Source organism: Balaenoptera acutorostrata, chromosome 1 (assembly GCF_949987535.1).
Source record: "Balaenoptera acutorostrata chromosome 1, mBalAcu1.1, whole genome shotgun sequence".
Taxonomy (NCBI): domain Eukaryota; kingdom Metazoa; phylum Chordata; class Mammalia; order Artiodactyla; family Balaenopteridae; genus Balaenoptera; species Balaenoptera acutorostrata.
The window spans coordinates 18,690,055-18,830,465 of NC_080064.1; the positions used below are offsets into that span (position 1 = coordinate 18,690,055).

The 140,411-nt window shown below is 45.5% G+C and overlaps 7 protein-coding genes and 1 pseudogene across 12 annotated transcripts; 4 read left to right on the forward strand and 4 right to left on the reverse strand.

Annotated features, from left to right (window-relative positions):
- Positions 1–25,424: 25,424 nt before the first annotated feature.
- ELOA (elongin A) lies at positions 25,425–41,024 on the forward strand. Of its 2 annotated transcripts, none has more exons than XM_057557619.1 (11): positions 25,425–25,864; positions 30,451–30,507; positions 31,294–31,400; positions 32,237–33,422; positions 33,820–33,934; positions 34,984–35,139; positions 35,238–35,335; positions 36,169–36,349; positions 36,602–36,713; positions 37,317–37,492; positions 38,476–41,024. In XM_057557619.1, the coding sequence occupies exons 1-11, from the start codon at positions 25,790–25,792 to the stop codon at positions 38,535–38,537; spliced, it is 2,325 nt and encodes a 774-aa protein (XP_057413602.1). In that variant the 5' UTR covers positions 25,425–25,789; the 3' UTR covers positions 38,538–41,024. The 2 variants fall into 2 exon arrangements, with proteins under 2 accessions (XP_057413602.1, XP_057413596.1); XM_057557613.1 differs by having other exon boundaries at positions 25,660–25,864; positions 37,317–37,496.
- An 8,123-nt stretch (positions 41,025–49,147) lies between these two features.
- PITHD1 (PITH domain containing 1) lies at positions 49,148–55,676 on the forward strand. Its single transcript, XM_057541043.1, has 6 exons — positions 49,148–49,462; positions 50,100–50,143; positions 50,510–50,587; positions 53,314–53,418; positions 54,085–54,193; positions 54,732–55,676. Exons 1-6 carry the CDS (start codon positions 49,265–49,267, stop codon positions 54,831–54,833), a joined length of 636 nt encoding a protein of 211 aa, XP_057397026.1. The 5' UTR covers positions 49,148–49,264; the 3' UTR covers positions 54,834–55,676.
- A 118-nt stretch (positions 55,677–55,794) lies between these two features.
- On the forward strand, positions 55,795–62,282 carry LYPLA2 (lysophospholipase 2). Of its 2 annotated transcripts, none has more exons than XM_007175109.2 (10): positions 55,795–57,911; positions 59,331–59,487; positions 59,747–59,778; positions 59,906–59,971; positions 60,447–60,494; positions 60,586–60,656; positions 60,799–60,872; positions 60,950–61,051; positions 61,153–61,326; positions 61,416–62,282. In XM_007175109.2, the coding sequence occupies exons 2-10, from the start codon at positions 59,374–59,376 to the stop codon at positions 61,464–61,466; spliced, it is 732 nt and encodes a 243-aa protein (XP_007175171.1). In that variant the 5' UTR covers positions 55,795–57,911; positions 59,331–59,373; the 3' UTR covers positions 61,467–62,282. The 2 variants fall into 2 exon arrangements, with proteins under 2 accessions (XP_007175171.1, XP_007175172.1); XM_007175110.2 differs by having other exon boundaries at positions 59,384–59,487.
- A 52-nt stretch (positions 62,283–62,334) lies between these two features.
- On the reverse strand, positions 62,335–66,959 carry GALE (UDP-galactose-4-epimerase). 2 transcript variants are annotated; one of them, XM_007175111.2, is made up of 11 exons: positions 66,849–66,959; positions 65,035–65,253; positions 64,766–64,881; positions 64,568–64,681; positions 64,158–64,334; positions 63,768–63,881; positions 63,606–63,672; positions 63,416–63,501; positions 63,229–63,306; positions 62,896–63,010; positions 62,335–62,724 (listed from the first exon to the last, which is right to left on the reverse strand). In XM_007175111.2, the coding sequence occupies exons 2-11, from the start codon at positions 65,153–65,155 to the stop codon at positions 62,666–62,668; spliced, it is 1,047 nt and encodes a 348-aa protein (XP_007175173.1). In that variant the 5' UTR covers positions 65,156–65,253; positions 66,849–66,959; the 3' UTR covers positions 62,335–62,665. The 2 variants fall into 2 exon arrangements, with proteins under 2 accessions (XP_007175173.1, XP_007175174.1); XM_007175112.2 differs by having other exon boundaries at positions 66,860–66,908.
- Positions 66,960–68,900: 1,941 nt separating this feature from the next.
- HMGCL (3-hydroxy-3-methylglutaryl-CoA lyase) lies at positions 68,901–86,529 on the reverse strand. 3 transcript variants are annotated; one of them, XM_057541021.1, is made up of 10 exons: positions 86,391–86,455; positions 84,366–84,516; positions 81,618–81,701; positions 79,687–79,794; positions 78,875–78,970; positions 76,083–76,231; positions 73,700–73,763; positions 72,058–72,246; positions 70,579–70,704; positions 68,901–69,577 (listed from the first exon to the last, which is right to left on the reverse strand). In XM_057541021.1, exons 4-10 carry the CDS (start codon positions 79,774–79,776, stop codon positions 69,476–69,478), a joined length of 816 nt encoding a protein of 271 aa, XP_057397004.1. In that variant the 5' UTR covers positions 79,777–79,794; positions 81,618–81,701; positions 84,366–84,516; positions 86,391–86,455; the 3' UTR covers positions 68,901–69,475. The 3 variants fall into 3 exon arrangements, with proteins under 3 accessions (XP_057397004.1, XP_007175175.2, XP_057397007.1); XM_007175113.2 differs by lacking the exon at positions 84,366–84,516 and having other exon boundaries at positions 86,391–86,529; XM_057541024.1 differs by lacking the exon at positions 86,391–86,455 and having other exon boundaries at positions 78,875–78,989; positions 84,366–84,499.
- Positions 86,530–98,532: 12,003 nt separating this feature from the next.
- Positions 98,533–120,502, reverse strand: FUCA1 (alpha-L-fucosidase 1). The gene is made up of 8 exons (XM_007175117.2): positions 120,034–120,502; positions 114,809–114,943; positions 107,623–107,760; positions 105,827–105,932; positions 102,172–102,372; positions 100,909–101,099; positions 99,516–99,615; positions 98,533–99,291 (listed from the first exon to the last, which is right to left on the reverse strand). Exons 1-8 carry the CDS (start codon positions 120,453–120,455, stop codon positions 99,151–99,153), a joined length of 1,434 nt encoding a protein of 477 aa, XP_007175179.2. The 5' UTR covers positions 120,456–120,502; the 3' UTR covers positions 98,533–99,150.
- A 2,407-nt stretch (positions 120,503–122,909) lies between these two features.
- Positions 122,910–124,196, forward strand: LOC103019107 (etoposide-induced protein 2.4 homolog; annotated as a pseudogene).
- A 5,868-nt stretch (positions 124,197–130,064) lies between these two features.
- On the reverse strand, positions 130,065–139,321 carry CNR2 (cannabinoid receptor 2). The gene is made up of 2 exons (XM_028164718.2): positions 139,314–139,321; positions 130,065–131,192 (listed from the first exon to the last, which is right to left on the reverse strand). The coding sequence occupies exon 2, from the start codon at positions 131,145–131,147 to the stop codon at positions 130,065–130,067; it is 1,083 nt and encodes a 360-aa protein (XP_028020519.2). The 5' UTR covers positions 131,148–131,192; positions 139,314–139,321.
- Positions 139,322–140,411: the final 1,090 nt, after the last annotated feature.

The window sequence follows — 140,411 nt, forward strand, 5'->3', positions numbered from 1 at the left end:
TCTGGCCTTCACTGTGAGTAAAACGGATCACTCTGCAGAGTTAGAGCAGAGGTATCACATGATCTGACTTCTATTTTAAAGCTAACTCTGCTGTTTGAGACTGGAATATGGGGGAATGGGTAGAAGCAGGAAGGCCTGTTAGAAAGTATTGCAATAATCCAATCAATAATCCAATCCAATAATTGGGTCTGACATGGTGGCAGTATTGGAGGTGGTGAGAAATGGTCAGATAATAGGTTTAGAAGGTAAACCAGCAGGATTGCTTTGAATGAATGGATGAGCGATGTGAGAGAAAGAGAAATCAAGAATGATTAAAATTTCTGGCCTAAGCAACAGAAAATACAGTTGCCATTAATTTCGATAGGGAAGGCTGTGTTTGGAGCAGATTCGACCGGAAACTAGGAATTCCATTCTGAACATGATTAAGATGTCTATTAATCATCCAAGGGGAGATGTGGAATAGGCAGCCCAGAGGCTGGAGTTTGGGCTGCACATGTGTGTTTGGGGGTCTTCAGCATCAGGATATCCATATTTAAAGTCTTGAGACTGGATGAAATCATAAAGGAGTGGGTGTGGTGAAAAGACGACCCAGGACTGAACCTTGGGGTACTTCAGCATTAAGAGGTCTGGGAAAAGAAGAGGAATTGACACAGGAGACTCAGAAGGAAGGACTAGTAAAGTAGGAGGGAAAACAGAAGAGTTTGGTGTCCTGGAAGCCAAGTGAGAACACGTGCGGGAGGAGGGTGTGATGAACTCAGGGAAGTGCTGCCGGTGGGTCAAGTAAAGTGAGCACTGAGAATTGACCATTAGATTTCTCAACATGGAGGCACTAGTGACCTTGACTGGAGAGGTGCTGGTAGGGTCGTAGAGGTGACAGCCTGAGCAGAGTGACTGGAGACAGCTGGTATAGACAGCTCTTAGGAGGAGTTTTGCTGTCAAGGGGAGCAAAGATGGGTGAAATAGCTTTTTCTGGTGATTGGAAAAGTCCAGTAGGAAAAAAAAAATTGATGTGGGAGAGGGGAGATGTGCTGTAGCAATACCTTTGAATAAGCGAGAGGGGTTACTTTAAGCACACAAGTGGAGGGATTCAGTTTGGGTAGAACTGTGGCTGGTAAGTCAAGAGGCTGAGTATGTGGGTGTAGATGTTGGTAGGTGGTGGATGTGCGATGGAGATCCGTGGACATTCTCTTCTGATTGAGCTTCCATTTTCTCAGTGAAGCAGGAGAGTAAGGATGGGGGGAGAGGTGTTAGGCCTTAGAGAAGGAGTGAAAGAATCATTTGGGAGAGTCCCGCACCAGATATGGAGGAACACTCCTGAAGGGCAGGACCCTCTCAGTGGAGCACCGATGGGTGAAGAGACAGGTTGAGAGCTAATGGGCCATGTTCAAGATCACACAGCTGGTTAAAGGCAGAGCCAAGCCCAACCCAGATGGCCTGGTTTCCTGGCCTGGTACTTGATAGATGCACAAGGAACTAATCTTTTCCATGATAGAATCTTTGCTCTTCTTGGTAGCGTCTCAACCTGCGAGTCTGTCCTGATACAGAGTGCTGTCATGCGAAAAGCTTCCTCTCACCTCTGCTCTTGCTTTCTGGCTTCTGTCTTGGCTGTCTTCCAGCCCTGCTCTGTATCTTTGTCTTACAGATCAGTGACGATCAAACCTAAGAGTGCATTAGGATCTCCTGGAAGACTTGTAAAAACCAGCTTGCTGGGACCCCACCCTCAGAGTTTCTGATTCATTAGATCTGGGGTGGTGTCTGAGAATTTGCATTTCTAACAAGTTCCCAGTTGATACTGAGGCTACTCATTCAAGAACCATTCTTTGAGAACCACTGAACTAGGCTGTATACTTCTCTAACTCATTCATTCAGCAAATTCATATTGTGGGCCTGCAGTGTATTGGGATCTGGGGGATACAGCAATGAAAGACAGTCTCTGTCCCTGAGGAACTCCCAGTTTAGTGGAGGAGACAAGTGAATAAATCAACAATATGCTTCCACAGCTTTTTTTCCCTCAGCTTTATTGAGGTACAATTGACAAGTAAAATTATATATATTTAAAGTATACAATGTGATGATATATGTATACATGTGAAATTATTACTACAGTCAAGTTAACTAACATACTTATCACCTCACATAGTTATCTGTGTGTGTGTGTGTGTGTGTGCTTCTCTAACTTTATTCGTTTCAGTACTGCTTTTATTATTATTTTTTTGCCATATCCAGGTACCACCTGTATTATTGCCTAATGTTTATTTTAAAGGGACTCAATTGTTAAATTTATATCTCTTTATATCCTACTATAAATGGAACATCAGTATCAGTAGCTGGTTAGATTCTGTTGCCTGCTAAAGGCTCTGGGCCTGAGGCTTGCTCTATTCGAGAATAAGTAGCAGTAGTCAGAGAGGAGCTAAAGAGAACTAACTATAGTAATTATCTGCTCCTGAGCGCCTACCCTGAGCAGGTAATGAGTTAATGTTATTAACTCTCTTGATCCGTGGAAAGGCCCCATTTATACTCTTATCTGTACAGTACAGATGAAGAAGCTGGAGCACAGAGAAGTCAATGGCTATTAAGTAGCATAGCAGGGAGTGAGCCCAGGCAGTCTGGCTCCAGGGGCCGTGCTCTTCACCACCACCTGATCACCACCACCGCACTGAAACTTCCTGCTTGTAGTCAGAGATTAAAAGAGAAATGGAAAGGGGTTACCTTTCTCACTTTGCGATTCAATATTATTTAATATTGTGTCCATGTACCCACCCCATACTTTAGGATACAGCAGGTTAGAAAACTGATGGATGGTGTGCCAGAGGTTTGCTCAGGCTGTTCTGTGATTCCTGTGTGTGTGTGTGTGTGTGTGTGTGTGTGTGTGTGTGTGTGTGTGTGTGTGTGTGTGTTGCAGCGGGGGAGGGGTGGCGGGGGTGGCGGAGGTTGATGACAAAAAACTCACTTGATTTAAATGTCGGTGTCGTGAGTGAACCAGGCAAAGAAAAGGGTTGAGGAAAGTCATTTCAGACAAGGCAATAGTGATCACTAAGGTATGGAAGCGGGAAGAAGGATGCTAAGTTGTGTCGGGAGCCGAGAGCAGTGCTGGGGGCGTGGCAGGAAGGCTTTGGGAAGCCGCTGGCTGTAATGGGGAGGGCGCGCGCTCTGGAACCACAGAGACCAGGGGTGGAATCCCAGTCCTGGCTCTTAATGACCTTCCGATCTTGGTGAGTTTCTTAATTTCTCTGAATTCAGTTTCTTTGATAAGTAGGGATAGATATTCCTATGTGACTTGGTTATTATGAAGAGTGAAAATAATGTAAGTGAAGTTATTATGACACAGATGGTCAAATGATTATCAGTTTCCTTTGTGTTTAGAAAGCTCCTCCTAGCAGCAGGGTACCAGGGGCGTCAAGCCTGGGCAGAGGCAGAAGCACCAGGAACATTTTGCCATACTCCTGATGTAAGATGATGTGACCTGAAATGAGGCAGTTGGAGAGGGGGTGGCAAGTAGAGATAGCTGAGTGGCGTCTGGTGTTTGTGAATTTTAGTCAGAGTTACAGCTGTTTGCAAGCAAACCTGGAAGTCTGTAGCAAATTTTAATTTGTAATTTTGCTGGGACATCCTAAGAGGTATCTGTTATGAAAATCATTTGCTACTGAGGGTGATGGAGGTGAAGAGAAAATGATGTGCTCTAAAGAAAATGGTTTCAGAGACACAACCCATGGGAGATAAAGAGTGGAAGTCAGATTCGGCAGCCTTGAATCCATGATGTGAGGTGGCCCCTGTATAGGCAGAATACTGTGTACTCCGCAGCAAAGAGGAAATGCCATTTGTTTCCATCATTTTCATCCACAGTAAAAATTAATCATCCAAGGAGAAGGAAGAGGTCAGGCAAAAGTTGACAAGATTATTTCATAGCTCTATAAAGCACCATAGTCCTGGATTTATGTGATCAGTGGGTATCTAAGGGTCTTTTTTTCCCCCCCAGTTATACCTTATATCATATTTTGGGGGCAATTATATGGAAGTATAAATTTGGGGAAGTCTCAAAAGTCTCCTATCCTTCCAGAATATCAAGTGTTCTCTGTAGAACTGATAGGCTTTGGTCTATAATTTTCAAGGCTATACTTTTCTCATGTTTTCAAAGATGGCAACAACAAGTGAAGTCAGTGAGTGCAAGTTCTGAAAAGCGATTACAGGCCACGGAGCTTAGTTTGAGATATGTTAATCCAGTATCCTGGTCCAGTCTTTCAAAGTATATGCCACTGACCAGAGCATATCTGGAGGGCTGTGGTCAGTTTGGAGGTTTTGACATATCAAAGTAAGGTCCAAGGAGGGCCTCCAGGAGTTAAGTATAAAAGATGTCTAGACTGTTTGAGATCTCTTGTACAAATACATCTCCTTCATCCAAGGTAGAAGCATATAATTGTCCAGACTGGTGAGTTCAGCCTAGACTGACTCCCATTGAGCCATAACAGCTATTAGAGATGAAAAAAGGGCTTTAAATTCAGACCGGCCTTGTACTGTTGAACTTGAGCTTGTACATTAACCTCTCTGAGCTTCCGTTTTCTTATTTGCAAAATAGAGATAATGCTATTACACAAGATTATTGAGAATTAAGTGAGATCATACCAGGGACTTCCCTGGTGGTGCAGTGGTTAAGAATCCGCCTTCCAATGCAGGGGATGCAGGTTCAATCCCTGGTCAGGCAACTAGATCCCACATGCATGCCGCAACTAACAGTTCACATGCCACAACTAAGGAGCCCTCAAGCCGCAACTAAGGAGCACACATGCCGCAACTAAGGAGCACACTTGCCGCAACTAAGAAGCCCGTTGGCCGCAACTAAGGAGCCGGAGAGCTGCAACTAAGGAGCACATGTGTCGCAACAAAGGAGCCCACCTGCCGCAACTAAGACCTGGCACAACCAAAATAAATAATAAAAATACAAAAATTAAAAAAAAAATAGATGAGATCATACCATATAGTGGGTCCATGACAAGCACTGGCTTTGACATTCTTACAGGAAACTTCTAAAAAGCCTTTGTTTAGAAGACTAGAATAGAATAGGTAACATCTATCTAGTTTCTCATCTAATGTCAAAAGCTAGTGTATTTCAGGTACTGTTTAAGCTCTGGGTATACTTACTCTCATGGGGATTACATTTAGTAAACAAACATATATAGCATCAAGCATTGATTAAGTGGTATGAAAGTTAACTGGGTAGAAGATGATGGAGGATGTAAATAAAAAGAGTGGTTAGGGGAGACCTCTGGGCAGGCTACACTTGAACAGACCTGAAGTGAGGGAGGCAGCCTTGTTGTGAGTATCTAGGAAGGCGCTAATTCTAGACAGAGGGAACCTTGACATGAGAAAGGACCTGGCCACTTTGAGAAACTGCAAGGAGGCCAGTGTGACTGGAACACAACAAGGCAGTGGGAGAATGGAAAGAAAAGAGGCTGGAGAGGTGCAGAGCAGACCACTTAAGGCCTCAAAGGCCATGGTAATAAAGAGTTTGGGTTTATTATGTGATGGGAAGGTGTTGAGGGGGGTTGGAAAGGAAATTGAGGTGGTCTGATGTAGGTTCCTCCCCTCATGCCTGTGACATTTCATCAACCTTTTTTTTTTTTTCAGAGATTCATAACATTTTATTGCTGGAATGGCCCCTAGAAATTACATGCTCCAGGGTTCACATATTTAAATACCTATAGTGGCTGGGAGTAACAGAGATGGTTGAAGCCGGCATGGTGGTGGACCCTTCCCCTTTCTCAGAGGAGGTGGGGATGGGGAATCTCAGTTGTGCCAATTCATCAACCTTTTTAAAAAATCTTTTTGTTTTGGAATGATTTAAGACTTACAAAAAATAGATGACACATACACACAAATGAGTACAAGTGAAATGGAGAAGATAGGTAGACTGTATCAATATTAGTATCCTGGTTGTGATATTATACTATAATTTTGCAAAATATTACCATTGGGAGAAACTGGATGAAGTGTACAACGGATCTCCATTATTTTTTACAACTGCATGTGAATCTACAATTATCTCAATAAAATTTTCAAGATATTAACATCTTATATAACCATAGCACAATGATATCAAAACTAAGAACTTAAAGGACTTCCCTGGCAGTCCACTGGTTAAGACTCAGCGCTTCCAAGGCAGGGGTCACGGGTTTGATCCCTGGTCATGGAACTAAGATCCCATGTGGTGCAGCCAAAAAAAAGAACTAAGAGGTTAATATTGAGAGAATACTACAGACTTTATTTGGATTTCACCAGTTTTTCTATTCCAGGATCCAATCTAGATGCCACATTGCATTAAGTTATCTATCCTTAGTCTCGTCTAGTCCGTGGCAGTTCTTAGTCTTTCCTTGTATTTCATGACACTGATACTTTTGAAGAGTACCGGTCAGTTACTTTGTGGAACGTCCCTCACTTTGGGTCTGTCTGCTGTTTTCTCATGATTAGATTGAGGTTGGTGCATTTTGGGGAGGAATACTACGGAGGTGACGTGCCCTCCTCAGTGCATTGCTCTCAGCGGGTATATGATATTGATATTTTACTAAAGAGGTAGAAGAAGAAAGGATCTGAGCTAAGTAACTTTGGAAAATAGTGTTTGATTGGAAACTGTAAGGCTAAAGACAAAAAGAAGTGTACACAAACACTGTATTCTACTTGGTAAATTTGTTCATCACACTGGGGAGGGGAAGAGAGAGGAGGAGGAATGTGAGTTAGCAATTCTGAAATTACTTGATGTTTATTCTAGGATTGAACAATAAGTAAATATATTGTAGATAATGAGAATCAGGTTTCTCAGTGTTGAAAAAGAAGTGACCAGAAGAATTACCAGGAAGCAAAGGGGAAATGCTAGAATGAACCCTGTGGTGCTGGATTGAAGTTGCTGGTATTGGTTGGAACTCGAAAGAGATAAATGTGTGTAGGTACATGAGTTAGTATAAACACATATTTTCTAGCTCTTTCTGCTGAGAAGGTCTAGAAAAAGTGACACCTCAGTAACACCACCTTAACCAAGCAATCAAGATTAACATCACCAGTAGTAAGACATACTGACATCGTGATGTATGTTTTAAAAGATTAGTTGTGAGGAGAGAAGGCTGTAGGGTCAAGGATTGGATGTCGAGGCACTTGCAATGAGAGGGCTTGGACTAGGTTGGTAGTGGTGAAGACATGGTGAGTAGGGTGCGATTCTGGATGTTTGAAGATTGGGTTGACAGGATCTGTTGATGGATTGCATTGGATACGGGGCCTGAGAGAGAATGGCATCAAGATTGCCACCTAGGTTCTTGGCTTGAAGAGCTGGGTCAATGGCTGTGCTAGTTCCCAGTGGGCAAAGACTGCAAATGGAGCAGGTTCAGAGAGAGAAAATCAAGAGTTCGGTTTTAAACACATTACGTCTGCAATGCCTTTTAGTCATCTAAATGGAGAAGTCACAGAAGCAGTTGGATAAGTGGGGGAAATTGATATAAACTTGGGAGTTAGCAGGATACAGGATGAATCAGTTTATGCATTGTGTGTAGCAAAGTGCTTCTCAAACTTTAGCGGGTTTACGAATCTCCTAGAGAGTTTATTAAATAAAATACGTATTCCTGGGCCTCCCAGGGATGCAGGTTTAGTAGATCTGCGGTAGAGCTGAGCATGCGCATTTCTAACGGTGTAGCAGGTGATGCTGATGCTGCCGGTCTTCCAAGCGTACTTTGAGTAGAACTTGATGCTGGCCTTTCCCCCATGTATTTGATTTTTTCCTTCCTCTCTCTAAGAAGGCAAAATATCATACTCTGGAGGACAAGTGTCTAAAAGTCATATGCCTCAAGTAATCATTATTATTTATTTAAACGGATTGCCTGAGTCTCATTTACTTTATCATGCCTAAAATCACAGCATGAGTGAATGGCAGAGTCAGAATTTGAACCCAAATCTCCTGAATGGTTTGCATTATGCCTTACTGCCGTATGCAGGCTGTGTAACCTTAGACCAGTCTTTCAGCTCTCCATCAGTTTCCTGCCTGGCTCAAAAAAGATAATATATGTGAAAGTGTCATGCAAAGTCCATCATAGTTTGTCTATCCTCGTGAGGCGTTTCCATCATCATCATTTCAGATGTGGTCAAGTGTTTGTCAATGTGCCTAACATTTCTGATCTGGGAGTAGTAAGGACTCTCTCAGCTCTAATTGTGGATTGAGCCTCTGTGGAGAGAATGTGTGGTGTATAATGAATTCCTCTGTGCCCTAGAATACGTTCCTTTGGTCTTTGTTTTACAAATTGCCCCCATGGTGATCAAAACCATCAAGGCTTTCCAAAACAGATGATCATGCCTATCAGTTGAGCATACATAATCTGCGTGTGTTGTGGGGGGGGGGCCGGGGGGAGGGGATTAGAGGAGGTGAAGAGGAGAACATTTATTGACAGCATCTCCTTGGTTCCAGGCTCTTTACATATTTGAGATAATCTTTGTAGTTGCCCTATGAATTATATAATATTCCCATTTTACAGATAAGGAGAGAGAGAGGCTCAGAGTCACTACCAGGAGGTGGTGGAGCTTGATTTCTAACCCTTTTCCTTCTGACTCAAAGCAGCAATTCACAGTGTGCTCCTGTTGCCTCATGAGAGTGAACCATAGATACTTGGATGTAGTTTTATATACTTCTACCTAAGAGCTTCAAGTGTAAGGCCGTAGACAGGATGAGCCCCATAGAAAGGCATGAAACCTTAAAAAAAAAAAAAAAACTGGGGAAAACAAGACAAACTTGTGGACACCCTCCTTGGGACTTCTGGGAGTAAAAATCCCTGTCAGGAACTGCTGCCACTTTTCTTCTGTTTCTATCTGCTCCAGGCTTCCACCCTTCACCCAAGTCAGCTAAACTGCCATTCGTTCGTTCATTTAACAAACACTGATTGAAACACCAGCTTGTGCTGGTCCCAGGAGTAAGACAGACATGGTTCCTATCTTCATGGCGCTAAAGGCAGTGTTGAAGCAAGGGGGCAGGGAGAGTATTAAAGAATGGAGAAAAGCAGTATATATATATATTTTTAAATAAATTTATTTATTTTATTTTTGGCTGCGTTGGGTCTTCGTTGCTGCGCGCGGGCTTTCTCTAGTTGCAGTGAGCGGGTGCTACTCTTTATTGCGATGCGTGGGCTTCTCATTGCAGTGGCTTCTCTTGTTGCGGAGCATGGGCTCTAGGCGCGTGGGGTTCAGTAGTTGTGGCATGCAGGCTCAGTAGTTGTGGCTCATGGGCTCTAGAGTGCAGGCTCAGTAGTTGTGGCACACGGGCTTAGTTGCTCTGCGGCATGTGGGATCTTCCCGGACCAGGGATAGAACCTGTGTCCCCTGCATTGGCAGGCGGATTCTTTTTTTTTTTTTTTAATTTATTTATTTATTATTTATGGGTGTGTTGGGTCTTCGTTTCTGTGCAAGGGCTTTCTCTAGTTGCGGCAAGTGGGGGCCACTCTTCATCGTGGTGCGCGGGCCTCTCATTATCGCGGCCTCTCTTGTTGCGGAGCACAGGCTCCAGACATGCAGGCTCAGTAATTGTGGCTCACGGGCCTAGTTGCTCCGCGGCATATGGGATCTTCCCAGACCGGGGCTCGAACCCGTGTCCCCTGCATTGGCAGGCAGATTCTCAACCACTGTGCCACCAGGGAAGCCCGGCAGGCGGATTCTTAACCACTGCACCACCAGGGAAGCCCAAGCAATATACATTAAACATAGAATTACCATTTGATCTGGCAGTTCCACTTCTGGGTATACACACAAAAGATTGGAAAGCAGGGCAACTGATATTTATACACCAATGTTCATAGCAGCATTATTCACAATAGCCAAAAGGTGGAAGCAACTCAGATGTCCATAAATAGATGAATGGATAAACAAAATGTGGTACATCCATACAGTGGAATATTATTCAGCCATAAAAAGGAGTGAAATTCTGACACATGCCACAATGTGGAGGAAACTTGAGGACCTTATGCTTAGTGAAATAAGCCAGACACAAAAGGACAAATATTGTATGATTTCCACTTATATGAGGTACCTGGAGTAGTCGAATTCACAGAGACAGAAAGAACAGTAGTTACCAGGGGCTGGGGAGAGAGGAAAATGAGGAGTTATTGTTTAATGGGTATTGAGTTTCAGTTTGAGATGATGAAAAGTTCTAGAGATGGGCAGTGGTACTGGTTGCATGGCAACGAGTGTACTTAATGCCACTGAACCATACACTTAAAAATGGTTAGAATGGTAAATTTTATGTTATGTTTATTTTACCACAATAAAAAAAGTAACACATTTTGGACTTTGTCTTGAAGAAAATGAAATGAAAAATTATGAAAATAGATTCATCTTATATTTAACCAAAATAAGGTAATACAAATAGTTCTATGATGGCCATGATGTTAAGTGCTACAGAGAAGTGCTCCCTGGAGTTGGGAGAGAAGAGAGCAGGTGAACCTGCTCTGGTTGGTGGGGTTTGGGAACTGGGCAGGGCTTCCTCAAGAGAATGGCATTTAAACCAAGCCCTGAAAGAGTCAGCTTGGTGAAAGGGGGGTGGGTGTGTGGGGAGGACAGAACACTGCAGACAGAAGGGACAGCAGGGGGAAGACCAGGAGCAGCAAAGGCCCTTGGTGCAGTCGAGGAAGAACAAGCCTGTGTGTGGAGCAGAGGAGGAGGCAGAGTGGGGAGGGAAGGTTGGGCTTGTGGGGCCTTGCGGAGGATTTCAGGCTCCTCCCAAAAGCAAATGGAAGCCACCCTTAAGCAAGGGATTTTTATTTTTAATTTGCAAGCCTATTGGTTTAGTTGAGATTAAGTAGAAAGGGAAGGAAATTAAAGTTTATTGAGGGATTGCTCAGTGCCAGCTAGCTCCTTACCATTCAGCTGTCTCTAAGCATAACACTTGGCACAGACAAGATGCTCAGTAATGATCCAAATGGTTGATGTTCCAGATGAGGCTCAGGGAGGTGAAGCCATTTGACTCAAGGCAGTACGGCCTGTGGGATCCTGGCCTCTGTGCTTTAAAGGGTCCTTCCCTGGACGCCCTGGAGCTGTGTGCCTCCCCATATGACCCAGGAACTGTGCCAACCTAGAGCCCATACCCCCTTCCAGACCAACCACAAGTACAGAAAACCCACATTTCCTTGCTCAAATGGCCCCAGCTCTCTTCTAGAGCCTCCTTCCTGGGTCCCTCCCCCCGAGAACCCTGGTGTATGTTGGGGTGGCCAAGGGGCAGTTGTTGGTGGGAGGGCCACTTAGCACTTGTGACTGGCGTGGCCCAGCAGGTAAACACGAGGCTTCCTGGTTCAGGGCAGAGCCTGGGCGGTTAACTAGTTTCCTGTTGCTGCTGTTAAAAATTATCACAAATGTATCTTCTTACATTTCTGGAGGCCAGAAGTCAGAAACGGGTCTCAGTGAGCTATAATCCAGGTGTCAGCAGGGCTACACTCCTTTCTTGAGGCTTTAGAGGAGAATCTGTTGACTTGCCTTTTCCAACTTCTAGAGCCCACCCATGTTTCTGGGCTGGTGGTGCCCTCCGTCCGTCTTCAAAGCCAGCAATCCCATCACTCCAAACTCTGCTTCTGTCGTCACATCTTCTCTGACTCTGACTCTTCTCTCCCTTTCACTTCTAAGGATCCTTGTGATTATGTTTGGCCCACCAGGATAATCCAGGATAGTCTCCCCATCTGGAGGAGAGGTCGGGTGATTAGCAGTCTTAATTCCCCTTTGTCACGTAAGGTACCACATTCACAGGCTCCAGGGATTAGGCTGTGGACATTTTGGGAAAGAGGGGCATTATTCTACCTACCCCTGGTGGGAAGAGAAGCAGGTAGGTTGAGCTAGTTTTCCTTGTTCCACCATATTCCCAAGAACTCTAAGAATTTGAAATTCAAACCTAGACTTCCAGGTCATTATGAAGGTATGTTTATCAAAGTAGGAAAATAGAATAGAAACTGTATTTAAATGGTTTATTACTTTATTTGATAACTTTTAGATATTGAGACATGTGGTATGTGGGCCTCCATTCGCACTCCTGCCACTTGGCCCTACAAATATTAGGGGTAGACCTAACCCAAAGTCACATAACAAGCAAATGTCCAAATTAGAACACAAATTAGAACAAATCCTGTTATTTCCATCACACAGGGCACTTCTTCAAAGAGAAGTAAGGCTACCACTGTCTTACTCAGTTTTGATGCTATGTAATCTATCTATCCGCCTCCCTGGTGGTTATAAAGCTGTCTGTTTTTGAACCTCCTATCCAGAGCCTAGCTCCCTGAAGCGGAAGCTTCTGAAGCTGTAAACCTCCTCTAACTAGTTTCCAATCTGCTCATAACTTGCTCATACCATACATTGTCCTAGGTGGATACCTCTTACACAGACCCCCCCTCTTGGCCATTCAAGTTCTCTCATTTATGGATTCACCAAACAATTAATTAGCGCCTCCACTGGGGATACAGAGATGGTTTAGTCACTATCCCTGCCCTCATGGAATTCACAGTCTAGTAAGGGTGCCAGACAATGAAATGCACAATGATAACCCTAGGTACAGAGATGGGTGCATTGCTAATCCGGGCAGATCTGGGGGTTGGGTTTGGTAGAGGCTTTTCAGAGGAAGTGGTTCTCAAGTTGAGTCTCAACTAGGCCAGGAGGCTGAGGGCTAGATTTTTGGGTTGAGAGACTGGCATGTTTATAGGCCCTGAAGTTACAGTGGGGCAAGTTTGGGGAATCCCAAATCAGTAAGGATTACTAGAACAAGGAGTGGGAGGTGGAAGGAGGCAGAACTAAGGCTTAAAATAAGAAAAGCCCCAAACTGACCCTGCTAGACCACAGGCTTCATGAAGGCCCTCACGTTACTCTTCGCTTAGCCTCCGTGCTGGCGAGGTGTCTGGTACACAGCAGGTGCTCAATAAATATCTGCTGAAAGACTGAATGATGTGGAGTTCCTGAACACCATACAAAGGATCCCTGGAGGCAGCATTTCTCAGCCCGGCTGCACATTAAAATCACCTGGGGGAGCTTTAAAAACTAAAAATCTGGGCCCTACCCTAAACCATTTCTCTTACAAACTTATTAGCTCCTTGAGGGCAAGGGTTGTATCTCATTTCTCTTGAAATCACTCAGTGCCCAGCAAGTGCGTGGCTCACAGTAGGTTCAATATATTGTCTGGAGGAGGAGGGGAAACAAAATGTAAAAGGGCCACCGTAGATGCTTTCTCTGAATCTCTGGATCTGGGGACTTGGTGCATTGGGATCACCTTTAAGATTCCCTGGGTGATTCCAGCGTGCAGCCAGGGCTGAGATCAGGCCCGCAGGCCCCACACCATGGAAATGTCCTACCCAGATCAGATTGGCGGGTCAGATACGCTCTGAATTGACAGCTCTGCGGGAAAAGAGGGGGGCTGGGTGCAGAGGTGGTGGTGTTGACGGTTTAGTGATCCAGGCGAGAGAGAATGAGAGCCCCAACTAAGGCGATGTGAGAAGCAAATGGATTTTGAGAGAGTTAGGAAGACACAGTCAATAGGATCTGATGGCTGGGGTGGACAGGTGAGAACCTAAGATGCTCCTGACTTGAGGTTTGGAAAACTTAGGTGAGTAATGGGGCTGTTTCCTGGAATCTGACATATTGGGCAGACGCAGGTTTTAGAAAGCGTTTCGTGGCCCTGTAATCCCAACGGGCCTCTGTAAACAGCCGTCTACTCTTTTGCTGACCTTCTGACTGTTAAGCCCCAGAGTTTCCCTAATCTTTTCCATCTTGCCTCCGGCCCTCCCTGAGTAGTTCCAGCTCCTTTCTTTCCTTCTTTACCACCTTCACTATCCACTTGAGGGCGGGATGGGGGTGGTGGGCACTTCTTCCACACAATCTGGCTGATGGCATGTCTGTTTAGTTCCTCTCCTCCCTGCTGCCCCCAAAACACACTCTGGGCCTGTGTTCTTCAAAAAAAAAAAAATCAAAGTGGGGGCATGGTATAGGAATAGGGGGCAGCAGGGAGAAGGTTTCCCTTACTGTTATCAAAGTAACACTCTTCAGAACATTCGGAGAATACTGGGGGAAAAATTTTAATCATTTATATCATGCCCACATAAATCCAGTCACTGCCATCATTTTGGTGTGTTTTCTGCCCCCCTCCTCTTTTTAAACTAGACATAGATTATTTTGTTATGTTCTTTTTACAGTTGTAATCATACTGGTGAAACAGAACTGATTTATAAAAATAACGAAGCAGCTTAAGGGGGACAGCTTGAGAGTGGTGCATAGATAGCAATAGAAAAAATATACCCAGTGGAGGCAAGGGCGTGGAAAACAGGCCCGTGGTAGGGTGTTGGTGGGAATGTGCATTAGTAGAGCCTCTGTGGAGGGCAACTTAATATCTATCAAAATCTCATACGTGCATGACCTGTACCCCATAATTCTACTTAGAATTATCCTATAGAGGATATGTTCAAGTGCACAAATTTAGGTGAAAGAGAATGTTTGCTGCCTCAATTTTTTTTTTTTTTTCTTTTGGACCTGCACCCCTGAATAAGCTCCGGGCTCTCCCAACCTTGGCCTCTTGGCAGGTGTGGGGGGGAGCATCAGTTTAAAAAAAAAAAAAAGTAAGGAAAAACGGGAGACACATGTTTATAGGGAGATAAGTTAAACAAATTGTAGTGTGTCCATAGCAATGGGAGACCATGCTGATCTGGATAAGTGGGGTGGAATACTTTGCAGGATGGTATGTGGTATCCCATTTCGGTATTAAAGGCTAACACAAAATGTCTTGGAAGGGAGCCACTGAACTGTATACTGGCGCGGTCCAATACTGGCGAGGTCCAAGATCTGGGAGGTGGGGACTTGTTCTGTGGATGCTCCAGAGGCCTGTCAGCATCGCCCTGAGAGTCAGGCTCTCCAATGAGATGACTGGGTTCAAATCCCTGTTCTGCCTCTTACTGCCTGGGTGAACTTTGACAGGTCATTAACCTTTTGTGCCTTCGTTTTCTCATGAGTAAAACGGAGATAATAATCATTCCTATCTCATAGGGTTGAAGTGAGAATTACATTTTTAGTTCATGTATGACCCTTAAAAGTGCTTAAGTATATGAATGTGCTTAATCAATATTAGCTAAATCAGAGATTCCTGAGTTTGCATTCCAGCTTTGCCACCCTTTGGGCAAATTTCTTAACTTCTCTGAGCCCTGGTTTCCTGCAGAGTTGTAAGGATCTGGGTTAATGGTGTGTAAAATATCTTGCTGAAGAGATTGTCTCCCGCTGTAGTTCCTGGCCCTGTTGCAGAGGTGGTAATACCAGTTTCTGGATCTTATCCCTGGGAGTGGATCTCATTCAGTCTTCAGTTGAGGGGGAGCACACTTCAGGGCTAGAGGTAATGGAAGTCAGTGCAGCAGCCCCAGTGCCAGAGGGTGGAAGAGTGGGGGGATGTGGTGGAAGGAGGGGTTCAGCTGCTACTCAGCTCCAGCCACATGTAGACTGGCCAAGGACTGCTAGATCTTAACTGTTTTTCGAGAGAAGTTGTGAAATCTCCTGATTTTTAACTCTTGGCAATTAGCTCAATTTTGTAAACACTTTGAGGGCAAACAAAACATGGCAGCAGGCCATATTTAACCCACGAGCTGCCAGTTTGCTGTCTCTGCTCTAACCTTTCTATTCTTGGATTAGCAAAAGATTTAATAAGTGCCTGCTGTACCTGTGCTCCTCAGCTCCTGATCATGTTTACAATTCTGCAACCTCAGGTCTGCTGGCCCAGTATTGCTATCGGGTACTAATTCAGTCTGGTGGGTATTTCATTGTGGTTTTAATTTGCATTTCCCTGATTACTAGAGAGATTGAACATCCTTTCATGTATCTATAGAAGTATTTTCTTCCTCAGTAGAATTTTTGTTTCAAGTCTTTGGATCGTGCTCTAGTTGCTGATAGTTTTAGGGCTTCCCTAATGGAATTTTTCTTTTGAATAACATCACACCCACTAGACTGGACTCCTTACAGCTTTGGTGCTATCTGCGCATCTTAGGGGGCCCAGCACCAAGCACAGTGCCTGCTACACAGTAGGAAGCTCAGGAAATATTTGAACGAATCAAGTCCTGTTTCAAGAGTACGATATTTCTTTATTTTGCAGTTCTCGGCACAAGTAGTATTGATTTAGCTATCGGCTTATTCGACAAGCACAACTCCCCCACTTTGATGAGAAGACAGACTGAGAGAGATTTCTCTGTGTCTTGCCCCGTTAAAACCAGGAAGTAAAAAGAGGAACTGGCTTGCCTTAAGGGAACAGTGATTCTTGTAGGTGATTAGGGAAGTGTTTACCGAAAGAGGTACTGGAGCTTGAGAGAGGGAGAGATTGGAACTCTGATAGCCAACTGCTTAGAAATTATCCTGACATGAGGCTGCGGATGATAAGCCTGAGGTATGAGTGCCCCCTTGATAGTTTGTGCACATCATATTAATACGTGGAATTGAATGTGCCCTTTTCCCCGTGATACAGAGGGTCCTCCCTCCTTCATTGGTCAATTGCGAAGTGAAGCCTCTTTTGTGTTGAAGTGGGAAGAGCATTGTTTTCACAGCCATAGACCTGAATTCCAGTCCCAGTGGTTCCCATTACCTCACCAAGCCTCAGTTTCTTTTTCTATAAAGTGGGGACAGTAATAAAAAAGGCTGTCCTTTAAATGAGAAAATATTTAAAACATCCATTTCTCCTAACAATACTAAGTCTTCCATTTGATTTTTGTTGTTTTTACCGTAACTAGTCTGCCTTCCTACTAGGTCAGAGGGATCTCTCATCTGGTGGGGAGGGGTGTAACCCATGTTTGTCTCTGAATCAATCTGCCTGTCTTAGGCAACTCTGTTCCCAGGAGCGGTCTTCCTATGGATTTGCCAATCAAGCCTGGTCTTTGTGGTGGCAGTTTCTCTGATTCTTGGTTACACAGCGGCTATCCTAGAGAGTAAGTTCCTTGACGGCTGCAGGGAGGTCACGTGGTTTGAACAGTGTGGTTCTGCACGGCTGGTTTTGCATCTGTGCTCAGATTACCAGCTTTTTGTTTTCAAGGTAGAAAAATACGCCAGCCTCACACCCCTTCAGTCAACACCCACTGGAATTATTTGTAGATGTATTTATTGGTTTAGGGTATCTTGACCAAGACTGGGTGGGGGGTACACTGTAAGCATTGCCTTTTTCCTCATCTCCCCTTCCTTTACCCTCCACTCAAGCCATACTTCCATTTCCTCCAGCACTGCAAACTCTCTCAGACCTGCAGTCCCTTTTGTTGCCTCACCTGGAGTGTCCTTCCACTCACTTTTCACCTGGCAAATTCCTTCCTTCTCAGCCTTCAAGATCTAGGTCAAATTATTCCTCTCGGGGCTTCCCTGGTGGCGCAGTGGTTGAGAATCTGCCTGCCAATGCAGGGGACACGGGTTCGAGCCCTGGTCTGGGAAGATCCCACATGCCGCGGAGCAACTAGGCCCGTGAGCCACAATTACTGAGCCTGCGCGTCTGGAGCCTGTGCTCCACAACAAGAGAGGCCACGATAATGAGAGGCCCGCGCACCGCGATGAAGAGTGGCCCCCGCTTGCCGCAGCTAGAGGAAGCCCTCACACAGAAATGAAGACCCAACACAGCCATAAATAAATAAATAAAACCCAAAGTTAAAAAAAAAAAAAAAAGGAGGTTGGCCTTATTGAAATGAACCAGATACTTGTTAAAAAAAAAAAAAAATTATTCCTCTCTGAAGCTTCCTTTGGCCCTCTAGGCAGATTGAGGCCTCCCTTCTTTATAGATCTCCATTTACGCACTCACTTGATTAGCTACAGATTGATTGAGGGGCTACTGTGTGCCAGGCAGAGGCTACGGAGATTCATTTTAAAAAGAGTCTTTGCCTTAAAGGAGTGCATAGTCTAGGTGGAGAGACAGACCCAAACATGCAGACAGACATGCTAACTGCTTTAGGGAAGCACTGAGGGGGAGCACCTCACCTGCATCTGGGGACAGGTGACAGGGAAGGTTCCTGAAGGTGGGGACACCTGAGTCCTAAGAATGTGTGGGTATCCAGGTGGAAGGACTGGCTTGGGCAAGGATACAGAGTAGAGAAATAATGTGGTGTGTGCAGGACAGCGGCAAGCAGTTGGTTGTGTTGGAACATAGGCAAGGGCTAGAAAACTTAGGACTTTGTAGGTTGAACCATATGAAATTGTCATTTTTGTAGGTCAAAACAAAAATAGTCAGATATCATCAGTTTCATATGGTTCAAGCTAATATGTTCTCCTAAGGGTTTTGGATCTTATCTTAGTGTTCCCCACACTTCTCTCATTCTTGAACCACCTTCATGATTTTCACTACTGAGTATCCACTTAATTTTGATGTGAAGAGACTCACTCTTTATTTTTAACTTAAATAAATTTATTTTAAAAGGAAATTTTATGTCCAAATGAAAAAAATCGTTATTACTCAACATAAAAAGAAGTTAATTGTAAAAAGAAACTCAGTGAAAATAAAACTCTTGCTAGATAGATCCTGTTGCCTGCCTTGCTCTGCCTAAAAATGTCCCCTTCCACAAATAAAAGGAGTCTAAGCAATTGTTAGAGAAGTGTGCAGAGAGAGAGAGTTTGAGAGAGCAAACATGTTTTAAGAGCCCAGGAGGGTTCATGGCAGTAGGAATTTCGAGGAGAAGATGGAATCAAGAAATGTTTGAGAATGAAAATCACCAGGATTAATTCAATGTCACAGGAGAGAAAAGAGGGATCAAGAATGACTTTCAGGTTTCAAGCCTGGAGGAATGCGGGTAGATGATGGCTCCAGCTATAGATGTGGGGAACAGTGATTCAGGAAGGGAGGATGGTGAGGTCAAGTGTGCACATCTCGCATTTGAGATGCCCAACAAACAGCCAGGATGAGGGTTCGGAGCAGAACTACTGGACACAGGCAGTCCTCGAGGCTGAGGGTGTGAGCCTCTAATAGACCAGCTATGGGGGCAGCCGTTTTGGTGTGAGTGCTTCCTTGCATTTCCTCTCAGGCTAAAAACCGATCTTTGCCCTCCGCTGTGAAGGAGTAGATGGAAGTCCTGGGGCAGCAATGTTCTCAATCATCTCGGTCTCAGCAGCTCCTAGCTCACTAGAGCAAAGGAGGTTTAAGGAGAAGATGCCAAGTTCCACTTTGAACCTGCTGAGCCATAGGGCTATGGGGGACATCGAGGAGGAATATCCATCCAGATAGATTCTGCTCTCCATCCAGGCAATCTAAAGTTTGGGACTAGACCTATAGATTTGGGAATCACCAGCCTATAGATGGTGGTAGAAGCCATGAGAATAGATGAGAATGCCCAAAGACAATGTAGTATCATAATAGTTGCGGGCCCAGGACTAAACTCAGAGGAACTACAGCATTTAAGGGGAGAGAAGTGGTGGGAAAGGAGACCGTGAAGGAGACAGAAAAGGAACAGTCGGAAAATTTCAAAGTTAATTAGGAGAGGAAGTGTCATGGAAGCCAACAAATGGAGTTTCCCAGGAGGAGAAATCACCAGTGTCAGATACAGCAGAGAGATCCACCACAGTAAGAACACCTTCAGATATTGCAGTTGGGATTTTACTGGTGACCTTGAAAAGTTATTTTCAGTAGAGTGGTGAGAATAGAAACCAACATTCATATTGATTGAGGCAATGAGCAAGCATAGATAGCAAACGTAGACTGTTCTTTGCAGGGGCATATAACATACCTTTGTTATTTGTTCATGCAATAAATATCTATTGACTTCCTACTGTGTGCCAGGCACTATCCTAGGTGGTGATGAATAAAGCAGTGAACAAAAAATGGAATTTATATTCTAGGGATGGAGGGACAGACACTATATGAAATACAGTTGACCCTTGAACATCATGGGTGTGAAATGCATGGGTCCACTTACAGACGGATTTTTTTCCCATACGTATATATACTACTATGTTTACTATGCAAGGTTGGTTGAATACACAGATGGGGAAACCACGGATACAGAGGGCTGACTGTAAAGTTATATGGGGATTCTCGAGGGGTGTCGGCGCCCCTAACCCCCCAGTGTTGTTCAAGGATCAGCTGTATATCAGGTGATGATAAGTGCTTTGAAGAAAAATATAGTGACAGAGGTGTGTGGGTGTGTGTGCATATGTGCACTACTTCATATAAGGTGATTAGGTCAAGTCTCTCTGATCAGATGACTGTTATAAGGGATTGTTGAGTTTGTTTTAAAGCACAGTATCAAATTAATTGTAATCTTTAGTTCTTGATACCCGGTCTACAGTGTTAAAATAATTAGTTTATAGGTTTTACCACTCCCCTACCTGGGATCCATAAAACTTCACAATAAAATACAAAGTCCTGGGCTTCCCTGGTGGCGCAGTGGTTGAGAATCTGCCTGCTAATGCAGGGGACACGGGTTCGAGCCCTGGTCTGGGAAGATCCCACATGCCACGGAGCAGCTGGGCCCGTGAGCCACAACTACTGAGCCTGCGCGTCTGGAGCCTGTGCCCCGCAACGGGAGGGGCCGGGATAGTAAAAAGGCCCGCGCACCGCGATGAAGAGCGGTCCCCGCACCGCGATGAAGAGTGGCCCGCACTTGCCGCAACTAGAGAAAGCCCTCGCACGAACCGAAGACCCAACACAGCCAAAAATAAATAAATAAAAAAAAATAAAGTAGCTATAAAAAAAAAAAAACAAAGTCCTTACCACGGTCTCTAAAACCCTCCATAATCTGCCCCCTGCCTTCCTCACCAATTCATCTGGTACTACCCTTCCCCTTTCTCAGTCCACTCCAGCACCAAAGCTGGAGTGAGTGAATGAAGGAATGAATGAATGAATGAATGAAGTGTGTCAGTTGGATGGTGTCTTCCCAAGTGGCCTCTCTGGCAAGGGGAAACAAGGCAGCTTAAGGTCAAAGAGCTTGAGCTTTGGTGCTGGACACACCTGGCTTTGACTCCTGGCTGTGCTGCTTACAAGTTCTGTGACTTTAGGTAGGTCACAAATCCTCAGTTTCCTCATCTGTGAAATGGAGATTTTATGATATCTATATTGCAAGATAGTTTTTAGGTACAGTTGATAGTTAATGCAAATTGCTTAGCATAATGCGTGGCACATTGTAAGTGTCAAGAATTGGTGGTAGTGTTACCACCATTGTTATTGTTATCATTGCTTTGATACATCAGGCCTCCTCAGCTAACAGGTGAGGAAGCAGGCCTCGCCAGCGTCAAGCAATGAGTCAGGGAACTAGGAGAGGTGACCAGCACCCAGGTGTTCAGTTATGGAGTGCAAGCCAGTGTGGGCTTCCGAGCTGAGCAGACCTTGGTTCATGTTTTGGGTTTGTCATTTACCACGTTTGAGCTAGTTGCTTTACCTCTCTGAACCTTGGGCTCTCCATCCTTAAAATGCCTCATGAGATTGTTGGAAGGTGGAGAAATAACATATAAAGGTAACACAGAGCTGGGCCACCTATAAGGCACTCAACAAGCAGCAGTTCTTCCCACCTCAGTGGTGGTGCTGCCTTCTTAATCTTCTCTACTTAACCCAGTGGTTGGTTGGTTGGTTTTCCCAAAGAGATAAGGGAGACACGGACCCCTTTGAGAATCTGTAACCTGTGAACACCCAAACTCAGAGGGTTCCTAAACCTTTGCTGATAGTGGGGGTGAAAATTTAATAGATCCAGACGTAATCCAATCAATCAATCTCTCCTTCTTCTCCCTCCGTCCTCTCTGTTCTTTCTCTTTACTGTCTGGCCCCATGTGTGCCAGGCAAGCTGCTTTTATTTAGCTCACACTTTTTCTAACAACTTACCTCTAAGGGCATTCTCAGCACAGACCACAACCACACTCTCAGTTTCTGGAGCTGAGGGCATGGTGTCCCTTAAGTTTCCAAAGCATCAATTTCCTTATCTGTATAATGGATGGTGAGGATTAATGAAGATAACATTGTTGGTTGATAGCACTTTGCCAGGTATGTTCACATGTAATCTCATTAAATCCAAACAATAATTCTGTGAGGTAGACCTTTCATTCAACTCAGTCAATATTGAGTGCCTACTATGTTCTAGGTAGTTTTAGCCACAGTGATGCCTCATGGAGCTCACAGAGGGGAAGAGACTATAAAAACATGAACCACTAAATAAAGCAGTTTCAAATTGTAATAGATGTTATAACAAAAATGAAACAAGGTAAAGAGCTAAGGGACTGGTGGTTAGGTTACTACCTGGATACAATTTATATAAATTCATAGTATAAAAGTATCAAAGTATATCATTGATACTTCTTTATTTTTATAGTAGCCCCCACCCCCACCCCCATCCCCGCCCGGCCCCATAAATACAGATTCTCAGTGGACTGCTTTCCATGGGCATTACAGAATGCTTCAGTCTGCCCTCTTAAGACAAAGGGCCTCAGGAGGTTTCTAGGTCTGATATCCCTAACTAGTTAGTAGAGAGTTTAACTGAACTTCAAGGCAAGTCTGTGAAAGGTGTGGACTTTGAATCTCAGACACCATTCCTTGGAGCTGGCAGTCTCTGCTTGCATTACCACATTTGAGGAGGGCAAATCCAGCCTGTGAAACTCAGAAAGATGCTGTCCCTAAGTAAAATAACCACCAACTGAACATGTTTGAAGTATGTGAAACAAAGATGAATGTAGTCAATTCAGAAAAATGAGCCCATTGGGGAAGAGAACAGTGGCTGCAGCTGTGCAGAACAAAGCTGCCCAGATGGTTTTATATTCTCCTTTACAGCAGAACATAATATTCTCTTTACCAAGGCAATGAATTTTCTCTAATAACTTGTTCTTTAAAAAAAAAAAAAACCTCTGTATGTCAGTTACTTAATATAACATATTAATAAACCTCACAAGAAATCTATAAAGAAACAATTTCAGCCAGTTTAAGTAACTTGACCACAGCCAACATTGGTAGAGGTGGGGATTGGAGCTCAGGTTGTCACTGAGCTCCAATCCTGTGTCCTTTACATCCACCACCCAACAAACCTCAGATGCCGCCCACTTGGTTAGAGAGAGGAGTGGCAGAGCCCAGGCCAGGAGAGGTCCAAGGGGGAAGCCCTTCACCCACCAGTATTCCTCACCCAGCACACTGTGCAGCCCACAGAATCCCACTTGACCATTCCATGAAAGGCAAGGGCCCCTTTCTGCTATCAAATACAAAGTGGTTGGTTTTTTGTTTTGTTTTGTTTTGTTTTTGTTTGGTTTTCCCCCCTCTTGTCTTTCAGTGTTTTATATGACTCTCGTGCCAACCAGCCTGGGATTGCTCTTTTCCAAAATTAAAATGCCTTTAAGTTGTTTTCATTATAAAAGTGGAACATATTTGTTGCAAAAAGTGTGCATAGCAGAAGAGAGCGAGCCTCCTTGCCCATTTTTGTCTCCCAGGATAGCCTTAAACATGCCTTCTGAACATGTTTTGTTGTTGTTTTAAAAGATGGGTCCTTTAAGTCCTCTCACAAGGGGCTGTATAGTGCTAACCCCCTCAGGTTTTCAGATGACACTCTGGGCTGGCCTTATGTTGAATAATAATTAGTTCAGTTTTCAAGAAACCTTCATGGAATGTCACCTGTGTGCTAGGTGTTGCTGATCCAAGGTGGACAAAACAGCCTCTGATTTTAGGGAACTCATTCTGTTGTTGAAAATCCTTGCATAAACCAAGGATTAGATAGATGGTAATCCCCCAGTGAACATATACAGAGTATCACTTTCAGAACTGGTTAAAAACTTTCTTTTTAATCAGAATGACACATATGACATAATTAACTGATCTGAGACGTAGACAAATATTCAAGTGTAAGAGTTCTTTACTTTGCAGGTAACCCTGCCTCAGGCTGGCATAGATGGGGTAGGGATGGGGTGCATACCCTCCAGCAGCAAACATTGTTTCTTTTCATTCCGGTTGTTGAGATCTCCCTGGGTAACGTGCACAAAGTGTTCCATGTGTCCTAAGTATATGCCAGGTCAGTTAGTCAGCAATTCTGTGTCAGGAATGGGCCCATTTTTCCATTACACCAGTGTTACATTTTCAAAATGGAAGGCATTGAAAATGTAAACTTAAAAGCATTTGCTGTGCAGGAGAGGGAGATTCTAGGGCCAGGACTAGAATCCAAGTCTCCTCACACCAGTTTGATGTGTTTTCCATTACATCCCATGATTGAGTCTTAGAGCACTGAATGGGTGATTATTAATCTTTATGGACTTTTTATCCAATGCTGATTATATGGACTGGATTGTGCTGGGCAACAGAGATTTAAAGTTGGACAGGTCAGGGAATTCCCTGGTAGTCCAGCGGTTAAGGCTCAGCGCTTTCACTGCGGGGGCCTGGGTTCGATCCCTGGTCAGGGAACTAAGATTCCACAAGCCACACGGTGCAGCCAAAAAATAAAATAAAGTTGGACAGGTCAGTCACTGCACTTGATAAATAAACAGCTCAGTGAGAAGACAGAAGAATAAATTGACAATTTACACCCTGAAAAGTGTTAGTTGCAGAGGAAAGGGCACCAAGCAGAGGGCGTGGGAACACGGGAGGGGGGGGGGAGGGGGGCTTCTCAATTTACTGAGTGAATGAAAGCTCATTTGAAGAAACAATTTATATTGTTTCTTTTACCTTTCCCAGAGCCAAAGAGCCACTGGGCTTTCCCACATTGGGTGAGAGGTCAGGCTCAGTACACTGCCAAATTGTTGATGGTGATCAGATTAGTGTGTAATCCGATATGATCTAATCAAACAAGATGTAATCAATGCTGGTATTTTAAACCAATTTTCAACTGTTTAGTAGCTTTTTTTTTTTAGTAGTAATAATACTTTATTAATAGTAAAATTTAGTGCTTCTAGGATGAGGGTAAGGGCCCTCAAGGATGGTGTCTTGGGCTTGTCTGATTGAGGCCCTACTGATTTAGAGGAAACAGCCATTCATTCATTTATTCATTCATTCATTCAAGAAGTATTTATTTGGTACCTCTGTACCAGACACTGTTTTTGGCAGAAAGTGAGACACGGGCTATTACCTCTTGTAGCTAAACTGTTTGACTTTTGACAAATCACTTTCACTCTCTGGGTCTCAAATCCTTGACCTGTTCAGAGATGTGCGGTCACAGTGGACCTGGACTGTTTAGATTCACATTCCAGCTTCACTTCTTTCCTGTTACATGACCACATGCAAGTTAATTTAATCTCCCTGAGCTTCAGTTTCCTCATCTGTAACATGGGGATAATATACCTCGTTTCATTGGGTTGTACTGAGAGTGAAACTTAGCTCAACCACTGGGCTTAGTACCCCCAATCAAGGGTGGTCACTAGCGTTAATCCCTGATTTCCTGAGCCGCAAACCCACCCTGCAACCACACACAGGTGTTATTTGGGGCGTGGCTCACAGCGCAAGGGGGCGGGCTAGGATTTATAAAGGCAGGGTCCGGCGCCGTGATCTCATCCTGCCTTGGCTGGACACCGGAGTGGTTTTCCAGGCCGTGGCTCCGCACTACGAGGACCAGAAGCGAGGCTGCCCAGCGGCGACCAGTGCGGAGCCCACGCCCGCGGACCAAGCTGCTCCAGCTCCCGGCGCACGCGGCTCCGGGAGGGCGCAGAGGACCGGACCCCCGACAACCACAGGCCGTGGGGGCGGGGCCTGCAGCCGGCCGGCCTCCCCCGCCCCCCCCCACGCCCCGCGGCCCCTCCACCCCTCTTCGCCGAGGCCCGGAAGGGACCAGTCGCGCTTCCGTCTCCGCCGGGGAGGCACGGAGGGCGGAGTTGCAGCCAGAGGACGCGACGCGAGCCCAGTTCCGGCGAGGAGGCCGCGCCAGTGACAGCGATGGCGGCGGAGTCGGCGCTCCAAGTTGTGGAGAAGCTGCAGGCACGCCTGGCCGCGAATCCGGACCCGAAGAAGGTGAGCGAGCGGGCAGCGCGGAGCGGGGCGGGCGTTGGGCGCGGTGCGGCCCCGTAACGGTCGCGGGCCCGGGCGCGGCTCCTTCCCGAGCGGCCGGGGCCGTGGGGGCTCGGACCCGGAGCGCGGCCCCGCCGGTCTGCGGCCTGCGGTCGGGAAGTTAGTGGCCCTTGGCCGCTGCCCACGCGGTGGGACCCCGCACGGCGAGCGGCGCGCCTCGGCGGGCCCGGCCTCCCTGCCTCCCGGGCCGGGTGCCCGCGGTGTCCGCCCGGAGCCCGCGTGCCGGCGGGGCTCCCGGAGCCCTCCCCCGGCGTCCCGGGCCAGCTGTTTCCTGTCGGGAGAGCTCGCCCAGAGTTAACTCCTGCCCGCTCCATTCCTCGCCCTGCGAAATGTTTCTGATTTCTTAGAGTCTTTTGATGTTTGTTGGGAGAAGGAGGTGGTTCTGCCTGTGCTTGATGGAGTCTAGGCTCGGTGTGTGGTCCTGCGTCTTTAAGACGTTTTTATTGCTTTGGCTTGATTATTAGAGCGTGGACCTTTTCGCTTTCTCAGTAAATCTCTTTCAAAACAAAATAAACCTCACGTCACCCTAACTAAAAACTTAGGTTGTAAATGGAAAGGAAAGAAAAAAAATAAGGCTTAGAAGTTGCAGCTAGATTTCCTTCTGGCCTTGATAGAAAGGTAAGAGCTACCGTTTCTGGCTGCTGCGAGTGATGGGCAACCATTTTTAATTGCACTCAGCTAGTTTTTTTCCCCCTTAACTGTTTTCTTAAGTTAAATGCATTCGTCTCTCTCTGCGACTTTTCTTCCATCCAGCTTCTTGGTGTCTGGGAGAGTGTCCCGTGGATGTTAGAATTTTTTTTTTTAATTGAAATACATTGATGAAAACACTCAAGGTGTTTGACATTCTCTGTCAGCATTATAGCTGGAGTGTACAGTGTGTAAGAGTTGGATCTCTGAACCCCAGAGTGGCTTTTGAAGAGGAAATAATCCAGGGAGGCAGTGGAAATAAAGTGGTGAGGAGATTTGAGTTCTAATTCATTTGCCAGCCATGGACATTAGAGATGTTCCTTGCTAAGCCAGTTTCCTCACCTGCTTCTTCCCAGGACAGAGCCAAAAGGCAGAAGAGCTCAGTAGATGTTAATCTCCACTCTTTACAATTTTTCTTGAAGGGCCCCTTTCTCCTCACCTGGTCTTGGCCTGTCATAGGTGAGGTTTTTTTTCCCTCCGTTTCTAAAGGCTGCTCAACGCATCTCACTATCAGACCACTGTTTAACTCTTCTCGTGCATACCTAGCTCAAAGATCCATTTCTTCAGGACATTTTAGCTTTAAGTCTGTGAAAACTGAAATGCTTTCACTTGTTTTGTGTTACATTTTCTATAATGGCTTCGGTACCTGGTGGACAGACATATTTACAAGTTTCTTTTTACAATAACCCTTTGTGGGCATCTAATAAATGGTCATTATTTCCGAGTACTAGCTTGTTTTCCCAAACACTGTAGGTTTGTGACTGATTTTTTTAAAAACCCTAGAGCAATATGATGTAAATCTCCCCCATCTCCCCAATTTGGTCTTCCATCGGGTTAAAAAAAATGCACCGTGTAGTGTCTGCATTTTCCTACTAGAATTTAAATTTTGAAGTAGCTTTTCCAGTAGTTGATGTGCATGAAATTTAAAATTAAGAAAAGGTTGGTTTGACTTCACATCCTCCTTGAACTATTAGTGATTGTGAGTATCTGGGCTTTCTCTTCCCAGATAGAAACTCACCCTGAGCTTCTGACTTTGCATTATGAAGATCATTTTTGCAAAGGGCACAATAGTTGGCATTTACAAATGAGCTAATGCAGAGGGAAAACTGCAAGCTGGCACACTGGCCTCTCAACCTTCTGTTAACCCAACAAGCTCCCACAGGTTGTTCTTGAAATTGTAAGATGATTATATAGCAGTACTGAACTTACAACTAAATCTTGATTTCAAACCATTATTAGCCAAAGGGTTGATTCCACACCTATATTCATAGATTTCCTCGTATTAAACATAGGTGTTTAACTGCAACTCTCTTTTCACTTTAAGCTCATCTGTGATCTAGGCTTACTTGGGGAAAAAGGTATCAGGCAAACCAGGGTCACTTGGTTCCTACTATTTAAGTGGAAGCAATTTTCATGGCTGGTAAAGTTACCTGTCCTGTGTTACAGTTTGAACGTGGAAACCACGAAGAACACCGTTTGAAGGCAAGTGGAGAACGAGGGGTCAACATTATGAATATCTTTAGCTCTTTGTGTTGAAGTAGTGTGCAGAGGACAACTGAGATTCCTAAGCATGGACTGTGCAAATGTTTGACATTTCTCAATGACTTGTTATCAGTTCTTGCAAACTACAACTGGTTTGATAACAGCAAGTTTCCACCTACCTGAGGATACCCAAAGTGCTTTATCTTTTTAATGCTTTGTTCCTTTTTGAACCTCATTGAAAATAGAGGGGCTCTGAAGCCCTTTTTCTCTTATGTTGGGCTAAATTGGTTTGAATATCTCTAGGGTTTTAGTTTCATCTGCTTTTAAGTCGTCCCTCCTAACCCAAAACGAAGCAGAAAGGCAGCATTTACACTTCCAATTAGTGCTAGGCTTTGAGATGAACACACCTTCAATGACTTCTGGCCCCATTCTTATATGTGGCCTTTGTAGAGGTCCTGGGACTCTGTCCTGGTGGTGACCTTCTTTCCTCTGTGGACTCTAAACTGTCTGACAACGTAACACTAAGGAGGGGTTCTTCTGCTTTGTGTCAAGTGTGCTAAGAGGCACATGAACTACTGCTCCATTTACTTTTCCAGTCTTCTAAGGACAGTGTCTTTATGTTGGATATTTCTCCTGGCTTTGTAGTACATGCTGTGGTAAACACACTTAACCTACTCGCTTGTTAGGCAAGTTACCTAACCTCACTGAGCTCAGTTTTAATATCTGTAAAATGGGGAACATAATATCCATTTTATAGAGTTGGTTAATGAGGATGAAATGAGGTAACACATGTAAGGACTTAGCATAGTAGCCAGTGCACAGTAAATAGTATATAAATGCCTTCCAGGGAATGTCATTAGAGGAGACAACCTGTCTTTAACCTTTTCAATGATTCTAAATTTTCCTTTAAGAAAAGGAATTGGCATTCATCTTTGCACCCATAGCTTTGATGACAAGAAATACACATATACTTTGTCCTGAGTTGGATGGTGGTGGTGATCGAATTCGAAGTGGAGGATAGTTTTCACTCAACTATGAAGGTGAAACTCCTTAGATACACCGCTTGGCTTCTCATATGTTCCCAGTCAAAACAAGATTATCACATGTGATCCAGTTGCTCTGCCTAGCAACCAGGTTCGGTAATTACTGAAGTAGAATGACCAGAAAAACATACTTGCTACTCCACCTAGTAGCAATATAGCATACTAATTGTAGCCTGGGCTACACATAGAAAAAGAACAGATCTTGTTATCAGATATTTAAATATAAAGGTAGTCACAGTTAATCTATTTTGAACTACTTGTACTTTTCAGCACTCCTCGAATGGTAGGTATATTTATATATACATAAATATTTCCTAGAGAATGGCATAGCAGTCATGACTTTGGGTAGAAGTGGAGCAAGGAGGAATTGGCTGGGGAATATCTGGTAGAGGATCAAGGGTAGGTAGCCGTTTGAAGAATGGTCAGTTGATGAATGAAATGATTAATAAGAAGCATTTATTGAGCTTGTATAGCATTCCAGGCACTATGGCTAAAGACTGCACATGGTTTGTCTCTCTGAATCCTCACAGCTTGTGAAGTACAGACAGGATCCAGTTCCTGTTTTGCAGATGAAGTAACTGAGGTTCAGAGAGGTTAGTGACTTGCACAAGATCACCCCACAAGGAAGTGGCAGGGCCAAACTGAAGCCTGTCTCTGACTCTGGAACTCTGTCGTAACAGCTCTGCTATCTGATTTTGAGCTAGCTCAAGAGGATACAGAAAGGAAATGTGACCAAACCCAGATTGCTTCTCTAATCTACCCAGACATTTTGTGTTCACCATTTGCAATGGCAAAGCTCTGATTCTAGCAACCTGAAATTGGTCTTGGTTTCCCACTTACATCGAAAAAACCCAGTTCTGTTTAACACACTTTTTCTGGAAACATGATACCCTTTTTCTGTAGAGACCTCTTCTCCTTTTTACTTTCCTCTATGCCGGGTGCATGAGTAATTTCCTAAAATTGGCTCCTTTCTCAGAAAGTCTCTCTCAAAACTGGGCAGAAAGATAGTTGTTGATTACTTTTCCTAGAGCTGATAGGTTTGATTCTCTTCTCTAAGTTTTATTTCCCCTTGGTGTAGCATAGTGGCTGAAAGCACACAATCTAAAGCCGCAGATCTGAGTGAATCCTGCCCTACTTGCATCCTGGGGCAAGTACCTTAACTTTTTCGAGTCTGTTTTCACACTTGTAAAATAAGGATAACAATCATACTGTATACTACAGAACAGTGTAAGTGCTTAACCATTGGCTATTATTCTTATTTGTTCCAGTGAATGATTATGATTTTATAGAAATTAATGTTCATTTTATTCTCTGCAGCTATTGAAATATTTGAAGAAACTCTCCACCTTGCCTATTACAGTAGACATTCTTGCGGTAAGAACTGTGTAATTTTAGATGTTATATAGCTATGTCCCCTCCCCTTCCCGACCAGAGAGATTGTACAGTAAGAGCATGGGCTTTAGAAGTGAAAGAAACCAGACACAAGGCCGCATATTGTATGGTTTTGTTTATATGAAATGTCCAGAATAGGCAAATCCATAGATAGAAAGTTAGATTAGTGATTGCCAGGGGTGGGGGGAATTGGGAGGAACAGGGTTTCTTTTTAGGGTGATGAAAATGTTCTGGAATTAGTGGCGATGGTTGTGTAGTATTGTGAGTATTCTGGAAACCACTGAACTGTACACTTTAAAATGGTTAAAATAGTGAATTTTATCTCAGTTTTTTTCCCTAAAAATTAAAAGAACATTGGCATTTAGTCCTGGATTCAAATCCAAGTTTGTGACTTTAGGCTGTTCCTTCTTTGTAAAATGGGGCAGTTCCTAACCTCATAGAGTTATCAAAATAAGTATTAATTCAGACACTGTATGCAGTGCTCTTAGCTCAGTGCCTAACACCTGCCATGATCACTCTTGTTATTATTGCTAAAGTTCTAGAAGTGTTTTAATTTAGTGTTTTCCTCTTCTGAATCTGGTGCGCTTTGCTACTGTGTGTCTTATTAGAGTTTTGGGGCACAGACACAAAGTAAGTTTGTACTGAGACTTGCAAGGTATGTTTTTGGAAGGAAGTATTGGTTTGTTGAAAAGTAGGAGGTCTTATTTCTTTAGAAAATTGTGAGCCTAGTTCTATAACCCTCTAACAATTCCTTTGTCAACTTTGTAGGAGACCGGGGTTGGGAAAACGGTAAATAGCTTGCGAAAACATGAGCATGTCGGAAGCTTTGCCAAGGACCTAGTGGCCCAGTGGAAGAAGCTGGTTCCTGTGGAACGGTAAGAAAAGTTCCTCAGTTCTGCCTCAATTATAAGCAATAATCCATGATCATTATAGAATACTAGAAAACATTTAAAAATAGAAATAAGAATAAAAATTTCTTAATTCTACCATCCAAAGATAAGCATTATTGACGTTTTGGAATGTTTCTTTCTAACCTGTTCTTTTTTTTAAATTTTTTATTTATTTATGGCTGTGTTGGGTCTTCGTTTCTGTGCGAGGGCTTTCTCTGGTTGCGGCGAGCGGGGGCCACTCTTCATCGCGGTGCGCGGGCCTCTCACTGTTGCGGCCTCTCTTGTTGCGGCGCACAAGCTCCAGACGCGCAGGCTCAGTAGTTGTGGCTCACGGGCCTAGTTGCTCCGCGGCATGTGGGATCCTCCCAGACCAGGGCTCGAACCCGTGTCCCCTGCATTGGTAGGCAGATTCTCAACCACTGCGCCACCAGGGAAGCCCTCTAACCTGTTCTTAAAAGGCATTTTTATATAGTTGTGAATAAACTGATGTAAATTACAGCCCTTTTTTAATGTAACAAGTTAAATATTTCGCTGTGTTGAAAAGCTTTTAAAGTATTTTCACGTCCACAAGATGTTTGATCTTCTTTGTGTCCTGTAGTTAAACTCATCATTTTCCATTTATTGAATATTTCAGCTTTCCCAGTTTTAAAACTTAGCTGAGTATCTTTGAGCAGAACCCATTTACCTTCTTCCCAAGACCTTGTTTCTAACTCTGTAAACTCTTCATCTCTTTCGTGAGTTCAGGTCCTGTGACGTTGTCCTCTGAACAAGGATTACCCTGAGATTTATATCTGCTGCATCTTCTTTTTCTTTTATTTTAGAAATACTGAGCCTGATGAACAGGACTTTGAGAAGAGCAATTCTCGAAAGCGCCCCAGGGATGCCCTTAAGGAGGAGGAGGAGGTAGAGGGGGACTACCCAGAAAGCTGGAAAGCCTCCGGTAGCCAGTCGTTTAGTCCTGATAACAGACAGAAAAAACACAGAAAACTCTCAGAGCTTGAGCGCCCTCACAAAGTATCTCACAGTCATGAGAGGAGAGACGAGAGAAAGAGGTACCACAGAGTTTCTCCAGTTTACTCTTCAGACCACGAATCTTCCGATTACGGCCATGTTCAGTCCCCACTGTCATCCGCCAGCCCTCATCAGATGTCTGTGGACCATTACAGATCCCTGGAGGAGGACCACGAGCCCTTTGTTTCACACCAGAAGCCTGGGAAAGGCCACAGTAATGCCTTTCAGGACAGACTGGGGGTCAGTCAAGAACGACACCTGGGTGAAGCCCAAGGGAAAGAGGTCGTGAGTCAGAGCAAGGAGCACAGATCTTCCCATAAAGAAAAACGTCCGGTGAATGCCAAAGGAGATGAGAAGTCTTCTTTGAGCAGAGAAAAATCACACAAGGCCATCTCCAAAGAGGAAAACCGGCGGAGGCCACCCTCAGGGGACAGTACAAAGGAGAAACCGCCCTCTAGTGGTGTCAAGAAAGAGAAGGAAAAAGAGGGCAGCACCAAGAAGGTTTTACCCCCCTTGGAGGTGGCATCAGACAACCACCTTAAAAAGCCAAAATATAGAGACCCAGAGAAAACCAAATCAGACAAAAACAAGCAGAGTCTAGAAAGCTTAGACATAGGCAAGAGGGCAGGAGACCTGTTGCCCAAGGCAAAAGAGAAGGTTTCTAACAACCTAAAGACTCAAGAAGGAAAAGTAAAACCTCATTCAGATAGAAAGTCAGTGGGCTCCTTTCTTAAAGCTGAGGAGGCAGATATGGATGATGAATTCGAGCAGCCCACCATGTCTTTTGAGTCATACCTCAGCTATGACCAGCCCCGGAAGAAAAAGAAAAAGATTGTGAAAACTTCAACCACGACTCCTGGAGAAAAAGGATTTAAAAAACATGATTCAAAAAGCACTAGTAAAAACTTGGACTCAGTTCAGAAATTACCTAAGGTCAATGAAAACAAGTCAGAGAAGCTTCCGCCAGCTGGATCCCATTCAGCCAAGCTGAAAAAGGTAACCCCTGTGGCCCCTTCCCAGCCAGAGCACCTGGGCCTGCAGAGCTCCCGGGACGACCCCAGGGACGACCCCACCGCTGTTTGTCTGGGCTGGCTTTCCCGTGGCCTGTTGAATGTCAGTTTGAAGTAATTTCCTCCCGGCCTCTCTGGCCACCTCTCTCTGGCCACCAGGGTCAGCAGAACCCAAGAAAAGTATTTTCTGAGGCATCCCATTGTGCTGGGCCCATCTCTCCGTGTCTCCTGACTTAGGTGGTGTTGGGCACGGCTACCGCCCCTCCTTCAGGCTGGATATGCCTGTGAAGTTACCTGCCACGTCAGCACTGCTGGGCATCGACTGTGGGAAAGAGCTGTGCTTGTAGAAAGAGGCTCTCCAGTCACTGGTCTCTTCTCTGCAGGTCCCCAGCGATGTGCTGCCAGTGTTACCAGACCTTCCATTACCTGTGATACAGGCCAATTACCGCCCACTTCCTTCCCTTGAATTGATGTCTGCCTTCCAACCAAAGCGAAAAGGTAATTTTCTTTGTCTCTTTTTCTTTTTTTAATGGAGAAAATGATTTTAAAAATTCATTCATGATCTGTCATCAGATTTTGGTGCATTTCCTAAGAGCACAGGTTCTGGAGTTTGATGGCTTGGGTTTGAATCCCAGCTCTGGCTTCTACTACAAGTTACATGAACTTGGGTAACAACTTAATTTCCTTGGACTTCAGTTTCATATTCTGTAAATGGGAGTAATAATGGTATCTGCCTATGAGGTGGATCGAAAGTGATAATGCTGGTAAAGCTCTGAGCTCTGGGTTTTTACACATAGTGTTTGCTAAATCTTAGCTGCTGCTATTACCAGCAGCCTTTTACTCTGTACATTCCATAGGGGCTTAAAAAAAAGGCTAGTTTAGGGACTTCCCTGGTGGTGCAGTGGTTATGAATCTGCCTGCCAATGCAGGGGTCACAGGTTCGATCCCTGGTTCGGGAAGATCCCACGTGCCGCGGAGCAGCTAAGCCCGTGTGCCACAACTACTGAAGCCCATGTGCCTAGAGCCCATGCTCCGCAACATGAGAAGCCACTGCAATGAGAAGCCCGTGCACCACAACAAAGAGTAGCCCCCGCTTGCTGCAACTAGAGAAAGCCCGCGTGCAGCAACAAAGGCCCAAACGCAGCCAAAAAATAAATAAATAAATAAAGGCTAGTTTTAATAGCAAAAGAATTAGATGCTACATAGGTGTCCCTTAGCAAGAGACTAACAGATGGATCATGGTTCATCCACATAGTGGCATCTTATGCAGCCATTTAAAAAAAAAAAGTAGAAAATCTATGTACTGATGTGATTTCTAAAATGTAAATGACAGAATGGTTATAGTATGTTATTGATTGGTTAAAAAGGAATAAAATAAATATTAGTTTATATTTGCATAGACTCTCTGGAAGGACACAAGAAACTGGTAGCATTGGTTGCCTTTGAGAAAGGAAACTGGGAGGCTGGGGAATGGGGTGGAAGGAGAGTTTTCACTGTATTTCTCAGTGCATTTTATCACTTACACTCCTGTTTTTCTTGCCCTACAGCACTCTCCTCACCCCAGGAAGAGGAAGAAGCTGGATTTACCGGACGAAGAATGAATTCCAAGATGCAGGTCTATTCTGGTTCCAAGTGTGCCTATCTCCCCAAAATGATGACCTTGCACGAGCAGTGCATCCGGGTGCTTAAAAACAACATTGACTGTAAGTCACATGCTTCTCTTTCGCTCTTCACGTTGTGGCACTGGGACACCAGGTGACTTGGCCGCTACTCAGTGCGTTTCCCCTTTGATTCTCTGCAGCAATCTTTGAAGTGGGAGGCGTCCCATATTCTGTTCTTGAACCTGTTTTGGAGAGGTGTACACCTGATCAGTTATATCGCATAGAGGAATACAATCACGTGAGTATCCTGTTTGGATGGGAAGAGGGCAGTGTGCTGGCTTGCGTCTCCAGAAGCAGCTTTGCCTCCGAATCTGCCACGGTGATGGGCAGGTGGTGGTCGGATCACTGTTCTGGGTTTGTCTGTGGGCCTTTAAACAGGCAGGTTTTTAGCACCTGCTCCTGGCATCTTAAGTAGGCCTCTTGGGCTAGAATCAAGATGGGATTGAAAGGTGGGAGAGGGGGACCATTTCCCACACCTCCCTTGAGCTTGCCTAGTTACAGAGGTCAAGGGAGAATTCTAGCAGCACAGCCCTTGGGATCCAGGGCAGGGACAGAGCTATGTGTTGACACTCAGGTGTCTGGTGAATATAATTGGCTGGGTGTCTCCTAGAGACAAACAGATCTATCCCCAAATCCTCCTAATGCTGGAGATGCTCATCTGATTGCATTAGCTGTCTCTAATTCAAAGGATCTATGACATATCCTTCTTAAGTGGCCCCTGGCCATTGCAGTTCAGTGTAGTGATGGGGAAATGCCTGGATTTGACTTCATCCCAGTTCCTACCCTGCACTGATTTTCTAAAGGAAAAGACTGATCTTAAACTAATTTTTGTGTTGCCTTCTCTCCTAGCCCCACAACCCCCAAAAGCAGCTAGTATAGTGCCTCACACTTAACATTTTTTAATTCAGTGATTTGGGTTTCTTTCCTAGAACTGTGGTATTTTAATATACTACTGCTGCTACTAAGAGGACCAAAATATCATTAGGAAGCTGGTCCCCCTGGGTGATTAAGGATGGAAAAGAGATGTGTAAGAGTACTTGTATGTAAATGATGTCCTGGTTCTGATTTTAGGTATTAATTGAAGATACGGATCAATTATGGAAAGTTCATTGTCACCGAGACTTTAAGGATGAAAGGCCAGAAGAGTATGAGTCGTGGCGGGAGATGTACCTGCGGCTTCAGGATGCCCGAGAGCAGCGGCTGCGAGTCCTCACAAAGAATATCCGATCTGCGCACGCCAATAAGCCCAAAGGTAAGGGGGCAGCGTGGGTCTGGCAGAATAGTGAGCCCTGTGCTCTGGTCAACAGCAGGGCCGTGGTGGGCTCAGCTAAGGTATCACCTCTGGCCCCCAAATCTCTCCTGCATTTGCAGAAGAGGGCAAAGGGTGAGGTGTTTCTTCTGCCACTGTGCATGCTACCCTACAGAGGGGTTTCCAGGGTTGATAATCCCCTACCTTTAGCACCTCAGCTCAAGAAGGCGGGTATTAATCTCCATTTCTCCGCAGGCCGACAAGCAAAAATGGCCTTTGTCAACTCTGTGGCCAAGCCGCCTCGTGATGTTCGAAGGAGGCAGGAGAAGTTTGGAACAGGAGGAGCAGCTGTGCCTGAGAAAATCAGGTAAGATCTCTGCTCCTCTGTGGTTTCTGCCTGCTCAGGGAGAGAGAGAGCCCAAGAGCTTATCTTTCAGCCCTGAGAGGCAGCCCAGGGGCAAGAAGCGATTGATTTTGGGAGTGAAAGCGTGGCAGTGCAGAGTGGGTTCTGCAGGCTGACCTTGACCATCTGGGCACTTGACCTCCCTGAGCCTCAGCGTCCTTGAATGCACTGTGGGCCGGATAATGATTCCTGCCCCTAGGTGGGGTCAGGGCGGGGGGTGGTCAAGATTAAATGGAGAACAGGGCCTGGCTTCTGGGACACATCCCCTAAGGCTTTTTTCCCTTTCCCCATTTAAACAAAAAACATATTACTGTGATGACTAAATTATCTAAGTACGTTAGCATTGTCAAAATACAGATTTACACCTAAACAGTGAAAAGTTAGTCGAGATTATCATTCATTCTGAAGGCCTACCACAGTCACTTCCGAGCCATCACCAGAATCTAGGGTACTAGATCCACTGGTCAGAGCCGTGGAACTGAGTCCTCAGACCAGCCAGCTTCAGGCTGTTGGTGCCGAGGGCAGATTTCTCCTGCTCTAGGCTAGCAGCTTTGCTCTGTGTCCCAGGATCAAGCCAGCGCCGTACCTCTCAGGAAGCAGCCGCTTGGGCAGTGGCGGCAGCAACAGCTTTAACGCCAGCCCCGAGGAGCCGGCCTACGACGGCCCGAGTACCAGCAGTGCCCACTCGGCACCTGTGGTCAGCAGCGCTGTTTCCTGTGATCCTAGGAAACCGACTGTGAAGAGTAGGTAACTTGGAGCTCCTGCTCAGATATTTCAAAACTAGCATTTGAACCCCTCTAATGTTATTCCTGCTGCATCACACTTTGTGTGTTAGATGTAACGTATGTCATGCCTTGCACACAGCTGGTCTAAATGTCAGGGCCTCCTTCCCCTGCTTTGTTCGTAGCGTATATTTTCGTGTGTCATTTAAATTATGATCGTAGTGAATATTCATTTTGGTACTCTGCTTTCTTTTTTCTTTTATTTTTTTCAACCTAAATGTAAACCTGTTTCTCCAGGCAATAACATGGAGTTTCCAACTGTTATTATTAACAGCTAAATAATTTTATTGAAGTTTTATAACCTTATAACCCCACCTTCCAAGTATTTTTTTATATGTAGTTGGGTCTATTTCATATTTTACTAACTTAACTACTGTAGACTATCCCCAATATTCTACAGCGGTGTCCTAACTTAAGAAAAGCATTATTCTGTATTTACTTCAGGGCCCACAGGAGGGTGGGAGTCCTGACTTGCACTTTGGCTCGGTTCAGGTTAACCAGGCTAGAGGGCAGGCTAGTCGTTCTTAGGTGGTATGTGCATTTAGCTCATCTCAGACCTGTTGCTACACTGGACAGACAGGTATGGGAGGGGGTGCTTTTGGCTGGTTTGGATATTGGTGAGGCAGAGTTAAATTATGGCTCAGAATGGCCTTTAGAGTCTGGCAAGGCTTGAACTCCAGTTCTGCCGCTTACCGTACAGGGTCCAGCCTGAGTCTTGGTGAAGTTGTGAGAATTAGAGGGAATGATTGTCAGGGGCCTGGCAGGTGCTGGGGAAGTGTTACCTTTGGGCTGCTGCTTTTCTATGGGGTTGGCAGATAACTGCTGCTTGTATCCATTTGTCTGGCTGTGTAGAGCCAAGAGTAACAAGGCTTTGTTTGATTGTAAACCACTGGTGTCCACACTGCCATGGATCTGAAACAACTGCCTTATTTCTCTTTTCACAGAAATTGCCCCAATGATGGCCAAGACGATTAAAGCTTTCAAGAACAGATTCTCCCGACGATAAACTGAGGACTTACCTTGGAAATGAAATTTGCGGAGAGGAATACGACAGTGGGGGTTGGGGAATGGAACTTCCAGAGGAGACCAGGATCTTTCGCTTCGTGGAGGCTTTTGGTCTCCGAGTCCTGCACAGTCGGCAGGCGTCGTGCCTGTGCCTGTGTCCGCAGCTGCCGCCTCCCTGCCTGGCGAGCACTTCCAAGTTCTGAAGAAGATGTGAAGCCTCACGCTCACTGAGGATTTTAAGGTCAATTGTACCTTTGTTGTTAATTACCTTCTTTGTAAACTATAAGACATAGTTTTAATTAATAAATATTGCCCCCAGATTGTATTTATATTACCCCCAGGTTTCTTTTTGTTTTTTGGGTTTTTTTTTGTTTTTTTCTGGTCCTCTACCACACACTTAGCCTTTTATTTTTAGGGTTCTTTGTTAGACAAAAGCCTATTGAAAGCCTTTCCCCTGTCCCAGTTCATCTCTCCTGAGTAGACTTTGGCCCAGAGAGAGGACTGGGTGTCCCCAGAGCCTGTGTGGCACGTGCTGCACGTAGAGCGAGGAATGGGTCCTGGGCTGCCTGTCCTGGAGGGGGAGCCCTGGCGTGGTGACAGGAAGTGTCCAGGTCGGACCCTCCCCCCACCGCCCCCCGCCCCACCTCTGAGACCCTCAGTTGCTTTGAGGTCCTGTGCAGGTGCATCTCTTTCCTACTCATTCAGGGAATTATTTATTAAGGGAAGTTCTAGAGTCTTTCCCCCCATCCTTTTTGCCAGGTCCCACTGTTTTTGAGGCTCACTAGAGAGCACAGAACTCCAGTATTTTTACAATTTCCAGTTTCTAATTCAAAACTTTAGGGTTTTTTTCCTCCCCTATTTTTCCTTCTCCCCACTGGCATGGGGCAAGACACAAACACATGGCAGGGCTTTCTGTAGGCCCCCAAATACAACTTTAGGGTTTTAAAAGCCAGCACTGTAATCTCTTAGTCCCTGTGAATTGCTACTAGAAGTGAATGGTTTTAAAAGGTAATGCTGTGTTGGAAATTGGTTTTGTTTTTGCCTTTCTTTAAAAGGTAAGATCATGTGATTGAAAGAGCACAACAATTTGCTGTGTTTTGTAGAGAACTTAGCAGCTTGAAACTCTCTCTACTTTTTGAATCTTTAAACCAGAATTTGGAGGCAAGGGCCAGTTGAAGGAAAGGGTCTGAGCTGTAGCATCAGGATGCGGGAGCCGCAAGGGCATCCACCAGTCTTGGGAAGGGAGGATCTCACTTTCGAGTTGACATGGGGGAAAAATCAGAGCTTGGAGGACAGTGTCAGTGTCCTTCTTGGCTGTTGAAGGGCACTAATCTAGTAGGAACCCACTTGGTTGTGACCCAGATAGAAGGAGATACTATAAATTTGAGAAGCCCATCCTTAAGAAACCTGAGAAGCAGATTGAGGGCGTGGTTAGTGTGATAGCCCATGGAGCTTGGCAGTTACCAGTCCCTTTGACAAGCTCACTCAAAGCCCAGAATATGGAGCCCACTGTTTTTAACCATCCTGGAGACCTCAGTTAGGCTAACTCTGAAGATTGCAGAGTGACGCAGCAAGAAGTCTGTGCGGCAGAAGCATTGTTCAGTGTGCGTTGCTATGCAGGGTACCTGAGGGACACAAGTATTGCTGTGTTTTAATTTGCTGTATTTTTGAATTGGGTAAAGCATTCTTTCTCTTGATTGTTTGTATTACCATTCCACCAGTCCCCCAGCCTGCTCCCCCAAGGTGGTATTAGAAAGCCTCTTATCTAAAACCAAATGAGCGTCTGGGTCAGGTGCCAGACACCTGTTGCCTAGAATAGCTTCCTCTAGGTGTCCACGCCTTGAATTTGTCTCTTACCTGTGTGTTCAAGTCTTTACCATTGAAACCAGTTTTTCATATTTGATACAGTTGTGTATGATTTGATTTCCTTTATTAGGAGTCTTTGGGCAGGGAGGGAAGAAAAGACACATCCCAACATCACTATCCATCTTTGGATCACCCCTGTTTGCATAGAGCCAGATCTTTCCCTCTCCCCCTCCAAGACTGTCTGCATCAGGGATGTGACCTGGTGAGAAGAGGGAAGAGGAAAAACTGAGTTTCTAAACTACCGCCTCTCCTGGGTTATTGAAATGCCTGCAGAGCAGACACAGGATGATGTTGAACCTTTGGTCTCATTTGTGAAAACTTGTGCAATTTTTTTTTTCTGTGCTACACTACATACAAATCACTGAATTGCAAATTAACCCCTTTGTGATCCTTGGTGTAATGAGCAGTTTCTTTGGGGCTTTTTCTTTCTTTCCGGGAAGTGGGAGGGAAAGGAGCAAGGTATTACCTTGCTCTTCATTTGTATTTTGGTCCCAAAATGTAAATACAATTTTCTATGTTACTTTTTTGTGGTAACTACCAAGATGAATATTTTAATTAGATAAGTTATATGAAAAGGAAGGAAAATTCCATGTCTAAATTAAAAAAACAAAACAAAACACCATATACTGTTGTCTTTCTTCCTTTCTCCCTTATCGTGTCAGAGAATGGAAGTCGGTCACAATGTCTGGTTTCTGGGCTGTGAGGCAGAGATCTTAATCCCTGGGCTGGGCCATGAAGGATGCTGGATTTCTGTCTGTACTGTAGCACAGCAGGTCTGGGAAAAGGAGACTCAAAAGGGAGGAAACCCTATGAGCAAAGCAAGGAAACTCAGATAAAAATGAGCACTTGGTGGGGACCATGAACTGTCCCTTACTGCACTTGGAACCCTGGGACTGACCTGTTACCCCGTTTTACAGTTAGAAGCTGAGGCTCTGAGGGGTGAAATGACAGCCAAAGCCATATAGCTAGTAAGTGGCAAAGGAAAGGATTTCAAACCCAGATTCTCTGACTGCAAAGTGTGTGCCACTCTACCTTTCAGTCACTTCCAGCGGGTGTGGAGGACCCAGATAGGTCTCCTCAGTCTTACACTGGCTTCCTAATGAGAGCACAGCGAGCACACAGGCAGAAAGGTCGTGGCAGCAAGGGCTTAATAAGAACCTGCTGTGCTGGCCCTGGCTGAGCTGAGAGTTTCAGCATTCGTGGGTGGAGCCAAGGGCTTGGTTTCAACCCCTACATACATCAAGAGCCTTGGTTCTCACATCAAACCTCAACATCTCACGGCAACACGGTTTTATGATCCCTTCTCTCCTAAAGAGGGTATTCTTGGTGTATGGTCTGGACTTATTTTTCCCAATTCTTTACTGGATCTAATTCTCACTGTTACAAATTACTATGCATTGAAGTTAATGATGGAATGTGGTATCCGATGGATGATTTTACCCGCTGTCTATAAGTTAGCCCTTTGTCCATTGTTCATTAATTCAACATTTGCTGAGCCAGGGACCTGTATTAGACCCTGGGATACAGAGTAACATGCAGTCAAGTCTGGCGCTCATGGTCAGGTAAGAGTAACTGAGCTCACTGGTTATATACCTACCATGTTCCAGGAACCACGGTCTCATATACTATACATACATTATCTCGATTATCACAATGGTACTGTAAGGTAGGTTGTCACGGCCCCCATTTAAAAACTGAGAAAGCTAAAGCACAGGGAAATTAAGAACTTGCCCAAGGTCACACAGTGGTGACCAGTGGTGCTGTGTGCTGTTGGTCTGACTTCCAAGCACATGTTCTCAGTCACGTTTCCCATCTCACACCCAAACACATACCCAATGTTAGGCTTCTGGAACAAAGCCAACCTCCAATGCAGAAAGATGCCCAGGCCAAGGCCCTAATCATTTCTAGGAATGACTTCGCTGTGCTTCGTGTAACTGATGTCCAGAAGAATCCTCTTCCTGGCTCATCCCCTTAACAGATGCCCCTCTCACAGGGTTTCTCCACTAAGGTTCCACATCCACTTGAGTGTCTCCCTGGTGATTTGGCTAACCTGGTTATTTGGTGAAATAGGCAGTTTGTCCTCACAGGCCCCCAGATTTCTCTTTCTGTGATGCCTACTGTCTCAACTCTTTTCAGAAACTTCTGAGGAAAGTTCAAGCCATCAAAGTTTTATATAGCTATACCCATGTTTCGCAAGCAGAGAATCTCTGGGGTTGGGGCCCCAGAATGTGCATTAAAAAAAAAAAAAAAAAGAATCCAAGCAATTCTTATAATGCACATTAAAGTTTGAGAACTGCTCCAGAGAATTTTCCACAAACAGTGTAAAAGCTTTTCACAGCTGGCCTGTGTGTCAGGGCTGGGAAGCCTGCATACTCAGTCACACAGCAAATACTGTGCTGTCCCCACTCTGTGTCACTGCATAAGACAGACATGGCCTCTGCCTTCATGGAGCTTTCATCTAGTAGGGGAGACAGTAATCAAATAACTACACAAGTCATTGTTTTCTTTTGGTTTTTTTGGCCACACCACATGGCTTGTGGGATCCCAGTTCCCCAACTAGGAATCGAACCCGGCCCCTCAGCAGTGAAAGCGCGGAGTTCCAACCACTGGACTGCCAGGGAATTCCCAGAATCATTGCGCGGAGTTCCAACCACTGGACTGCCAGGGAATTCCCAGAATCATTGTTTACATATTTCTGGCCCCACTGCAGAAATCTGAATTGGTCAGAGGTAGGATCTGGAACTCCCCCAATGAGTTTGATGAGCAGCCTGGTTTGGGAATGCCTCGTGCAGTGCGAAAACAGCGCATGAGTTTTGGAATAAGAGATTCAGGTTCAAATCCTGGCTCCACCACTCTTCAGCTTTGTGACACCTCTCTGAGCCTCAGTTTCCTCATCTATGAAATGGGAATAATGACACCTCACAGGAATTCTTGTAAGGATTCAATGAGAGAAGTGGAGCTCAATAAATTTTACTGTCCTTCCTTCATTCCCTCTAAATGCAGAATGAAAGGCAAAGTTTTGTTTTCTCTTGACAGGAATTAAAGCTTTAGGATCACAAGATAAGGACTATTCTGAGGTCAATGAGTCCTTCCTGATAATTGAAATCTTAGCCCCTGCTGCCCCAGATAGGATTAGTTCAGCTTTTCTGTTTTTGGACTCCTATCTATTTCAGGTCCCTTAAACCATAGCCCCTAACACCCACCAAAAAGGCAGACACTACCTAATTTCTTGTTATCTCAGGGGTCACAAATACCAGAAGTTTGGTGTAAGACAGTGGGAAGTGGTGGAAACAGAAGGAAAAAGGGCTATTTACACAGCTCCACCTGATTGTTTCCAGGCAGAAGGCAGGGCCCAGTGTTGCCACGTCATCGAGTTTTAAAGAAAAGACCGAAATCTAGACTTCTATGTAAAATTTCCCAGTATTTAAAACCCAGAAAATCTATATAAAGTGGATAATTTTCCAGAAAAATACAACTTACCAAAATTGACCCGTATAGAAATGGCAAATTTAAACAGACTAATTACCATAGAAAAAATAGAGAAAGTAGTTGTAGAGCTTGCCCTATAAAAAAGCTCCAGGCCTAAGATTTCATAGGAGAATTCTTTCAACCTTAAAGATTAGATAATACCAGTGCCACTTACACTATTCCAAAGCAAAGAAAGGGAAGAGGTTAAGGAACCCTGGACTTGGTTATGGTGTAGCAACAACTCCCAAATCTCAGTGGCTCAACACAACGAAGATTTGTTTCTCACTCACACTACATATCCATTGAGGGTCTGTTGGAGCTATGCTTTATGTCATCCTCACGCAGGGACCCAGGCTGAGGGAGGCCTTCTAAGATTTTCAAGGCAAGTTAAGAATACTGCACTGGACCCTAAGCTACATCCAGAGGTGACATCCATCATTTCCATCATATTTCATTGGCTGCACCTAAATTCAAGGGGACAGGGAAGTACAATCCATCCATGCACCTTGATGCAGAGAACTGGAAATATTTGCTAACCCCAAAGGCAATCACAGTAGCCTGGACTCTCAGGTACTCCACAAGGCCACCCAGCTTTGAATTCCACACTTCCAAGCTTCAGCAGGTCACTTAACCTCTCTGTGTCTTAATGTTTTCCTCCCCAAATGAGGAAAATACACCAACCTTGTGGAGCTATCATATAATGATTTAATGAGTTAAAACATGTAAAGTGCTTAAAATCGTGTCTGGAACATAAAACGAGCTCAAGACATGTCAGCCAGGATGTCAGTGATGAATTAGGTGAAGTACCCAACATGGAATGGGCATTTAGTAAAGGATTTTTGTTATAACTGAAGCTCTGAGGAAAATGACTCGTCCAATGTAACCTAGCTGGTACATGCAGCATAACATGGTGGTTAAGAGCCTGAGCTCTGGGGTCTCAGCTTTGCACCAGAGCAAGTACTTAATAAATGTTAATTAATATTTGGAGGTGGTTCAGTGTGGTTAGCCTCAGCACAGCCTCTGGAGGCCCCACTGCCTGGGTTCAAATCCTGGTTCCACTACTAACCAGCTGTGTGTCCATGGGCAAGTTACTTAGCTTCTCTGTGCCCCAGTTTTCTCACCTATAAAATAAAAATAATAGGACACCTATAATTATGAAGATTAAAAAACAATATAAGTAAAGCTCTTGGGACAGTGCGTGGCACATTATTAGTGCCACATGGTTATTAGCTATTATTAGTACAATACTCTTGGTTTGCCACAAGGAAGCATTCGAAAGTGACAGAAAAATAGTTCATTTCTCCCAGCTTAATTGAGACAGGAGAGAAGGGAAGGTGGATACAAATTCAGCAGTCCTTTTGCTACAGAAATGTTTGCAGATGAACCTGGGAGTAGGAGAAAGAAAAAATCGGAAGCTTTTCCTACCTGCCCCAGGGTAGTCTTAGAAGTCGGTGAGAATTCCCATTTGTCCTCAGACATCCCTGCAACACAGGAGTGCAAGAGAAGAGGCAGACAGAGTAAGGAGAGGCAAAAGGCATTATCCGCAAATCAGAGCCAGGCTACCTTGCAAGAGCTGGTTTCTTCCAAATCCAACCCCCTTAGCAATTGCAATTTCCCACTGAACCAGACGGGGGTGCTGAGCTGAAAGCCTGGTTAACAATAAGTAATGGACACTATCTACCCTTTTCCAACCCACCAGATGTTGTTCCAAACCTTTCTCATACATTATTCATATCGCCCTCATAATAAAACCCTACAGAGTAGGTACTCTTATTATTCCCATTTTATATATGACAAATCTGAGGCTTAGAGAGGCTAAGTGACTTGCCCAGCAGGCCATACTCAATATTTGCGGGATTGAGGCAAGAGTACAAATGGTGGTGTACTTAAAAAGTTATAAATGGAGCTAACGAACAGTTAAATAAAATACAGCTTAGGCAATTCCCTGGTGGTCCAGTGGTTAGGACTCTGTGCTTTCACTGCTGTGGGCCCGGGTTTGATCCCTGGTGGGGGAACTAAGATCCTGTAAGCTGCACAGCCTGGCCAAAAACAAACAAACAAAAAATACAGCTTATTCTGCTACCTTGACAAATGAACCTTCGCAGTGACCTGGAGGCTACCTTCAGATTTCTGAGCCTTTGGAGCTCTGCACTAGAAGGTGGTGGAATGGGAGAGAACAGGGCCATAGCCCCACCCCTCTTCTCTTACCCTAAAATGTATCCCCGCAAGGGGCCTTGTGCATAGGCGTGCAGGTGTCTTAACCTGTATGCTCACATTCTGTTCTAGGGTCTCTAAATTGAAAAGGTCTGCCAGGTATCCAGCACAGTGAATGACAAAAGAGCCACAGCATTACATTTCAGAATACTAGGGACCAAAAGAAGATCTTAAAAGCTTCCAGAAATGGAATGAGGGAAACCCACACAAAGAATCAGGCATCAGAATGGCACTGTATTTCTCAAAGCTAGAAAACAACAGAGCAATAGCTTCAAAATTCTGAGAGATTCTATCCTCATCCAAATTACCAATTAAATATAAGAGAAATTTAAAGACATTTTCAGTGGTTACTTAACATGTATGGTAGTGTGGTAGCCACCTCCAAGGGGGGCCTCTAATGAGTTCTACCTCTTGGTATTCACACCCTTATGTTGTTCCCTCTCACACTGAATATGGCTGACCTATGGAACTGTGGAATATTTTAGAATCAACAATATGTGATTTCTACGGCTAGGCCATAAAAGACACTGTGGTTTCTACTTTGCTCTCTCTTTGATCACTTGCTCTGGCGAAAGCCAGCCACCACGTCACTAGGACACTCAAGCAGTCCTACGGAGCAGTCTATATGGTGAGGCCTCGTGCCAACAGCCTGCACCAACTTGCCAGCCATACGAGAGCACCATCTTGGAACTGGATTGTCCAGCTCCATCAAGCCTTCAGAAGACTTGAGGTTTGTGAGAGAGCCAAGACAGAACCCCCCAGCCCCCCAGCAAAGCCGCTCCCAAGCTCTTGACTTGCAGAAATTGTGAGATGAATGCCGACTGCTGTTTTAAGCGGTTAAATTTGGGAGTAATTTGTTACACAACAAAAGGTAACCAGCATGGGTCCATTGGGGGCGGAAGAGCAGGGAGCCACGGTATTTTGTAGTTCTTCCAATTAAAAGGTGAAGTCTATCTCTCCACCCTTGAATTCGGATTTAGCCAATGAAACTTGTTTTGGCTGACGGGACATTCACAAAAATGATAGAGGTTGATGGTTAACAGGTGCTTGTGCAATTGGGTCTTCCCTCCTGTGCTCCTGGAACTCAGCAACTGCAACAATGTGTCTGAGTTCCGGTAGTCTGCTGGAGACTTGTGGCCATCACCTCAGCAGACCGTCCGCATCAACAAGACTTGTGAGTGAGGCTATTCCTAACTAATCAGCCCACCCAACTTGCCCAGAAAAGAACTGACCAGGTGATCTACAGAAGCATGAGAAATAATAAATGCTGTTGTTTAAATATTTTAAGTTTTGGGGTGATTTGTTACATGGTATAAGCTAATCGATACAACATATTTACTTGATGTATACCTTTTTGTTTCAGGAAAACAAACTAGGCTCAAAACCTAGTTATTTCCCAAACTTATCTGATCTTGGGCAAGTTAATTTACCTCTTTCAGCCTCAATTTTCCTCACCTTCAAATTGGGGATAATATTGGGTAACACTCCCTATCTCTTAAAGATCACGTGACAAATAACTGAGATGAACTACATGAACTACATAATGTGCTTAGCACCATGTCTGGCACACACTGCTCGATAAATCACTAAAGGATGACAATGATGCAAATGATAGGAAAGAAGCCAAAAGTGAGTAGAAGGCCTGGGTTAGTCCTGCAGTGGGATACAGTCTTCCCAAAGAAAGGCTACTGAGTGTATCATTCTATTAAACAAATATTTGCTAAGTGTTTAGTTTAGCACGTGCCAGGCCCCTTCCCTGAAACTGTAATGTGAAAGCAGGAATAAGTCATAACATTGAGCTATCTGAACCAGAACCAAGCTTGCCTGCTTCACAAAGAATTGAACTAGGACATCAAAATATTTCTGAATGGAACTTGAGCAGATGTTTATTTTGGTTTCCAGCCCCGAGTCTGGTCTGGATACTTCAGAGCCAGAGTGAAGGGTAGGGGCTATCCAAAGTATCTCTTAACTCTCTCAACTTCCTATCTCTGTCCGTCTCCACCAAGAAGTAAGAACGCATTCTACCCCGAAACCAGAATCATTTCAACTCTAAATAGTGGCTTTCCACTCTTGATCTCAACCCAAAAGATGAAAAACATTTTAAATTGCACCTGAGTATACAAGAAGCTGAAACAAAAGTTCCGTAAGTGGAGACTAAAATGTGTAATACATTCTGAATTTTCTATTTTATTCTATTTAATTTTTTAATGCTGGTCACAATCCTCTAAATGGATTTTAAGACATATCAATGGGTCACAACCAGCCGTTTGAAAAAACTGCTCTGAAACATCACATGGGGAGGGGACTTAAAGGTCATCTAGTCCAATCCTTTTATTTTACAGGGGGTAAACTGAGACTCAGAGAGGTTAAATCACTTGCCCAAGGCCACAAAGCTAGTACGTGGCAGTGCTTGGATTTCAACCAAGATCTGACTCAACTATTGAATTCTTACCATGTGCCAGCCACAATGCTGAGTTTTTGAAGAGCATTATTTCATTTAATACTCACTGAGATCCTATGAAACAGATATTACCATTCCCACTTTACAGACGAGGAACAAAAAGTCTCAGGATGGGGAACATGACTTATTCAGGGTGTCACACAGTCAATAACAGACCCAGGACTTGTCTCCAGATTCAGCTGTCCATAAAGCCTGTGGTCTCGACCACTAAGCCCACTGTGAAGAAAGTGGTTATGAACGTGGGTTTGTGAGCTCTAAGCGCCTAAGCATGCATATGTGCAGCAGTGATAACGTTGTGCTCCCTACTCTTCAGGGCCTTATCACTGCGCCACCAGCTCCCAAAAAACGTTGGTGGTAAACGAAAAGAAAACAGACTTTAGCCTAAGGAGGAGGAGGATTCGAAACCCAGCCCCACCATTTACTCGGAACACCAGCTTGATCTCTGCTTTTCAGTTTCCACATCTGTGAAGCTGGGACTGCAATAGCAACCGTCTCCGGGACTGAAAGAGTCAACCCTAATTTCCCGGCCCCTGGAAGCGCCTTAGCAAAAGTCTACCCTCTCCGAGCCCCGCCCTCTTCTCCTCACGCGCTTGCGCCGCACAGGGGCGCCTTTTACGACGCGGCGGTCGCGGCGCGCTTGGCGGCCGGAGCGAAACGAGCAAGTCGCGGGCGGCGGCGGCGGCGGCAGAGCACGGGAACGCGCGGGAGGCGGCGTCGCCATGTCGCATGGCCACAGTCACGGCGGGGGCGGCTGCCGCTGCGCCGCCGAACGTGAGGAGCCGCCCGAGCAGCGCGGCCTGGCCTACGGCCTGTACCTGCGCATCGACTTGGAGCGGCTGCAGTGTCTCAACGAGAGCCGCGAGGGCAGCGGCCGCGGCGTCTTCAAGCCGTGGGAGGAGCGGACCGACCGCTCCAAGGTGGGCCTTCCGGGGCCTGGGCGGGCGGGCGGGGACTCGCGCGGGGCCTCAGGCCGCCCGTCTGCTCTGTCAGCCTCATCTCTGAAGTTAAAAATAACCACGGCCCGATTGTCAAGCGCTTTCCCGTGCCCGTCTCCTGCCAGCCCTGTGAGAGGCGAACAGAGTCGAATCTCCCCGTTTTATAGGTAGAGGAGCTGAGGCCCAGAGACGGGAAGGGGCTCTTTGCTTTACACGGCCAACGTTCAGTTCCAGGGCTGCGGGGGGTAGTGAGGGAGGATGACCCATCAGGGCGTTTTCCCTACCGTTTGACCACTGGTCCCAGTGGCTGCCTGATTTCACTTATCACCTGATGAAGACCGAAGACCAGCCTCGGGAGATGAAGCACGTTATCCTATCTAGAGTATTTACCATTGTGGGGCGTAGAGCCATTTGAAAGCTGTGGACCGCATAGGCACAGATCTCTGCACACAATTTCAGGAGGCTAGTCGGTCCTGGAAGTTAATAAGTGCTGGAAAACTGAGGGCGGTTGACTATCTGCATTGCACTCCAGCTGTAAAGCAGGGTGGAAGATGCCTAAAATCGTAGGCGCTCAGCAAATATTTGTTGCTTTCTCCTCTCTCCTCCCTCTCTCCTCCAGTTTGTTGAAAGTGATGCAGATGAAGAGCTTCTGTTTAATATTCCGTAAGTATTTCTTTGGTGCTTGCCTCAGGCTAAAGAGGCTGTACCCAGTTGCCTTATCAGGATTCATTCCATGGTTGTGTCAAGAGGACACCTCTGTTTCTGGAAATGGGGTAAATTACTGAGGTGGGTGTGAGTAGCTTTCTTGGTGCAAAAAAGATGTATTTGTTAAAAGGTAACTGAGAAGTCAAGGTAAATTTTTTAGAACCAAAGAATGCCAGAGGCAGACAGGATCTTAGAAATTATCTAGCACAAGTCTGACACATGAGTAAACTGAAGCCCAGTAAGGGGAAGGGCCTTGCCCAGGGTCACACAGCTCAGCAGAGATTGAACCCCAGGTTGACAACCCTCTTTTTTGCATTCTGGCAGATTTACAGGCAATGTCAAGCTCAAAGGTATCATTATAATGGGAGAAGATGATGACTCACACCCCTCTGAGATGAGACTGTAAGTGGCAAGGGTCTAGGCCCTCAAGAAGCTCCTATCCCTTTTTCTCTTTTCTCTGGTAGCACTTTATTCCAGAATAGTCTAACTTTTTCTTTTTACTGGGTTAAATATCCCCTCCCTCTCTTAAAAAAAAGCCTCATGTTTGTTCTGCATCGGAATACACTTATCTCTTCCTGAATTAACGGCATTTTTAGATTAAGTATCTTTAGGGCCACCAGCTTGTCTCTCTTCGAAGTATTTGCTCTGGCACCGTTCAGAGAGCATCCTATAAACGCCAACTGTTGATGACTTTGCAGTTTTCGTAATAACCCAGCTGCAGATCTCAAATGATCTTTAAGGAGTCTACCCTTGGGGTTAGCTTCAACATCTTCCCTTGCTGTTTCAGACAATGACAATCTTTCTGTGTGTTTTGTTGAGATGGAAGCACTCCATCTGAGTTTACACGGCCTTTAGTTAGCAAAGTTCTATATACCTCTTGTAACATGGAATCTGTTGATACTAGAGCTAGTACTCCCTTTCTGACAAGTTGCCTTATTCCAGCGTAGCCTTTCTAGAAGGAGGGGACACTGCTTTCTGAGGGCTGGAGAAGCAAATATCAGAAGAACTGTACATAAAAAGTTCTTCTGAAAAATTGATCAATTTAAATGAGAGATTTAAGAAATGGACACTATTTGAATGTTAGAAACATGAATTTGAAAGCAAATCCACATATTTAATCATTGTAAGGAAACAAAGTATGTTTGAGTTGATTCTTTCTGGGACTTGTTTACTTGCAAGATGGATTGATTGGACAAGACTAGACATCCATGTTGCGTTGTAGTGAAGAGGGGGCTCTGGGGTAAATACTCGGGTTCAAATTCTGGCTGTACCGCTTGCTAGCTGCATGACTTTGGGCGTTACTTCTCTATATCCCAACGTTTTCATATGTAAAATGGCAATAATAGTCTGAACCTCTTAAGATTGTGGAAAGAAATGAGCTATAACATGTAAAGAGCTTAGAATAAATCTGGAACGTAGGATGTGTCCCATTTTGTTCGTTTGTTTTTTGGTTTTGCCGGGGGGGTTGGCTGCGCTGTGCAGCTTGTGGAATCTTAGTTCCCCGAACAGGGATTGAACCTGGGCCCTCAACAGTGAAAGAGCCGAGTCCTAACCACTGGACCGCCAGGGAATTCCATAGTATGTGCCTGGTTTTGGAAAGGCAGGTGCAAATACTTACAGAGCCCTCAGTTCTAAGCACTTTGCACTTTATCAAATCTAAGATGTCATTGATTATAAAATGCACCATTATTTTATGTACCATTGATAAAGAAAAAAGCAGTATCTGTTCAACTATGACATGTCACTGATACATTCAGAAAAGTTAACTTGAGACCTTAAATCAGTGAAATATGAACACAAACTAGGTGTTAGATGATATTAAAGAATTATTGCTAATGGTTAAGTTGTTCATTGTAAAATGGTATCATATTTTTTTTTACGAAGACCTTACTTTGTAGAGATATATACGGACATATTTGTGAATGAAATGATACGTTTGAGATTGCTTCAGAATATCAGGCAGAAACAAAATGGGGTTGATAGGCAGAATTGGCATGATCTTGATTATTGAAGCTCAGTAATAAGTATATGGAGATTCATTATATTTTTCTCTTTACTCTTATGTATGTTTGAAATTTTCCATAGTAAAATTTTTTAACAAGTGTGTCTCTTAGAATTGATTCAATTTAATATCCACATCAACTGTATGGGATATGTACTATCACTATTCCCATTTTACAGATGATGAACTAAGAGACAGATTAAATCACTTGCCCAAAATTACACAGCTGGTCAGTGACAGAACCAGGCTTTAAACCTAGGAAGTCTGGCTCCAGAGACACTGCTTTTAACCACAGTGCTATACTGCCTCTCATAATGCTGCTTATAAATGTTCACTATTATTATTATTATTCTGTGCATCATTCTTAGAAACACTTTGAAGCAAACATTTGCTTTCCTGTGTTACCTGCATTTTGCTGCAGCTAATATCTAGGCCCCTCCCATGTGGGTGTGGTAATAAGACACTCTAGAGATTGGAGGTGTGTGTGGCCCAGTCCTTTAGAATTTGTGAGTTACAGAGGAGACTGCTGTTTCTAAGATACGTCTTTGAAAATTTGTTTCTTCACTAGCAGTTTTACTTAACTTTCCAAAGCCCATTGTGAGTCGGCGGCCTTTTGTGCTTTCTTCAAAATGGAAATCCCCAAGTTGTATTTTTTTAAGACTTGTAAGATGACTCTGTATACTATAGGGTAATTTTGAACACAGAAAAATGCTTGAGCTTTGGGTTACCTGATCTTATCTCTTAACTGTGTTTAAGATGTTTCTGCCAAAGTATTTTTTCCCCGTGAGTAAGCTGTTTTATTTAACATCCCCAGCTTGGTCTGAATGTGCTGAGTTGCTTATTTTCTCCATGCATTTGCTGCATGTGACCCAGTTTGAGCTATCGCTTTGTGTATTGCTACTCATGCGCTCTTAACCCACTCAGAGATGCCATTGGCTTATGTTGCAGTTCTCAGCTCTTGTTGGATTAAAGATATTTGTGTATAAATGCCAGTAAAATGCCATTTCCAAAATTTGATCTCCTGTTGATAGAACCGAGGGCAGTTGAGGAGTCAGTAGGAAGTTCTGAGAACCTGAAAAATGTGATAATGCACATTTCTTGATTTTTCTCCCCTTTCCTTTCTCAGGTACAAGAACATTCCACAGATGAGCTTTGATGATACAGACAGGGAGCCAGATCAGACCTTTAGTCTGAACCGGGATCTTACAGGAGAACTAGAGTATGCTACAAAGTAAGCACTGGGCCTCTCTTCCACTCTTTGGCTTCTGAGAATGGCAGGCGCTCCCTCATTTGCAGTGAGCATCTGTGCATTAGCATTTAGTGGGCTTGCAGTTGTTTTTGGCCCATCTCCTGCTTCCTTAGCATCAGAAACAAGTTAAAACAGTGGAGAGGCCTGATCCTAGGCTTGGTCAAATTTTGGCAGAGGTTCAGTGCAAGCCACAGACTTGTTAACCTGGAAGCAATTGACAGATTTGAATGAGCTCCTAGTATGGTCTTAGGAAAGATGTTTTCAGAATTCCTCTTTGCATAGTGGGCTTACAGCAGCCAAGTTACATGTGACCACCTTACCTCTCTCATTTTCCTACTGAGCTTGCTTTCAGATCCCTGCGTGGTCGCACAGCATTTCTCATTCCTGTTCCTTGCGGGCAGGGGCAGTGTTGATTCATTTTTCTGTCCCTATTGCCTTGGACAAGATCTGGCAGATGTTCAGTAAATGTTCACTGTATTCATTGCTTGCCCAAAGGAGAAGGATGAGACGTAAGACCCCAAGATTGTTCTCTGACATTTGCCTGGGTTTTACCACAAGATGGAGCTGGAATTGACTTTTTTGACATGGTAGTGAGCTTCTCACTGAACTCTTATTGTTGTCTTCTCTCTCTACTCCTTCATCCTCTAGAATTTCTCGTTTTTCAAATGTCTATCATCTCTCAATTCATATTTCAAAAAACTTTGGAGCCGATACCACAAAGGTCTTTTATATTGGCCTGAGAGGAGAATGGACTGAGGTAAGATGGGGTTGGAAGTATTATTGCCCCTCTAATATGTGTACATATGTTTGTATATCTGCATGCTGTGGTAGTAGGAGCTTGAAGGAAAGGAAAAAGAGCAAGTGAGACATTGGTTTCTCCCAGTCTAGTTTTTCTTGGTTTCATCACTGTAAACTGTCCGTCTCATTTGACAGGCTATAGGAATTTTAAGGGGGTTGAAATAATACAGTTGATATCAATGCAGTTTTTCACCTTAAAATTCTTTCCTTCATTTAACATTGTTGGTAACCTTTCTTGTTCTGGGCACCAGGGATAGGGTGATAAACAAGATAGACAAGGTCTTCTTCTCATGGTGCCTCCATTATAGTGGAGGAATGACTCTTCTAAGTGATGGGGTGAATCATTGATTCGCTCTTACCCAGGCTTCTCAGGATAAAAAGTATCAGAACGGGGAAGAGATTAGATGATGACTTCTAGAAATGAACCTGAATAAGGACCACTCCGTTGTGTGGTCTGGGCAATGGCCAGCTGACCCAGCCTCTCAATTTTCTTGCAGCTTCGCCGACATGAGGTGACCATCTGCAATTATGAAGCATCGGCCAACCCAGCTGACCACAGGGTCCATCAGGTTACCCCACAGACACACTTTATTTCCTAAGGGCTGGCCAAGGCTCCCACAGAGGCATTGTGTCAGTGAAGATATACGACATACTGTTGGGAAAGACACAGAGAGATGGGGCTCCAGAGAGAGTTGGCTGCCACAGCCTCTGCCAAGCTTTGTCTTTGGGGCTTGCTGCAGAAACCTGACCTACGGAAGACACCACACCCCCGGGAAGGGTCGTGTGGGTGCCGAGGGACAATCGTGGTTCTCTGGGGCCCTGCAGAAGTTGGGTCTTGGGGTGGTCAGCACCTGGCAGTCATGGATAATGCCTGCCTTCCCAGTTAATGTGGCCATGGGATCCCAAGTGTCTTGTTGCTTTGTGGCAGGATTTTTGTGTGACTTGTTTTTTTTAAAATGGAGACTCTTCCTGGGCTGCAGTAAACTTTCTGAAGCCTCAGCATTGTGTTCGTGTTAACCATCAGGAGGGTCTCCAACTAGAAATACTTGTGCCTGCTTGCTCCTTCTCCCTGTCATCTTTCAACATTCTTGTCAAGTTGCCCAGCTTGGAGTTGTCTGTCGTGCACTAGTGTCCCATGGTTATAGTTAGAAGAACAAGAATCTCCTGATAATGCTTAATAGCTTGAGAAGAAGTTCTTTTTTCCTGCTAACCAGGTAAGCAGTCTGAGGAGAGCATGGCCATCGTTTCTGTGTTTGTGGGTATCCTGGTCGGGGTAAGATTGGGACTTAGATAAGATTCCTCTTGGGACATCCTTAATATTTATTAGCTTCTAACTAGTGTTGTAAGCCCGGTGGCAGAATTTGGAGATCTCAGTTCTTCTGTTCATGGCTTTTTATTCACTGTGACTAATAAGCTTCCTAATAAATCCTTGCCAGACTTAATGTTTGTATATTCTTTTGAGTTCTTGGTAGTACTTATGAAACCTTTACTGAGAACTGTATGAAACTTTGAAATCTGTTGTTGTTGTTTTGGACTAGGTAGATGATAAGTGCCACAATTAAATCGACAGTAGATCAGTATCTCCAGGAAAGGTCAGGTTTAATTCTGTACAGTAGGCTAAAAACGCTCCTACACCCACCCACCCACATTTTGTAAAGAAGAAGGTGAGGTTAAAAACCTTATATTCCATTTCTCAGGTAAGGAAGTAAGTTGTGAGGTGATGTTTACAAAAACAAGGGAGAACAGATTCTGGAGCTCCTCGGAAGAAATGATGGTGAGGAAAGTGAAGTGAGCAGCACGTAAGGTCTGAAGGTAGACCCAAGAATTTGGACTTAAGTTTTGAAAGTCAGTACGGCAATTGGACAGAATTTAAGTATCTTAAAAGAGGAGATTTGAAGTGGTCACTATTCTCTCCTTTGCAGAAAATAGAAACACTTGATAATGGAAATTAGTGTTGAATTTAATCCTCTTGAGAGAATGCCTCTGAGAGATTGGCCCACACCGTTGCTAGCCTGTTTCTCCAGCTTATCCTGGGGAAAGCTTGCCACCACCAAGCCTTGCCCGAGCCTCAGAATTTCTAAAAATGCAGCCTGAAATCAACCAGAATGCAAATACAATTCTCGATGCACTAAGGGTCCTACTCACTCCTCCGCCACAGCCTCTTTATTTCATTTGGGTCATTTGGAGATAAAGAAGGGCTATGTTTTAATTTGGAGTAGGGGGAAAATAAAGTTAGAAGTGTTAGAGCAGACTAACCACTAATCCCACTAGCACTAATCACAGGTAGCCTCTGAGACAAGGCCTCTGAATTTGAGCTTCACTCTGAAGAATTTGCTCAAAGTGCCACAGTGTCTTAGGTGATTGGGGTGCAGGAGGAATTGTTTATTCTTCCACAAGCAGACCCAGCAGGGATTCTGGGAGTGGGAGCAACTGTGTTGTCCTCATCCATTCACCCCCCTTTCCACCCCTGGATCCTTGGCCTGCTGTGGTCCTCTGGACCCAAAGTTTTCCTGTTCTGTGACCTGCTGAGCACTTAAGACCAAACTGCCTCCTAACCTGGGAAAAAGTGCTTTGTTGAGCTTCCAGATATACTGTTTTCTTTCAGTTCAAAAAAAACCAGTGTACATTAAGCTGGGCAAACGAGTCCTAAGCTGCTGAGGGATGACTCATTTCCTGTGTGCAGATGCCCACAGGTTCTGTCAGGGACATGGTCCTGCAACCCAGTTTGCCTCCCCTTCCGGCCTTTATGTGGACCCTGAGCCCCATTCCACTTTACCGATGCCACAAGGAGCAAAGGGTGACTCGGTGACCAAATGAAACCCTCTTTGTTAACAACTGGAGCGCGCTGATGGCGGTATTTTGTGCACTGTCTGTGTGGTATTGCTTGCTGTGGGCAGAGCTAAGACAACACTTCCGATTCCTGACCAGTTGTCTCGGACACTGCTGATGCCAGTGTTCTTTTCTCCCAGGGTCCTTTTTAGAGTCATTATGTCCTCACACTGTGATTTTACACCGTACAGAGCATGTCCACACGGCCTCATTTGAGCCGAACAGCAAAGCTGTGAAGTAAGCTGGGTGGTTATGGTCACCGTTTTTCAGCTCAGGAAGCAGGTGCAGAGGCAGCGTTACAGTGTAATCCTGAGGTTGCTGTTTACTTCCCTCCCCTGAGCCTCAGTTTCCTCATCTTTAAAATAAGATTGGAAGACTAGATGGTCTCAAAGTGTCTCTTCAGCTGAGTGTATGACTTTATCCATGACCCTGGCACAGGACGTGAGGGCCAGTGGTGGATACCCAAGACCGTAATGGATGGGAAGGTGGGAAACTCTGCTAGTGTGAGGAATGCCTCTCCTTCAGGACAGGTTTCCTCCAGGAGGCGCACGGGTGGTGGTAGCAAGTGGGAGCCACGGACGCACTGTCTAGATGCGGCCGGAGATTCCGTGGCTTGGTTATGGGGAGTGGCCCCACCGTACCCAACATGGCAGCTCCTATCTGAAGAAACCCCGACGCCCACTTCCGGGTTCCGTACCGCTGGCCAGGCTACTTCCGGCAGCGCGATGGCTGGGTTCCCGGGACTCGAACGGAAGTTCCGGCGGGGGCGGTAGAGGGGGAAGAGTGAGTGTCTGTGCGGGAGAGAGAGGAGAATCGCCCGAGAGGTCTCGAAACCCCCAGGAGTGGAGGTACCGTGGTCCGGGGCCAGCAGGCCCGGGGAGGGCACTGGCGGGGCATCGGCCCACCGCGAGGGTCCTGGCGAGTGGGGAGGGGCAACCGCAGTTGTGAGGGATGGGGGTGGGGAGTGAGGTGCGAGGAGGCGCTGGCCGGTCTGGGGGACTTTGCGGGTAGAGAGGGGGAGGAAGGTGCGGTCCCGGTGTGATGAGAGGGACTTCAGGGTCGGAAGTGGAGGATCCCATTGTGGGGCGGGGGCTCTCCAGGGTCAAAGGTAGAACGCCCCTTTGTGGGCAGAAGCGGGTCCGGCGTCAGGATAGAAATTGTCACTGTGGGGAGGGCGACCCTTGGTCAGAACAGAAGTTCCCATTGTGGGGAGTGGGAGACCATGGGTCAGGGTGGGAGTTTTTACTGTGGCGAGGAAGACCCCAGGTCAGGGGGGAAGGCACCACTCTGAGAGGAGGGGCCTGGGGTGAGGGGTGGAAGTCGCTCAGTGGGGAAGGAAGGGAATCTCAGCTTAGGACAAAAGGTGCATTCCTGTGTGGGAAGAGGAACCCCAGGGTCAGAGGTGAGGGATCCCACTGTGCGGAGGGGCGCTCGGGGGAGAGGGGAGGGGGAAGCCAGTTGGTGGGGTGGGAGGGGTGGGCGCTGCTCGGAAGGGTCGGCACTTAGGGGCGGGTAGCAGAAGCTGCCGGGGAGTTTGGAGGATGCTAAGGACGGGAGGAGCCAGCCAGCTTGACATTCTTTTGTGTGTTTGGGAGTCCCAGAGAGAGCATGGTCGAGCTGAGGGACCTATTTGGAGTCAGTGGGCAGCCGCAGGTGGCCTCATACAGGGGGGGCGGGGGGCACTGTTTAGGAGGTGGGTGGTGGATCGGAGTTTGTGTGCCTTCTGGGGACATGGGCAGCTCCCAGGGGCTCTGAGAAGGGCTGAGCCAGAAGGCTGACGGGGGCTGGATGGCAGGGAAGTTGGAGAAAATGTGTGTGGGGTTGAGGGTAGGGGCTGGAAGCATATTTCCCGGCAGTTTTCCTTCCCTTCATTTCCCAGTAGGGCTGGGAGTTGTGGGGAGGAGGGGACACAAGGGCTCTAGAGAAGGGGGATGATTGGAGAGCAGGGAGAGGAGGCAGTTACCTGCCAACGAGTGTTAGGTGGGGAGAAGGCAGCAGGGGATGCCCTGGCTCCCCTGCCCCACGGCCCCAGAGCCCTGCCTCTGCCCACCTCCAGCAACCTCAGGCTGTGTGGGGGCCAGAAGCAGGGCCACTAGGGTGGCCGCCCCTGCTTTTCAGCCCGGGAGTGAAGGCAAACTTCCTGCCCGCTTGATCGGGCCCAGGACTTCTTGCCTGGCTTTTCTTTGTGCCCAGGATAGAACCTGGGGTGTGGTGGAGGGCTGATGGCCCGGTTACACCCTGGGTTTGAGGCTCTGCTCCTGTGTCAGGATTCTCTCCCCTTCCTGGCCTTGCTCTTGACCGCTGCCCCGAATGTGCACAGGCCCCAGCCGTGGAGCCCTGCAGTGTATGTGTGGTAACACCATGTCTGTGCCCCTGCTCACCGATGCTGCCACTGTGTCTGGAGCTGAGCGGGAAACAGCTGCGGTAAGGGTCTTCTGCTACCCACGCAGCCCCCAGGGGGCCGGCTGGGGAACTGGCTGGAGGGGGCGTGGGGAAAACAGAGGTGGCAGTGAGAAGAGGGCGAGCAGCCTGCAGCCGGGAGGCAGGGGCTTAGTCGCCTGACTGCCACCTCAGTTTCCCTCCAGGTCCTTGGGGGTGAGGGAGGGGTGGCCAGAAGTTGGACAGAGCGAGAGTGATAGCAGGACGGTGACTGCCCTCTTCCCCATCTCTGATCCTTTTCCAGGTTATTTTTTTACATGGCCTTGGAGACACAGGGTGAGTGAGCTGGGGAGGGGGTGTTCCTGGGGAAGTGGGGGAGGGCCCAGTGGGCAGGACTGGAGAGGCCTGCGCCCTCCCTTCCTCCCTCTCCACATTGGTGCCTTTTCTCTCTTCCCTCCTACAGGCACAGCTGGGCTGACGCCCTCTCCACTATCCGGCTCCCTCACGTCAAGTACATCTGTCCCCATGCGTGAGTGCCACCCCAGCAAGGGAGGGGCTGAGGATGGGGGGTGGTCCTGTGGTCCCAGGCCTGTTCTCTCCTGCCGGCTGCATCCTGGGGCCTGGGGCCCAGAGCAGTCACAAGTGCCATTTTCAGCCTTCATCATTCCTGTGGAACCCTCAGGAATAGGGTCCAGCCCCAGCCCCAAGGCCTCCTAGACCTGAGACTCCTAGAACCAGGACCCCCTGTACCCCTTCCCCAAGTACTCACCGACTGAGCTGGAACCCCGTCACACCGAGTGCTGGGCTGTGCTTCTCCATCGCTACTGCTGATGCCCCAGCCACAGCCTCCAGCCCCACGTGGCAGGTTGCCTGGCAACACCTTAAACACAGGCCCTGCCTGCTGGGAGGGTTCCCCAGGGGTTGCCCTGCCCCCACCTGGGCTCTCTGCTGTGGCTTCCTCATCCCTCCTGAGCATGATGGCCCTTCTTGCTGTCCCTCCCCAGGCCTCGGATCCCTGTGACACTCAACATGAAGATGGTGATGCCCTCCTGGTGAGTTTGGGGAGGGGGAATAGGAGCTTGAGGGAGCTGCCTGGGGCCAGCCCAGGTCTCCCAGTAGCTGCCAATGCCTCTGCTTCTCCAGGTTTGACCTGATGGGGCTGAGTCCAGATGCCCCAGAGGACGAGGCTGGCATTAAGAAGGCAGCAGAGAACAGTAAGGCCCCAGCCCCTCCTCGGCATCCTCCCTCTCCCCCTCTGCCCGCCCAGGAAAGTGCCTGGCAATACCTCTGTTTGGCTCCCTTCCTTGGGTCCCTCTGGCAGCTTTCCCTCCACCCAGTCATGCCCCCTCCCCCCAGTCAAGGCCTTGATTGAGCATGAGATGAAGAATGGGATCCCTGCCAATCGGATCGTCCTGGGAGGCTTTTCACAGGTGAGGGGGGAGAGAGGCGGGTGGGTGGTGGGAGCTGAGCTGTGCCCTCATGACCCCTCATTCTCTCCTTCCTCCAGGGTGGAGCCCTGTCCCTCTACACAGCCCTCACCTGCCCCCACCCTCTGGCTGGCATTGTGGCATTGAGCTGTTGGCTGCCTCTGCACCGGGCCTTCCCCCAGGTGAGTGTCTCCACGACCCCGCTCCTGCCCTCTGTCTCCTTGAGGCTGGGGGATTGTGCCCAAGCACTGGCTTTGCTCTCTGAGTCCCGTCTGGCCCACAGGCAGCCAACGGCAGTGCCAAGGACCTGACCATCCTTCAGTGTCACGGGGAGCTGGACCCCATGGTTCCTGTACGGTTTGGGGCCCTGACAGCCGAGAAGCTCCGGTCTGTTGTTACACCTGCCAGGGTCCAGTTCAAGACTTATCCCGGTGTCATGCACAGCTCCTGTCCTCAGGTCAGTGCTGAGGGGCTACTTCCCACTCCCGCCCTTCTCCTTCCTCCCTCCGGCCAGGAGCCTCTCACAATACCCCCCCTCCCCCCCAGGAGATGGCAGCTGTGAAGGAGTTTCTTGAGAAGCTGCTGCCTCCTGTGTAACTACAGTTCCTGGCCCCCAGCGCGGTCCCCCAGCTCATGGGGGACTTGGCACGCGCGGCACCATCTTGGATCTGAGCCGGTCGAGCCCCTTTCTCACCCTCCTGGACCCTTCCTCTTCCCACAGGCCTCTGGGGCAGGCAGGCCAAGGCCTGGCCGGGCCTCCCTTCCTGGCTTCAGCCACCTGGCTGTCTGCCGCAGGGGGTGGGCTGCTTTCTTATCCCATTTCCCTGGAGGGGGGGCCCCCCTGGCAGCAGTATTGGAGGGGCTGTAGGCAGCGGGAGAAAGGGGCCCAGCCGCTGACCCACTCACTCAGGACCTCACTCACTAGCCCCACTTTGGGCCCCTCCTGTGACCTCAGGGTTTGGCCCCTGGGGCCCTCCCAGGCCCCACCTCCCACCCTCTCCCGCCAGCTGATTCTGCCCAGATAATCGTGTCTCTCCTGCCTCCACTCCAGCTGCTTCTCAATCATGAATGTGTCCGTGGCCCGGGCCCCCTTGCTGCTGTGGGCTCCCTGCCCCTGCGCAGGAGTGTGGGTGACGGGGCGGAGTCCTTCGAGGGGGCCTCCCCTCAGCCATTCTGACTTGGGGGCTGGGCCCTGCCTCCCCATTACCCTCTGCCCCCGCGGGCCTGGAGCCTGCAGGGCTGGACTGAGGCTCAAGGTCTCCCCCAGCTGCCTCACCCCACGTTGTCCCCACTCTAGGGCCGGGGGGAGGTGGGGAGGAGTCATGTCTCGTCTTCTGTCTCCATGTAGTTTTGGGTGTTTTTCTTGTTGTGTCTGGATTCCGATAAAATTAAAGAAATTGCTTCAACTCTTAGGCCTGGATGATTCAATCCAAGGGGTACAGTGTGATCATGTGCAAGAATCTGCTCCAGTGTAAGAAAACTTTATTTTAAATACTTTGGGAAGCTCCTTCGTAGCAGTATAAATTAGTCCCTGGGAGGGAGGGCGTTCTGTGTGTCTCAGGGCCCTGCTTCGCCCCACTTGCTCTTTCTTGGTGGCCCTCCTGGGTTCCTGGACCCTGTGGAATAGAGACCCCTGATACCTGGTCAGTGGTGCCCTTGGCCTCATGCCTGGTGGGCTGAGTGGGCACAGTTGGGGTCTGAGGTAGGGGAGGCTCTGAGGCCCCTGGGTTCCTGCCAGAGGCTGGAGAGCAGGCAGCTGTTTCTCTTCCTTTCCTGGTCCCTGGTAGGTGAGGGTCTCAGGCCTGCGCGCCAAAGCCTGAAGGATTCTGCTTCTGCCAGCGCCATAGATCTTCGCCTGTGATGGGGCAAGGTCTGTGCTCAGGGTCCACACTGGAGTGCAGGGCCCGCACCACCTCGGACAGCCTGGAGTGGGCAGGCCCAGACCCCTGGCGCCCTTTTCCTAGCCCCTGACTCTCTCCCAGGGGCCAGGCCAGCACCCAGGGTCAGGGGTTGGGCTAGCACTCACACATCCTATCCAGCCCCAAGGCTGCTGACCAGCCCAGCTCCTTGAGGGCCAGGCTGGGGTTGGCATAACACGCAGCCACATCGCCTTCCCGCCGGGCCACCACCTTGTACGGGATCTGCAAGAGAGCGGACGGCTGTAGCTTAGCTGAGCTGGCCCTGGCCTTACCCGCCAAGTTGCTGACCAGGCCCTCAAGAAATGGAGGTCCAGAGCAGGGTCTCGCTCTCAGGCATCAAGTCCTAAGGCAGGCTTGAGGAGACAGGGCGGTGCTGGGATGCCCGTCATGTAGGTTAGTGGGAGGGGCTGGGGGTGGGTCAGGGTGGGCTGCCAGCCTACCTTCTTCCCCGAGGCCTTCTCCATGGCCATGACCATCTGTAACACCGAATAGCCCGTGCCTGTGCCCAGGTTGTAGATCTGTCCGGAGAGGAGAACAGGGACTGTGCCGGGGGCTGGACTTACTACCCCTCTGGGCCCCATTGGTCCAGGCCTCCGTCTCCTTCCCCTCCCTCCCTTCTCCTCCTACCCGGCAGCCACACTGCTCCTTCAGCTTCCTCAGGGCCGCGATGTGGCCCTTGGCCAGATCCACGACGTGGATGTAATCCCGGACGCCTGCAGAGGAGGAGGTGGTTGGGTGTTGGGTTCAGTACAGTCTCTGCCCCGCCTCAGTCTCCCTCCCGGCTCCCACTCCTGGCTCCTCCTGGTCCTGGGCTCACCTGTGCCATCCTCTGTGTCATAGTCATTGCCAAAGACATTCAGTGCCTCCCGTCGTCCAATCGCCACCTGGGGTGGAGGTCAGGTTAGCTTTTCCCAGGACCTCGGCACCAGCTGTAGCCCTCAAGCCTAGGGCCACCCCCTTCCTTTCCCTTCTCCTTTACCTGGGAGACATAGGGCATGAGGTTATTGGGGATGCCCTGGGGATCCTCGCCGATGCAGCCCGAGGCGTGGGCGCCTATGGGGTTGAAATATCGCAGCAGCACTGCATTCCAGGCCTGTGGGACGCAGGTCAGACGATGGGAGTTGGGGGTGCAGGCTGTGTGTCCCAGCTGAATCCAGAGCCCACCCTGCCGGTTCTCTATCCCTAGAAAGGAGCAGGGTATCGGGCCCTCCCTGCAAGTGCTGTGTGACCTCGTGCAAGTCACTGCTGCTTCCTGAACCCCAGCCTCCTCCTCGGTGGAGGCTGATCCGGATCCCATCCTCAGGCTCGCGGGCGTGGGCTGTGAGGGGTCCGTGAGCGGAGCCACGGCTGAGTCAAAGGGGGCCCTCACCTTGTCTGCCTGGCACAGGTCCCGGATCATTTCCTCGATGAAGAACTTGGACTTGCCGTAGGGGTTGGTACAGCCACCTGTGGGGTGAGCCTCATCCAGGGGCAGGTACTGGGGGTTCCCATACACGGTGGCCGAGCTGCTGAACACCAGGTTCTTCACCCCGTGGGCCCTCATGATCTGCCCGTGGAGGGGAGGCGTCAGTGGCCTCTGCCTCACACGTTACTCCCGCCCCCTTACACCTCCCAGGTGGGTGGGGCTGAGCAATGGGCTCCCATGTACAGAAGGGGAGACTGAGGCTGAGAGGCAAAGACCTGTCGAAGATGACACAGCTTGGGCTCTGCCACTGTGTTTGGCAGTGCGTACCCGGCTAGGGGCCCTCACAGTGTCTGTGTCCTCGCCTCATGCCTCACCTCCAGAAGCTGGATGGTTCCTGTCAGGTTAACTCTGTAATAATCCAGAGGCTTCTGCACCGACTCGCCCACAGCCTTGAGCCCAGCAAAGTGGATGACCGCTGTGAAGCTGTGCTGCAGGGTTGCAAAGCTGGGGTCAGAGGTTGCTTACAGGCCTGGCCCTTGGCTATGCCCCCTGTCTGCCTGCCAAGCACCCACCTTCTTAAAAAGACGCTGTAGGGCTGCCTGGTCCAAGATGTCCATCTCCTCAAACTCCACAGAGTGGCCTGTCAGCTCCTGAACCCGCCGCAAGCTCTCAGGCGTGGAGCCCCCTCCTGGTTGGGCACATAGAGGCCATCAAAGTCAGAGGAGATGGGGTGCTGGGTTCCCAAGGGACTGGCCAGACCCACATCTCTTGGAGGCGGGGGTAGAACGCAGGGTTTCCCTTCCATCCCCCTGGGAGCACCAGCCCCCCTCCGCCTGCTCACCACGAATGGCGTTATGGAAGTTGTCGACGACCACGGGCGCATAGCCCGCCTCCAGCAGCTCCAGCACGGTGTGGCTGCCGATGTAGCCAGCCCCACCCGTTACCAGCACCTTCTCTGCCATCGCGCCTGGCCCAGGACAGAGACTCAGAGGTGGCCAAGGCTGCCTGCTCAGGGCCTCCTTCGATCTGGACTCTGGCGTCAGGGAGGCAGTGGTGCGTCCTAGGTAATAGGGTGGGTCTGGAGTCAGCCCTGGTCCAAGACTGGATACCATCACTTTCTGGCCTTAGGCCTTGGAGACCACTTCTCTCTTGGCCTTAGTTTCCAACTCTATACCATGGAGTTTATAACTGTACAACTATCACGTGGTAGTGTGAGGGTCAGATGAGGTGATTTTAAAGGCCTGCCACATGGTACAGGTGGGGAGACGACTGAGGCACAAGCGCCATAACTGACCGGGGGTTGGGAAGATGGAACCCTAGGCTCCACGCTGCCTTCCCCGAGGTGTCTGGGGACTGGACAGTTCTGGACAGAAGGAAACAAGGCAGCAGCATTGGGACTCCAAGAGCCCAGGAAGGGGTTCTGTCTGCTCAGACTCAGACCTTCCCAGTCCCTCTGCCATCACTAGGTATAAACTGGCTCCTTGGTTCAGTGACTAATACCTCCTGGGGTAAGCAGCCCCCTGACTCCCTCCCACAGAGGTCAACTGGGAGGAGGCAGGAAATATAGCAGATGGCCTCAAGGTGGGGTCTTTTGCCAGGCAGGCTGAGCCCAGCTCTGGGGTTACGGCACTGCACTCCTGGAGTGGGCCCCACCCCAGGTCAGCCAGGCTGGTTCCGCCTGTGCGGATGCCACTCCCCGCTTGGAGCTAAGGATCTCGCCTAATTCTAGGGGGCACTGAACAGGGTAGTGTAGACGTGGCCTTGGCTCCAGGCTCCACTGCCAGGTGTGCACCACCGCCCTGAACAAACTCTACGGGCAGAGACGGTGGAGCGGAGGAGGGGGGCGGGGGAGGAAACTCAGACACTGAGGTCTTTCATTCCGGGCGGCCTGGCCCGCAGCCGCCTTCCTCCGAGCTGCGTCAATCCTCTTCTGGGCTCATCCAGCTCCGACCCACCTGACTGAACGCCCGCTGCGTGCCAGGCTCTGTATTGGGCACTTTTGCATTATTTTCCTGAATTCCCCCAACATCCTGATGAGGCAGGTGTTACTACTGGCATTTTACAAAAAAGGATACTAAGGTCAGAGAGGTGAAGTAATTGCCTTAAGTCACAAAGCTAGTGCTGGCCGGGCTAGAATCTGGATCTCCAGGCTCAAAGTCCCGCCCCTCGCCCCAAGCAGTTCGCCCCCTGCCCCCACTGTTTCCCGCTGGACTCTGCTCCTGACGCAGAAGCCGCCCCCGCCCCCGTCCCACCGAGCTCCACGCACTGTGCGGGCCCCCGGAAAGTGGCGGCGGAGGAGCCATGGGAGGCAGGAAGGCTGGTGAGGCCGGCCTTCCTCCGACTCGCAGAGTGGCCTCCGTCAGCTGTCGCCTCCTCAGTTTTCCCAGTCCGTAAAATGGAGGGGAGGGGGCCCAGGGCCATGAGCTACCAAGTGCACTTGAGCCTCAGGCTGGGATTCGGGCGGTGCCTCGGCCGGGAATGAATGAACCCTGGCCACCCCAGCCAAGGCAGCGGGAGCTGCGAGCAGCGAGGGTGGGTCCGCCCTGGCGGGACTCTGCCCAGAACGCAGCCCAGACCCCCGAGACTCTCCCTCGCGCCCGGTGGACCACCCGGCCCCTCGCAAACCCGCCCAGGCCCCCCATTCGCCTCCCGAACCTGCTCCGCACCACGGACACCGCGCTGCCTCGAACGGCGCCGCCTCCCGAGCTCCGCGCCCAGTCCCTTTAAGAACCGACGGCCCGCCCTGGCCCCGCCTCCTCCACGCCCCCAAGAGACGTGTCAGCGGAGAGACCGCAGTACGGGGCGCCGGGAAGACCACGGAAGCTGCGTCTTCAGGACGCATGCGCGGCACATCCCGCAGAGGGAGGTACCGACCGGTGCCTGGGCGGTGGGCAGAGGAAGGCACGGCCTGCAGCCGGGCCCGCGAGCCCAGGCGCCAGTGCTTGTCCCGACCACGGGAAACGGGCGCTGCGCCCCGGGAGATGGGGCTTCTCAGGGGCGCCCGGCAGCCGTCCCGCGGCGGGAGCCACAGCCAGGCGCGGGGCCGAAAACCGCGGCTCCACGCTCGCCCGCAGGTTTTTCACTGTTTTCGTAGCTGCCAAACCCTTTCTTTTTAGTAACCCTGGTATGAAGCAGATGGCTGCCTGGAACAGAGGCAAGAGGGACGGCGCCGAAGGACGGGAACGGGTAGGGGTCGCCCAGAGGCTGCCGTTCTGTAAAGTCTAGTTCAAAAACCCGCCAAAAGGGAACTTCCCTGTCGGTCCTGTGGGTAACACTCCGCGCTTCCAATGCAGGGGGCCCGGCGTTCGATCCCTGGTCGGGGAACTAGATCCCGCATGCATGCTGCAACTAAGAAGTCCGATGCCGCACCTAAAGATTCCGAACGCAGCAACGAAGACCCGGCATAGATAGATTAGATTAGATAGATAGATAAGATAGATGAGATAGATACTTAAAAAAAAAATACCTTTAAGGGAGCCCTGAAACTAAAACAGGAATTACAGCGCCAATTGCGGTCAGCCTGGAACGGTTTGCACCCTGCCTACCATAATAGTACGTTAGAAAATGGTGTTCTGATTTTGTTTAAAATAAAGGGAGGGGGCTTCCCTGGTGGCGCAGTGGTTAAGAATCCGCCTGCCAATGCAGGGCACACGGGTTCGAGCCCTGGTCTGGGAAGATCCCACATGCTGCGGAGCAACTAAGCCCGTGAGCCACAACAACTACTGAGCCTGCGCGACTGGAGCCTGTGCTCTGCAACAAGAGAGGCCGCGATAGTGAGAGGCCCGCGCACCGCGATGAAGAGTGGCCCCCGCTCGCCGCAACTGGAGAAAGCCCTCGCACAGAAACGAAGACCCAACACAGCCAAAAATAAATAAATAAATAAATTTATAAAATAAAGGGAGGGTTAAGGAATGATGTGTATAAAGGCATGACATACTGAATGATGAAACCCGAGCAAAGGAAGAAATGCACACGTGTGTGCCACAGCCTGAGTGCCCTGGGCCTGCCCGAGTCCAGCAAGGACGCTGACAGGAAGGAGAGGCTGAGATCCTGAGAGCTGAGTGCGCCCAGAGCTGCACCTGCCCAGGCCCAGAGGACTTTGTGCAACAGCCCAGGTCACAGAGCCACAAGCCTCAGAAACAACCTCCCCAGGGTGCTCTGGTCAGCGCTGTCATTACCACCGACCTCCCCAATTCTCAAGAGGGGAAAGAGGGAGAAAATTCAGAGATTAATAAACTGAAGTCTTCCCTGGTGGCGCAGCGGTTAAGAATCCGCCTGCCAATGCAGGAGACACGGGTTCGAGCCCTGGTCCGGGAAGATCCCACATGCCACGGAGCAACTAAGCCCGTGTGCTACAACTACTGAGCCTGCGCTCTAGAGCCCGTGAGCCACAACTATTGAGCCCGTGTGCCACAACTACTGAAGCCTGCGCGCCTAGAGCCGGTGCTCCAAGACAAGAGAAGCCGCCGCAATGAGACGCCCACGCACCACAACGAAGAGTAGCCCCCGCTCACCACAACTAGAGAAAGCCCGCGCGCAGCAACGAAGACCCGACACAGCCAAAAATAAATAAATAAATTTATAAAAAAAATTAAAAAAAATAAATAAATAAACTGAAGTCTATGTTTTCCTCTTAGAGGAAATGTCGTAAAGATGCTTTATTCCCTCTCCCCTATGTACACACATCTGCACAACAGAACACTGGAATGGTTATGTCATTAAACCTTTAATTACGTAAGCTGTTTTCAACAATCATGTTCAAAGTGGAGATTTTCCAGAGGTGCTGGAGTTGGCAGGTGGCCACCACAGCTCAGCCCTCACCCCTTTACCAAATGCCCTCTGCCAGCTGAGGAAAAAACTCCTCCCTGCCCCTTTGCCCTACAAAGTCAGCGAGCGATGGCCCCAAGGATATGGCAGCATCAAGCTGTGTAGAGTGGCCAACTGGCAGGTTTCACCCAGAGATGAGACTTGAGGATCAACCCAAGTCAGAGAATTGGGTTCCCAAGTGCCCTCAGGCATCCAACTCCTGGGCCTTTGGGTCCATGGTGAAGGGAGACCTCCAGCTGCCCAAGCCTCTCACTCATCCTCAGGTCAGGAAGGGAGGGCCTGAGGCCGGGCAACTCCAGTCCACCTCCTTTCCGCCAGGAGAGACCTAGGTGCAGAGCTGGCAGTGAGGTGCCTACTCCTGTTGATTTCATTCCCATTTCCACATGCCCATCTGTGAGTCATCCACACATGTCCCTATTCCCACACAGTCCCCAGGGCTTCGGGGGGCAAGGGGCTCACAGTTTACAGGTAGCCTGAGCCACTTTGGAGCTGGTTCTTCTGTTCAGGGCTTGACAGATAAAGGCCCCAGCTTCCAGGAGCTTCTGGAGGTTCACACCCTTTGAGAAACAAGTTAGAGGATGCAGTAAGTCACGACATGCCCTCAACACCCAGGGAAACATCAGACTGGACAGAAAACTGTGTGAGGGTGAAGACAACCAGGCTCTCGTTCCTCTGACGACAGGATACCCGTTGCCTGTGAGGTGGTGTCCTCGTGGCATGTGGGGTTCCCCTCTGACTGCCCTCAATGTGTGAAATGGTTTGTAGCGCCGCCACCAGGGAAGGGAGCTCGGTAGTCCTGTGTGGTTCTCCAACTCCAGGGTCTAGCACAGGCCTGGCCCACAGTGGTCAGACACTGAATACTGAAGTAAGGACCGTGAGGCAGAGAGAAACAGGAGTAAAAACACCAACTAAAAGGGCCACACTGAAAACCTTGATAACAATAGCTCCTATTTACTGATGCATACTATCTGCTTAGCTCTGGGCCAAGCATTCCACATTTTCTTATGCTCATAATAACTCTGTGAGATAGGTGCTGTTATTATTCCCATTTCTTAGGCCCAGAGCAGTGAAGTAATCTGTCAGGTCACACAGCCTGTGAGTGACAGGACTAGGTTTTAAACCCAGTTCTGTCTAATCCAAAAGCACAGATGCTACACTGCTTCCAACCCACACTGAAGGCCCTTACTGACTCCGGCAGAGCCCTGCGGGGCTAATTCTACTGCCCTCATTTTTCAGAGAACAAAACAAAGGTCCAGAGGAAACTGACTCGTTTCAGGTCATGGCTTTACTCTTTCAGGGCTCTTTCCCTACACCCCAGTGCCTACTCAGACAACCGTCAGACTCACACTGAGGGCCTGCCTTCTCGTGGCCTCCATCTGCCACACTCTGTTATCCCAAAACATATGACAGAACGGCCCTAATCTCTTGGCACCCTTCTCTTAACTGCACCAGCACCACCACAAAAACCCTGAACAAACCCAGCAGCTTCTGTCCTCCAGCTTCAGGCAGAGCTCTGGTCAGTTCAGGGCTGTCGCCACCAGGAGGCAGGTGGCATTACCGTGTGAACGCCCAAGCCGGCCAGCATGTAGACCAGGTCCTCGGTGGCCAAGTTTCCCGATGCTCCGTGTGCATAGGGACAGCCTCCAAGTCCCGCCACAGAAGAGTCCACGACGCTCACTCCCATCTGCAAACAAGGATGGTGAAACACGGCTGTCACTGTGGGGACCAGAGCCTACAAAGCCGGTTCTTGTAAACCTACCATCTGCTGCCTGAAATTCTTTGGCTTATGATTCTGTCGATGTGAAAATCCCACTGAAAGAAACTGTTCCTCTTTTTAGTTCCTAAAACAGTGTGAGTCTTTTATGCTACACTGTTTCCTCTGCCAGGAATATCTATCCTCCTTCCTTTCATGGGTGACTCCTCACCTTCTCCTTCTCAGCCTAAAAGCCACCTCCTCAGAGGGGCCCTTCCCGATCACCGACCTAAACTAACCTTACTCTCCCACTGTTGAGGTTTCAGACCCCTGTTGCTTCCTGTGTTCACTCACCCACCCCCGCTCCCTCACCCCACGTCAAGCCTCTAACCCCACGGGGGCCTATCCCATTTCCCTAGGTCAGTCGCTCCCACTTTCCTAAGATGACTGTTTCACTTTCTCCTCTCTCCTTAAACCTCAACTCTGAGAAAACAGACCCAGAAGGTAATAGAATCATCTGGCTTAAAGACATGAGCCTCAAGGAGGTAATGTGAGAACTAAAAAGAGGGGAAAAAATAAGGTGGCCCAGGATTGCTCTAGCTAACCTAAAGACAACCGGCTAGACTTAGACTATCACTACAGCAAGGCAGCCTGTGGTCAGACACTCGGAATTTTCCGTCTAAGGGGCTGCTGGGCCATGGGACCCTCATTCTGGGCCAGCCCGCAAGAAGTAAGCCTCAAAAGAAACCCAATCTGAGGTCTGAGTCCAATCTTTGGGGAACAGCATTAAAGGTTCTCCCTCTGCGTGACCTCTGCCTCCCTCCCTCCCTCCCTCCCTCCTTCCTGCCTGCTCTCGCTACACACAGGCACATGCACTTGCACTCACAGCCCTGTGTGCCAGGGCGGGGCCAGGGCACCTGAGTCCTCCCTGACCCCACCTTAGTCTTAAAACGCAGTGCTGCCTGGTCACCTTTCCGCTTCCCTTTTTCAACTGCTTAACTTCTTCGTGTCCTTCAGGCCTCCCCTGGCGAATCCTCCCTGACCTCCCCAGCTGGGACTGGGGCCTTCCCGAACCCCATGCTTCCTCCCTGCGTGGCATCTGTCACAATGCATTAGGATTATCACCTGATTCTCGACTGTCTCTCCTAACAGACAGATGCAGGCACTTTCAGGGCAGGGTCACATGTTTGTGTCCGCCATGGCCAGCCTGCGGCCTGGCACACAGGTGTGGGCCTTCAGCACAGTGAATGCTTGCTGAAAGAATAAATGAAACATAGCTGTCCTGCCACCATACCCTTTGGGAGAATGGACATGTGCCTCTATTCTGGGACATGCCCTGATTACCTGCAGGGCCATCAAGGTGTTGGCCAGGGCCTGGCCATAGGTGTCATGGCAGTGGACAGCCAGGGCAGCCACTGGCACCTCGTGCATGACAGCGGACAGCATATCCTTCATGGTCCCGGGAGTGCCAACGCCAATGGTGTCCCCCAGAGAGATCTCATAGCAGCCCACTGAGTACATCTTCTTGGCGACCTGGGGAAACAAGCAGGCGCTTGGAGGACCCCGGATTCCTCAAGCCAGGGGTCCTTGGCCTACGCAGAACACCTCCACGTCTGAGACACTAAATTCCTATCAGACCACAGACTCCTTACAACTTCATGAGTGGGAATGATAATCCTCCTTCTACTCATCAGGAGACTGGGACGTAAGCAGCAGAGCCGGCCACTGGGTGCAGGCCCTGGGGCCCCAACCCCTGTGCTTTCTTCCCGCGCGTGTCTCAAACTCCATCCACTCCTTCACTTACCACCTTCACACACTGTGTCAGACCCAAGGACCAGAATCAGTAGAATTGATTCCTTTCGCGTAGCTCTATCCTTGGTAGGAAGATGTGTGAAACATGGGTCTGAGGTGCTAGTTATATATTTTTAAGGGAAGTACCTAACTACTAAAATTTTTAGAAGCGCACCTGTCCACCCCTAAAATCACTGCAGAACCAGAGAGTATACGCCCCACCCGGGGAGGTGCTGCTGCACACTGTTCCACTGGAGAAGCGGGAGGAAGCGGGAGGTGGGGTCAGGGACGTGGTGGTGCTCAACGGCGGTCTGCTGGATAAAGAAACCGGTGCGCCCCCTCCGCGGCCGCCCATGTGGGCAGAAAGACCAGGAGCCATGGCAGCCAGCGGGCGGCAGAGGGTGGAGCCAAAGGGGCAGGCTTGGGAGTGACGCGACGCTGGACGTGACCACTTCTGCTGCTCACTAGCTATGAGGCCTTGGCCACGGACCTAACCTCCCTGAGCTTCAATTTCTGCTTCTGAAAAACAATGACGAGCCTTTGCAGGGATACAGGCAGGACTGGCGGCCACAGGAGGCTGAGATTCCGGACGAGAGCAGCCACTCTCAATAGGCAGTTGCTACTGTCACCAATGCTCACTTCTGGGTGCTGCCTGGTGTGTGGGAAGAGCAAGAGGGCTCTAGAGGTAAGCAGATGGGGGTTGAGACCTGGTTTCACCATTTGCAACCTGCATGGCAAGTTAGTCTCAGTTTCCTCAACTGTAAAATGGAATAACAATAACACCAAATTTGCTGGGTGGCTTTGAGGACAAAATGACATAAGTTCTTGGGTTGTTCATTTCCCGCCCTGTGTTCTTCTCAGAGGATGTCAATGGCCTCTCCAACCACTACAAGGGACCCCTCTGCAGAGGATTCTCACCTCACATCACCGGTCCACCGACCAGACTGGAAACGGACTCAGGGGCTTTCACCCTGGGGTAGAGGGCAGGGGCTTCAGGGACTCCATGCCAGGCCAGGAGGTGGCCCTCCAGGGGTGAGTGCAGGGCTGTGCTCTCAGAGGGGCTTAATGAAGGAGCTGGGCAAACAAATGAAATCCGTGACCCACCATGAAAGTGTGGGGAGAGCAACCTACGCACTCAGGGGCAGGCACGGGAGCCAAACCTCAGGAAATCCCGCCCCCCGCCCCCCACACGCACCTCAGCTACTTTAGCCGGGGAGATCTTCCCTTCGTAAGGGCATCCAAGCACGCAGGAGACGTACCTGTGGGAAAACAGGGAGGACTGGTGTCAATGCCCCCGGGCTCTCTGGCCAGCAGAGCTGGGGCAGGGTAGCTGCTTGACACACATCCCTGGTTAGCCTGCACCCAAACCTGCAGCCGGGCAGGAGGCCAAGGGCCTGGGTGGAAGGCTAATTCAATGCTGGTGAGCCGGACGAAGGCACTGCTGCTCAGTGCCAGGAGGGGCCAGCGCAGCGCCACAGCAGGGAAGGGAAGAAACTAACAGGCCTGTAGTTCAGGAAGCAGGCGACACACAGAGAGGCAGCCAGAGATCAACCAAGGAGGAGGAGAAGCTGAAGAGGGCAATATGGGCAGCCAGCTGAGCCGCACAGAGTGGGGCCACGCTCGGGAGAGGACCAAGGACGGATGAAACCAAAGCGGGAACAAAAAAGCTGGGCCAGCCAAGGGCCAAGGGATCGGCTGCTCCAGTTGAGGGGCCAGAGGGTTCCAACACTCATTTATTCAACTGATATATACCGAGCTGCCCACAGCGTGCCAGGCACTGGGGAAGTGCAGTGAGCAAGACTGAAAAGATCCCCACCGCCACGGAGCTTAAGGTTTCAAGTTAGGGAGACAGCCGGTAAAAAAGTGATCTAATAAGGGAAGGAGATAATCTCAAAAAGTGACGTGCTATGAAGGAAAGACAAGGGAAGTGTGACAGGAGCAACCAGAGGAGGCCAACAGCAGTAGGATGGCCCAGGAAGACCTCTGTGAGGACGTGAAGCTGGAGCTGAGATGGGGGGAGAGCCGTGTTCCAGGCAGAGAGAAGAACCAGTGTAGAGTCCCTGAGACCGAAGAGTAGGTGTGTTCAAGACACAGAACAAAGGACAAAACAGCTGAGGTATGGGCAGCAAGGGGCAAAGAAGTACAACATGAGGTTGGAGAGGAGGCCACCGGCCTGATCATGGGGTCTTGCGAGTTACGGTGAGGAGTCCGGATCTTGGGTGTAGCCAGCTTCTGTGTCCACCCGCCCCATTCAGGCTGAGGCTCCATTAAAACCTTTTAGAGTCTTACAAAGTACTCTGCATATTACGAGGCATGATAAATGTCTGCTGGATAAATAAGTTTCAGATTCAAACATCTCAGTGTATTTTTCCATCTTAATCCTTCTTCTTACTCTCCAATCACTGCTGAGCACAGAAAAGCTAAAGAAATACTGAGGAAAGAGCACAGGCTTGGGAGTCACGAAGACCTGACATGCCCTTGCTTCCCCATCCATCTATCCGCCCGTCGGTTTCTGAGCACCTACTATGTGCTAGGCCCAGAGCTGGGAGAGGGAGTACAGCAGGGACTGAGGTGGGCTCTGCCCTCACGGAGAGCACAGTCTAGTGGGGGATGGGAGGCAGAGGAGAATTTAACAAGCAGGTAAGTGCTTTGTTAGAGGATGTTCAGGGGACTCTGGGAGCCCAGAGGAGGGACACCAACTCCGCCTAAGGGAAGAGAAAGCTTCTTGGAGAAACTGGCATCCATGAGAGGACCTGAAGATGAGCAGGAGTTAGCCCTGACAAGTAGGATGTAGAAGGAAGAGTGTTCTGAGTCTACAGAAAGCACGTACAAAGGTCCAGAGGCAGGAGAGAACTGGGCCATGTGACAAATGGAAAGAAATTCCAGTTGGCTGGAATGCAGTGTGCTGAGGAAGCAGGGCCAGAAGAGGGACGTGAGCAACGAGGCTGCAGAGAGTGACAGGGGCTGAAAAACGCAGGGGCTTGTAAACCATGTTGAAAAGTCTGGAGTCGGTGAGTCACTGACAGGTTTTTAACCAGGGAGTGATGTGATCAGATGTGCACTTCTGAAACAGCGTTCTGGCTGCAGTTTGTTGTGTGACCTCACAGCAGACTCTTCATCCTTCCCGAGCTGCAGTTTTGTCATCTGGAAGTGGGGACAGAGGCCTCCTTGCTGGGCGACTGTGAGGCTACAATTAGATAATACATGGACAACGCCTGGCACTACTGCTATTAAAGATGTGATGTCGGAGACATCTTAGAGGCCAAGGGGATTCCTCGGGGATGTGTGAAGAGTTGGTGGTGGAGCCAGGATTAAACTGACCTCCACAAACCCTGCTTAGTGTCTGTCCTGCTAGATTCCTCTGGTGAACTGACCCAAAAATCAGGTTTGGGGAAAGCACTTGCCAGGATTTCTTCTGACCAAATTTACTTGGGAAAAGATGTCTGGGTGTGGAGCTTGGGCTGCCTGCACCCAGGATAAGGAGTCTGTGAGGGATGGTTGCTGGAGTTAGAGCCTGGCCCTACCCAGAATGGTACTGAGCAAATAGAGAGAGGCAGCAGCAATGTGGTCAGACTCACCCCCGCACAGGGATACTGGCCGCCCGAGCTGCCTTCAGGATTTCGTCAAACCGCCGCACGCTCTCATCTATGGAGCAGTTGACGTTCCTCTTGCTGAAGAGCTCGGAGGCAGCTCCAAAGACAGCCACTTCCTTGGCTCCGGCAGCAACCTGCCAACAGCCAGGTGAATTCCTTTCAGCACTTTTCTCTTCAAGGAACACCCACACAGAGTGGCAAAAACCTTTGTCTAATGGTGAGTTTTATGATATATGAATATTATAAGTTGAATTGTGTCCTTCCCAAAAAGACATGTTGAAATGATGACCCCCAGTACCTCAGAACGTGACCTTGTTTGGCAATAGGGTCATTGTAGGTGTAATTAGTTAAGATGAAGTCATATTAGTCCCTCTTCCCTTATACGATTGCACCCATGTGAAGACAGACACAGAGGAAAGGCCAGCGAAGGTGGAGGCAGATACTGGAGAAACGCACCTACAAGCGGAGGAACACTGAGGATTGCCAATCATCACCAGAAACTAGGAGAGAGGCGTGGAAAGATTCTCTCTCAGAGCCCTCGGAGGAACCAACCTGGACTTCCCTGGTGGCGCAGTGGTTAAGAATCTAGCTGCCAATGCAAGGGACACAGGTTCGAGCCCTGGTCCGGGAAGATCCCACATGCCACGGAGCAACTAAGCCCGTGAGCCACAACCACTGAGCATGCGCTCTAGAGCCCACGAGCCACAAGTACTGAGCCCACACACCTAGAGCCCACGAGCCACAACTACTGAGCCCGTGCACCACAACCACTGAGCCCACGTGCCTACAGCCCATGGTCTGCAACAAGAGAAGCCACCGCAATGAGAAGCCCATGCACCGCAACAGAGAGTAGCCCCTGCTTGCAGCAACTAGAGAAAGCCCACGCACAGCAACAAAGACCCAACGTAACCAAAAATAAATACATAAATAAATTTAAAAAAAAAAAAAGAAGAAGAAGGAACCAACCCTACTGACACCTTGATTTAGGACTTCTAGCCTCCAGAACTGTGAGAGAATACATTTCTATTGTTTTAAGCCACCTAGTTTTTTCATATTTTATAATGGCAGCCCTAGGAAATTAATACAGTGAATTATATCTCAATAAAAAAGAAGCCTTGGCCTCCCCCAAGGACCAACATTGCTGCTGCCGTCGCCACCCTGGAAGTCACTCTTTTTTTTTTTCAAGTCGTAAATTTTTTAATTCTAGAAAAGAGAAATCCCATTCACACATCACAGGTGGGAAAGTAAACTAATAGACCATTCTGCAGAAAAAACTGACAATACTTAACAATTTCGTTTCAAAAGCACATATCTTAGAGAAATTCAATTTACAAATGCAAACAAGGAGGCATAAACAAAGGTGTTCACTACATCACTGTTATAATGAATAGAGGGAAAAAAATCTAAAAATCTACCAATAGGGAAATACGTAAATAATGGAGCCTCTACATTGCTAGTTCAGCAGATACACTATGGAACTCAATTACGTAAAGTAACAAAAGCAAGTTTTCATTATATTCTACTCCCTCTTGAAACCTCTCCAAGGATTTTTTTAATGCATTCTTTTTTTAAATTTATTTTATTTATTTATTTTTGTCTGCATTGGGTCTTTGTTGCTGTGCGCAGGCCTTCTCTAGTTGTGGTGAGCGGGGGCTACTCTTCGTTGCAGTGTGCAGTCTTCTCATTGAAGTGGTTCTCCTGTTGCGGAGCATGGGCTCTAGGCGCACAGGCTTCAGTAGTTGTGGCACATGGGCTCAGTAGTTGTGGCTCGCGGGATCTAGAGTGCAGGTTCAGTAGCTGTGGCACACAGGCTTAGTTGCTCCACGGCATGTGGGATCTTCCCGGACCAGGGATCAAACTCGTGTCCCCTATTTACTTGGTGACTGAACACAAATGTCTTTTATTTTAGGTGTTGAATAAAAGACTGATTTTGTGGAATTTGTGCTAAAATCACTGGCAAGACTTTTTTCTTCAAAACAGTCTAGTAAGATTTCCAGTATATTCTGGCCTTGCTCCGTATTAATGTCAGGTGCCCTGGAAGGTCGGCAAAATCTTCTACTGTAGTCATTTTTGAGATGATCCAGCCCCCACGCAGCCATGTTCCGGCCCGGCTCAGCCCGCGCAGGGGTTGGGGGCGGAAGTCCACACAGGCCGCAGCTCCAAGCAGCCCAGCGAGGATGGAGTCACCCGAAGAGCAGCCAGGCGGAAACCCAGTAGCACCTTAAGCAAAAGACGGCGGGAGATGGCGGGAACTAGGGAGCCGCGACCCAGCCTGGAACTCACTCTTCAAAGAAGCTTTTTGCCTAAATTCGGAATCAACATCTCCAATGACGTTCTCATGTAAAATTATAAGAAAGTTGACAGATACTAGCAACTACCTTTAACTCTTGTGAAGAGCTCGATCACCTTTCTTTAAAGAGGAGATGGGCAACAACAAGAAGAGCTAACGTTTATTAAGCACTTATCTTCTACTAGGCTCTTACTAAGCAACTCATGTGCATCCTATCTTCTGAAATCCTCACAATGTTAGGTACCATCATTAACCTTATTTTATAGGCAGAACCTGAGGCTCAAAGAGGTTTAGCAGCTTGTCAAGATCAGAGAGCTGGGAGTGGCAGGGCCAGGACTGCCCCCAGGTCTGTCTGACGGTGCCCATCACCGCTGGAGACAAGTCATTCAGACAGACATCCTGGGACAGGGACTGAGCCCAGGGACAAGACAGAGGCCAATGTCATCAATTTCATTTCAGGGGCCCCCACCAAAAACAAGTCTCTTACCGCTGCCTGGAAGCCTTTGAAATTTGGGGTCAGCACTGGGTAGCTGATGCCAGGAAATTTCTGGATGCCCTTCATGACTTCAGCGTGGTCAGCCATCTGAGAGCCAAAGGAGACACTGCCAAGTCACCACCAAGGGCCGGCAGAGAGTTCAGGTAGAGAAAACCGTTTTAGCACAAAATCTCTGTTCTCCAGGACCCTTGGAGAATGAGTCCTTTTGCAGAGCTGAGTCTCCCCAATGCTTTTACTATCTGTTTGACTGCTGATGAGCGAGAAGGCTCTTTGGCACGGGTGAGATCCCCAGTTTCTCCATATGGTTAACGCTGTCCACTCTACATAAGGAGTAAGAGCAGCAATGGTACTTGTAGCCATTTGCTGAGAATGTGCTCCGAGCCCGGCACTGTGCTCAGCTGTCACCTAACTCAGTTGGAACAGGACCTTTCTTCCCACTTGACTATCTCTGTGAAGCAGGAGTCGCCAGTCTTTCCCCTTCACAAACGCAGAAGCCACACCTCTAGACAGGCCTAGAGATTCTAGACTTCTTAGAGGCAGAAGAGACCTGAGAGGTCATCTTGAAGCTGGAGAGGGGAAGGCCTCACCAAGCTCACCACGCAAGTCGGGGCAGAGCCAAGACTGAATCCAAGCCACCTGCTTCCTGGGGCATGCTCTTTTGCTGCACACGCTACTATGAAGCACAGAGAGCTCTCAAAGCCAGAGACCTGGAAACCTACACTCCTGACTTCTACTGACTTCCAGGGCAAGTGCAAAACTTTACATCCCTCTCATCTGAGACATGCCTGAGGGCTGGGGCTCACCTGGGGAACCCATTTGGGAGACACAAAGCTGGTGGCTTCTATAACAGGGAGTCCTGCTTCGGAGAGCATGTCTATCAGTTTGATTTTCATTGGAGTAGGTATAATATTCTGTAATGCAGAGAAAAACCAGAAAAGACAGGTTGGCAAAGTCAGTAATAAAATGGTCTCAGAATGCAGCATGTTAGTTCAAAGCTTTTACTACAGCAAGCACTTCACTACCTCAACTTTCAAATACTAACATGAATTCACATGTAATCCTGGCCAACAGGTGCAGAACAAGGTTTGTCTTCGAGTTCTACAGATAGCATTTTGCAGTGGAAGCAGTTTCTCACTTGAAAATGAGTTAATACTGACATGGAAACAATATTTTCCTGTCATACAGGCTTTTAAACTAAATTTTTGTTACGTTATGACCCCATCATAAACAAATTGCCATGGCCTGAAAGGGCAGAGATGACTAACCTTCTGGGTCCTATGAGATGTGGCCTCCAAAGGGTCACACCCTCCCCCTTCCATCTCTCAGCTGGCACAGGATCTCATCCTCCCATGATCAGCCTACTGCTTCTCTCTTTCCCTCCCTCACCATGTCTAGCTGCTCACCAGACTCTGTGGACTCCTATCTCCAAATCTACCATCATTATCCCATGTATGTTACGGCATGGTCACAGTCACTCTACCAATTCATCCCACACAGGAATCCTTCTAAAGCACAGTCTCCATTATCTCACTCTCCTGCTCAAAAGCCTTCCATGGCTCCCTAGTACTTACAGGATTAGGTCAAAAATCCTAAAAACTCCAAGTCCTTCTCGCCAGGCCCTTCCACCCCCAATTTCTCTCCCACTGCTTTAATTTAATCTATTCCACAAGTAATTTTTGAGAGCCTTCTATGTTCCAAGGATTGTGCTAGGAGCTACAGATACAGCGGTGAGCAGAACAGACATGATCCTGTCCTCAGAGAGCTTACAGCTTATTGTTTCCAACCAACACTCACTATTAAAGGTAGGCTGATCATGCTTTAAAAAAAAAAATTTTAAAAGAGGTTTTCTTATTGAAAAAATAATTACTACATGATTATTTCAGAAAAACATGGCAAAAACAAAAGAAAATCACCCTTAAAACCTCCCAGAGAAAACTCTCTCAATACCCTGATAGGTAACTTTCTAGATCTGTGCAGTCCAGTACATTAGACATGAGCCATACGTGGTTATTTAAATTTAAATTAATTAAAATTACATTAAAAAATTCAATTCCCCAGCCACACTAGTCACATTTCAAGTGCTCAACAGCCACAAGTGTCTAGTGGCTAGTGTCTGGGACAGCTCAAGCCTAGAACACTTGTGTCTTCATAGGAAGTTCTATTGGACAGCACTGTTCTATGATCCTTTTCTAGGCAGATGCTCCCACACATATATAAACTTTTTCGTTTCTTACACAAAAGTATAAGATTAAATATATATATATAGACACTATCTTATAATCTGATTACATCTTAATATACTCCTATATTATTAACGGCTTCACAATATTCCATTTTATGAAGTCATTAATGTATTTGATTTATCTTTCCCCTACTGAACATTTAGGTTGTTTCCAACTGTTCTGCTGTTACAACAGGGTTTTAAGGAACATCCGCAAGGGTAAATCTTTGCATGTGACTTTCATGACTTCCTTTGGACAAATCCCCTTATGTGCAATTGCTGGATCAAAGGCACACCCTCACCTTCCCTCTGCACTCCTGCAGCACTTACCATCCACACCCCCCCCCCCAACAGGGCCTTAAGGTGGACCCGGGGTCACAACACTTGTGCCTGAACTGTCACAGGTGCCTGCCTGGCCTCCCCGACCCGGCCCTAAGTTGGGTATAGTTCTGCACCCACCACATGGAACGCTCAATGCCTGCAAAAACTTTTTTGGTTGATTTCCATCCTTACCTTTTCATTTTGTAGTCCGTCTCGGGGACCAACTTCCACAATTTTCACTCGCTTTGGGAAAGTACCCACAGATGAGGTGCTAACCTTTGGTTTAAAAGAGGAAACAAAAAGTAACAGGAGGAAATTGTCACAATTCTCCAGGGGGGCAAATCTGAAAGAATGTATCCATCTTCACTAATACTGAGACAAGAAGCAGTATTTCTCACCCTTTAATTCACATATGCTCTGTTTTAGAATCAAGAACAAAAAAAAAATTTCACTTAGAAACAGGAATAGAGTAAGACAGCGCTCCCCAACCTCGTTGGCACCAGGGACTGGTTTCGTGGAAGACAATTTTTCCACGGACTGTGTGGGGGGGGAGGGGATGGTTTCGGGACGATTCAAGCACATTACATTTATTGTGCATTTTATTTCTATTATCATTACATTGTAATATATGATGAAATAATTATGCAACTCATCGTAATGCAGAATCAGTGGGATCCCTGAGCTTGTTTTCCTGCAACTAGATGGTCCCATCTGGGGGTGATGGGAGACAGTGACACTTGAAGTGTGTTGCTTATGTCCAGTCTACTCCGTAAGATGCAGCTTGTCACTTGCCACTCACTGATAGGGTTTTGATATGAGTCTGCAAGCAACTGATTTATTATCGTCTCTGTGCAGTCAAACCTCTCTGCTAATGATAATCTGTATCTGCAGCCATCCCCAGCACTAGCGTCACCGCCTCAGCTCCACCTCAGATCATCAGGCATTAGATTCTCACAAGGAGCGAGCAACCTAGATCCCTCGCATGTGCAGTTCACAGTAGGGTTTGCCCTCCTATGAGAATCTAATGCCGCCACTGATATGACAGGAGGCGGAGCTCAGGCGGTAATGGGAGTGATTGGGAGCCGCAAATGAAGCTTTGCTCCCTTGCCCACCGCTCAGCTCCTGCTATGCGGCCCGGTTCCTTACAGGCCACAGACCGATGCTGGTCCATGGCCCGGGGGTTGGGGACCTCTGGAGTAAGTGATTCATGCTCCCAGTACAGGGCCATTTCCAACTCTCCTTTAGTCCAGACCCATTTCCAACCGCCTGACAGTTGAGCATTTAGGTTTTTATTTTTTTTAATTATTTTTAAAAAATATTTATTTATTTAGTTGGTTGCACTGGGTCTTAGTTGTAGCTCGCTGGCTCCTTAGTTGTGGCATGTGGGCTCCTTAGTTGTGGCTCACAGGCTCCTTAGTTGTGGCATGCATGTGGGATCTAGTTCCCTGACGAAGGATCGAACCCTGGCCCCTGCATTGGGAGCGTGGAGTCTTAACCACTGCGCCACCAGGGAAGTTCCTAGGTTGTTTTTTTTTTTTTAACGTGATGATCCATTTATTTATTTATTTATGGCTGTGTTGGGTCTTCGCTTCTGTGCAAAGGCTTTCTCCAGTTACAGCAAGTGGGGGCCACTCTTCATCGCGGTGCGAGGGCCTCTCACTATCGCGGCCTCTCTTGTTGCAGAGCACAAGCTCCAGACGCGCAGGCTCAGTAACTGCGGCTCACGGGCCTAGTTGCTCCGTGGCATGTGGAACCTTCCCAGACCAGGGCTCGAACCCGTGTCCCCTGCATCGGCAGGCAGACTCTCAACCACTGCGCCACCAGGGAAGCCCCCCTAGGTTGTTTTTTTAAACAAACCTATTTGCGCTCTCACAGATGTCCCCAAACAGAACTTTAATTTCTCCTAAAGCCCAGTCTGACTTGAGTCTTCCTATCTCAGTAAGAAGCATCACATGCACCCTGTTGCCTAAGCCAGAAACCTGACTCATTCCTTCCCCACTCACCATGGCCTATAAGATTCTTATCACCTGACTCCTGCCAATCTCCGTGAACTCATTACTGGTTCCTTCTGTTCTGCACCCACCCCTCAGATGGGTCACTATACTCCAGACCCACCAGCCTTTCTCCCACAGCAGGGCCTCAGGGCTTACAGTTCCCTCTTCCCAGGATGCTCTTCACCTGGCCCTTCCCACATCTGGCTCCCTCTCATCTTTCAGTCATAGATAGGCCCCTCTGACTACCCTTTGTAAAGTTGCCAATCCCCTCACCCTCATTATTTTCTATTTCAGGACTATAATTACTTCCTTGAGAGCACTGCAAATAATGCCTGCTCAATGATTCCTCCAGTAGAATGTATGCTCTATGAGCGAGTTTGTCGTAACCTCCACTTCCTCTCACGTTTGACATTGTGCTTGGCACAAAGGAGGAACTCATTAGTTATAAAAACAACAAATAAATGCATGAAGAGCATACCTGCCCCAGAGGAGGGCAATTACTAAGTGTGGCGAGAAGTGCTCTTGGACTTTGTGGGGCTGTGGGGATGGACGGGGCTCTGTTCTCTTATAATCATAGGCTGGGTGATGACAAGGAGAGTGAGTCTGAGAGGAGATAAAACCTTCAGCAGTTGAAGACATTAAAAAAAAGGCCCCGAGTCTGCTCTGTATAAAGTCTGTCCTATATAAAGTCCTCTATAGGAAATCTCCCCCTCCCCACCACCACCGACTAATACAAGGTTTTTCTCCCCTCTTTCCTCTATTCTTCTTAGTACTACTTAATACTGTTTAAATTAATTACATTTTACCAGATTTGCTCTGGATAAACATATTGCAATGGGGCAAGGGGCGAGGGGTACTGGGAATCTGACAAGGATCCCAAATTCCTGCAACCCTTAAGGAAGGAAATATTCCCAGCTATGAATCAGCTGGAACTTAAACAACTCACCTGAATTGGCCTTGGTTTTAGCCAGCAAAGCTTCCTAGAGACTAAGGTGATGAGCCACTGAACTTCAGGAAGTCAACAGGCTAGGTTGGAAGGTCCCTGCAAGTTGAATCTCCCTCCAAAAGGGATGTTCAGCCTCTGCTGGTACATTACCCTAAAAGGATCGCACTGGAATGTAAGCTCCATGAGGTAGGGACTTTGTTTTATTCATTGTTATGTTTCTAAGGCCCTGCTACCTAATATGGGCTCAATAAATAACCAGTGAATGTTGTTGAAAGAATGTAAAACCTGTTTCCAAGTTCCTTTTATGAGAACAGAATAAACTCAATTCTACTTCCTTCCCCATAACAACTCTTCATGTACTAACAACAAAACAAGTATTTACTATTATTGAAGCATTTACTATTTGCCAGGCACTTAGAAGAGCCTTTTACATATTAACCCATATCATCCTCTCAACAACCTTATTAGGTAGGAACTATTATAATCCCCATTTTACGGTGAGAAATCTGAAGTCCAAGGAGATTAAGTAATTTTCCCAAGGTCACATGGTTAGCTGGTCACTGAGCTCATATCTGAACTCAGCAGTGTGGATCTAGAGCCTATGCTCTTAACCCCTAGGCCATGTTGCCTCTGTCACCCTTCGGTCCCCCCTGCCCCGGTCTTCTCTCGCCTTGGTTAAACACCCAGTTCATTCCCTCTGTAAAGTTCTGCATGGAAATAATCCCCTCTAACCACACAAATCCTGGGCCACAGCCTCCTGAGCTATGGTACCTATATCAACAGCTAAAACTGACTAAAGCCCAGTGCTAACTTCCAGACATCAGCACCTCATTTAGTCCCTACACGACAGGAACTAACACTATTCCAATTCCATAGAAGAGGAAACAGCCTCAGAAAGACCCCAAATCACACAGGTAGGAAGTGAGGAAGTTTGCATTTAACCGTCTGGTTCCGACATCAAGTCTGTGCAAGTTACCCCATGGAGGGAGGGCCTACTACCAGCATTTCATTACACCAGGAATTTTTTCAAATCACATTTACATCCACCATCTCATTTAATATTCTTAACTTTTCAAGTTGGATTTACTGGATTTATCTGCAATAAGCAATCGGTGGGGGAAGGTGGTCTAGTAGACACTCAAGTGGTTTTCTGAGAGGGGCCCCTACTGCCAAGACAGTGTAATTTTTACCAGTTTAAACTCCTCCTAAACTCTAAGGCAACAACTGAGCAATCACTTCCTAAGAGCTAGAACAATGTTAAATGCTTTACTTACGTTTTCCTTAATCTCCAAACCAACCCTGAGGTAACGTTTTTTCATGTCATAGATCAAGAAAACCGGGGTTTAGAGACCTGTCACTCAACCGAAAAAGTGGCTTCAGAACCACTGGGACATCTCAGCTCGAGCTTTTCCCAACACAATGTATTCAACCCTTTATACAATTAGGTCTCCTACACTTTCCTTCCACTCACTGAGCATGGGCGAGAGGTGGAAACACCAGGATCAAACTGGCCCAAAGTACAATTCCAAGGGAATCACAACTGGCCGCACGCGATCCAAGTCCTGCTCGGCACGCTGGGATAGCTCGCCAAGCGTCCCCAAACGCAACAAGAGCTGGAAATGGAGACGAACGGAGGGAGATGACCTGGCTTTCTCCACTCGAACTGGCAGGGTAATCATGATTTTCCTTAATGAGGGACTTGAAAAAGTCTGAAGCTCAATTAGCGGGAGACACATGCCAGGGTCACCAGAAAGAGCCTTGGCCAGGGAATTAGGACGCCTGGGATGGCGACCCAGGTCTCCACGACCCGGGCGAGTCGCTCCCCATCTCTGGGCCTCCGTTTCCCCATGCCCCTCAAGGGATTTGGACGGGTCAGAGAGGGTCCAAGATTCCAAAGCTCTCCCAACCCTGGCCTGATGAGCTCTCCGGCTTCGCCTCTCAGAGAGCAGCCGCTATGGGCCACGTCCCCGACCCTGACCATCACGGTGCCTTCAGGAGCGCCCCTGGGCGGGCCGGGGCACTTACAGCCCGGAGGGACGCCGAGCCCACCAGTCTCCGCAGGAGCGCCTTCTTCACTGTCGCCATCTTGGCCCAGCTTCGCCGGCGGCAACCCAGCGGAGCCCCACGTGACCACCGACAGCCAGGTGGGCAGGGCCCCGCCTGTGGGGCGGGGCCTCTGGAGCGCCGTGGTGACGCCCTACGCTGGCTCCGTACCCAGTCTGTCTACGTTTTTATTTCTTCTGGGCAGTGTTTTCTTAGCCATTGTTTATGCGCGCCCTTTGTGTGCCAGGCGAAGTGAGGCGCTAGGACTATAAAGATGAACAAAAATTAACCAAAGTCTCTGACTTAATGAGTTTGTAGTCTGGGAGGTGTGGGAAGACAGATATTAACAGTCACACGAATAGTTGTAGAATTACCTTCCGCATTAATAAGATGAAGCATTACTATTTGCCACGCGCTGTTCTGAGTTATTTGCATGTATTAAATCATTCATCACGATCTTCAGGACTTAAATGCAGGCAGTCGACTCCGGAGAGAGAAGCATCCTTTGATTGAAGAGTGAGTAAAATTTACCCAGGTAAAGAGGATACAAGAAAAGCTTTCCAGACAGAGCATAGCATATGCAGAGGCCCCGAGGCAAAGAAATTGAATGCTCAGAGCAGTGGTTTTCAAAATGTGTGTTGTACCTCATTGGTAATAATATCAATTTAGTGGGTACTTTTTCAAAGAAATAGAATAGAAAATATCAGAGTGCATTGTATAAGTAGTAAAGCTAAGTACTGTACTGCTTTACAAAACTTTTGTTTGTTAATGCATAACAAACTAGGTTGCACTATAAAATAAAATCCTTTCTGTAGGCTGCAATTAGAAATGTTTGAAAACATTGTTTTAGAAAGATGAAAAGAAGGCCACAATGACTGGAGAGCCGGCAGGGAGTTAGAAGGAGTCTTCCTACTAAGATGGGAGACATTGGCAGGGACTGTACCACAGGGCTTTGGAGAACACGTTAATAACAGCTATCTTAATAGCAATGATTTTGAAGGATTTTAAGCAGGAAGATACGATCAAATTTGCATTTTGTAAGTAGTCACCGTGGCTACTGGGTGGGTGGATATCCAGCTAGTAAGTGCACTGACTGGCATTCTCAGGAGAGGCAGAGAAGGCACTGTCCCTGTTTTCAAGGGACTCAGATTTTAGCTAGGGAGAGAACAAGACATGATATGTGTTTTGTTATGCTTCCACAGCACCAAAAATTTTCTCCATCATAACAGAGCACTACTGACAGAATCTTCAAGCCTGCAGCTAGAGGGCTGAACTTGACCCCAAAATACTAGCATGACATTTAAAATAAATATGACATTTGAGACTTGTACACTGAAAAGTACAAACCATTGCTGAAATTAAAGACGACATCAGTAAATGAAAAGATATCCGTGTTCATGAATTGGAAGATTTAATGTTGTTAGGATGTTAATACTACCCAAAAGTGGTCCACAGATTCACTGCAATCCCTATTTAAATCCCAGTGATGGTTTTGGCAGAAATAGAAAAAAAAAAAATCCTACATTTCATAAGGAATCTCAAGGACCTTGAATAGCCAACATGTTCTTTAAAAAAAGAACCAAGTTGGAGCACTCACACTTCCTGATTTCAAAACCTACTATGTTAATTTAAATGGTGTAGTACTGGCATAAAGGGGGACATATAGACCAATGGAAGAGAATAGAAAATTCAGAAATTAGCCCTTGCATATATGATCAAATAATTTTCAATAAGAATGCCAAGACCATTCAATGGGGAAAGAATAGTCTTTTCAACAAATGGTGCTGGGAAAATTGGATATCCACATGCAAAAGAATGAAGTTGGATCCTTACCTGATGCCACATACAAAAGTTAACTCAAAATGGATCAGAGACTTTAACTGGTTGTTCACTGTGGTGCCCACAATACCAGGTACATGGCTGGCACTAAGTAAATATTTACTGTAAGAGTAATACTAGCAAAGGTATGAGAGTCGGCCTAGGGTCACCTGCAGTTGGAATCTTATTTTAATTCAAGATGTGAGAAAAAGAACAACTGAAAAACTCTAAGTAAGTAGAATGAAGGCCAAAATAAAAGATAGAAAATTAAATGATATAGGGGAAAAAGTTACAATTGAGAGGGAATCATCCAATTAAAAAAAAAAGAAAACTGGTTTTTGAGACTAATAAAATTGACAACATTGTATAAACACATTGATCACACAGAAAAAAAGCCATGAATAAAAGAAGAGGACAGAATTAAAGACACTGCACTGTTTAATATACAAATTTATGGACAATAAATCTGAAAACTTTGTTGAAATGGATTTCCTGGAATATTATAACTTTAAAAAGTGGTTTGGGGGCTTCCCTGGTGGCGCAGTGGTTGAGAATCTGCCTGCCAATGCAGGGGACACGGGTTCGAGCCCTGGTCTGGGAAGATCCCACATGCCGCGGAGCAACTAAGCCCGTGTGCCACAACTACTGAGCCTGCATGTCTGGAGCCTGTGCTCCGCAACAAGAGAGGCTGCGATAGTGAGAGGCCCGCACATCGCAATGAAGAGTGGCCCCCGCTTGCCACAACTAGAGAAAGCCCTCGCACAGAAACGAAGACCCAACACAGCCATAAATAAATAAATAAATAAATAAATTAATTAAAAAAAAAAGTGGTTTGAAAATAAAAGAATTTCCCCACATCCACTAGAATGGCTATTGTCAAAAAGACAGAAAATAAGTGTTGGTGAGGATGTGAAGAAATTGGAATCTTTATACATGACTATATAAATGGTGAATATAAATGGTGCAGCTGCTGTGGAAAACAGTTTGGTGATTCCTCAAAAAGCTAAACTTAAAATTACCATACGATCCAGCAATTCCACTCCTAGGTATATACCCAAGAAAGCTGAAAAGGAGGAACTCAAAGAAATAACTTATTCATCAATGTTCATAGCAGCATTTCTCATATCCCAAAGGTGTAAACAATTCAGGTGTTCATCAGCTTATGAATGGATAAACAAAACGTGATATATATGTAAAATGGAATATTAGCCTTAAAAAATCCATTTGACCCAGTAATCCCACTCTATATACTCAAGAGAAATAAAAACATATGTCCACAAAGAACTTGTACACGGATGTTCATAGCAGCCTTTTTATAATTAGCTGGAAAGTGGAAGCAACCCAAATGTCCATTAAGTGATGAATAAGTAAATAAAATGTGGTGGTGTGCCCATACAATGGAATATTATTCAGCCATAAAAAAGAAATAAAGTACTGATATGTGTTGACATGCATCGACCTTGAAAAAATTATACTAACTGAAAGAAGCCAGACACAAAAGACCACATATTGTATGGCTCCACTTGTGTAAGGTACCTAGAACAGGCAAATTCACAGAGATAGGAAGTAGATTTGTGGTTAGCTAGGGCTGGGAGGGTGTTGAGGGGAGATGAGAGTGACTGCTAAAAGGTACTGGGTTTCTTTTGGGGATGATAAAAATATTCTAAAATTGATTGTGTCGATGGTTGACACCACTGTGAATATACTAAAAGCCACTGAATTGTACATTTTAAATGAGTGAATTGTATAATGTGAATTACATCTCAATAAAGTTATTTTTTACATGGCAAAAACATAATTAATAAATAAATTGAGGGTAAGTCCCTGAGACGACTGACGGTAGAGTCCATTGGGCCTCAGAGGCCCAGTCCCACCTTTCCACCAGCTCGAGGTTGACCGGCTGGGTCTATGGCCCAAGAAAGTCCCCCCAAGTGCGGTGTCCTGGGCCTGGAAAAGGTCTCCTCAGCTGCACCACATGTCCCCTGGTGGCCACTGTGGCAGGATTGCCTACCTTCAGAAAATTCTCAGCCCATTAACAGACTATGGGAGTCACTTTTATCAGTTTTCTAAGATAAGCACAGTGAAAAAATATTTTGATGGCAGATGGGAGGACGTGGCCTCCCAAAGTCCCCGGCTGAAAAGTCCAGACATGCCTTAGGCCACAGTTTTGTAAGGGGTTCAATCCACTCTTCACTGCAAACTATCCAGTCCTGGCCTGGTAATCCCGGCACTGAATTATTTGAGACATTTGAATTGAAGGCAAACCTAAGGAGTTCAACTTACTCCTCTCCACTGAGAAAGATCCTCCATAGTAGACTTACTAAGGATACTTGATATAATCTAGAGAGTTTAAGAGTTGGGGACACACCTTGAGCCTCCATTTTGTAAAGGGGTCCATCCACGTGGTTGCACAGCAAACCATCCTGGCCTGTGACCATCCACTGAGCTATTCCACTGAAAGAAACAACACACCTCAGATCTTGATTTTGTGAGAAGTCAGATCTACTCATCTCCATTGTAACCATTCTGGAATCTGGAATCCTGTCCTACAGTGTGGATTTACTCTAGACTTTAAGATGCAATCTAGAAGTCTTAGAGTTGGAGACATAGTCTGGGACTTGAGTTTGTAAGGCGTTGGATCTCCCTGTCTCCAATGGAACTATCCTGGAATCAAGCCCAACAGCGTGGATTTACTCAACACATTGGATGCAGTCCTGAAGACAGAGTTGGGACCATTCTTTGGGATGAAATTTTTAAGGATTTGGATCTACTCTTCTCATTAGAATCATCCTGGAATCACACCCCGAAGCATTCTAGACATTCAGTATCTACTGGAAAATTTACAAGTTGAGGACACACCGGGGGCCGTGATTTTGCCAGGAGTTGGATCTATTTGAGGATTCACCCAACAGGATTTACTGGGAACCTTCCATACCATCAGGGAGACTGGGGTGCCAAAGCGTCCAAAAGGTCTGAGATGCTGCCTGAAGCCATCTTGTTGCCCCGCCATCTCCTTCCGGTGGGAAATGGCGGTTGGAAACTTAGAGAAGTTGGAACTTCGGCTGTTGAGTCTCTTGCACAACTTTTGCTAATTTTGTTTTAGGTATTTTATATCTTTTGTTAAGGTAAATGGAATTTTTTCATCGTTTTCTAGTTTCTGGACTGTAGGTATGCAATTGCTTTTTATTGATGGATCCAAAAACCTGCTAAAGTATCTTATTAATTCTAATAACTTTTTTTTTGGCCATGCCCCGAGGCTTGCTGGATCTCAGTTCCCCGACCAGGGATTGAACCAGGCCCCGGCAGTGAAAGCGCTGAGTCCTAACAGCTAGACCGCCAGGGAATTCCCCTAATTCTAATACTTTATTTGTATATATTCTTTGAAGTTTTCTATGTGAACAATCCCATCATCCAAGAACAGTGACTGCGTGGTTTCATCCTTTCTGATTCTTACGCCCCTGATTTTTTTACTTGTTTTACTGCATTGATTAGGACCTCCCAAACAACACTGAATAGTAGCAGTGATGCTTGGCACGCCATCTCACTCCTGGTTGGAAGAGCTTTTTTCTAAACATCATGCCTTTAAGTATAATGTTTGCTGTAGATTGTTAGTGTTACCAAAAGCAAGTCGTGTGCTCGATGCACAATGAGGCCAAACAATACCGAAACATCAGAGTTTGGAACAGAGAAAGGTTTATTGCAGGGCCACGCAAGGAGACGGCTGGCTCATGCCTTAAAAACCCTGAACTCCCTGAAAGCTTTCAGCAAAGCCCTTTTATGGGAAAGGTGAGGGGGGGGCGTGGTTAGCTGTTGCAAACTTCTGGGGTCAGATCCTTTGTTCTTGAGGTCAGGTCACGATGTTCCTATAAACCTCCACTAAAACAAATGTTAGCAAATACCAATCAGAATCTTGAACGAAGAGACCGAAGCTGGTGAAGCTGTCGCCTTAATGGCAGTGTCCGTATATTTCGGTTGCTGAGGCCTCCATGGGCTGCGACCCATGGAGACTGCTGCCACCATTAGGTCAAGGGCTGGGCGCAGCCAGTGGGCGGCGTGGCAAGGGCTCTGGAGTTCTGCAGGACACAGCCCTCAGCCAGCCCCCCCGGGCCTCCCAGCTCACCCGCCGGCCTGAGGCCGGGAGGGGGAAGGCCGATCCACCTCTCACTGCGCTCTCTGCTGTGACCACTGGCAGGCCGACCGTTGGCGGAGCAGGATCTCCAACTGCTGCACGACAACGGTCTCGCGCTAATGGTCGTGCGCCAGTGGGCGCTTGCCAACAGTTACGCACCTGCCCGCCCCCATTACAGTGGCAGTTACACCTGCAGGTCAGGCTCTCGAGGCCGAGTGGGCACAGGCCTGTGCTGCCTCCTCGCCTTCTCCCCGGCCGCCTGCTTCACCCTCCTGTCGTAGTCATCCCCCCGGGGAGCTGAGCAGGAGTCACAGGTGGCCAGGCCAGGCTGGGGGCAGTGGCGGTGCGCGGGGCGGTGCAGCACAGGGCGAGCTGGCTCCGCCGGATGTGGTGCACGAAGCTGTCGCTCCTGTCCGGCCCCCCGCCAGGCTTGCAGCAGAGCCCCGGCCCGGGACGCGGCACTGCTTCCTCCTGGAGCCACGGTGCCCGGAGCTGCCGCTGCCTCAACGGCCCCAACGGCCACCCTTCTTCCCCATATTCTTTTCCATTATGGTTTATTACAGGATATTGAATATAGTTCCCTGTGCTATACTGTAGGACCTTGTTGTTTATCCATTCTATATATAATAGTTTGCATCTGCTAACCCCAAACTCCCAGCCCATCCCTCCCCATCCTCCCCACCCTCCCTCCCTCTTGGCAACCACCAGTCTGTTCTATATGTCTGTGAGTCTGTTTCTGTTTTGTAGATAAGTTCATTTGTGTCATATTTTAGATTCTACATATAAGTGATATCATATGGTATTTGTCTTTCTCTGTCTGACTTACTTCACTTAGTATGATAACCTCTAGGTCCATCCATTTTGCCGCAAATGGCATTATTTCATTCTTTTTTATGGCTAAGTAGTAGTCCATTGTGGATATAGATATAGATACATGTATCTTTACATATATATATATCACATCTTTTTTTTTTTTTTTGGCTCAAACAGGGATTGAACCCGGGCCCTTGGCAGTGACAGGGCAGAGTCCTAACCACTGGACCACCAGGGAATTCCCAACTATATATACCACATCTTCTTTATCCATTCATCTGTCGACGGACATTCAGGCTGTTTCTGTGTCTTGGCTATTGTAAATAGTGTTGCTATGAACATAGGGGTGCATGTATCTTTTTAAATTATAGTTTTTTTCCAGATATATGCCAAGGAGTAGGATTGCTGGATCATATGGCAGCTCTAGTTTTAGTTTTTTGAGGAACCTCCATACTGTCTTCCATAGTGGCTGTGCCAGTTTACATTCCCACCAACACTGTAGGAGGGTTCCTTTTTCTCCACACCATTTCCAGCGTTTGTTATTTGTAGACTTTAATGATGGCCACTCTGACCGGTGTGAGGTGGTACCTCATTGTAGTTTTGATTTGCATTTTTCTAATAATTAGCGATGATGAGCATCTTTTCATGTGCCTTTTGGTCATCTGTATGTCTTCTTTGGAGAAATGTCTATTTAGGTCTTCTGCCCATTTTTGATTGGGTTAGTACTGTAGTATTCATTTTAAAAATCTGCATATAAATGGACTTGCACAGTTCAAACCCATATTGTTTAAGAATCAGCTACATATATATATGCTTCCATGTTTTAGCTATTGTGAATAATGCTGCTATGAACATGGGTCTACAAATAATCTCTTTGAGATTCTGTTTTCAGTTCTTTGGGGTATATATCCAAAAAGTGGAATTGCTGGACCATGTGGTAGTTTTCTGTTTAATTTTTTCAGAAACTGCTATACTGTTTTCTGCAACCAGCTGCACCATTTTACATTCCCACCAGTAATGCACAACAGTTCCAATTTCTCCATATTTTTGCCAACACTTGTTATTTTCTGGCTTTTGTTTTCTGATAATAGCCATCCTAATGATTATGAAGTGGTATCTCACTGCGGTTTTAATTTGCATTGCCCTAGTGCTTAGTAATTTTGAATATCTTTCATGTCTTATTGGTCATTTGTATATCTTCTTCGGAAAAATGTCTATTCAAGTCCTTTGCCCATTTTTTTTTTTTTAAAGGATTATTTATTTATTTATTTATTTATTTTTGGCTGTGTTGGGTCTTCGTTTCTGTGCGAGGGCTTTCTCCAGTTGCGGCAAGCGGGGGCCACTCTTCATCACGGTGTGTGGGCCTCTCACTATCGCAGCCTCTCTTGCTGCGGAGCACAGGCTCCAGACACGCAGGCTCAGTAATTGTGGCTCACGGGCCCAGTTGCTCCACGGCATGTGGGATCTTCCCAGACCAGGGCTCGAACCCGTGTCCCCTGCATCGGCAGGCAGATTCTCAACCACTGCGCCACCAGGGAAGCCCCTTTGCCCATTTTTGAATTACTTTTTTTTGTTGTTGTTAATTGAATTTTAGTAGTTCACTATGTATTCTGGATATTAATCCCATATCAGATATATGATTTGCAAATATTATCTGTCATTCTGGGGGTTGCTTTTTTTAAAAACTCTCCTGAGAGTGCCTTTTAATGCACAAGATTTTTAAATTTTCATGAAGTCTTTTTGTCTATTTTTTCTTTTGTTGTCTGTGCCTTTGGTGGCATAGCCAATAAAGCACTGCCAAATCCATATCATGAAGGTTTTGTCCTATGTTTTCTTTGAAGACTTGTATTGTTTTAGGTCTTACATGTAGATATTTGATTTGTTTTTGTTAACTTTTGTATGGTCTCAGGTTAGGTTTTAACTTCATTCTTTGCATATGGATATCCAGTTTTCCCAGCACCATTTTTTGAAGACTGTCCTTTCCCCATTGAGTGGTCTTGGCACACTTGTTAAAAATAATTTGTCCATATATGTGAGAATTTATTTCTGGTTTCTGTTTTATTCCATTGGTCTACATGTCTGCTTTATGCAAGTACTATGCTGTTTTGATTACTGTTGTAACTAACAGATTTTTTTGTGTGGAATCTTTAGGGTTTTCTATATATAAGATCATATCATCTGCAAACAGAGATACTTTTAATTCTTCACTTACAATTTGGATGCCTTTTATTTTTCTTGCCTAGTTGCTCTGGCTAAAACTCTAAGTACTATGTTTAATATGGTGAAAGTAGGAATTCTTGTCCTGTTCTTGATCTTGGAAGAAAAGCTTTCAGTCTTTCATCCTTGAGTATGATGATGTCTGATGTAGTTTTTTCATATATGGCTTGTATTCAGTAGGTAGTTTTCTTCTGTTCCTAGTTTGTTCAGTGTTTTTGTCATGCAAAGGTGTTAAATTTTGTCAAATGCTTGTTCATCATCGAGACGCTCATGTGGTTTTTTTTCTTCATCCTGTGAATGTGGTGTATTACACTGATTGATTTCTGTATGTTGAACCATACTTGCATTCCAGGAATAAATCCCAGTTGGTCATGACATATAATCCCTTTACTATACTGTTGAATTCAGTTTGATAGTACTTTGTTGAGGATTTTTGTACTAATGTTCATAAGGGATATTGGCCTGTAGTTTTGTTTTCTTGTAGTGTCTTTGTCTGGCTTTGGTATCAGGGTGGTATAGAATGAGTTATGAAGTGTTCTCTCCTCTTCAATTTTTGGGAAAAGTTTGAGAAGAATTGGTGTTAGCTCTTTTTAGTTCTTCTTTAAATGTTGGTAGAATTCACCAAAGAAGCCATCAGGTCCAGGGCTTTTCTTTGTCAGGGGATTTCTTTTTACTGATTCAATCTCCTTACTAGTTATAGATCTATTCAGATTTTTCTATTTCTTCATGATTTAGTCTTGGTAGGTTTTGTTTCTAGGAATTTGTCCACTTTCATCTAGGTTATCCTATTTGCTGGCATACAATTGTTCATAGTTCTTTCTTATAATTCTTTTTATTTCTGTGGAATTGGTAGTAATGTCCCCACCTTCATTTCTAATTTTAGTAATTTGAGCCTCTTCTCTTTATTTCTTAGTCCATTTAGCTACAGGCTTGCCATTTTGTTGACTTTTTTATAAGAATCAACTTTTGGTTCCATTGATTTTCTCTATTGTTTTTATATTCTTTGTTTATCTTGCTCTAATCTTTATTGTTTCCTTCCTTCTGCTAGTTATAGTTTTAGTTTGTTCTTCTTTTTCTAGTTCCTTAAGTTCTAGATTTAGGTTGTTGATTTGAAATTTCCCTTCTTCTTCTTCTTCTTTTTTTTTTTTTTTGGATGTGTTTATACCAATAAATTTCCCCCTTAGCACTGCTTTTGCTGGCTTTGGTATGTTGTGTTTTTGTTTTCATTCATCTCTAAGTATTTTCTAATTTTCCTTGTGATCTCTTTTTTGATGCATTGGTTGTTTAAGAGTGCATTGTTTAGTTTCCACAATTTGGTGAATTTTCCAGTTTTCCCTCTGTTATTGATATCTAACTTCATCTAGTTGTGGTCATAGAAGATACTATGAAAAATACCTATTTAAAAATATCTACTGAGACTAATTCATGGCCAAATATATGATCTTTTCTTCAATCTTTTTTCGTTCCTCAGACTCAATAATTTCCACTGTCCTATCATCAAGTTCACTGTTCTTTCTTCTGCCTACTCAACTCTGTCTTTGAATCCCTTTAGCGAAATTTTCATTTCAGTTATTATACTTTTCAACTCCAGAATTTTTATTTTTAGGATTTTTGTCTATTGATATATTCATTTCACTTATACATCATTTTCTTGACTTTCTCCACATCTTCCTTTAGTTATTTGCACATTTTAAAAACAGTTATTTTAAAGTTTTTGTCTAGCATATCTGCCATCAGTTCTTTTCCAGGAACAGTTTCTGTTGATTTACTATTATCTTTTGAATGGGCCATACTTTCATGTTTCTTTGTATGTCTTGTGATTTTGTTGTTGTTCTTGTTGTTGAAAACTGGACATTTGAATCTAATAATATGGCAACTCTGGAAATCAGACCCTCCCCCTTCCCCAGGGTTTGCTGATTTTTGTAGTTTTTGTTCATTGCTTTTTTTTTCCTTTTTGATTGTTGCAGGCTGCTAAGGATAAGCTAGAGGTGTAAACTTAAGATCTTCTCAGGCCTTTTCTGACTCTTTCCCTGGACATGCATGGTCACTTTCTAATATTCCCCACATAAGCAGTTGTTTTTGAATTTCCTAACTTTTAATGTCTAGCTCCCAAAAGGGGGGAAAAAGAGCACCAGCCCTTTAAATCCTCTGGAAGTGACTTTAGCTGTTGGAGGAGGGGCTTGCAACAATGGGGAAGGTACAACAATGGCTTGCCCACCTCTCTGCCTGTAACTCTGTGGTCAAAAGCAGCAATCAGAGCACAAATCCCTGACATTTGGAGGACAGGGTCCTTTTGCCCAGCTAGGCTCTCACAAGCTGTGTGTAAGTCGCTCCAAGAACACATGCACAGCTGCCTACTCCATGACTAGGGATGAGGGATGGGTAGCTGAAACTGAACAGAATTAACTGGAATTTACCATCCAAGTCTTCCTCTGGAAGTTGCAAGCCTTCCTTAGACTCCAGAGTTTCAAAATAGTTACATTAAAATAGTTACACCAGTTACATCAGATTCTGCCAGTGCAATTGTTGTCTAGGTGAGGAGACAGATTCTTGGTGATTCCTCTCTGCCATCTTCCCAGAACCCTCTCTAAAGACTTTTTTTTAAACCTACATTTCACAAGTTTCAATGCATAGTGTTTTCATTATCATTCTAAGTATTTTCTAACTCCCCATATGGTGCTTTCTTTGATCAATAAGTATTTAGACGTGTGTTTTAAAATTTCCAAACATAAGTTTTTTCCTCCAAGTTCTTATGGTCCTTTAAATATGTTGCAGACATACTATATAGTCCGTATGCTATTGCGTCTTTGGTATTTACACTTGTAAATGTTTCATATGTGCTTGAGAAAAACAAATTTTCTGTAAATGTAGGGTAAGGATTTCCAAATACATGTAGTAAATAAAAAAGAAACAGAAAACTTTATTAGATCTATAACAATTAAAGAGGGTGAACTGATAATCACCTCAAAAGAATGGTACTAGAAGTGAGGAGTAGAAGAACCAAAGGAATTACTTTCTTTGCTCTGCATTAAAGAGACTTGGCAGGTTACCCCCCTTCTACTTTTTTATAAAACATAAACGTAAGGCTATAAGCAATCCATATAGAAACTGGAAGAAGAAAGCTACAACATGCTTTTTGGTAGAAAATAATTTGATGTACAAATTTATTTATTTGATTGTATTCAAGAAAGCAGGGCAGAATCACATTCATTTTCTTCATAGTATCACTGTATATAGACTGATTTTCAGAGCTCTTAGTTTGCTTTGGAAACTTCTAAAAAGCTGACTATTAGCAGACTAGGAAGCATTTTCCTTCCCCTCTAGGATCTCCTGCTCCTGGGGGTAGGTGGGGGTAATTGGTCACATTTGATGCTAAATAAATAGCATGTGGTGGATTTTGCCAAATCCTTTTCAGCTCCTCCCATAGGCAACAGGATGACTTGGCTTATTCTTGATCTGAAGTCATTTGAGTAAACAAGCAGGTTATGAAACACAGAATGGAGTGAAGTTTCCATCGTAGATAATTCCCAAAGTTAGGATGAGCTTAACTGTTCAATCCCTTCTGCTGATCAGAGAGAGAGATGCTAGCAATCGATCTCAGATCTTTGATCCTGTGAGACATCAGCATAACGTAATTCATTCCTTTTATTAAAATGCGTTGGAAAAGAGATGTGTGAGTAGACAAGAGCAGTTTATTACAGTGATGGTACTATAAGAGGAAAATCAAAGTGCAGGCAGCGTCCCTTTCTTGTTGAACTCCAATGATTACTCCACTCCTGTCAGCTTTACAGTCCAAGCAAACTCAGTCGGAAGAGCAGAGGGTGGTAACTGGGGCAGGTACACGAGGAGACCTTTACCTGGATTTGGGGACCACTTCAGATGCTTTTCGATTCCCAGCATTGTTACCTGTAGAAAGCAAAAGGTAATGGAAAAAAAATTAATGCACTGATGAGCACAGACTGTGGCCTGAACATGGTGGGAAACAACTATGCTGGGCCATGGCAGGGAAGACAGTCCAAAAGGGGAATAAATATGGGAGAAACCTGGGGAAGGAAGGAAGAATTAGAGAAGGCTTGCCAATTCCTTTACAAAAAGTTACATCCCTGACAAGACTGACTGAGGCTCTTTACCTCTGTAGTCGAAGTAGTTATAGGGGATTTAAGACTTAAGATTCCATCTTCTGGCCAGTGCAGGAAAATGGCATAAACAGCTGATCCTTTTGAGGTATACCTGGGAAAAAAGAAACATCACTGTCAAAGATACCTGGCTTATTACCCTGCCACATGACCTTACATGTTCCCCTTTCAATTATCTACCAATTCCAAGACCTTCAGTCTGTCATGGCTACGAGGAAGCACTAATAACTCGATACCAATTAAGGTCTGTGGGAAGAAAGCAGCCCTGGAAGATTCTTTCTGGTGATATCTTCCATTTTCTCTCTGGATGGGGTTTTAAGTTTTCTTAAAAATTTTTTTAACTCTTATACTAATTATCTCACACTGAAGCCTCATTATTCAAATCATTCTTCGACTCCAAATCCATATGAAAACAGCCAAGGATATAACAAGGCAAGGTGTGCAATGAAGACAAATTTGGGTTTTTGTTTTTAATTTAAATTTTTTTTTTTATTTTTAAAGTTTTGGCCACCCAACACAGCTTGCGGAATCTTAGTTCCCCGACCAGGGATCGAACCCTGGCCCATGGCAGTGAAAGCGCAGAGTCCTAACCACTGGACCGCCAGGGAATTCCCAAGACAAGTTTGTTGTTCTGAGATTTCATCATGCTTAGAGAAGAGGGTGAAAATCACTAAATAGAAACTCATCCAAAACAGAAGGATGAACGTGTTTCCCCTGATCCAAAGACCCCTGCTCTCTGGTATAACACTTACAGAGGTCTTTCACTGAGCAGTTAGTTTGTGCCTGGCACTCTGCTGATACTTTACATATGTTATCTCATTTAACCCTCACAAACACTCTAGGAAGTTACATATCATCACCCCATTTTGCAGTTGAAAAAAACTGAAGTGCAAGATCAAATAACTAGATCCACAATCCAAGTATGAATCGTGACTTCTCCATTTAGTAGCTCTGTAATTCTAGGCAAGTGATATTACTGCCCTAAGTCTGCTTTCTCACTTGTAACCTGATAATGATAGTACCAACTTGGTGGGATTGTTGAGGGGATTAAATGAGGGGAAAGAATTTAGAATGAAGCCTGCATATTGTGGATGTTGTACAAATATCAGCTGTTAGTATTTTTAGGAGGTGGGGTAACATTGTCAAGCAAATTGACTGATACTTTGTAGCTCTTTCTTTTTTCACCAAGCCTAAGGCCTCCCTTACTAGTCAAAGATACCCTGGGGCCTAAAACATAAACCTGGTCACAAATTGAATAGCAAAAGGACCGCTTCTGCATTTCCTCAAGATGACTCCCAGCCTGGCTTGTGCCATTGTGGACCCAAGGAGATGCCAGCTCAGGATGGGCCACATCCTGTTCCTGCACGTAACAGAAGACTAGACTCACCACACAGAGGTCGTGTTTTTTTCCGATTGTACCCTCCATGGTTTGGAGGCATAGATAGCCTCCCCATTGATGCTCAGCCACTTCCCAACAGCAAGAAGCCTTTCTTGGAAGATGGGAACAATCAGTCCATCTTTAGTTGGTCCAATGTTGAGAAGATAGTTGCCTCCCAAACTTACTGTCTGAATCAGTTCCTGGAGAGAACAGAAACAAGGAAAATCCCAGCTCGGAATGCCAAGACTGGAGAAATGCTTAGAACACACAGATGAAGGGAAGAAAAAGAATCTAGGCTACATTCTCCCTCTGTTTTGTGAATATCCTTTACCCTTTGGAAAATACTATATATTTTTGTCATTATAAAAGCAGGATAGGCTTATATGAGAAAATTTTGAAATCCTGCTACAAGGTGGAGAAATATATTAACTCGAATTCCAGGGAGTAATCACAGGCGCTTCTCCGTGAACCGGCACCTGCTATGGTCCATACGCAGTGGGAAGGGTCGTGTGTCAGAAGCACAGAGTGTGAGCAGGGGAACTGAAAACAGAGCCCTTGGCCATGAAGGAATCCCATGGAGCCATCCAGAGAGAATACAGGGATCAGAGAGGAGAGATTTAGAGCAGGTGCTGTGGAGACTCTGGGGAGGTAGAAAAGATCTGATGAATTTCAGGACACTTTGTATGTGGTGGGCTATATAAATGTGTATGTTGCCCCTTCAGGAAAACATGCTGTAAAGAGATATATTCTTTAAGATTTTTGGAGTGGGATGCGTGTGTGTTTAGTGTGACCTCAAACGGTAGCACTTCAAGGCAGCCCAGAAAAATTAAGGCTACATACAGAATATTTTAAAAAGGAGGTTTTGTTACAGTACCCCAAAGACACCACACCATTAACTTTTGATGTTTCCTTTTGGTGTTTTTCCTGTGCAGTTAATTCTATATAGCTGTGATACTACATCAACCCTCTAAGCATTAATCCATATTACATTCAGAAACATTTTAATGGTTAAGGAAAATCCCTAAATCTACGTAATTATTCCTTTATGGTTGCAAGAAATTGAAACAACCCAAATGTCAAACTGAAAATAATCCTGGGAAGAACGTCTCTGTACAGAACTCTTCTTAATTATACCTAGTTCCTTAGGACAGGTTTTATGAGTGTGTTCAATAACCCTAAAGGGATCTATCAGCCTGCACTTCCATCCACAGTGCTTCCACCACTCTTAGTCAGAAGGTAGTTAACAAATCACTACCTCACAGGTGCTCTTACCGAAATGATTCGAGATTCACTTGCGATGTCAGCCATTGCCATGTCGCGACGATAGCCCCAGGACAGCTTGTCTATTGAGGTGCACATCTCCCACTTGTGATCTGGCAAGGTCTCTGGCTTGAATTTATCTTGACAGTTGTAGTATCCTCCATGGCGACAGGAACAGTTCTGACCCCATCGGTCATTTACTACAACAACATCCTAAAGGAGGAAGGAGTACCGGGGTCATCGGGGGTAAAATCACTTAGCTTCCTTACGTAACACAGTTTGATATATTAGGTGCCTACTTGCAAGCAAGAAGCAGACTTAGTCGAGAGAGTGTTTCTTTTTTTTTAAATTTTATTTTATTTTTGGCTGTGTTGGATCTTCATTGCTGTGCGTGGGCTTCCTCTAGTTGCGGAGAGCGGGGGCTACACTTCGTTGTGGTGCGCAGGCTCTAGGCGCGCGGGATTCAGTAGCTGTGGTGCGCGGGCTCAGTAGTTGTGGCTCATGGGCTCTAGAGCACAGGCTCAGTGGTTGTGGCGCACAGGCTTAGTTGCTCCGCGGCATGTGGGATCTTCCTGGACCAAGGCTTGAACCCGTGTCCCCTGCATTGGCAGGCGGATTCTTAACCACTGCGCCACCAGGGAAGCCCGAGAGCAGTGTTTCTTAACTGTGGGCCGTTTTGCCCTGGACAAGACTTTTAGCAAAATCTAGAGACAGTTCTTTTGGTTGTCACAACTGGGGGTGGTGCTACTGCCACCTAGTGGGTGGAGACCAGGGATGCTTCTAAACATCTTACAACATACAGGATAGTGCCCTCACAACAAAGAAAAATCCAGCCCCGAATGTCAATAGTACCAAGGCTGAGAAACCCTGGCCTATCAATGTGTAATGTCAGAGCTGGAATGGCCTGTTTAAATCATCTAGTAAACCACTTATTCTATCAGAGGAGAAATGGAGAGGAGGAGACTTGCCCGAGGTCACATCCCCAGGCAGAGTTTCAGAAAGCTGGGCCTGTCAATCAGGTATTTGAACCCAGCTCAGGATGCTTTCCACTATACAACCCTGACTTTCTTTACTTAGGTAAGAAAAAATCAAACATTCTTTTCCTTCCCTCAAGGTTTTGCTGAACTTTGAGAAATCCTTACATGGAGTAACTTAATGTAAATGTTTACTACTATTATAAGGGACTTCCCTGGCCATCCAGTGGTTAACAAGCCACCTTCCAATGCAGGGGACGTGGGTTCGATCCCTGGTCGGGGAACTAAGATCCCACATGCTGTGGGGCAACTAAGCCCGTGTGCCCTAGAGCTCGTGCGCCACAACTAGAGAGCCCGCGTGCTGCAATTACTGAGCCTGCGCACCGCAACTAAGACCTGACGTAGCCAAATAAATAAATAAATAAGTGTTTTAAAAAAAATACTACTATGAGGCTCATACTGGGTTACATAGGGTAAATAAAACACAGTTCTTACCCTCAGAAATCCAGCAGAGACTAGCTGAGGAGACAGATATGTGAAAAATTATAATGTGACATCACAGCAGAGTTAGGGATGAACAGGGAACACCGATCCAGGAGTGTTTCTTGCTTCTTCCAGGGAAGAATATAAATTGCCAGGAGCCAGATTTAGTTTACATTGCACCAATACTTACTATGCGCCTAACTGGGCCAAGTACTGTTTGTGGGGTTGGGGACATAGCAGTGAACAGACCCAAATGCTTGGCCTCACAAAACTGACACTTTAGTGAGGGAGACAGATAGTAATGAGATAAATGATATCTGAAATATGTTAGGCCAATATCAATATCTTAGTGGTAAGAGAAAGATAAAGCAAAGAAAGACATACAGTGTGACAGGGGCATGTTGCAATTTTAGATAGGGTGATGAGGAAGGTGACCTCCCAGGGAAGACCTGCGGAGAGCTCAGGAGTGAGCCACGTGGGAACTAGAGAGAATGGAGAATAAGGAGAAGGGACTATTTCTCCTAAAAGTACTTTCCTAACATGAGTATATCTCCAAAACAACCCTCTTTCCCAACGCGTGAGGAACAAGAGTGGGTAGAATAGGGTCTGTGGTGTCCCACCCAAGGATCCACAACGGACCACCCCAGCCTGAGGACCATCGGGAAGAACCACAATACTGCGCCACTAGAGGTCCCCACACATCTCGCAAGTCCCAGAAAACCAATCTGAATTTGCTTCAATTTGTCACATGGGATCTTTCCTTTTTTCTTTCTCCTCATTTTCTGAATTTAGTAATATTTACCCAATGAGATCCTTAGAGGTTTATGAATCTACCAAGAAAGCTCAGTTCAAACTGGTCTTATACTTAGATTTTTCTTTAAAATCCACAACAAATCTAGAATATGTAAAATTTTTGAAATTTTCTATAGTGAAGATTAAGATGTCTGCTGCTTTGTAAGTGTATTGAAATACAAACTTTAAATGGGCAGCTATTGTGCAGCGTAATAGTGTTGATTATGGGGAAGAGGACAAGGTAGGCAAAGTTCCCTCAGGAATTTGGAGGGACTCCCCTGGTGGCACAGTGGTTAAGAATCCGCCTGCCAGGGCTTCCCTGGTGGCGCAGTGGTTCAGAGTCTACCTGCCAATGCAGGGGACACGGGTTCGGGCCCTGGTCTGGGAAGATCCTACATGCCGCGGAGCAACTAGCCCCGTGAGCCACAACTACTGAGCCTGCGCGTCTGGAGCTTGTGCTCCGCTGCAAGAGGAGCCGCAACGGTGAGAGGCCCACGAACCACAGTGAAGGGTGGCCCCCGCTCGCCGCAACTGGAGAAAGCCCTCGCACAGAAACGAGGACCCAACACAGCCAAAAATTTAAAAAAAAAAAAAAAATCCGCCTGTCAATGCAGGGGACACAGGTTCAAGCCCTGGTCCAGGAAAATTCCACATGCCATCCACGGCAACTAAGCCCATGCGCCACAACTACAGAGCCTGCGTTCTAGAGCCCGTGAGCCACAGCTACTGAGCCCGTGTGCCACAACTACTGAAGCCCATGCGCCTAGAGCCTGTGCTCTGCAACAAGAGAAGCCACTGCAATGAGAAGCCTGTGTACCACAACAAAGAGTAGCCCCTGCTTGCCTCAATTAGAGAAAGCTGGCGTGCAGCAACGAAGACCCAACACAGCCAAAAAAATAAAATAAGTTAATTAATTAAAAAAAAAAGAATTTGGAATATAAGGGAAATGAAATTTCCCCTTAAAAGGTAAACTACATAATCAACATAGAGTAGGTGAAGTCATAGATATTCACATTTTATTCTTATCATTTAATTTTACATGTTTTATATATTAATTTTTGGGGTGGTTTTCTCATTTATAATGTCTGTTTACTTAATAGTTTATTTTCTCTATGGTGGTCTGGGACTTCTACATACTATTTCTAGCCTACTTAAATTTAAGAAGATTTAAAACTATCTTGTAAAAATCAAGAATTAAAGGAGAAGAAGAAAGATTATACTCCAAGTAAGGGGCCAAAAAAGAATTAACAGAGAAACCTTTAACATCCACTAAGTTCCCTGATCCCTACCACACCCACGTTGATATTACTATTTATTATTGTTGCTGTTGTCGTTATTGTTATTACTCCGGATCTTGGTTCCTCACATTTTCTTTTATCAAAACAGAAAAATAAGAGATAAGTCATATAATCATGTACCTTAACTGGGCTATCATTGTAGAGCCAAGCAAGAAAATTTGTAGAGTTCCAGTAAGTATCAGGACATTCCCACTCTCCATCAGACCAAATCAAGTCAGGTTTGTACCTGAGAGACAAGCAATGAGAACAATGTTTATTATCTGAATCCATTCATAGTAAAGTCTTAAGGATCTATCTTTGCAACAAATATTTAAAAATTAATTTTCTCCTATTTGGAAAGTACCAAAAAACTACCGCAGTGCAGAGAAGGTGGAAAACTAAAGAGACAAAAACAACAACACAGACACACACACAAACCCCTTAGCTAACACAACCACTGTTTAATACACAGCACTTTGGTGTATTTCCTAATCTTTTTCTTTTTAATGTCTTAACTTAAAAAGTAGAGTTGTAATCAGTGTGCATACAATCTGGTTTCCTTCCGGCAACTAATTCCAATGAAAAGAGTGGTGCTCCAGAACTGTAGGATTAATGTTTCTGCTTTTAAGATGTATTAAGAGCTTGAACTGTTCTGCCAAATGCATTTTTGGGGACAACTACCCAAAACTTTGACTATAAAAATCTATTGAATTCACTTGAGCCACAGTTGCATCTTTCACATATTATTACTCTGAGCCCTATGAGGTGTGAGTGTGTGTGTGTATTTATAACTATAAGGTAAGCATTATTATTCCCACTTTAGAAAGCAAGAACCTAATGCTCAGTAGGGTACTTTGTTTTAGGTGACAAAGCTGGTAAGTAACAGGAGCTGGAACCCACATGCAAATCTGCCTGATGCCTAATCTTGTGCTGTACTCTGTAACTACTTAGAACAGCAGGTTGATTCCAGGAAAATGACTGCCTGTCTGAGAGGTGAGAGAAGCACTGTTGGTCTGTGTTCCACTGTGTACGAGAAACTGTACTAGGCACTTTATACTCATTACCTCATTCATTCTCACGACAACCCTGTGATGTATAAACAGATAAAGAAACTGAGTTCTCGGAAGATGAAGTAGTTTGTTCAAGGCTATACAGTCAGTAAGAAAAAAGAACTGGATTTCTGACTTAAAGCCTATGCTGACCTCTTACAACTGTACTATTTCCTTAGAGAAGTCATCTGGATGCAAGGAGGTTTTTTTTTGTCTTCTGGTCTACAATGAGAGTCCAGGCAGAGATGGCTGCCTCTTAACCTTTAAAGGTCCACCATCCTCTAGGAGCCCCCAGAAGCAAGAAGGGTAAACTCAGAATAAAACGTGGTGAAGACTAGGGACAAATGCCAAAGTGAAAGTCATCATTTTAAGAACAATGGTAAAAACAACACCATTATTCTGTACCAGGCATAGTGACAGATACTTTTCACATACTATGCTGAGCCCTATACAGAAGGCATTATTATCCCCACTTCACAGAGTAAGAATCTGAGGCTCAGAACGGTGACCTGTTTAAGGCCTGTAAGTAACAAGAGCCAGGATTCAAATACAAATCTGCCAGATGCCAAATCCTCTTCAGTGTCCGTTAGACCATGTTGCCCTTCTTCAAGGTCCTGACAAAGAAAATAGCATGTAAGGAGGGAACTGAAGTTTTGACTTACTACCATCCTCAGTTTTGTTGGTTTCAATTTATAGAGGCAATATGACCATATTATGAAAGTTCTGAAAAGTAGGAAGAAAAAATATATTTTGTCTTAACACAACCACTACTTTTACTATTTTGATGTCCTACTCCTTTTCCCCTTCCCCTCAACTTAACAGTATCCTATAAGAAGCGCAGGTGTCATTGCTGAAGGTCATAAGGCCAAAAAAATTTCTGTTTTGTACCTGCTAACAAGGTCATATAGCTCTGGCATTGTTTTTGCACGGACAAAATGCTGTGTTTTGAAGCCATTTTTCTTATCACGTAGGTAGAGAGGATGGAACCATTCTAAGAGTGAGTGATAGAGTCCATAGCGTATGTTCCTTAAACAGAAAAACAGGACTGTCATTAAGCAAAGAAAAAATAATTTATTTTAAGAAAAATCAGTTGCAGCATTTTTACATCTCAGTGAAACTTATCCATAGGGCATGCAGGGGGGCAGGATCCACAACCATTTCCTTAAATTATATCATCATTCACTTAAGCAAAATGATTGGGCTTACTATGTTTTTGATAATACACATAACAAATTATTTTTATACATAAATATCTTAACACCAAATGTCATTTAAACCATCTTTTGTCTTTTAAGTCAATTATCTCAATAACATGTAGTCCTATTAAAAAATGTTTTCTGTCAATCGTAAGAATACATATGGAAGAGATACTAGAAAATAGAGACAAGTATAAAGAATAAAATATCTAAAATCTTACCACTCAAATAATCATTAGTAACATTTTCTGTGTAGCTGAATTAATTAATATAGGTTTATTGTTTCATATAAGATTTATTAATAGTTCTTCACGTGAGCAGAAGCAAGAAGAACTACAATCCTGCAGCCTGTGGAACAAAAACCACATTCACAGAAAGACAGACAAGATGGAAAGGCAGAGGGCTATGTACCAGATGAAGGAACAAGATAAAACCCCAGAAAAACAACTAAATGAAGTGGAGATAGGAAACCTTCCAGAAAAAGAATTCAGAATAATGACAGTGAAGATGATTCAGGACCTCGGAAAAAGAATGGAGGCAAAGATCGAGAAGATGCAAGAAATGTTTACAAAGACCTAGAAGAATTAAAGAATAAACACCTAGAAGAATTAAAGAACAAACAAACAGAGATGAACAATACAATAACTGAAAAGAAAAATACACTAGAAGGAATCAATAGCAGAATAACTGAGGCAGAAGAATGGATAAGTGACCTGGAAGACAGAATGGTGGAATTCAATGCCGCGGAACAGAATAAAGAAGAGAGGATGAAAAGAAATGAAGACAGCCTAAGAGACCTCTGGGACAACATTAAACGCAACAACATTCGCATTATAGGGGCCCCAGAAGGAGAAGAGAGAGAGAAAGGACCTGAGAAAATATTTCAAGAGATTATAGTTGAAAACTTCCCTAACATGGGAAAGGAAATAGCCACCCAAGTACAGGAAGCGCAGAGAGTCCCAGGCAGGATAAACCCAAGGAGAAACATGTGGAGACACACAGTAATCAAACTGACAAAAATTAAAGACAAAGAAAAATTATTGAAAGCAACAAGGGAAAAACGACAAATAATATACAAGGGAACTCCCATAAGGTTAACAGCTGATTTCTCAGCAGAAACTCTACAAGCCAGAAGGGAGTGGCATGATATATTTAAAGTGATGAAAGGGAAGAACCTACAACCAAGATTACTCTACCCAGCAAGGAGTTCATTCAGATTCTATGGAGAAATCAAAAGCTTTACAGACAAGCAAAAGCTGAGAGAATTCAGCACCACCAAACCAGCTCTACAACAAATGCTAAAGGAACTTCTCTAACTGGGAAAGGAGAAAAGGACCTACAAAAACACACCCAAAACAATTAAGAAAATGGTAATAGGTACATACATATCAATAATTACCTTAAACGTGAATGGATTAAATGCTCCAACCAAAAGACACAGGCTTGCAGAATGGATACAAAAACAAGACCCATATATACGCTGTCTACAAAAGACCCACTTCAGACCTAGGGACACATACAGACTGAAAGTGAGGGGATGGAAAAAGATATTCCATGCAAATGGAAATCAAAAGAAAGCTGGAGTAGCAATACTCGTATCAGATAAAATAGACTTGAAAATAAAGAATGTTACAAGAGACAAGGAAGGACACTACATAATGATCAAGGGATCAATCCAAGAAGAAGATATAACAATTATAACTATATATGCACCCAACATAGGAGCACCTCAATACATAAGGCAACTGCTAACAGCTATAAAAGAGGAAATCGACAGTAACACAATAATAGTGGGGGACTTTAACACCTCACTTACATCAATGGACAGATCATCCAAACAGAAAATTAATAAGGAAACACAAGCTTTAAATGACACAATAGACCAGACAGATTTAATTGATATTTATAGGACATTCCATCCAAAAACAGCATATTACACTTTCTTCTCAAGTGCGCAGGGAACATTCTCCAGGATAGATCGCATCTTGGGTCACAAATCAAGCCTCAGTAAATTTAAGAAAATTGAAATCATATCAAGCATCTTTTCTGACCAGAACGCTATGAAATTAGAAATAAATTACAGGGAAAAACACATAAAAAACACAAACACCTGGAGGCTAAACAATACGTTACTAAATAACCAAGAGATCACTGAAGAAATCAAAGAGGAAATCAAAAAATACATAGAGACAAATGACAATGAAAACATAATGATCCAAAACCTATGGGATACAGCAAAAGCAGTTCTAAGAGGGAAGTTTATAGCAATACAAGCCTACCTCAAGAAACAAGAAAAATCTCAAATAAACAATCTACACTTACACCTAAAGGAACTAGAGAAAGAAGAACAAACAAAACCCAGAGTTAGTAGAAGGAAAGAAATCATAAAGATCAGAGCAGAAATGCATGAAATAGAAACAAAGAAAATAATAGCAAAGATCAATAAAACTAAAAGCTGGTTCTTTGAGAAGATAAACAAAATTGATAAACCATTAGCCAGACTCATCAAGAAAAAGAGGGAGAGGACTCAAGTCAATAAAATTAGAAACGAAAAAGGAGAAGTTACACAACAGACACCACAGAAATACAAAGCATCATAAGAGACTACTACAAGCAACTCTATGCCAATAAAATGGACAATCTGGAAGAAATGGACAAATTCTTAGAAAGGTATAACCTTCTAAGACTGAGCCAGGAAGAAATAGAAAATATGAACAGACCAATCACAAGTAATGAAATTGAAACTGTGATTAAATATCTTCCAACAGGGCTTCCCTGGTGGTGCAGTGGTTGAGAATCTGCCTGCTAATGCAGGAGACACGGGTTCGAGCCCTGGTCTGGGAAGATCCCACATGCCGCAGAGCAGCTGGGCCCGTGAGCCACAATTACTGAGCCTGCGCGTCTGGAGCCTGTGCTCCGCAACAAGAGAGGCCACAATAGTGAGAGGCCCGCGCACTGCAATGAAGAGTGGCCCCCGCTTGCCACAACTAGAGAAAGCCCTCGCACAGAAACGAAGACCCAACACAGCCATAAATAAATAAATAAATGAATTAATTAATTTAAAAAAAATCTTCCAACAAACAAAAGTCCAGGACCAGATGGCTTCACAGGTGAATTCTATCAAACATTTAGAGAAGAGCTAATACCCATCCTTCTCAACCTGTTCCAAAAAATTGCAGAGGAAGGAACACTCCCAAACTCATTCTATGAGGCCACCATCACCCTGATACCAAAACCAGACAAAGATACTACAAAAAAAGAAAATTACAGACCAATATCACTGATGAACAGAGATGCAAAAATCCTCAACAAAATACTAGCAAACAGAATCCAACAACACATTAAAAGGATCATACACCATGATCAAGTGGAATTTATCCCAAGGATGCAAGCATTCTTCAATATATGCAAATCAATCAAGGTGATACACCATATTAACAAACTGAAGAATAAAAACCATATGATCATCTCAATAGATGCAGAAAAAGCTTTTGACAAAATTCAACACCCATTTATGATAAAAACTCTCAAGAATGTGGGCATAGAGGGAACCTACCTCAACATAATAAAGGCCATATATGACAAACCCACAGCAAACATCATTCTCAATGGTGAAAAACTGAAAGCATTTCCTCTAAGATCAGGAACAAGACAAGGATGTCCACTCTCGCCACTCTTATTCAACATAGTTTTGGAAGTCCTAGCCATGGCAATCAGAGAAGAAAAAGAAGTAAAAGGAATACAAATTGGAAAAGAAGAAGTAAAACTGTCACTGTTTGCAGATGACATGATACTATACATAGAGAATCCTAAAGATGCCACCAGAAAACTACTAGAGCTAATCAATGAACTTGGTAAAGTTGTAGGATACAAAATTAATGCACAGAAATCTCTTGCATTCCTATCACTAATGATGAAAAATCTGAAAGAGAAATTAAGGAAACACTCCCATTTACCATTGCAACAAAAAGAATAAAATACCTAGGAATAAACCTACCTAGGGAGAGAAAAGACCTGTATGCAGAAAACTATAAGACACTGTTGAAAGAAATTAAAGATGATACCAACAGATGGAGAGATATACCATGTTCTTGGATTGGAAGAATCAATATTGTGAAAATGACTATACTACGAAAAGCAATCTACAGATTCAATGCAATCCCTATCAAATTACCAATGGCATTTTTTACGGAACTAGAACAAAAAATCTTAAAATTTGTATGGAGACACAAAAGACCCTGAATAGCCAAAGCAGTCTTGAGGGGAAAAAGCGGAGCTGGAGGAATCAGACTCCCTGACTTCAGACTATACTACAAAGCTACAGTAATCAAGACAATATGGTACTGGCACAAAAACAGAAACATAGATCAATGGAACAGGAGAGAAAGCCCAGAGATAAACCCACGCACCTATGGTCAACTAATCTATGACAAAGGAGGCAAGGATATACAATGGAGAAAAGACAGTCTCTTCAATAAGTGGTGCTGGGAAAACTGGACAGCTACATGTAAAAGAATGAAATTAGAACACTACCTAACACCATACACAAAAATAAACTCAAAATGGATTAGAGACCTAAATGTAAGACTGGACACTATAAAACTCTTAGAGGAAAACACAGGAAGAACACTCTTTGACATATATCACAGCAAGATCTTTTTTGATCTACCTCCTAGAGTAATGGAAATAAAAACAAAAATAAACAAATGGGACCTAATGAAACTTAAAAGCTTTTGCAAAGCAAACTACAAACAAGACGAAAAGACAACCCTCAGAATGGGAGAAAATATTTGCAAACGAATCAACAAAGGATTAATCTCCAAAATATATAAACAGCTCACGCAGCTCAATATTAAAAAAACAAACAACCCAATCCAAAATGGGCAGAAGACTTACATAGACATTTCTCCAAGGAAGAGAAACAAATGGCCAAGAAGCACATGAAAAGCTGCTCAACATCACTAATTATTAGAGAAATGCAAATCAAAACTACAATGAGGTTATCACCTCACACCAGTTAGAAGGGGCATCATCAGAAAATCTACAAACAAAAAATGCTGGAGAGGGTGCGGAGAAAAGGGAACCCTCTTGCACTCTTGGTGGGAATGTAAATTGATACAGCCACTATGGAGAACAGTATGGAGGTTCCTTAAAAAACTAAAAATAAAATTACCATATGACCCAGCAATCCCACTACTGGGCATATACGCAGAGAAAACCATAATTCAAAAAGACACATGCACCCCAATGTTCATTGCAGCACTATTTACAATACCCAGGTCATGGAAGCAACCTAAATGCCCATCAACAGACGAATGGATAAAGAAGATGTGGTACATATATACAATGGAATATTACTCAGCCATAAAAAGGAACGAAATTGGGTCATTTGTAGAGACGTGGATGGATCTAGAGACTGTCATACAGAGTGAAGTATGTCAGAAAGAGAAAACAGATATCGTATATTAACGCATATATGTGGAACCTAGAAAAATGGTACAGATGAACTGGTTTGCAGGGCAGAAATAGAGACACAGATGTAGAGAACAAATGTATGGACACCAAGGGGGGAAAGTGGCGGGGGGGTGGTGTGATGAATTGGGAGATTGGGATTGACATATATACACTATTATGTATAAAATGGATAACTAATGAGAACCTGCCGTATAAAAAAATAAAATTCTAAAAAAAAAAAAAATAGTTCTTAACGTTCCCCAAATGAACTATGGTTAAAGTGACCTATTTTCATACACAGTAAAGCTTGTTTTGAGTTAAGAATAGTGAGTGTTTTGGAAACACTATAATGCAAGTAAGAAGTAAATGTAACATTGCAATGGCACAGATAAGACAGAAACAATTGATGTTAAGTATTTCATCACGTGATTCAGGGACTAAATAAATATAAAGAAGGTAAAAATCAAGGATCTTAGAGTCCAGATCTAATCAACATCTCAGAGTCTTACAGTAGGACTATTAGCAGAGCAGAGCATTGGGAAACTGAATATTTAACCGGTGACATAAGTCAGCAAATGCTTTCTCAATGGACCAGATAATATTTGAGGCTTTGCAGGCCTTGCGATCTCTATCCCAGCTCTGCAATTGTAGCCTGAAAGCAGCCAGAGACAATGCATAAACGAATGGGCACAACTGTGTTCCAGTCAAACTTTACTTATACAAACAGGCAGCTGGTCTACCCCTTAAATAGGACATCAAGTTTGCCAAATCACAATACAGCTGAGATTGGGCATGACACAAACACCACTTTTCCTCCTTAGAGGCAAACATACCCAGAAATATAGGATCCAAAACCAGAATACCTGGGTTCAAATCCCACCTCTGCCACTTCCCAGCATTTTGATCTTGGGAAGTTACTTTTTATTAAGTGGCAAATATTAGAAAATATTAATTAGAATCAACAGGGTGGCTCCTTATCTCACTTTTTGCTGCTTTAACTGCCCGTTTCAGTTTTCTCTTGATCTACTATTCATCTAAACCTTCCCTGAATGCCTGCAAAGCTCTGTGTTGACAGCTAAGGAGGACACAAAGATGAGAGGCCCAACCCTGGCCTCCATCAGATACTGGAAAAGGCCTGGGGTTGGTAGGCTTTCCAGAAAAAATCCTTTGCAGAATGCAAGGAAGCATTGGGGTCTACGCTGGGTATCCTTCACCTAAGCAGACAGGGCTATGAACTTCTCTGATGGTGTCACCTTTGGTCATATGAAAACTGCCAAGCATCAAACACTGCTAATTCAAGGCCAGAAGCCCTTCAAGGTACTGGTTAAATGCAAACTTAGAAAACACACAAGAGTAGAGAAGGCACGGCACATTGGATGGCTAGATCAAAAGTGATGATGGAGCAATCATCTGCGGACACACACCTATTTCGGATGGCTGTTCCCAACTCACCAACCAAATCACGATGGGGCCCCAGATCCTTAGAGTTCCAGTTCCAAGACACAGGACTTGGCCAGTTTGTGAAGCCTTCGTGATGCTTTGTTGTCAGGACTACATACCTGTGGACATTGAAACCATATGAACAAAGGAAGTGGGCAGTGGGCCACCGGCACAAACTTACCTGGTATGCCTGAGGCTTTTAAAATGGTTGGGAGAACTTGACTACAGGAAACGTATGGTTGACCCTTGAACAACGTGGGGGTGAGGGGTGCCAACCCCCTGTGCAGAAGAAAATCCATGTATAACTCTTGACTCCCCGAAAACTTAACTACTAATAGCCTACTCTTGACTGGAAGCCTTACCAATAACATAAATGATTGATTAATGCCCATTTTGGGGGACTTCCCTGGCAGTCCGGTGGTTAAGACTCTGCGCTTCCAATGCAGGGGGCACAGGTTCGATCCCTGGTCGGGGAACTAAGATCCTGCATGCCACGCAGCGTGGACAAAAACAAACAAACAAACAAAAAACCCCACCCATTTTGTAGGTTATATGTATTATGTACTGTATTAATACAATAATGTAAGCTAGAGAAAAGAAAATGTTTTTAAGAAAATCATGAGAAAATACATTTATAGTACTGTATTGTATTTATTGATACCATAAGTTCACATTGTCTGTTTACAAGATGAACCACCTGTCAGTACCTACATCAATATTGTCTTACATGATAGAAAACACTGCATATGTTATAATTATTACTAAAACTAGATATAAAAAGTGAAAAGGGGGCTTCCCTGGTGGCGCAGTGGTTGAGAATCTGCCTGCCAATGCAGGGGACAAGGGTTCGAGCCCTGGTCTGGGAAGATCCCACATGCCGCGGAGCAACTAGGCCCGTGAGCCACAACTACTGAGCCTGCGCGTCTGCAGCCTGTGCTCCGCAACAAGAGAGGCCGCGATAGTGAGAGGCCCGCGCACCGCGATGAAGAGTGGCCCCCACTTGCCGCAAATAGAGAAAGCCCTCGTACAGAAACGAAGAACCAACACAGCCATAAATAAATAAATAAATAAATAAATAAATAAAACCTGAAAATGACAGTTCCATTTAAAAAAAAAAAAAAAAAAGTGAAAAGCTGGGGCTTCCCTGGTGGCGCAATGGTTGAGAGTCTGCCTGCCAATGCAGGGGACACGGGTTCGAGCCCTGGTCTAGGAAGATCCCACATGCCGCGGAGTGACTGCGCCCATGAGCCACAATTGCTGAGACTGCGCGTCTGGAGCTTGTGTTCCGCAACAGGAGAGGCCGTGATAGTGAGAGGCCCGCGCACCACGATGAGGAGTGGCCCCCGCTCGCCACAACTAGAGAAAGCCCTCGCACAGAAGCGAAGACCCTCGCACAGAAGCGAAGACCCAACACAGCCATAAATAAATAAATAAATAAATAAATTTAAAAAATACTTAAAAAAAAAAAAAGATGGCTGTAGTACCAGCAAACGGCCGGAGGTCTACCAGATAAAATTTCAAAATCTTCTCACTGATCCTAGTTTAAAAAAAAAAAAAAAAAAAAGTGAAGCTAATGTGAAAAAGAAATTCATATTTATTTGCAGGTATAACGATTCGTGCATTGACAATAAAGAAGCAGCAATATGATTGCTTTACAGTAGCCTAGTGTAATCAATATGATTGCTTCATGGTAGCCTAGCCGATACACTAATGAATGAATCATTATAAAATTTTTATGGCATATGGTATTATAATCCTATTCATAACACAGTATTGGAAACATTGTTACATTAAAAAAAAAACTACTTGCCTGTGATGATAGGCTGATACACAGTTTATTCAATTATGAGGGGGTTGAGGGGAGGGCATACTGTATGGTAATGTAATTCTTTGAAAGCAAAGTTTTAAAACAGTGAGAAAACGGATACATTAGTATTGTGTCACCTACCTTATGCTTATGTAAGGATTGGCTATTCACTTCCATACCAATCTTGCATATGATGTTCTACGTGCTGAATACTCAGGCAATGATGACGATGATGATGACACAGAAACGTTTCATACAGTTCTTGCCGCCCAGTTCTTAGGTTTTCACACGAAGACACTTACACACGTACACAGCAGATACGTTTATTAACTGTATGGCATAATGATTACTCACTGTTCATTAAGTGGAAGTGGATCATCATAAAGGTCTTCATGGTGAGTAGGTGGAAGAGGAAGAGGAAGAGGAGGGGTGGGTCTTGCTGTCTCGGGGTGGCAGAGGCAGAAGAGGTGGACGGGGAGGCAGGAGAGGCAGGCATTCAGTGTAACATTATGGAAATACATCGCAATTTCTGTCTGCCTTTTCTGCTTTTACATTTCTCTAAAAATGCTTCTACATGATACCAATCCTTCTTCCACTATTTGCTTTGTTTGTTTGTCTGTTTTTATTTTTTGGCTGCACTGCTTGACATGTGGGATCTTAGTTCTCAGACCAGGGATCAAACCTGTGCTCCCTGCACTGGAAGTGCGGAGTCTTAACCACGGGACCACCAGGGAAGTCCTCACTGTTTGCTTTAGTTTCAGTGCTCGTATCATAGAAGGGTCCATGTGGTAAAAGAAGTCAAAAGCTGTCTTGAGTAATCAGAATCCTTCTGCCAGATTGTCTAACGTCAATCTGTCTTCTGGCACTGCTTCTTCTACATCTCCTTCCTCTGCACTTGTTCAGAAGCACTCATCTCCATCAAGCTGTCCTCTGTTAATTCCTCAGGTGTGATGTTAATTAGCTCCTGAATTTCTCCAAGATCCAAATCTTGAAACCCTTCACCCCGCACCTTTTTTTTTTTTTTTTTGGCTGCATTGGGTCTTTGTTGCTGCGCGTGGGCTTTCTCTAGTTGCGGCGAGCGGGGGCTACTCTTCATTGTGGCGCGCAGGCTTCTCATCGCGGTGGCTTCTCTTGTTGTAGAGCACGGGCTCCAGGTGCGCGGGCTTCAGTAGTTGTAGCACACGGGCTCCGTAGTTGTGGCATAAAATGTCAATATGATTTAATACTGCATCTTTACGTTTCTTTACATTTCTGTGAGTGGCACCATGTACGGTCTGAAAGTGTGTGTGTAACTTTTGATAAATTTTAACTTTTTACAATAGATTTGTATATATTTTATGGTAGTAAATGATAAAATAGACTAGTGTCTATATATTTTATGCATTCGTGACATACCTAACTTTTTCTTAATTTTCGATATTTCTGTGAGTTTTTCAAATTGTCCCAAATCTCCAAAAATTTTTCCAGTATATTTATTGGAAAAAATCCGCATATAAGTGGATCCATGCAGTTTAAACCCATGTTGTTCAAGGGTCAACTGTACTTGTATGAGTGACTATATTAGTGACACCCAGGGAGTTGCTTCAGTCACGACACCCCTTGCGTATTGCTCCAGGAATGAAAGCAAACTCAGGGAAGCCACAGTCCTTAGTTCCCAAACAAGCAGAAGACTTGGAAAGAAGGAAGGAATAGGTAACGGAAAATATGTACACCTTGGCTTTCCAGTTCTTCAACCCTTCTGTGTATCGATGATTAGTTTCTTTTAAAAAACCCTTTGCCCTAAAGGAAAAAGAAATCTCTACTGGAAATAGCGGATGATAAAAAAGTAAGCTGTTTTACCAAGCCCATATGAATTGCCTCTCATTCACAGAGGTGACAAAAGGCCAAAAGAAAAGGGAAGAAAAGGCAAGTGTTGAAATAACAACCAAATCACTCACCATTTCATTTACTTTTATGGCAGAAAAATAGCTGGTGCTCACATGTGACAATTTAATCACTGGCCAATGCGGAGAGCTCAAGACTTTAAGGTCTAGACAGTATTTCAGGCTCTGTGGATCAAAGTCCTCTCTGTGGCATATTCTTCTTCTACTTCTTTAAAGCAACCTCTTAAAATGTAAAAATCCTTCTCATCTCAAGAAACTTACCAAAATAGGCAGAGGACCAATCCCTCTGGCCATGGTTTCAGACCCCTGGTGTGGTGGAAAGAACCTTCACCTTAGAGTCACGGGATTTGGAGTCTAGGACATTAGTTCCCTTCTTCTGTCTGGGCCAGTCATCTTGTCCATAGGAAGGGCATCTTGTCCTGGACAAAGTATGTCTCCCAGATTTTAACTTCTTCATTTGAAAATTATGGATTTCTAAGGCTTCTGGAAGACAGTGAACTCCTCCTTTGTTTATTCAAGGCTTAATATTCCCAAACACTTAATTGCAAACACTAAATATCAGTTGTAATTTCTATTTAGTACAAGAGAACTTACAGTCCAAGAGAAACTAAAACCTGGAAGATGGGTGAGGAGACAAAGTAAGGGTGGAAGACTGCCCTAAGCCAGGAGCCGGGAAACCTACCTGCCTTCATTTTTACTCTCCTCCAACCCACCTCCCGCCCAGCAGCCTCAGGGTCACCATTCCTTGACTTAATACCTGCAACATCCTGTCTTCAAGGATGATTCCTTCAGGACTAGACCCAGCCTTCAACAGCCTTGTGAGTCCTTGCCTCTCTCTTCCCAGCCCCAGTGCTCTGCACTTTCAGTTCTCTGAACCATTCACAAGCAAGTCGCAACAGTTCTCAAAACAATTCTGACATTTCTTGAACACTCTCTATGTGCAAGGCATTGAGAAGAGCAGCTGAAAGAGTATCTGTATTGTTGCCCAAATACACTGCACAGCAGAACTCCCTTCCCTCCGGGACATATTAAAGCTGAAAGGAAGAACACAATCCTTGTCTAGAACCATGGAAGGAGGCGGTAGGGAGGTAAAATGCCTTGTTCAAGTTCGCAGCTGAACTAGGATCAGACTCCATACCACCGGCTTAAAATCCTGGAATCCTGATTGCCTTGTTGACCCGGAAGGGACATGAGGTATCACTTAGCTCAGTCCTCTCAATATTCAGGTGCAGACACTGAGGGCTTTGCAGTCAACCACCAACCGGAAACCTTTATTTCCTTCTAATCCTCAACCAGACGCACCTTCTTAGGATCAGGCGTGCCATATTCAATTCTGCATCCTTCAGGAGGCAAAACAGAGTACCCCCGGTATCTGAAGTCAGACGGACACCTGTGTGACCCGGCAAGTCGCCTAGCCTCCCCCCAGCTCGGTTTTCACCTGCCTAAGCCCCCTCCTGGCGCTCGGGTCGGCCCTAGCCGGGGAAGGGGGGCCCTGCCCGCCCCCCGCGGCGGCACTCACTTGGCCCCGGCGGCCTCGAACAGGTTGGCCCAGCTGTCCGGGTGGAAGAAGCGCGCAGTGAATCTTGGCCCGAAGTCGCCATAGGTGAAATTGGGCGGGTAGTTCTCATTCATGAAACTCTCGTACTGTGGCAGCTTTTCGCCCTTCCAGTGCCACCAGAACCACTCACTGCCCCAGGCCGGCACCGAAAACACGCCCCAGTGCACAAACACTCCGAATTTGGCCTCGTCGAACCAGGCCGGCAGCGGCCGGGAGTCCAGACTTGGCCAGTCCGCGGTGTAGCGGCGCGGAGGGTCGGTGCAGCGCGCAGGGTGGGTGCAGCGCGGAGCCCGCACCGCGCCGAGCACCAGCAGCAGATGCAGCTGCAGCTGCAGCAGTAGCAGCAGCAGCAATAGCTCGGCGCCCACCACCCGCGACTTCATCTCGGGATTTGGCACAGCCGTCTTGGAGCCCCACCACCGCCACTGAACGCGCAAGTGCGGGGCGCGTGGCCCCGCCCACCCTAACTAATGATTGGCTCGGAAGGAAAAAGGGGTGGGGCAACCCAGGTTGCTTGGCTACCGAGCGTCTTCCCCTCCTGGTGGGCGGTCCCTACCACCACTCTGGCTCTCAAAGAGAGAAAGGTGTAAGGAGGATAGCGGTGTGACCGATGATTGCAAACTTTAGAATTCACTGCGAGGTGAAATCGAGGGGGTGTGGAAGGCATCGTGTGTGCAGAGAACTGGGAGTGGTCCATTTTGCCGTTGGCAGCTATGGGGGACTTTTTGAGCTGTAGTATGGAAGAACCAAGTCACGAGGCAGGAATACCAGGTGGAAGAGCATTGTAACAGCCCTGGGAGAAATAACGGGGCAGAAGGACGATGGGAAGAAGCATTATAAGGGGAGAGGTGGGAGGAAAGTGGGCGCTGAAAGAGGAAGAACAGGTGTGACCATTTTGCCTGTCTAATAAATATTTTTTGAACTTGCTTTGGGAATTTTGAGGCAATTCAAAGAGCTTAACATCTAGTTGGAAAAACACGACCCATGCACAGGCTACCAAGAAGGAATATTTTTAGAGTAACAGCGTGAGAAAATTGAGAGCCTCAGGCCCAAGGAGTGCCTGTGTGAACCTTGTCTGGCAGGGAGGTCACCAAATTCCTCTACAGTTGGTAGACGCTGTGCCTGTGCAAACAGGCGGTGAGGCTGTCAGGTGTGGGAAGTCTAATGACTCACCCGTGGCACAGCTGGTACCTACATATCAGTGAGAACTGCTGCAGGTAAGAGTTGGAAGGAACTTTGGAGACCCTCGACACTATCCCCTTCTTTACTCTTACCATTTTATGGAAGAGGAAACTGAGACCCAGAGAGGGGATTGGAGTTGCCCAAGATCATGCAACTAGTTTGGATCAGAGGTGGGACCAGAACCCAGGTCTCCAGATGCAGAATCTATGTCCCTCAAACGCTGCTTCTCTCTTGCACCCCAGGAGGTGCAAGAGAACCTGTCAAAGACTGTGTCGACAGAAGCAAGCACTTCCTCATTCTAGGGGTGATAAAGAAACACAGTGGCTGTTGCTGATTGAACAGCCATTTTCTTTATTTTCCGTTACTTTCTCTGCAAGATTATGTTGTAATATTGTCCACAACAGCAAGCCCAGACACCTAACACAAGCAAACAAACAAAACAACAACAACAACGAAAAGCATTCGTACACATCTTCTAGTGATCAGGGTGAGTAATGGTCTTTGATGTTACAGAACTCATCTTGGGGGAGATAAAATAGGACACCATAACCTTCATTTCTCCTTAGCCTCATAACCAAAATGTAACTCTGCAGGGACAGGTGAGAGGCATTGCAATAGGGTGGAAAAACTGGAAGTTGGGAAACCTAGGTTTCTTCCATTGGACACCACCTTGTTGGGTCTCCTTGGGCAATCTTGTCCACTCTCTGATCCCATTTCCGCATCTAAACAATGAGAGCAGTTCTCTGTGATACCTGAGGTCCCCTTTCTCCCTTGCTCTCCCCCTCCATAAACTCTAAGCTGAAATAGAGTGTGATTGTGAAAGGAGAGAGGAAGAAAGTGTGGAAGTGCATTTAATTCAATGATTTTTAAACTCTAGTTTAAAACTCTAGTTTTATTCATTAAACGGATGTTTACTGAGTATCAATTTATGCCAGGCACTTGGGCATTTTCTTTGCTGAAATGAGATAGGACCCCACCAATGAATAAAGAACGCATGCCCCAAATTTAAGGAGCCACATATCCACCTTTAAAAAATCATCCCATTTCTTTGCTTTACAAAAAGATAGGTATTTGGGTTAAAATAAAATTCGATTTTCCAAAATGTAATCTAAAGCTTTTCAGAAGCAGTTCAGTGCCACAGATATTGACCAGTCCCTTTAAGACTCTATGCTGGGTCTTCACGTAACACTGGGAACTGAGAGAGAAACATGGAGCTCATCTTGTGGGGGGAAGACAAGCCAGTGACTCCCACTTAACACAGTCCATGATATGGGCTGTAAGAGAGGGTTGAAATTTGTCCTTGGGGGCTGTACTGGGTTGAAGCGTGTCCCCCAAAACTTCATGTCTGCCTGAATCCTGTGAATGTTACCTTCTTTGGAAGTAGCGTCTTTGGAGATGTAATCTGTTAAATTAAGATGAGGTCATACTGGATTACAGTGTGCCTTCATGCAATGATTGGTGTCCTTAAAAGAAGACACCAAGGCGGCCCCGTGCGGCCCGGGCATGCCCAGTGTGGGCACAGCGGCCCCGGCCCTGGGAGCGCCCGGGCGGGAGCGGGTGGCCGGGCGCGGAGGGGTGCGGAGGGGCGTGGAGGAGCCGAGCGGGCCAGCGGTGGGCCAGGGGCCGGGCCGGAGCCGGAGCGTCGGGGGCGGGGGGTGGGGGGGGAAGCTGCCGGAAACTTCTCTACCTGAAGTGAGTGCATCTGTGTAGGATTTGACCCAAGGAGAAGATGGTACATACAGTGTTGTGCAAGTTGCCTTCCCTCTGCTGTATTCCCTGCTCTTCCTGTTCTGGGTGGCAGTAGTCCAGTTGGGTCAATAAGGTGCTTCATGATGAGACATCTGGGGACACTTCTCTCTCCTTTGTGTAGGTGATAGTTTGGGCGGTGAAGAGATGGCTGACAGTGTCAAAACCTTTCTGCAGGACCTTGCCAGGGGAATCAAAGACTCCATCTGGGGAATTTATACCATCTCAAAGCTAGATGCTCGAATTCAACAAAAGAGAGAGGAGCAGCGTCGAAGAAGGGCAAGCAGGGTCCTGGCTCAGAGGAGAGCCCAGAGTATAGAGAGGAAGTAAGAGAGTGAACCACGTACTGTTAGTAGAATTTTGCAGTGCTGCGCTTGGAATGGTGGAGTATTCTGGTTCAGTCTCCTTTTGTTTTATCGAGTGTTTATTCCCGTGCTTCAGTCAGTAACGGCCCAAATTATTGGTGATCCGTCACTACATGGGGATGTTGGGTCGTGGCTCGAGGTTTTCCTCACGTCAGTTTTCAGTGCTCTTTGGGTGCTCCGCCTGTTTGTGCTTAGCAAAGTTGTGAATGCAATTTGGTTTCAGGATATGGCTGATCTGGCCTTCGAGGTATCAGGGAGGAAGCCTTACCCATTCCCTAGTGTCAGCAAAATAATTGCTGAAAAGCTCTTCAACCTTTTGCTGCAGGATCTTTTCCTCCTCCAGGGGGTGTTTGTGAGTCTCTTTCCCGCCCACCTTGTTGGTCAGCTGGTTAGTCTCCTGCATATGTCTCTTCTCTACTCACTATACCGCTTCGAATATCGTTGGTTCAATAAAGGAATTGAAGGAATTAAAGGAATTGAAATGCACCAGCGATTGTCAAACATAGAACCCCTTACTACCCTGGATTTGGTCTGCCCTTGGCTTTCCTCACAGCAATGCAGTCCTCTTACATTGTCAGTGGCTGCCTATTCTCTATCCTCTTTCCTTTATTCATTATCAGCGCCAATGAAGCAAAGACCCTTGGCAAAGCATACCTTTTCCAATTGCACCTCTTCTCCTTGGTGGTTTTCTTAATCAACAGACTCTTCCACAAGACGGTCTACCTGCAGTCTGCCCTGAGTAGTTCAGCTTCTGCAGAGAAGTTCCCCTCACCACACCCATCTCCTGCCAAACTGAAGGCTGCTGAGGGCCCCTGAGTCGCCTGCCACCTAGAGGGGATGGGTGGGATTGGAAGGATGCCGCGTCAGCTCTTTTTCTCGCTCACCTCCCCGACCAGGGAAGGCAGGACCCACTCTGCCAAGGGCCCTGTGCATATTCCCTTCTCTCTGAGGAACTGGGATTTTTGTCTCTGGTGCACGTAAGGCAGAATCATCCTGACACCAGTATGGATTTTAAACACCGGTGAGTCTGAAAGGACCACAGGTTTTTCTGCAGCTCTTTTCTAGCATTTGCCAGCCCCCGTACCTGGACTGATTTGAATACTTCTTCTCCCTGTGCCATCTATCCTCCCACCTCCCCTTCCTGCCTTCCACCACCCCTGGATGAATGGATTTTTGTAATTCTAGTTGTTGTATTTTGTGGACCTGTTGTTTTGGTTTTTCTGTGAAGCACATGTGTTGGACGTGGGAAGTAAAGGAGACTCTGCTGCTCCTGGTCACTCCCATTATAGCCATCATTGTCTTGTTTCTTGTAACTCAGGCTGGATTTGGTCTCTTGCTCCACTGCAAAAAAAACAAGCCTGAAGAGATGGGACAGGAGGAAAAACCTCACAGCCAGATCTGCTGGGTTTTGAGGAGTGGTTTTCTTTCTTCCCCTTGAAGGGGAAAAAGCTTTGTTCACTGGTACATTTAAAGCTCCCCCAGCTATAGGGAGGTACCAATTTTGGACAAGTGCCACTGCAACACAGAATGCTCAGAGAACCTAAACTTTTAAACCCTGGAGGTCTGAACTTTACTGTTGGCCACTGCTGGGTCTGTCTGGTATTCCAAAGGAATATTGGGTGCTGCAAATAGGAACTGAAGGGGTAAACTTATTAAACCCATTAAACCTGTGATTGGTTGGTGTTTTCCTGTCATTTTAAAGAGACTAAATATGGGGTATGGGGGGAAGGGCAGGTGTCAAAGCACTTGCACAGTTTTAAGACATCACAAACGTGAGCTTGTTTCCCACAAATGTGTAATGGTTGAAATTTACAAGTCGTCACTTCAATAAACATATTCATGGAACCCAGGACTTTGTCTTGGATAATTTGGAAGATTAGTTCTGAAAAATGTTCCCTGAAAAAGTTTGGGTTATGTGATTATAATCATGTTAACATCTTGTGAAAGAATTTGGGATTGAGTTGTTTTAAAGTCTATATGTACATCTGTCCTGTGTACTCATGAAGGAAGAGAGGGCCTTCTAGATTTCAAGAATTGAACATTCTCATTAGGGAAGAGATTAGACATTTGGTTAACAGACACCTTTACTATGTACAGGACAAAATAAGGATTTAAAAATCGTTGCCAGCAGATGTGAACCAAGTTTGAATACAGAAGATTTTAAAATAGTGGGTATTTTGGAAGTAGGTGTTTCTAGCTCATGAAAAAAAAATTGTAAAAGACAGTTTAAGATTTATTTTCAATATCCCTCTGTGACAGACATCTCTGGTCATTTGACAGTAGTATTGCAGAGAACTACTTTCAGGTTGCCGAGGGGGTGGTTGAAGAAGACCTCAGTATTTCATCAGCTTGCAACTGATCAGCGACTGCCTTACTTAAGATTAGTTGTTGTAGTTTTTAAAATGAGATTAAAATGGCCACGTCTTTGCTGCCTGAAATTTGTATTTGTGTCAGCTAAGCTGGTCTTAGAAGGGTGAGGGAAGTTGAGTAGAGGAAGGCAAGTGATATTATCAAGCACTGTGCCTGGCTATAGAAAATGCTTTGTCACTGGACGTGAGGAATCCGTAAAGTTTTATTAGTGTAACTGAGAGGCCAGGCCTGTACAAAGGCTAGATTACCAAATGTCTATTGTTGTAGGTATTCCTAATTTCATGAGATGTACACAAAAGCAGTGTAAACTTCTCTCGCCTTTTCACTAGCATATGGGCAGTGAGGGCAGCGATTGGGAAATTGGGATCAAAGGGAGAGTAGGCTCTGTTTTTGCCAAGTTCAGAATGGCAGTTTAAGGCAGACCAGTCGTAACTGAAAATAAGGGAGGGCGTATCACTACAGACGAAAGTGAGAGCTTGAGTTCCAATCGTACAGCAGGAGGATCTGAGGAATCATGTTCACAAATCTCTCTTCAGGGACAGACATCACAGCTTGGACAGGTATGTGTGGTTGAAAACACGACCCTTTTATCCTATCTAGAGCTGAGTTGTCCGTTATAGTAACTCTACAAAGTCAATGCTTTCTAGACCTGAGTATGTTAAGTCTGTTGGAAACTTTTAAATGGACAAATCCATGCACTGCCTTGTTCATTGCTCTGCACTTGGTAAGGGGCCAAGAGAAAATTTAAGAGAAGTTGTGACAAACTGGAATAAACCCAGAAGAGGGCAACTAATGGTTAGGGGTTCGTGAACCACCTTAAAGGATAACTTCTGTGGGAATAAAAGGGCAACTATAAAAAAAAAAAAAAAAAAAGACACCAAGAGAAAAGACCTAAATGTAAGATGGGAAACCATAAAGCTCCTAGAAGAAAACATAGGCAGAACACTCTCTGACATAAATCGTAGCAATATTTTTTGGAATTTGTCTCCTAAGGCAAAGGAAATAAAAGCAAAAATAAATGGGATCTAATTAAACGTAAAAGCTTTTGCACAGCAAAGGAAACCATCAACAAAATGAAAAGAAAACCTACTGAATGGGAGAAAATATTTACAAATGATGTGACTGATAAGGGGTTAATATCCAAAATATATAAACATCTCATACAACTCAATATAAAAAAAAGGAAAACAACCTGATTAAAAATGGTCAGAAGACCTGAATAGACATTTTTCCAAAGAAGACATACACATGGCCATCAGGCACATGAAAAGATGCTCAACATTGCTAATTATTAGAGAAATGCAAATCAAAACCACAATGAGATATCGCCTCACACCAGTCAGGATGACCATCATCAAAAAGAACACAAAAAACAAATGTTGGCAAGGATGTGGAGAAGAAGGAACCCTTGTACACTGATGGTGGGAATGTAAATTGGTGCAACCACTATGGAAAACAGTATGGAGGTTCCTCAGAAAACTAAAAATAGAGCTACCATATGATACAGCAATTCCACTCCTGGGCATATATCTGAAGAAAATGAAAACACTAGTTTGAAAAGATACATGAATCCCAATGTTCATAGCAGCATTATTTATAACAGCCAAGATACGGAAGCAACGTAAGCGCCCATCAAGGGATGAATGGATAAAGAGGATGTGATATACATACATATATATATATATATATATATATATATATATATATATGAAATGGAATACTACTCAGTCATTAAAAAAGAGTAAATTCCTGTCATGTACAACAATATGGATGGACCTGGAGGGTATTATGCTAAGTGAAATAAGTCAGACAGAGAAACACAAATAGTGTATGCTATCATTTATATGTGGAATCTAAAAAAATAAAACAAAAGAATGAACATAACAAAACAAAAACAGACTCACAGATATAGAGAACAAACTAGTGGTTACCGGTGGGGAGAGAGAAGGGGGGAGGGGCAAGATAGGGGTGGGTGTTAAGAGGTACAAACTACTATGCATCAAATAAATAAGCTACAAGGATATATTGTACAGCACAGGGAATATAGCCAATATTTATAATAAGTAAATGGAGTATAATCTATAAAAATGTTGAATCACTATGTTTTATACCTGAAACTAATATAACATTGTAAATCAGCTATACCTCAATTAAAAAAAAAAAAGACACCTGGAGATAAAGGGTGGGGAAAGGCCATGTGAAGACGGAGGCAGAGATAGGAGTTTTGTTGCCACAAGCCAAGGAACACCAGGAGCTGCCAGAAGTTGGAAAAAGCAAGGAAGGATCCTCCCCTTGCAACTTTGGAGAGAGCATGGCCTTGCTGACACCTTGATTCTCTAGAGTCCAGACCTGTGAAAGAATAAATTTCTGCTGTTATAAGCCACTCAGTTTGTGGAAAATTGTTGCAGGAAGTTTAATACAGGGCATACAATGAAGTATGTTGAGAAATAATGATGAGTTATTATCATAAGTTTGCAGCAACCTGATGTTACAAAAGTCTAATATTATTATTGGACCTATTAAGTCATATTATCACTTATACTTTATACATATTTATCACTCTTAGACTTATTGAAGTCATTATTATTTATAGACTTATTTATTATTACTATCCTAATCGAGCAGAATTTGACTGAACTAGGCCAAGAGGTTAGTGGTAAAGAGGCTTAGGAGTCAAACAGAACGGGGTTGAAAACCCCAGCTTTGGGTACATGTTAGCAGTGTGACCTCAGGCAAGTGATTTTGCCTCTCAGAGATTTCCTCATCTGTAAAATGAGGATACCAAACACTCTTCATCAGGTTACTGTGAAGGCTAAGTGAGATCCCTCATTTAAACCCACATAGCCCAGAGCCTGGCACATAGTAAAACCTCAGTAAAAGCCAGTTGACTCTTATGACCAGAGCACATATTAGTTCTACCTTACCTAATGTTACCTCAGTTAATCTCTAACCCACCACCCTGACGATTTCCTTCATTGTACCACCAGTAATCATCTTCTTTCTTTATTTATTGGCTCTCTTCCCACCAGAATGTAGAATGTGAGCCCCATTAGACAGGGGCAGAGTCTCATTTATGGCTGGACATCCAGGACCTAGCACAGAGCCTGGCACATATTTGTGGGATGGGTGGATGAATGAATGAATAGTGAACACCTTGTCTTGTAAGTATTAAATGAAGACACGTTTAATCAATATCTTTCCTTTTATTCCATCTGTAGTTCCAAATAATTGCATTAGGATTCGTCTGCAGTCCTCCTCACCATCAACAGTTTCTCTTGCCTACTGCTTTAAGCCCCTTTGGTAGGAACCTAGCCTCCCTGATATGTAAGATATGGGTGTCCTGGGATCTTCAAAAGTATGGGGCTGAATCCTTGCTGGAGATGATGGACTGTGGGATGTCAGCACCATACCTGGCACATAGTAAGGGAATTTCCCCCTCCTCCCACTTGCTCTGTTTATTATTCATTATAGGGCATGGGGGTGGAGGAGACAAAGGGGCTGAATTGAGGGATGACCGGGAACAATTCGGGGATTTATAAAATCTCTGTGAATATCTTCCTTTTTTTTTGGAGTTGGGTTAGACTGGGACACTGCCTGCTTCCAGTGGTACCATCAAATAGGTCTTCACAAAACCAATCTGCATCTCAAGCGATCCGAGTCTCCTCTGTATTCCCCACATACCTAGGAGGACACAATGGTTGTGAGTGGGGATTATCAGGGTGTCAGAGAGGGCCAGTGCCATAATAATAAGATGCCCTGAACTGGAGGCTTGTCAGTTATCTCTGCAAGAGGTGGATCAACGTCCTTGGTCCTCATTGCGTTGCAGTTCTTGGTCCTCTGTGGGAAAGGGTGACCTGCAGGTAGGGCCTTTCATAGCTCTAGAACCAAGGTGGACCCAACAATTAAACAGGAAGAAGGGCTAGCCAGCCATCCTGAGATCCCAGGAGAGTGATCCATTCTTCCCAGATTTCCTCCAGGTCCTTTACTGCTGAGCCTGAAGGCTCCGCTTGGCTCCCGTGGTCTCTAGAGAATGCAGGCACTAAGCCGTCTTGTTGGGAAGGTTGTCCTGACCTGCAATGAGCCTGTCCCAGGCCTCCTGCCTCCTGCCCACCTTGCCGCCCTTCACAGGGCCTGGCTACCCAACAGACTGTGTGCAGACAGGCGTGGCCAGGTTACCCTCCAGGGGTCAGTGCCAACACTCAGTGAAAAGTGGTAAGTGTCCAGGCCTCTGGGGCTGGTTCAAGTAAGGTGAGAGGATCAAAGACACTCTCCTCCAGGGATTGAAATGATTTCTGACTTGGCTTATTTAAAATTGTGAAAGTGGCCTCATTAGTGATCAGAGCAGTACAGCTCTCTGGAATCTGGCCCCAGGGTGATTTTCACATCAGCCTCTGTCTCAGTGACTGAGGACCTCGGGACCTCTTCTTTTCCTTCAGGCCCGAGGCCCCTCAGGCACTTCTTCCAGTGGGCCAGGCGGTGGTGCGCGGAGGAGCGGATCTCCCCACTCCGCAGGGCGTAGATGATGGGGTTGACCATGGAGTTGACAAGGCAGAGCAAGGAGCAGAAGGCGAAGACCTTCTTGACCTGTTTGCTTGGAGTGGTGGCCAGGCTGTAGACCATGAGGGTCAGTACCGGGACCCAGCACGTGAAGAGCACAGCCAGCAGCACCCCCAAGGTCTTGGCCAACCGCACATCCAGCCTCATCCGGGCCATTCCGAGCACTTGCCTGTCCCGGTGCTCAGCCAAACTGGCTACATGCTGATGGGCCTTCCAGAGGACATGTGCATAGGTATAGATGATGCCAGAGAAGAGGACAGCAATGAACAGGAGCCAGCCCAGCAGATAGTCATTGGGGATCAGGGGGAAAAGCTCAGAGCAGGGCTTGGGACAGCAAGTCCATCCCATGAGAGGCAGAGAGGAAACCAATGCTGAGAGAACCCACATGATGCCCAGGGTCACCAGTGCCCTCCCACGGGTGAGTAGGGCTTTGTATGTAGGTGGGTAGCGCAGACAGAGGTAGCGGTCAACGGCCGTCAGCAGCAGGCTGCCTACAGAGGCCGTGAAGGTCATAGTAACGCTGCCAATCTTCAGCAGGAAGACAGCTTTGGAATCAACGCCCTGGAAGACGTGGAAATTTACAAAGTTGAAGGCAAAGACCACACTGGCCAGAAAGTCAGCCCCAGCCAAGCTGCCAATGAACAGGTATGAGGGCTTCCTGCGGAGCTGGTGTGAGGACAGGATCAGATAGAGCACCACCAGATTCTCCAGGGCGCTTAGTAGGCCCAGAGGGGTGCACAGCACCGCGATAGCTATCTTTTGGGAACTGCTCAGGATCATGTAATCCTTCATGGGGTTGAAATCCAAGCCATCAATGGAGCCATTGGCTGCCTGTATCTTCCAGCATATCTCCATGGGTTGGGTCCCTCGGCTTCTGCCGGGCTTACCAAGAAGCCTTTGCTGTAGTACAATGAGAAGAAGAAATGAGTTCTTTTTCAATCAGTGCAGTAATGACCTCATACCATCACTGACTCTAACCAAACACTTTCCCTGTGCGATGAATCGTATGTTGAAACAGCGATTTATATTAGTTTCTCTCTATTTTACCCTTTCTTCATCCTAGTGGGGTGCTAGGTCTGTACTGGTTGCCTTAGGAGAGGCATGTGGGAATTCAAGAAGCAGAAGTGACCTGCAAACCATATGATCTCACTTACATGTGGAACTGAAAAAAAAAAAAAATCTAATTCATAGATACAGAGAAGAGATTGGTGGCTGCCAGGTGCAGGGGTTGGGGTCGGGGGGTGAAATGGGTAAAGGTAGTCAAAGGTACAAGCTTCCAATTATAAAACAAATAAGTCTTGGGAATGCACGTACAACATGGTGACTATAGTTACTAATATTGTATCTGAAAGTTGCTAAGAGAATAGATCTTACAAGTTCTCATCATAAGAAAATAAATTTGCAGCTATGTGTGGTAACGAATGTTAATGACTTATTGTGGTGATCATTTCACAGTATATACAAATATCAAATCATTATGTTGTATACCTAAAACTAATATAATGTTACATGTCAATTATACCTCAATAAAATAAAATAAGAAATAAAATAAAAGTGACCTGCCTTTTTTGGTCTTTTTAAACAAACCAGAAAACTACACCTAAGACTTCCCTTTGAAAGTAAGGAAATCTCCAAGGGTCAAAAACAGAGAGGAAATCAAAACCAAGAAAAAATGGAATCCAGAGTGATATGGTGCAGGGTTTTTTGCATTGATGTTTTATTTTGTTTTGTTTGCCAGTTTTGGTAAGTAAGATGCTGAAGTTTTAACAACTATTTAGGGATGGGAGACAAGACTTGGGTTTCACACCAGTAGATTTGCCAGATAAACTATAGGAGTCCAAATAAATTTGAATGTCAGATAATGAATCATTCTTAGTATAAGAATGTCCTAAATATTGAGAAAAACAAACAGGGCACCCAAATATTGTATGGGACATTATTAGAAAGCAAACTCTGAGTTTCTCTAGAGGGATATACTCTCATATCCAGGTCACACAAGATTTCCACATATAAAGGCCCATGGAATTTGAGCTCACGATGCAAAATTACAAAATGCACAAGGAAACATGAACAAGAGTTAGCAGAAATGTCAGACAGTAGAATTAGACTTCCAAGAATTCATGTAATTCTTGGGTTTATGTTATAGAATGTTTATATGCTTTTGTTTGTTTGTTTGTTTGTTTGTTTTGGCTGCACGGCATGTGGAATCTTAGTTCTGACCAGGCATTGAACCCACGCCCCCTGCATTGGAAGCACGGAGCCTTAACCACTGGACCTCCAGGGAAGTCCGAATATGTTTAATATGATTAAACAGTAAGATATCAAAACCATGATTACCTAATGAGAGACTAGGCAGATTTGAAAAAGAATCAAGTAGAGTTTCTGGAAGTGAAAAATGAAGTCATTGAAAACAGAAACCCTTAAGGGTAGGTTAAAGAGTAGAAGAGACTAGCTGAAAAGCTTTGATCTAGAAGGTGGATCTGAAGAAACTTCTCAAAATGCAGCACAAGGAGTTAGAGAGATGGGAAATATGAAAGAGAGGTTAAGAGACAGGAAGGATTGAAAGAGAAGGTTTAAAATATATCTAACTGGAGTTTCAGAAGGGAAGAATAGAATTGGTGGTGGGCATTGGGGAGGCCATATTCAAAGAGATGCTAGTGGAGAATTGCCCAGAATTCTCCTGGACATGACTCCTCAGATTTAGAAATCACAGTGAACTTCGAGCAGAATTTTGTTTTTAAACTGAAGTATAGTTAATTTACAATGTTGTGTTAGTTTCAGGTGTACAGCAAAGTGATTCAGTATATATATATATATATATATATATACTTTTTCAGATTCTTTTCCATTATAGGTTATTACAAGATATTGAATATAGTTCCCTGTGCTATACAGTAAGACTTTGTTATTTATCTATTTTATATATAGTCGTGTGTTGAACAGAATTTTAAAAACAAACCAATGGGAATTCCCTGGTGGTCCAGTGGTTAGGACTTGGCACTTGCACTGCCAGGGCCGGCGTTCGATCCCTGGTCGGGGAACTAAGATCCCACAAGCCACACGGCAGGGCCAAAAACAAAACCAACCAACCAACAAAAACCAAACAAACAGAAAAAGAATTCCATATTCACATATAGCATAATAAAACCTCAGAATACCAAAGACAAAGAAAAAATTTAAAACAATCAGAGAGAAAAGACAAAGGAATCACAATTAAATTTAAAAGCAGATTTTCCAATAGCAGTAATAATAGCCAGAAGATAGAGGGAAAAAAGCTACACTATCACTCAAAATAAAGAAATAAAAGTAGAATTGTCCACTAACAGACTCTCACTGAAGGAAGTCTAAAGCATATGCCATTAGAAGAAGGAAATTCTTCACAGAGGGAAGAACAGAAAGGCAAGCAGGAATTGTGAACAAATAAATTGATAAATGTATGAGTAAATAAAAAAATATGTATAAAGCAACAACAATAATAATAATGATGACTGAGACTGATTTGGATGGTATAAAAACAAAGTGGAAGTAAAATTGTGAATGACAGTAACACAAGCCAAGAGAGAGGAATAGAGTTGAAGCTTTATTTAGGAAGTGAGTAAAGGTATTGATCTAATTTAGGATTTTAAAAATCAGGCATAATCTCTTACTTGGTTTACTACAATAGCTTCCTAACTGACTCCCTGCTTTTAACCAGGCCTGTCTAATTTCAATACAACAGCCAAGGTGATCCTTTTAAAATATGTCAGATCCTTTTCAAATATGTCACTCCTCTGTCCCAAACCCCACACAGCACCCATTCCATTCAGTGTAAAAGCTAAAGTACTAACAGTGGCCTAGAAGGCTGTATGTGTTCTGGCCCCATTGACTCTCTGACCTCCCTACTAACCATGCTTCCTTTGGCCAACTAGCTTTAGCCACACTGGCTTACTAATGGGTACTCCCCCCCCGCCCCACCACGGGGCCTTTGCATTAGTTGTTCCCTCTTCCAGAACACTCTTTTCTATGCATGGGTCAATCGCACCTTCTTCAAGTTGTGGCTCAAATTTTGCCTTTTCAAAGACATCTACCCAGGGGCTTCCCTGGTGGCGCAGTGGTTGAGAATCTGCCTGCTAATGCAGGGGACACGGGTTCGGGCCCTGGTCTGGGAGGATCCCACATGCCGCGGAGCTGCTGGGCCCGTGAGCCACAGCTGCTGAGCCTGCGCGTCTGGAGCCTGTGCTCTGCAACAAGAGAGGCCGCTACAGTGAGAGGCCCGCGCACCGTGATGAGGGGTGGCCCCCGCTTGCCGCAACTAGAGAAATCCCTAGCACAGAAACGAAGATCCAACACAGCCAAAAATAAATAAATTAATTAATTAATTAATTAAAAAAAAAAAAAAAGACATCTACCCTATCATCCTATTTAAAACTGTAGCTCACCCTACCCTCCGGCTCTTCTGGTCCCCTTTACTCTGCTCTATATTTTATTTTTTTCATATCACTAATCACCTTCTAACATATAATTTACCCTACATAATCTTTATTGTTTATTATCTGTTCCACTAGAATTTAAGTTCCATAAGGTCAAGGAACTGACTATTTTGTTCACTGATATAAGGGTTTAGAATAGTTTTTGGTACATAGTAGATACTCAATAAATATTTGTGGAATTGAAGTGAAATTGAATAGTCAATGATTTTTAGCATTCCTCTCTCAGAAGTTAATAAATTAAGCAGACAATATACTAATTAATATGATATATAAGATTTGAACATGCAATTAACAAGTTTGATCTAATAGTCATATATGGAACTCAGCACCCAATAATTAGAGAATACCCATTGTTTTCAAGCAAATGTGGACATTTACCAAAACTGGTCTTGTCTTAGGTGAAAAGTAAATTGCAACAAACTTTAAATAATCTGTAACATACAAACCATGTTCTCTGACCACAGTGCAATTTATTTAGAAATCAAGAACTTAAAAAATATAACTAACAAACTTCACAGGTTTGAAGCACCTGAATAATTCCTGAGTCAAAAAATCATAAAGGAAATTAGAAAATTCTTAGAATTATAACATATTAAAATGAGTGGGATGCATGTGAGTAGTACTGAAAGGGAAATTTATAGACCTACATGCTCATATTAGAAAAGAAAAAAGACTCATGAGCTAAACATCCAACTCATGAAATTAGAAAAAGAGCAACAGCAAAAATACAAAGAAGGCAGAAGGCAGAAATAATAAGAGCAGAAATTGATGACATGGTAAAACAACAGAGAATAAGAAGCCCTGACAGAGACCGAAACTAGTTCTTTGAAAAGATCATAAAACAGACAAACCTCAGGCAAGATTACTTAAGATGAAGGAGAGAACCTACAAATAAGAAAAATATCAGGCATGAAAGAGAAATGGTCAATAATCCTTTAAAAAGATGTTTAACCTCAATAGCATCCACAGAAAGGCAAGTTTCACTCCCATCAGATCAGCAAAAAGATGAATCTGACAATATCGAGTACTGGAGAGGATGTGGAGTGCGAACGGTCAGCACTGTGACGGGAGTGTAAGTTGGGGCAAACACTGTGGAGAGCAGTTTGGCAAAATCTAGTGAAGTTGAAGATGAGCCACTGCCCTGAGAGGCACCAATTCCGCTCCTGAAAATGTGCCCAAGGAGACATGTACAATCAGCATTTTTGAAATAGCAAAAGAAAACCACCATCACCACCACCAACAAAAGTCCATCAATTGCAAAATGCATAGATATAGTACATCCATACACAGAAATAAATGAAACAGTAAAAAATGAACTAGAGCTATATGTGTCAACAAGGATAAATGTTAACATCACACCACTGAGCCAAAAGTCCAATCCCTTAGGAGAATGTAGAGGATTTATAGAGTAGATAAAGAGAAGAGAGCTCGTGGACAGTGGCAGAGGAACTAGAGAAGCAGGAGGGAGTGCAGGTTTTTTCCCCGGACTAGACTAGAAAGCAATGTCTTGCCTGAGGCAAAGGGAAAAAATGTGTTCCTCTATGTAGACATTTCCCTGTATTCTTTACTGGCTTTTTTTCCCCCCTCAAAACATTAAACATTAAAACACTAAAAAGTAGTTATTATTGAAAAATGGAAAAGTAGGTCATTAAAACTCACAGCAGTATTTTTTAAGGTTTAAATATTTTATTTACACTCAAAACAGAATTTATTATAATTTTTTGGCACCCATTTAAATTTTGTGCCCATGGTGAGGGCCTCACTCTCCTCACCCTACTTCTGGTCTTGCTAGAGGTTATCAGGGAGTGGGAATTGGGACAAGAGAGGTCTGTGGTTCCCGAGCAGTGGTTTCCTGGTGTGTCTGGGTGAGAAGACCTTCACGGTATTTTCAAGTCTCCCCCTCGCCGTAACTTCCAGGGTGGGTGTACTTAAGCTCATTTTAGAGTGGAAGAAGGTTTAGGAATGATAAGCTCTCTGGGCTCCCTGTACTCAATTTCCTTATATATAAAATGCGGATAATGACGGTAACCCACCATTATAGATAATTCACAATATAAGGAGTAAGTGAGTTAATACATAAAATATATTTAGAAGAGAGCTCGACACTTCACTGAACTGTTCTTAATTTGGAACCCGCTCAGGATGACCTAGTTATTTAAGAGTTGAGAACTGGGGTTCAACTCCAGTTCTGTCTATACCTGCACCATAAATGTGGTTAGTCTGAATGGAGATATGCCTTGAGTGTAAAATACACACCAGATTTCAAAGACGGTATGGAAAAAAGAAGGTAACATAGCTCATTAGTAATGTTTTTATATTAATTACCAGTCGAAATGATATATTGGGCTAAATAAAAACATTTATTTCTCCCGTTTCTTTTTATTTATTTATTTATTTATTTATTTATTTATTTATTTATTTTAACATCTTTATTGGGGTATAATTGCTTTACAATGGTGTGTTAGTTTCTACTTTATAACAAAGTGAATCAGCTATACATATACATATATCCCCATATCTCCTCCCTCTTGCGTCTCCCTCCAACCCTCCCTATCCCACTATTTATTTATTTTTTATTGTGGCTACTGGAACATTTTAAATGACAAGGGGCTCATGGGACAGCGCTAGCCCACTCCAACGTGCTGTACTGTCTGGTGACAGCAAGGTCAGAAGTATTCCTTTGCCGCTGCTGTAGGCAGCCCCAGTTGGGCTCAACTGGTTGCCTCACCATTCCTCAGACAGTTCTGCTTTCTTGCACCTTTGCCCCAGGGGTTCCTCTCCCTGGCTCATCTTTTTTCTGGACTCGTCTTTTGCCCAGTGAAAGCTTCCACAACCCCGCAGTCACACACCAAGTTCCTAGACTTACTCTGTATATATTATAACCAGTTCTGATTAGTCTTTTCTCCAACCAGGTTGATAACTGCACCAACCAACATTTGTATGCAATTTAATTTCTACACAATATTTTTTCTCAGCCACAATCTAAAGTAATCCACACAATCTCTGATATAAGAATTGTGGTTATTGTTATTTCATAGATAATGGAGGCTCAGAGACGTTAAACTACTTGGAGGAAGGCACACAGTTTGTCAAGGTCAGGGACTGAGCCTTCATTATTTCTGGGTCTTCTGTGCCTTGCACAATGCCTGCTACCTAGTCGGTGCTAAAAAACTGCTTAATGGGGAATTCCAGTGGTTAGGACTCTGCATTTTCACTACTGAGGGCCCAGGTTCGATCCCTGGTTGGGGAACTAAGATCCCACAAGCCGCAGCGGGGGGCCAAAACAAACAAAAACTGCTTAATGAATGAAACCCATTTGGATGGAAAGGGGCTGTTGCCAATGTGTAGATCCCAAGCAAGAGTGTGAGGGGGAGGGGAGCACATAGGGTAGGTTCAAATCCTAGCCTGGTGACCTTGTTCAAGATACCTAATGCCTCTGTTTTCCCATTTCTCATCTGTAAAATGGATTTTTGTGAGGATTTCAGTAAATTAATATAACATATGGAAGTGCTTATTATTGTTATTATTATTAGGAGCATCTTCAAATGGGATAATTCAACCTGCTTGGTGAGGTTGTTGAGAATAATGTGCCTGGAGCATTATAAGAGCTTAATAAGTGGTAGCTCTTATAATCCAGTGTTTTTTAAATTTTAAGAGAGCAGAATGCTTTTTACCGTCAATGGAACACCTATTCATAAATCAGGTAAAAATCTGAATTCATGTCACCTATGTCCTCTCTTCCAGGCAGCCCAGATTCCTCTGTGGAGCCCTCAGGCTCGAAGGAACAGATTGAAAACTTCTCATCTAATCCACCTCTGTTATTTTACCATCAAGGGAACAGTCTAAGGGTGGGGATGTAATTTTCTAAGATCACCCAACAAATCAGCAGCAGAGCTGGAACTAGATTTCACATCCCCCAAACCACAATCAAAACCCTTGTGCTGGGCTTCCCTGGTGGTGCAGTGGTTGAGAATCTGCCTGCCAATGCAGGGGACATGGGTTCGAGCCCTGGTCTGGGAAGATCCCACATGCCACGGAGAAACTAGGCCCGTGCGCCACAACTACTGAGCCTGTGCGTCTGGAGCCTGTGCTCCGCAACAAGAGAGGCCGCGATAGTGAGAGGCCCGCGCACCGCGATGAAGAGTGGCCCCCGCTCGCCGCAACTAGAGAAAGCCCTCTCATAGAAACGAAGACCCAACACAGCCAAAAATAAATAAATAAATAAATTTAAATTATTAAAAAAAAACCTCGTGCTGTAAGCATAGAAGTGCCCCTTCTTTGAAAAGCTGAAAAGAGGTGTTTCCCTGAGATGGATGCCCTTGGCTGAATGTTGCCAAGGCCACCCCAGAGTGAGACAGGAAATGGTGCCAGCCGAGTTCTCAGCCCTGGACGTGAATAAGAGACAGTGTAAGCCTTTCTCAGCTCCCATATCCACCCTCCCACTTCTGGAAGCTTCCTCCCTGCATCCCTGCAGCCCCAGTCCCATCCCCCTCCAACTCTCTTGCCATATTTCCCTTAGAAAACAGCCCACCATCATCAGAGAATGGCTTACCCCACGCCGAGTCCAGCCTAGAAGAGGGGCGTCGGGGTGGTGGTGGCTGGTATTTGCGCCTCACCCAGGCCTGGCGTGGCCACCAACCTATGGCTATTGTCCAAATTAAGTAAGGCCAGGAAATGCAGGCATTTGGGTGGAGGTCCTAACAAGAAAACATCCGACAACAGGATGCACAGAGCAACAGGAAACCCAGCTCCCTGTCTGCCTTCCCTCTGAGCAGATAGAAATCCCTTTTGGAGTCAGAGCTTCTGGCTTCTAGATGAGCCTTCCTCCCGGGCAAGGACTGGTCTGAATGCCCGGCGCAGAGAGAGACTCAGTGCTTGCTGTGCTGCACAACTGTTCCAGTTCCACCTCTGCATGGCTTGTCATGTGACTTTGGGCAAGTCCCTTCAGCTTTCTGAGCCCCTCTTCTCATTGTGAAATGACAATGACCAGACCTGTCCGATTCTCCTTGGGAAAACCAAATTGGCTGGCAATCTCCCCCATGGCTCTTTAACCAGGTCCATGGGGAGGCTGTGATGGGGTACCAATCCTTTCAAAGTGTAGGTAAGACTTCATGTCTGTGCGTTTGTTAGGGGGAAAGGGTTCATTTTTTTTTTAAATCAGTGTGTCAGTGGAGTTCCAAATATCAGGAACCACTGATGCGTGCAAAAACATTTTGTGACTTGACATCGTACAAATGTAAAATTAAAAGAGAAACAAACAACCAAGTGCTTTTCCCACCTAAGAAAAATGCCAAACCCCCAAACTACATGACACTCTTTCCCCAGAGAGCATGCCCATGCTGCAGTGGGTGTCCAGGACCTGGAGCCCTGACTCCTGCTGAGTGTCTGCGAAGGGCGCACTGAGTGCCGGGAAGCTGGTCAGGAAAAGGTGCGCCTGGGGGTTTTACTGACCCGAACTGAAAGTGTGAACTGAAAGCATGCCATGGTCCCAGCTGGCTCCTCTGTACTGCTGCGTTGAAAGCCCAAAGGCACTGGGGACCATGAGTGAGTGAGAAGGAGCTGGCCCTTTGATTGTGGCCGCTACGAGTGCAGTGAGAAGCTGAGACTGGAGGCCGGGAGCCATCATATTTATCTCTTACTGGGAGTGGGG

Bases quoted from the DNA above. Each gene is read 5' to 3' on its own strand.
- LYPLA2 (XM_007175109.2), top strand. From the start codon at position 59,374: ATGTGCACAGGCCCCAGCCGTGGAGCCCTGCAGTGTATGTGTGGTAAC. The intron at 59,488-59,746 runs GTAAGGGTCTTC...ATCCTTTTCCAG, and splicing joins CTGAGCGGGAAACAGCTGCG to GTTATTTTTTTACATGGCCT. The intron at 60,657-60,798 runs GTAAGGCCCCAG...CCCTCCCCCCAG, and splicing joins TAAGAAGGCAGCAGAGAACA to TCAAGGCCTTGATTGAGCAT.
- FUCA1 (XM_007175117.2), bottom strand. From the start codon at position 120,455: ATGAAGTCGCGGGTGGTGGGCGCCGAGCTATTGCTGCTGCTGCTACTG. The intron at 107,761-114,808 runs GTGTGTGTCCGC...TTTCTGTTTAAG, and splicing joins GGAACAGCCATCCGAAATAG to GAACATACGCTATGGACTCT. The intron at 99,292-99,515 runs GTAAAGAGCCTC...TGCTTTCTACAG, and splicing joins TAACTACTTCGACTACAGAG to GTAACAATGCTGGGAATCGA.
- ELOA (XM_057557619.1), top strand. From the start codon at position 25,790: ATGGCGGCGGAGTCGGCGCTCCAAGTTGTGGAGAAGCTGCAGGCACGC. The intron at 35,336-36,168 runs GTGAGTATCCTG...TTCTGATTTTAG, and splicing joins GCATAGAGGAATACAATCAC to GTATTAATTGAAGATACGGA. The intron at 36,350-36,601 runs GTAAGGGGGCAG...ATTTCTCCGCAG, and splicing joins GCACGCCAATAAGCCCAAAG to GCCGACAAGCAAAAATGGCC.
- PITHD1 (XM_057541043.1), top strand. From the start codon at position 49,265: ATGTCGCATGGCCACAGTCACGGCGGGGGCGGCTGCCGCTGCGCCGCC. The intron at 49,463-50,099 runs GTGGGCCTTCCG...TCTCTCCTCCAG, and splicing joins AGCGGACCGACCGCTCCAAG to TTTGTTGAAAGTGATGCAGA. The intron at 54,194-54,731 runs GTAAGATGGGGT...ATTTTCTTGCAG, and splicing joins TGAGAGGAGAATGGACTGAG to CTTCGCCGACATGAGGTGAC.
- HMGCL (XM_007175113.2), bottom strand. From the start codon at position 86,450: ATGGCGACAGTGAAGAAGGCGCTCCTGCGGAGACTGGTGGGCTCGGCG. The intron at 81,702-86,390 runs GTAAGTGCCCCG...TTTAAACCAAAG, and splicing joins GCTCGGCGTCCCTCCGGGCT to GTTAGCACCTCATCTGTGGG. The intron at 76,232-78,874 runs GTAAGAGACTTG...GGCTGTTGGCAG, and splicing joins TCAAAGGCTTCCAGGCAGCG to GTTGCTGCCGGAGCCAAGGA.
- GALE (XM_007175111.2), bottom strand. From the start codon at position 65,155: ATGGCAGAGAAGGTGCTGGTAACGGGTGGGGCTGGCTACATCGGCAGC. The intron at 64,682-64,765 runs GTGGGTGCTTGG...GCAACCCTGCAG, and splicing joins TACAGCGTCTTTTTAAGAAG to CACAGCTTCACAGCGGTCAT. The intron at 63,882-64,157 runs GTGAGGGCCCCC...TGCGTCCCACAG, and splicing joins ACCTGTGCCAGGCAGACAAG to GCCTGGAATGCAGTGCTGCT.
- CNR2 (XM_028164718.2), bottom strand. From the start codon at position 131,147: ATGGAGATATGCTGGAAGATACAGGCAGCCAATGGCTCCATTGATGGC.